Source organism: Sceloporus undulatus, chromosome 1 (assembly GCF_019175285.1).
Source record: "Sceloporus undulatus isolate JIND9_A2432 ecotype Alabama chromosome 1, SceUnd_v1.1, whole genome shotgun sequence".
NCBI lineage: Eukaryota > Metazoa > Chordata > Lepidosauria > Squamata > Phrynosomatidae > Sceloporus > Sceloporus undulatus.
The window spans coordinates 153,321,075-153,447,344 of record NC_056522.1 but is presented as its reverse complement, the minus strand read 5'-3'; the positions used below and the strand labels follow the sequence as shown (position 1 = coordinate 153,447,344).

Sequence of the window (126,270 nt, the reverse complement as noted above, 5' to 3'; positions counted from 1 at the left end):
GGCAGGTGGTCTTTTTTACCTTACCAAGCAGCTTGTCTACGTCATCAGTACTCATAGACTGAAAGTGATCCAAGATAACCTCATTAACGGAGTCACTAGACACCTCTCTTGTTAACTCTGTACTAATGCCGGCATCTGTCGGCCCTTATCTGAGAGATTTTATTTGCAAGGTGGTCGTTAAAGCAGGCTCTCGTAGATTGAAAAAGAGGATTCAAAGTGGAAGGAGTTTGAGTCAACTTCTTAACCACCTTGAAAAGCTCTGCTAGACGGGACTTCGCAGAAGCAACAGATGCAGAGTAGAAGGACTTCGTTGCTGCAGCTATTGCCACTCAATAAGCTTTAAGGAAAGTCCTATAATGTGACTTGTCAGATAAATGTTGAGTCTTCCGCCAGCGATGCTCTAGTCATTGTCCAGCCCACTTCATCCTTCTAAGATCTTCAGCATACTAAGGATTTTGATTCGAAGCAGGCTGGAAAGGACGCTTGGGAGCGATTGTGTCGATAGCCTTGGAAAGAACTTTATTCCAGGTAGTCACCAAGGTTTCGACAGAGTCGCCGATGTTGCCACCCATTAAACCCTCTAGGGCTTCTTGGAACTTTTTGAGTTTCACCAGAATTGAGGGCGGACCATTCTAATAGGTCCACCACCCCCGAGGAGATTGGGGATAGTCGCCTTCAGTCCAACCTTGACCAGGAAATAATCCGTCCATGACAGAGCAGAAGTGGAAATAATTTCTGCTCACAGATATTCCTGATCCGTACAAAAGACTGAACTGAGAGTATGATCTGCACAGTGTGTCAGCCCAGAGACTATCTGGGATAGGCCCATGTTAATCATGGCAAACATGAACTCCCAAGCTGCACCAGTGAGATCTAAAGAACTGGTGTCGAGGGGGATGTTGAAATCCCCCAGGACAATAAGCTTGGGAGGCTCCAACACCAGCTCCGAGACCAGTTGTGTCAGCTCGGCTAATGAGTCTGTTAAGTTACGGGGTGGTTGGTAAACTAACAGAATCCCTAGACTATCCCTAGACTTCAGGCGAAGGTAGATACACTCGATGTGGTCAGTTTTATGGATAGGTATCCTGGTCAATGATTGGGAACTGTAGTTTTGTGAGACATTAGCCTGTCAGACAGCTCTGGTGTCACAATAAACTATAATTTCCAGGATTTCCTAGCACTGAGACAGGGCAGTTAAAGTGGTTTCAAACTGGAATATTTCTGCGTTTTGGACCTCTGATACAACCAACCATTTCATTTTATATTTTTTTAAAAATGTGCATACTGTGTTAAAGGTTCTGATATGTATACATTTTCAAAAGAATCCAGTTATGATGGTAAAAATCCCATCTTCCCCAACGGAAAAATGTAAAGGCATTTATCTATGTATTTATTTAGAACATCTCCTTGATCTAGTCCTTGGGTTTTGCACTTGTCACTTTATATACAGTCATCTCTTCTGTCTGTGGGGGACCCATTCCAGACCGTTCTATTGATACGCAGGACCTTAAATTCTACTCTTTTCAATGGTTGTGTGTGCATGTGCACCCCTTGAAAAAGCCAGGGCTTGCCGTCCACGGAAGCTCATTTCTGCAGATGGAAAGACCACGGTTGGTGAGGACACACTGTTCTGGTACATGCACACCAGTTCCTATATACTTGATGACCAAATTGTCATCTTTCGGCCGTTTTGGGAGAGAGCAGGCCGGCCCAGCGTCATCAGGGGCCGGCCTGAAGACAGAGTGCCCTCCCTCCATAACTGTCATCTTTCGGCCATTGAGGGAGAGAGCAGGCCGGCCCAGCGTCATCAGCGGCCGGCCTGAAGACAGAGTGCCCTCCCTCCATAACTGTCATCTTTCGGCCGTTGAGGGAGAAGGCCGGCCCAGCGTCATCAGGGCCGGCCTGAAGACAGAGTGCCCCCTCCCTCCATAACTGTCCTCTTTCGGGCCGTTGAGGGAGAGAGCAGCCGGCCCAGCGTCATCAGGGGCCGGCCTGAAGACAGAGTCCCTCCCCCATAACTGTCATCTTTCGCGCCGTTGAGGGAGAGACAGGCCGCCCAGCGTCATCAGGGCCGGCCTGAAGACAGAGTGCCCTCCCTCCATAACTGTCCTCCTTTTTCGGCCGTTAGGGAGGAGCAGGCGGCCAGCGTCAGCGGGCCGGCCTGAAGACAGAGTGCCCTCCCTCCAAACGACTGTCCTCTTTCGGCCGTTGAGGAGAGAGCAGGCCGCCCAGCGTCATCAGGGGCCGGCCTGAAGACAGAGTGCCCTCCCTCCATAACTGTCCTCTTCGGCGTTGAGGGAGAGAGCAGGGCCGGCCCAGCTTCATCAGGGGCCGGCCTGAAGACAGAGTGCCCTCCCTCCATAACTGTCATCTTTCGGCCGTTGAGGGAGAGAAGCAGGCCGCCCAGCGTCATCAGGGGCTGGCCTGAAGACAGAGTGCCCTCCCTCCATAACTGTCATCTTTTGGCCTTGAGGGAGAGACAGGCTGCCCAGCGTCATCAGGGCTGGCCTGAAGATACAGTGACTTAATTGTAGATTTTTCTGTACGTTATATAATTTTCTTGTACCCGCTATGATCATTTGGAATAGCGGTTTATAAATAAAACATATTGATTATTATTATTATTTTATTAGTATGATTATTTACTTTTTGGATCAAAACTCCCAGAATCCCCAAGCCATCAAATTGTCCATGCTAAAGTTACCCATTGCTTTCTTTGAGAAGAAACATGGTGAAAAATGAAATCCCAATACATGTAGAGATTATTGGTGATCTCTCCAAAAACATCTGTAAATTGTGTTAAATCAGTCCTTGTCCTTTTCAGTTGGAGCAACATCCAGAAGCAGTTGCAGATGCAAAGTCAACTTTTGCAAGCAGGCAGGGTGGTACTTGTATCGAACCAAGGGGAAATAGAAGATGACACCACTGAGAATGAATAGGATGATGTAAAGGAATTCAATCTGGGGCTGGTCAATGATTGGTGCAAGCACCAGGTATGTAGAAGTCAACAGAAAAACTACAGGTATGATGATTGGTACCTGTGGAAAAAATACAGTATACATGTTTGTGGGAGCCATATATTCAAGATTTATTCTAAATTGGCAAGTCCAGCCAGTCTTTTATATCCATGGATTCTGTATCTGCAATACAAGTTGTTGGTTATTACCTATAAAGCCCTACATGGCTCGGGTCCAACATACTTGAGGGAGCATATCTTTCCATATAATCCACCCCACACTCTTAAATCCTCTGGGAGGAATCTTCTGCAGCCAAAGAAGACCAGGCTAGCTGCAACTTTCCAGAGGACCTTTTCATCAGCTGCTCCTAAACTGTGGAATGTCCTGCCGGATGAGATCCATCATATTGATACCCTTGAAGCCTTTAAAAAAGCAGTTAAGATGGATCTTTTCTGGCAGACCTTCCCCAATTAATTCCAGCAACTAATTGACTGCTTCTGTTTATAGCCGCTACTACTATCTGCCTGTTTTATAATTTTTAATTTAGATTGGAATTTTAATCTGAAGTCTTTTTAATTTGTTGGTTTTGTTGGGAATGGGGATTGTGATTTTCTGACTTTGTATTTGTATTTGTAATTGATATTTGTTTTTTGCTTGGAACTTGCTTCGATCCGAAAGGGAGAAGCAGGCGTATTATTATTATTATTATTATTATTATTAACATCATCATCCCATGGATTCCACCATCGATGGTTTGAAAATATTCCCCAAAACTATATCCAAAAAGTAAACCTTGATTTTGCCATTTTATATAAGGTACACCATTTTACTATGCCATTGTATATGATGCGATGTTATCATCCACAGATTTTGATATACATGGGGGATCCTGGAAGCAAGACACCAAGAGCAGCCTTCCTTTATTTTATTCCATTCCATTGCCCCTCCCTCAGTTTTCCATCCCATCATCACATCCCTGCCTTACAAGTCACAACATTCAGGCTGCATTTTTTGTTCACTAAGTATGCTCTTTCTTAATTATTGTATTTGCTGTTGTTTGCAATACTCCTGCAAACCTTTTGGTTCTCCTAAGTCTACTATGTCTCCTGACTCTTGCGTTTTGGCTTCATAAGAAATGACAAATCTCAACACTGGAAACAGAGAATGTTCATAAAACAATCCCAGTGAAGTAAGAATTTGATTACTCCCACAGTTATTTTTCATTTTTTAAAGACTCACCTTATAAGATCTGGGCAATTCTGGTTTCTTAATCTTTAAATAGAGGAGACCAGTAACAGTTGTCCCATAGAAAAGCCAAGCTGTAAAACTGTTTAAAAATAGAATTAATACAACCTTGACTGGCACTGAACATGCGATTCCTGCTGCTATCATAATTTAGCCTTACACTGTTCTGTAGCTACCAATAGACACTAAGCAAAATTTTCCAACTATGCCTGATGTAGTTAGGTGTATCTAAACCTATTGATCACAATAACTTAACATTAATTTTACTTTTCATAGAGTTATGCTGCAAAGCTAATACATTGCTCCCAAGAGTCAGTTAAACCTTAGTCTACTAATTATCTGGATGACCCCCCCCCCATTCCCTAATGTTTGGACCCCTCCTACTTTCACAGCTTTGTAAATTGCCTTTAAGAAGAATGAATAAAAGGGCATATGTTAGAGCCACTCATAGCTGAGTAGTGGTAGGATGATGCTTTGGGTCTCTAGGCATCATCCTGCCACTGGTCAGTTATGGGAGTTTATAGCATTAACAAATAAGCAGGCTTACCTCTTCCGGCTTGAATTCAGGATCCAGGACGCCCTGGATGTTATCATACCTAAATCACTGCCGATCTAGCTGGGATGCTACTGCCCGGATGCATCCAGGGTTGCAGCCTCGCTCAGCCAGGCAATTTTTGAAGCTGGAAGCTCCCCAACTTCAAAAAAGTGCTGGCTGAGCAAGACTTCAACCAGGTATGCATCTGGGTGGTGGCATCCCGATTAGATTGGTGGCAATTTAGGTATAATAACATCCAGGGACATCCTGGATCCTGAATTCAAGCCGGAAAAGGTAAAGCAGCTTATTTGTTAATGTGATAAGCTCCATTGATGGCTCCAGCTCATATCCTTCTATTCATTTCTCTTCTCTTCCCAAGGTCTGCCTCACACATAGACAAAACATCATCCCTCCATCTCTGTCACAGTCATGTATGCATAAACATGCAGAAATACAAACAGATGCAGTAGTACTTTTTCACAGATGTAACCCTTTCCCTGCCCTCACTGTTTCCCGTAATATGGATGCCTTCTTAGGAGAAGGTTTAGAAAATGTATTAGCATTTTTGACACTTATTAAACAAGAGGAGAAAGGGAAGATAATGGCAAAGAAAAACTATGTTCAGGCATTATTGACTTCACATAGGGATGGAAGAAAATGGCTTCCTGTGCTAATCCTGTATCCAGTATCCTTCAGTGCAGTAAGATAGGTGCTGGAGCCACTGCACACGAAGATGTTGGAGATGGAGCAAGTACCCACAGTTCTGCTCCTTCCTCTGTGACTTCAGGGTAAAATAAGGTTAAAACGTTCCAGAAAAACCAATGCTGCCAAGAAGTAAGGAGAATAGTAAACATACACACCTGAAAAGGTTAACTATTTGACTGAAATTTCCAGGTATAACCATAATGAAAGACACCAGTGAAGTAAATATGAGAGCAGGTGAAGGTGTGAGGCACTTTACATGAGCCATAGATAGAATGCCTGGCTGAAAATGAAGATTGAGAAGAAAAGTCAATATTGGAAGGGTTGTTTCACTCCTTCAGTTCAGCAGAGGTCATTTAAAAGCTTTAATTAGCAAATAAGCAGTAAGTGTGGCAGCTGAACTTTCAGAAATCAGAGGACAAAATTATTTGTTTTACTGCATTAATTCCATTCAGCCTTTCATTCAACCAACCCCACTGCAAACTGGCAGCCAGCCATAGTCTTTTCTAACACACGAACCTTTGAGCACTGCAATTAAAAGCAAGCTTACTTGGGTGCAAAGTCCCAACAGATGCCAGTAATACTTACTTGCAATATTTATTTCCAAGAGTCCACGCTCTTTGTATTATATCCCTTTCTTTTACCTTGTGCAGGGAAATGGAACTTGAATCAGATAGTAAAATCTGAAGTGACACAGTATCATACAAACTTCCGCTCCTTACATTGCAGATGCACCACGTTCCCCTTGCCATCGTAGTAGTTTATCACATGGGGGAAATCTCCTACAGAAATGGGGGTTTAAATCAGAAAAAGAACCCTGATTTTCTCATGATGTCATTGTTAAAGTGATGACAACCCAAACTGAAAGTAGACAGTAAGTAGGCAAAAGCTGCTCCTTTTACTTTCAGAAAATCCCAAAAGTAAAAAGGAGTGGCTTTTGTCTACTTTCCATTTGGGTTGACAACAGTTTAACAACAATGTGTGTGAAAATCAACCTGCTTTTGTGGGGTTTTTCCAGCTTTTAAATCCCGTTTTTGCACAGGATTTCTCCAGTGTGATAAACTCCAATATGTGAGCCATAGCTCCTGAGAACCTCCCACTGCTGTCCAAGCTAGCTTCTTTACAGCCAGATTAGTTCACAAAGGAGTCCAAAAAGTGCATAATTGTAGCCAAAAATCTATGTAGGGGAATTTTACCTTTAGCTCAGAGTGGGTTTGGCCACAAATAACCCTAGAGATCATCTTCTTTTTTGTATAACAAGAGAAAAGTGGATTCAAATGAATTGTGCAGAGTTGGAATTCTTATAAGTACAAGTTTCTTTTATGGGGGGTGGGAATCACAAAGCAAGTTACTAACACACACACACACACATTCATACATGGCTCAGGAAACCAGGGGTTAGCTTGGAAAAGACTGGAGGCTGAACTAACGGTGATAATTACACAAACGTGAGGCTTGCTTCTGGATCCAATTGAGTGGTGTGGAGCAAGACACAGCCGTTCTGAAGAGCAGAGGTAAATGAACACACTGGAGCTAGTCAGGGTTCACAGAGAGTCCCCATGGAATCCAAACTAGCACACTAAGCAAGGATTTTGGGAACCTTATATAGGCTAAATCTAGCCTCTGGGCCGAAGCGATTCTACATCTATAGGTAAAATCATAGCCTGCCAGTATTTAAGGTAGGAATGAGTGAATGATTAAGCCCATCAGGCTCATCTGGTGAGACATCCTTCTGATTATGGAGGTGTTAATGTCTCATTTGCAACTCCAAAACTATCTGCTGGGTATGTCCCAGGGGTATTGTTCCTAAAAGGTCCCATTAGGCTGACCTCACCTAAGTGTAGTGTGTACGTATCCCCTCGCCTTGGGGATTATGATGGACTGCCTAGACAATTACACAAACACTTAAATTTTAGAATATGTCAGTGTTGATAACATAATTATAGTAAGAGTCTAATTTGATTTTGATAGGATTACAAGAGATATAATCCTATCAAAACCAAACCAGACATCTACTGTTCAAATTGCAAGGGATGTAAGAATCAGTGTGGTGTACTGGTTTGAGTGTTGTAATAGGACTCTAAGGACCTTATCCCACAGAGGGACTTACGTTCCCAAAACACTGCCAAACATTGCCAAAACATTGCCAAACTGCTTAACGTTGCCAAATAAGATATCCCGTTATTCAAAAAATGGTTTCCCTGCGCACTCTTTGTCAATGGAAGGAAAGTGGGAAGCCTCAATTACGTTTTAGAAGCAGGACGGATGATTCCACTTTCACACTTCTGAAGCAGTTCAGCAACGTTTTGGCAATGTACGTCCCTCTGTGTGATAAGGGCCTAGGAGAACATGGTTTGAAACAGCCAGACTGTTGAGGAGGGAGAGGAAGGGTGCAGAGAGTTTTACCCTTGACCTATCTATGGATCATCTCAAAATCCCTCATTTTTGCCCCAAAATCTGTCCTCAAGTTATACGTTAGGTCAACTTATTGACAAATATATACGGTAAGTAACCATTTCGCAATCATGTTTGCACACATGTAGCAGAAATATTAGTGGATGGATACATAGCCCTTACCATATGACCTTCCCTTGCTGCAATATAGCACACACGGCCTCCACTGAAGAATGTTCCATTTGCTGATCCAAATGTAGAAAGTGCCACTGACAATGACATCAGCCATGCCCAGCTGCCTAGGACCTTATTTCTGTGAAATGGAATTGAGGGGGTAAATGATGCCAGTATAGAGAAGAAAAGAATGCCAAGTCATTTTTGTTGAGCCTCACTCAACCAGACAGGTAAACCAGAGTTTATGGTTGGTCCTGATTTGCATCCTGACAAGTGTTGCCTTCAGAGTATTCTGGTCCCAAAGCTGTCTCCTCTTGCCAAGTGCACTCTGGAACAATGCCCAGTGGCTATTTTTACAGCATCTCTCTGTGCCATGCACTGCCACTGGCATGAGGTGCTCCCTCGGAGACCAGAAACAAGCACTCAGTGTCAATCACATGGCTGGGCACCTCGCTGAGACTTCAGAGAAGTGACTCATAGCAGCAGTGGTCGCGCTGTAGTGCTCTAGATTTTCTGGTAAGATCCATAGCAAATTGTGAGTCCTTTGAATTCTCTTTAAGGTAGGGATGGCCCAGATTCACTTGGGACTGCCCTTCCCATATGTAGATAGTCCGCAGCCAAATCAGGCATTTGGCCATGCGTCATCTCAACCAGGTGATGTGGGGGGGGGGACCACTGCAAATGACCCATGCAGACCTGCCAATAGTGAATTGTTATTTAAATTATAGTATTTTTTTCCTATGTTTGCATCTACACCTATGAATTAGGCTGTGTGCAAATTCTATGCAACTGTGTTTTCTTTTGTCTTTTGGCACGCACGTGTGTGTGTGTGTGTGTGTGTGTGTGTGAGAGAGAGAGAGAGAGATACCTAAATTGATTGAAATATTTCCAAGGTTTGTATCTCTGACTATACTCACTGAGATTCAAGGACCCTAGTTATAAATGAAAGATTTAGGATGTGTGCATAAGGAACACCTTTAAGAATTTGAGGAGCTTTTAAAAAAGGTCTCAGGTGTACGTGGCATACATGGCTTTCTTTTGTCCAAACTGGGGGGGGGGGGAGAGAATATTCTATCACTTCTAAACTAAATATATATATATGTGCCCAGTAATATTTCTTGTATTCTACCATAGCGTCTGAATACTCCAGATTGTCAGCCCACCCCAAACTATGGCAGTTTCACAGCTGGGTTGCTTTTTCATCCTTCTGCCTACACAGCATGCAAAAGTGTGTTTGCCAAGCAAAGGGTGTGCCTGATGATAGCAAGGCTGTGACATGAGAGCAAAAAGATCTGCTTGTCAGCCAGCGTCGCATTTCAGGAACAAAGGTAAATTCTTAATTTAATAAGGAAAAGAATGACGTTAAACTATCAGTGGTGCATATCTTTCAGATAAGGGAGCATCATGCTACAGTGGCTAATGCTGCACTTCCTGATGTATCCATAACCTCCCACTCTTCCATCTGCTCCTTGAGATAAGCTGTACTCTTGAACACACCATTTGGTAGTATTTCCCCACACCCTGTTCTATCCCTTCATGCTCTCCTCATTCTGGCCTGGTTCCTAGTTTAGCAGGAGAGAGAGAGAGAGAGAGAGAGATTTTAACAGTAACAAAAGTTAATGAGAAAAGATAGGTAAGGAACTGCATGAAAAGGTCATGAGATATGCTCTTTTTTACTCAGGTTACTACTAGTAATTTCATCTGCAGCTCTTAATCCTGTAGAATATGGTCCAAACACAACCCTTATTTATTTTTATCTATTTTATTCCAAGGATTTATATCCTGCCTTTCTCCCACAATGGCCAGTCCCAAACAGAGTAGATCTATTCAGTCCAGGAGAACTTCACAAAGTAAACACTGAATCAGTAGGTCTGTTGTAGGATTTATGCCCAAGTATTAACATTAATTATACATATTTACATCTCACACTTGAATTTAAATTCAGTAATATACCAATAAATCTACCATGTGAAATGGAAATATTCATGAATGAATTAACATCATAATAATAGACAATATGTAGTGAATCAAGACTGAACACCAGCCTCCATAGACTGGTCTGTGTCTGAGAGTATTGAGCTAGTTTGTTGGACCTGCTGATACCCAGTAGCACACCATTCAACATTTCACAGATGAAAATTAGGACATGTGTGGCCAAGCAACATCAAGATGACAAAAGTTATTGGCTTGGGTTCAGAATACCTGAGGGAACACCTTCTTCTGTATTATCCATCCCGCACATTAAGGTCCTCTGGGAAGAATTTATTACAGCCTAAAAAATCTAGGCTAACATCAGTTTTCCAGAGGGCCTTCTCTACTGCTGCTCCAAAATTATGGAACGACCTGCCGGAGGAGATCCGCCACATTTCCACTCTGACAGCTTTTAAGAAAGCACTCAAGACGGATCTCTTCTGGCAGGCCTTTCCAACTTAGTTATCCCTCTCCACATATAGAGATATAGAGATATAGATATAGAAATATAGATATAGATCTGGATACGAACCTGACATGAACATGATCACGATTATGAAAATGCCTCCTCGTCTGCTTATTTTCCTCCAAATTCTAGTTGAATTTTTAAAATGTTTTTAATGCTTTTATACTATGACTGTTTAATCCTGTTTTAGCATTGGGAATGGGGGTGGGTGGATTTTATTGTAACTTTGATGTATTTAACTGTTGTAACCCATCCGGATTCTCTGTGATATGGTGGGCTAGAAATAAATCTTTATTATTATTATTATTATTATTATTATTATTAACGGGGACTAATAGGCAAGCTAGGAGAGACTGCAGCAGTTTGCTTTGTCTGAATCTACTGGGAAGAGCAAGATTCTGTCCATGCCTCTCCTCCTCCCCCAGATGAGTTAACTGAGTGCAAACTACTTTTGCAGTTTGAACTGTGTTTGTAACAACTATGTAGCATCTCCTGGCCTGACCACCACTCTAGCCAACTTTACCAGGTAGCAACTGCACGGAAAGAAGGAAGTCCATTTTGCTTGTCATCAGGACATCACTCACCCACAACCAGCAGAGAGGTAGCAACGCCCAAAAGCAGGACCCCTGATGCATTTTGTTGTTGCAGCCTTGCTGGTTGGCACTAAGAGGATGGAAACATCAATTCCCTATGCCCTGATTATCAGCAAAACACACTTTCTTCTTTCTGTGCAGTAGCAGCCCAGTAAAGTAGGTGGAGGGCAGTTAAGATCATGTCAGTAGTGCATGAATACACAGGGATCATGAACATGGATTCACAACAGTTGTGCTACTCCAGTTTACTCATCCATATATCTAATCCTAAATTCCAGTCTGAAAATACCCTTAGCCCACCAAGGAATCTGTGTACTTTGGAAAGCTTGGAGTAAAATCTACATAACAACTGGGAGCTATATCAAAACTGGAGGAATCAACCATTATTACTTTTTGTTTCAACAGTTTATATATGACCTGACACTTGCAGGACACCAAGTAGTGCCTAATCCATTTGAATCTGGGACTCCTCCTTTACTCCATTTCAAGACTCTGGCCATGTAGATCTCATGACAGCAACATCAAGTAAGCCATCTCTCCTTCTTTTTCTCAGTCTTCATCTCATCTTTATATAGCGTAGGTGCATAGGGACTGATGTGCTCTTGAAATGGTGTAGGTGCATAGAGACTGATGTGCATCAAAACACAAGCTAGGTAATGCTGGTGAGCACTGACACTTTCCAATGCATACTGAAACACTCTTGCCAGTGTCCCGTTATGTATTTGGGCAACTTCACAATTCACCAGAAAGGTTTATTAGTGCCTCTGCTATGTAGTTACGTCTACATAAAGTTACATAACAGACTGCCATAGAGAACCCCAGCCTTTGTTTTATATGCAACTGAGAGCCGGGACAGATGGGTAGAAAAGAGAAGCCCAGGTCTGCCCTGCCTGGTAGCTGGCTGAAACTCTGCCAACCACATGCTCCACTCCCAAAGTGGGCTATGGAACCCAGAGCCAATAGAGGCCACCAGGAGCCAGATTAGTCCTGCTCCTTTTTACTCAGAGCATGCCTCAGCATGGCTTTCAGCCACATTGGAAGCATGCATCGTACAAACGGCATGTCTCCAACATGGCTGGAAGCCACTTCTTTATGACTGTATGTTGCACCCCATCGACCAGTGACTCCCAAACTCTGGTCCTCCAGGTGTTTTGGACCAGCTCCCAGAAGCCATCTTGGCCATTGTTCTGGGATTCTGGGAGCTGAAGTCCAAAACATCTGGAGAACCAAAGTTTGGGAACCATTGCCATAGACCCATGTTTCCTTTTAACACCAAGAAATAAGCATTTAATAAAGCAGAGTCCATACTTAAGAAAGCATATGCCACAATAATATTAGACATACTCATCCTGGAATTCAGTGAAACTTTTGAGTAGACGTGAATAGGATTGTGCAGTTAATCATTCTTTAGGGTGACACAAAACTCTGTGTTGTTTTTGCAGCCAACAGAGCTACCCTTCTAGAATAAAATAATTGTTGCCATAGCAACACAAGAATCTTTTTAAAACTTGCTCTTACAAATCTTATAAATTATAAAGCTCCTGGAGTGTTTCTTAATTTCAGTCTCTTTTAGTCTGCTGGAGCAACCCAGCTTAAAATTTAAAATGGGCTTGTAATAACATATACCATTTGGTGATGGGTAAACCCATTTCCCTTGACAAAGTTGTCATGGAAACACAAACGCCCATGATCCCTAAGTGTCTAAATGTTGGTTGGCCCAATTAAAAATTGTAACAATGTGAAATCAATATAGCCATTACAGGTTGAGTCTCCCTTACCTGAAATGCTTAGGACCAGAAGTGTTTTGTATTTTGGAGTTTTTAGGATTTTGGAGTATTTCCATATACATAATGATATCTTGGAGGGGTCTAAAATGGAATTCATTTGCATTTTGTATACACCTTATATACATAGCCTTCAGGTAATTTTATACACAAATAATTTTATGCATAACACCAAGTTTGTGTACACTGAATCATCAGAAAACAAAGGTGTCACTGTCTCAGCCACCCATGTGGACAATTTTGGATTCTGGAGTATTTTGAATTTTGGAATTCCAGGGAGACTCAAGCTGTATTTTGTCACTTTTGCTTTCACAGGAACTAGGTAAGACCATCCTATATAATTATATATCCCTAAATACCAAACTGAGAAACATTGTACAGTACTTCTGATTTCTGTGTATGGGTCAAAGGCCAGTAAAAAAAACTGTCAGGAAGAAAAATTGTTTCACTTGAAATGTGGTGCTGGAGGAGCGTTCTACAGATACAGTGGTGCCTCGGGTTACGAAATTAATTCGTTCCGTGGCACCGTTCGTAACCCGAAAAGCCTTCGTAAGCCGAATTGCCATAGGCGCTAATGGGGAAAAGCCGCGATTCCGTGCGAAAAAGCCGAAAAAAGCACCAAAAGTTTTTTCGTAACCTGAAAAAACATTCGTAACCCGGAACAATGTTTTCCTATGGGATTTTTTCGTATCCCGAAAATTTCGTAACCTGGGTATTTCGTATCCCGAGGTACCACTGTACTACTGGCCTCCAAAAGGCAAATGAATGAATGTATTTGTTATTATTTCTTTCATTTCTTTATTATTTAAATCATTTCTGTACCACCCATAATCATATGAGAGTCCATGGTGTGCAGTATAAATTGAGGTCTTATCATTCAGGACATCAGAAAGTATTGCCTATTTCCTCCTTCTGAATTTCTAAATTTTGTACAATAGTTTGTAGGTGGGGCAAATGGATGTGTGAAAATGGGTATTATCTTAAGGAGGCAGAGAGAAGTGAGTGATTGTTGAACTTCAGCAGGGCCATCACCCCACTCACTCATACCTTTTGTGTTTATATTTCAATGAGGATGCAATTTTTCACCAGTTGGTCGTAGTGGAAATAAGACAAGTCTTAGAGGAAACAAAAATAATCTTAGCAATTTTCTTACTATATCAAGAAAGCCTTTGAAAACTATTCATAATTTAGGACTTATTTTGCTCAAATATTCACACACTATTATTTTGCACAGAAAGTAGTGTTTTCCATGCAGAAAAGAATATACTGGTTCCTGTGTTTAAAAAAAAAAAAATGTTGTGCAAAACAACCACATGTGTGAATTTTGTGTGGAATAAGATGCAATCTGCACTACAGAAATAATGCACTTTCATATAGTTTAACTGCCATGGTTCAATTCCGGGATCTGTAGTTTGTCGTGTCACCAGAGCTCTCTGACAGAGAAGGCTAAATATATCAAAAGGCTACAGATCCCAGAATTCCACAGCGTTTATCCATGATACTTAAAGCAGTGTCAAACTGCATTATTTCTGCAGTGTAGATTAGACCTAAATCTCCAATTATAGCTTTTTCTGTGCAGTAAATGTTGTTTCCTGTGGAAAATAGCCACATGTGAATTTTGAGTAGGATATGTCCTGAACTGTAAAGATACTCATCAGTTCACAATTGTTTTGATCAGGATTTCTTGGCACTTGAGAAACATGTTTTTCAGCCATTTTTTCCAAATATTTAAAAAATATTTTACATTAGAATAATACAGCCTCCTTCATAGAATAATACATTAGAATAATACAGCTTCCTTCATATGAGTGCCCTCCAGCCATTCTGACTGGGGATAGTGGTAGTTGTAGTCCAACACATCTGGCGTGCCCTAGTTGGGAGAAAGTGTCAATACTGCAAACAGAACAACATGCAATTGGAATAGGGGGAAATATCACTTTCATGCAAGCTGTCGGTCACAGATGTACAACATTAGAAAATGAATGGATGTGGTCACTTTTACTAAACGTACAGGAAAGATTTCAGTACTTAGAAGTACTACAGTATAACTCACCCCCAAGTAATGGCCACACCACCTGAAGACAGAAGCTCAGCAGGAGTCATGGCTGCAAAATAGCTCACATTTACTAACAAGTAGAAGAAGGTAACCAGGGGAATAGCAATCATCATTGCCCTTGGCAAGTTCACCTAAAAGGGGAGAAAAGTTCAGCTACACAATCACTTATGCTAAATACATATACATCTGCATGATATTTCCTGCATTAAATTCTATATTATTTATCAGTAATATTTATAAATAAAGCCTTTATTATAATAAACAAGGAAGTCACCTATAGCTCAAAGACCATGAAACTAGAAGTCTGATATGTGCATATCAACAGGAGCCTACAAATGTGCCTCTAGCGTTATTTGGTTATTAAAACGCACTAATTTTAATTAATGTTAATATGTCACCATCTTTGAAACCTGTACTACCACCTGTCATCACTAGGTGGAATACATCCCTAACCAGTGCACAGGTTTGCAGTCAAAGGGTTTGAAACTAGAGTTATTTGGTTATGCCTGGATACTTAATTCAAACTAGGGAGACAGCAATGTAATGTTGATGCTTTATGCTGGTGTAATGGAGAAACTTGCAAAGAAACCCCTGTGATAGGGTCACATTAGGGTCTCCATGAGTTGGAAATGCCTTGAGGGTACACAACAACAACTATAGTCTATTATACTGCTGTGATGCACTTTACACTATCTGGTGTGGAGGGGGAGGAGTAAGATAAATAAGATAAGATAAACACTAAAGAGCAGATGTAGCACCTCAAATCATAAAAGCTGGAAGAAGGATAGGTTAATCAAAGTCCAAGACACACTACAGGAATACTCTTCTGTTCACACAATTTGATTTTGATGGATGTCACATTTTAATATATACCATTAAATTAATATCCATATTATATGCATTTTCAGCCCAAAACACACTGTAGAAATAATCCCGTTTGAGACCACTTTAACTGCCTTAGCTCAGTGCTAGAGAATCCTGGGAATTGTAGTTTATTGTGGCACCAGAGCTCTCTGACAGAGAAGGCTAAATGTCTCACAAAACTACAGCTCCCAGAATTCTGTAGTATTGAGCCAGGGCAGTTAAAGCAGTCTCAAATGGGATTATTTCTGCAGTGTGTTTTGGGCCCAAGATGCAGATAATATGGATACTAGTTTAATAGTACAGTTGGCCCTCCTTATCGATGGATTTTTTTATACACGGATTCAAGCATCCACGGCTTCAAAATATTTTTTAAAAGTATAAATTTCAAGTATCAAACCTTGATTTTCCCATTTTATGTAAGGGACACTATTTTGCTATGCCATTGTATTTAATGGGACTTGAGCATATACGGGGGTTCCGGGAACCAAACCCCAGTGGATAACAAGGGTCCACTGTATATATTAAAGTGTGACATCCATCCAAAGCAAATTGGGTGAACAGAAGAATGCACAAATTCTCCTACTATTGTATGATATGGTACACTGCTCATTTGCTGATCATGATTTTAAAAGTATGGCCACACTACCTACCTACCTACCTACCTACCTACCTACACCCACCCCAAACTCTCTGTCTGTGTGTGTGTGTGTGTGTTTGTGTAGGACTACAATTAATCCTTCTAGCTTTCATTCTAATTTTAGAGTGTAAAAGAATGCAGATTTTGTGGGTGGAACATCAAAGCAGTATTTTTTTTCCCCATCATGCTACTTCCCAACATACAGCCTAATGGGTTCTGGAGAATACAAAGGTTTAATCACTGTTTTTGGCATTTTGCTTGGTACTAACAAAGGTCTTTTCTGTTTGTGGGTACAAGTAGCATTTTTATTAGTACAGTCGCTGAGAAACTGTCAGCATATGTTTAGAAAAAGGATATCAAAAGCTGCTACAGACTGACTAAAATCATAGGTGACATTTGACTTTGCCTGCTGATTAAATCACACGTGGTGACAAGTATCCAAATTCAGTTTGATGCACATCGGATTCCTAACCTGCAGTTTAAAACAAGAACCTCAAACTCCAGGTAAATACTTGTCTTGTTAACCCACATTACTTCATGATTTATGTATCCACAATCCATCAATGATCATCCTGACTTGTGAAACCACAATTCATTATTGTTACCTGGCAACGAGGGCTGCCCTCTCATTTCAGAGACGTCTCATTTCCTCATTTAAGGTGCTTCCCCAAATAGAACAAGATGACCAGATGACAGTAAATCATTGTACTTGCTACCACAGAAGGCTGATCTCATGTAGAAATCATAGCTTAGGAAATCATGCTTAAAATGATTTACAATTCAAATTCATTATTGACAGTTTCCTTAATTACATGAACTGTAATTATTTACAGTTACAGTTCAGGAGTCAAAAAGCCACTGGCTGACCTTAGTTAAATAAGTCTCAGTCTCTCAGCCTCAGAGAAGGGCAATGGCAAACCCCCTCTGAAGAAATTTGCCAAGAAAACCCTATGATAGTTTCGCCTTAGGGTTGCCATAAGTGAAAAATGACTTGAAGTCACACAGCAACAACAAGAAGAACAACGACAAGAACATCAAGGCTATAGTAAGTGGCAGTTAAAGGTAGAATTGCAGAATCCTTCTGAAAAGGAACTAAAACTGTTACAATTAACACAACAATGGGACTGACAATACCTCCTTGTTGCTTTACAGTTTTCACTAGCTTGGTTGTGCCTTAGCTATTGGAAAAATAATTAATTCTAATTCATTATTTATTTACCATTCACTAACTATTTGTAATAATTTTCTTCCAAGTTCTTGAAACAATCCATAAACAGAATAGGCCTAGTTCAGACATATGCAAGCAAGCAGTGGCTCACAGATTAGAAGCCTAAAGTTAATATAGCTAAAAAGAATTCGATGGCACATCCTTGCAAAACAAATATAACTCATCAGAGGATCCATCAACATAAATGAAAGGTCCCTCAATGAATCAAATAACTCTTCAGCTAAAGACACCATACTCTTTATGTCTTAGTCATGAATATGATATGAGTGTTGTTGCTGTTGTGTACATTCAAGTCATTTCCAATGAGCCCTCTTTTTAAATTATTAGAATGAAAAGGTCATTGAGTTTATCTACATAGTTCAACGATTGAAATTTTACATTTTCTCCCTCTACCCTTCTATTCTTTTTATAGCTTTGCTTATCTTTCTTGCTTTTTTCTTTATTTAAAAAGATTTTTCAGTGTGCTTTCCTCCCACTTTCTTTCTTTCTTTCTTTCTTTCTTTTTTTGTTTACCTTCTGAAGCAATTTTTACCAGTTCATAAATTGTTAGAATAATGGTATAAACTACTAAGATATTATTTAATGTTTATTATTTTGCTAAGATGGTGGCATAAATTAGTACATCATCAAAATTAAAGTGACGATGAAGTTAACTATCCTTATTATAATCAAATATATAAGAAGAAAAAAGGAGAAAGAAATCTCTAACAGGCCATTTACGGTACATACTCTCCAACTGTCCCAGTTTGCCAAAAACAGTCCTGATTAATCCTCTGTCATCTCACTTTTTCAGATCCTGTTAAAATGTCCCAGTTTCTCTCTTCTTATTGCACTTTTCCCTGTTGTCCTCAGCTTATTTCAATTGCTACAGACGGAGTTCAAAGTGCAAAAGTTGTTTGCATTCAACTAACTCAGTGAAGGGAGAGGAGCGGAGTAGACTCTTATATTTCCCAGTAAGGTCAGACAAGCAAATTGCTGCAGCCTTTTTTAGTTTGTGTGTTCTTCCTCATTAATAACTTTTGCCATCTTGACTACACTCCAATGCTGCAAGGTCACATATTTTATCTGTGAAATGGTTATACTTTCAAAGCACCTACCAAATAATAATCCCAAACATATGTGATGGGGATGGGAACAGAAGGATATCTGAGGCAGTGTAAAATCAAGCTGTACACCTGGTATATAAATATCTATACCTAGTACTTGTTTTATCTCCACCTTGGATTACATATGCCTCAGCTAACAATAATTTCGTTTATAAATTAATTAAGAAAGCTACGGTAAGTAATGCATTCACTGTTGAAAGCTGTATGGCCGGAATTCTAAATTAGTGCATCCCTTAGAAACACATATGCTGAAATTGACTGTAGCTTCTCTAAGAAGGAAAAGAAAAAGGGAGTTATGTATTCTGAAAAGTTACACAATCTGTGTGGATATTATCCAAAGTATTTATCTGCTATTTAAAATTCACAAAACAAACCAAAAAGCATGGAAATTGTAGCATCCATAAAAAACATGAAATACATAAAATGAGGACTAAGGTCCTGTGTTCTCCAGGAAATAATAATCAGTCTCTATAATCACAAAAAGCCTTGAAGAACAAAGCCTGTGTTGAGACACTTGAATGTTCTGTGATTCCACTCCAGTATAGTTTTCAGGCAGATGTGTTTTGACCAAATGTCTTCCTCTGTGGCTGCAGTTTCTATATAAGTATCTCTAACAATGAGCCCGTACAGACAGGCCAAAATAAAGATGCTTTGGGTCACTTTAGAGGTATGCTGTCCTAAGAGGCCAGAAGCTGTGCCAAAGCCACGCTCCAGTCTTAAGGACTAGAGCGCAGCTTTGGCGCCGCTTCTGGCCTCTTAAGATGCGTGTGTCATTTAAACAGCATACCTCCAAAGTGACCCAAAGCAGCTTTACTTTGGCCTGTCTGTACGATCCCAATATGTGGAATAATCAGAATATAGTACAAGGAAATCACAAACATCCCTGCTGTATTTCACATGATTTTTATTTTATTTTAAATATATATATTATATATATATATATATATCCTTTATATGTCAACTGAAGTTGTGACTTCTCTGATTGGTTACAAAAACTAGATGTAGGGACAGCTCATTTCTTCCACAATAACTGGCACAATATATTACTGTGGTGGTGATGGTGGTGGTTGTGTGCCTTCATGTTTCCAACTTATGGCAATTCTATTATGAGGTTTTCTTGGCAAGTTTTGTCAGAGGAGGTTTGCCATTGCCATCATATGAGGCTGAGAGAGTGTGACTTGCCCAGGGTTACCCAGTGGTTTCAAACTACCTGTATATTTTGCCCTCTAGTACTGACTCTGTAAGCGTTGGGATATACATAGTCTGTACACTGCATGACCACCCCAGCCCCCTTTGTTGTAACTCTTGATGTTCCCCAGGACAACCCAAAAATCTTCAATTACATCCAGATCACAAAAGGGATATAAAATGCTTCACAACATACTAGTTTTGCTCTCCCACCTTCCCCAGTCTTCCATTCTCACCCAAGTTAAAGAATGGCCAAAAATGAATCCAGGAATGACATCTCATCACTTTCAGTTTCAATACAGCAATAAGGTGCAGCCTCCTCAGTACTGGATAGTAGGTGTAAATAATTATCCTCAACTAGCATGTCACCATCTCCCACTCCTGTTATAAAAAGTAATGACTTCCATTATTAAAAGTATGGGGTAAACCCCAGAAGAATCTGGATAAATTATTGGTCCACATAGGCCCCAAGCAGCATGTTTAGAATCCAAGGTAACTCCCCCGCAACAATAACAAAAAAAGAGATTAGGAATATATAGCAATATTAGGTATGAAATCTTCAGACTTAAGTGGACACAGATATCTCCAACATTCATTATATAAATTTCACTGATCAATCAATTGATTGAGTGCTCTTTTAAAAGGAATATTTCACTCACTTCAGGCTTCTTAATTTCCTCAGTCACATAATTCAGGTTGTTCCATCCATCGAAAGACCAAAGCCCTTGATAAAATGCAATACCAATGATCCCAGCCCCTGTTTTTGTGTTCTGGAAGGCATTTTGAAAACTCTGTGTGTGGCCCTGAACCAGCAATGCAATTCCTCCCAGTATGATGATCAGCAAGGCCAACAGTTTGGCCACGGTGAATACGTTCATAACGGAAGTGGCTAGCTTCACGCTGAGACAGTTGACCAAAGTTAAAAGTAGGATGCAGACCATGGCTGTGCATTTGACTGCCAGCTGAGGTGAAGAGCAGCCTGGATAAAAGGGGGCTACAGCATATTCAGCAAAGCTCAAAGAGACGGCTGCCACACTGGCAGGTCTCACCACAATGACAGAAGTGAATACGAAAAGAAAAGCAGGGAAAGAGCCAAAGTTCCTCAGAATGTAGATGTATTCACCCCCAGACTCTTTAATTAATGTTCCCAATTCAGCATATGACAATGCCCCAAAAGTAGCCAGCAAGCCACAGGCTGTCCAGATAATGAGACTACCCCCGGGGCTACCAATGTTACGCAGTACCCACTCGGGGGACATAAAAATTCCTGAGCCAATCATCGTCCCAGCAATTAATGACACAGCGCTGGTCAGTCCGATCTCTCGCTTCAGTTTCAAGACCTCTGTCACCTCACTGAGTTCAGTAGATGACCCATGTGTCTTTGGTCTTCCCTTTCTCATCATCTTGGAACAGGCAGAGCGTGTTTCTCCAATGAAGCTAGAAGTGGCCGTAAAATGGATTGCCAGGAATAAAGATATACACCTAATGCTTCAAGTTAATGATTGCAGGTAATAAGCCAAAAGCAGTGCCATGTCTGCCTCTTGCGCTTGCTGGTTCTTAAAGCCTTTCCTTGTAGCAGCTTGTTCAAGATAGTCTACTTCTTAGAGGCAGAGTGGGGTAAAGCAAGGTTGTTTCCTTTTGGCCCAAATCCTGCTGTGTGTCTTCATCTTGACTTCCAGCAAAGCTGGTTCCTGAGGGTTTTTTTTGGCTCATGGGCAGTTTAGTTGTTTTGTGCAGTCTGTTTCACATGGGAGATATGGTACAGTAGATAAAGATAATGTACTGTACTTTACTCTTTGTGACTGATTAATAAAAGCAACTTGAAGAAAGTTCACACCAAGTGTCTTCCAATGCTGTATCAGTTAATGGCTCAACAACTGCATCCAAGCTGCATAAACAATCCGGTTTGACACCACCTTAACTGTCATGGTTTAATGCTGTGCAATTCTGGGAAATGTAGTTTATTGTGGCAGCAGAGCTCTCTGACAAGGAAGACTAAATATCTCACAAAATTAGTAATTCCAAAATTTCATAGCATTGAGACATGGCACATAAAATGGTGTCCTGTCCAAGTGGATTATTTTTGCAGTGTAAATGCAGCTAAAATTCCTTAAAAGTAAGGGTGCCATTATATTTTACATATACTGGCAAAGAAAACATTATTGTATGTTGGTGGAAGGACAGTAGATCAGGCACAGAGCACATGCTTTTCATGCCAAAGGTCCCAGGATCCATCCCTCAACTATCCAAGTAAAAGAGAGGTGGAAATCATGTTTCTGGAAGCCCTAGCCAGCACTGAAAGGATGAAAAATCCTGGAAGCTGCAGTCCAACAGTACTTTGAGGGCCACATGATTCCTACTCCTATGTTAAAAGGATCTAGCAACAACAAGCCTGCCAGATCTAGACCAAAGGCATATCCAGTATTCTGTTTCCATTCAGCCAAGTGGCTTCCTGCAGAAAGCCTGCAAGCAGGACATTGATGCAAAATAATCCCATTTTTCTCAGGAACGTTTATTGATACATAGTTCACTATATGTCAGTGGAGGTGCTGTGTCAGCATAAAAACCAGTAGAGATTGATGGCCTCATTTTCTATTTATTTCCCTAATGTTCTTTTAATGCTGCCTCAATCTGATAGGCATCACTATATGGTAGAAAATTCTGCCATCTGACTATGTGCTGTCCAAAGAAGGGCTTCCTTTTATCTGTCCTGCATCTCTCACCAGTGGGTGATCCCAGATTCTAATATTTGGAGTATTTTCTCCCAATCAAATTTCCAAGGGGATATATGCATTCCATGTGATCTCTTACTGAAGAAGACTGTGGCTGGCCTGTGATAATTATTGCACACTTGATTTTTAGTGCTTCCTAAGAAAGACACAGCAAAAGCCACAGAGATGAGAAATCTGCCACTTGTTTACACTATAAAATGTATAATTCTATGGGGATTCTGAGACCTAACTTCCTTTGGAACCAATCACCTGTTGCCATCTGCTGGTCTTTGAATAGTAAAGCAACATGATGTTATTAAATGTGAAGGAAAATACATGCATTCTCTCCCACCTTTTTTCACACCCATACACCATTAAATGAAACTGAGTGTGTGACTAAGGCTGCTTCCATACTGCAGAATTAATGCAATTTATTAATTGCAATTAATGCAATTTGACACTGCTTTAATTGCCATGGCTCAATGCTATGCAATCCTGGAATGTGTAGTTTGTTGTGGCACCGAAGCTCTCTGACAAAGGCTGAATATCTCACGAAACTACAGATTTCAAGATTCCATCGTACTAAGCCATGGCAGTTAAAGTTGTGTCAAACTGCATTAATTCTGTAGTGTAGGTGCAGCCTTAAACCTTAGAGGAAGGCAATGGCAAACCGCCTCTGAATAAATAAATCTTGCCAAGAAACTCCTTAGGGTCACCGTAAACACTAGAAAGCACACAGTGATGTCAACAACAATAACAACAATGACACGCTCATGTGATGACTGATAAAAGAGGCAGTAACAGAAACCACAGAAAAATCTTCCCACTGTTGGGGTGGGGGCTGCTTGATTTGTTGTGACCACAGAGGGCCAAATAACTGTTCGTCATCTTTGTTGTTGTTGTTGTTGTTGTGTGCTTTAAGTTGTTTCCAAATTATGATGACCCTAAGGTGAACCTGTCATGGAGTTTTCTTAGCACGTTTCTTCAGAGGGGGTTTGCCATTGCCATTGCCATTGCCATCCCCTGAAGCTGGGAGAGAGTGACTTGCCCAAAGTCACCCAGTGGATTTCCATGACCGAGCCAGGATTCCAGTCCTGGTCTTCAGAGTTGTAGTCCAATGCTCAAACCACTACACTGTGTAGGCTGCCTTGCCTGACACAAAAGTCAGTTTTTAACCTATTCCTCCTCCATCTTCACTGGAATTTATGCCTTGTCTGTATTTGTATATTTTGTATATTAACAGTGATCTCATTTTCCAGATACAGTGCCAGGTTCAGGAGGACCCCAAGTTTTGAAGAAGTACCAAAAATAGCAGAAACAACCTAGGAGGACCCCCTTCATAGAATGCTAGCTGGCAACTGGAGGAAGAAAACTGAAATGGAGGGACAACTGAGTGGAATAACCTTGAAAAAGATTGACTGGCTAGCTGGGACCCTGAATGGGAGCCCTCCACAATACATCATAGTGATGCACATGGAAGTTTTGAATGCTAGGTAGGCTTTAAGTCTGATTTAGGACGGCTCTTTGTACAATGGGCCCTTGGTATCTGCTGGGGTTTGGTTCCTGAACCACTACCCCATGAATACCAAAATCTGTGGATACTCATGTCCCATTAAATACAATGGCAGAGTTAAATGGTGTCCCTTATATAAAATGGCAAAATCAAAGTTGCTTTTGAGAATGTATATATTTTTTCTGAATATTTGCAAGCCATGGGTGCTTGAATCCATGGATAAAGAATACGGGGATACAGGGGGCCATCTGTATGTCTTCTTTTTTGCCTATGAGCCCATTTACCATGAAGCTCATTCTGTTCTTTTTCTCCCAGCTGCTGCCTTTGCACAGCGATGCCTTCTTAGTTCTTTTCCCATCATTTTCTGTACCTACAATAATCTTCTCACACAGGGAATGGATATTTATGCATCAAACAGGCACATGGGTAACCTTCTCCCTCGAAATGGTTTTTTTGAGGAGGATATGCTCCTGTGTTCCTGTCGAATCCTTCTGTAACAAGAAAAGAACGCTTGCCATTGTGTGACCTAAAACTGCTGGGAGAGCCATTACCACAGAGGGAATGCTCACTTCCACCGTTTAATCAGAAACAGCATACCTGGGAGGAGTCCAAAGAAAAGCTGACTCACTATTTCCCTGCTAATGGCAGAACATATGATAATACCAATGAAAGAACCTTTACTTAGAATCGTGGAGCCCTTCACACACACACACACAGTTTATCACACAGCTGGGTACCCTGTAGCTTTCCAGATGTTTTGGACTCAAACTCCCATCAGGCTCTAGTCAGTAGAGCATTTTTACATATAGGTAATGCTGGGGAGATTAGCCACCAGCCATCATGCAAACCCACTGGGTGACCTTAGGAAAGTCACATTCTCTCAGCCGCAGAGGATGGCAATGGCAAACCCCCTCTAAAGAAAACCCCATGGTAGGGTCGCCATAAGTCGGAAATGACTTGAAGACACATGATAGCAACAATGAACTCAATATTCTCCCACAAGTATCTTTAAAAACAAAGAAACCCTGATATCATTAACTATAAAAATGCATAATTCATATTGTGGTGATATCTCTTGGACCATTCAAAAAAAGAAGTCTGTGCAAGCACTTGAGCTCTTGAGATCCTTTCAACAGGCAAGATGTTTGAAAGCTGTAATAGGAAGGTAATGGAGAGAAGATGTGATATTAAAAATCATACCTTGTCCATGTTGTCTCAGATGTAATGGGAAGAAAGGATGTGTCAAAGGGATTTCACCAAATGAACTGATGATGGTTACATGTTGCTCCGAAGAGCCCTAAGATTGCTGGGAGCACGAAGGAGAAAAATAATATTTTTAAATTTAAATAAATGTGCATTTCATTATTTAGCACAAAGATTAAAAATGCCTTTTTGTATTCTTTTAAAATGTCATTCTGAGTTCATTCCCACCCAGTGGAAATGTCTTTTAAAAAGCCTTGCTAGTTAGCATAGCCCAGTGAGGAGAGATGATGACAGTTACAGTCCACTAACAGCCGGATGGCCAAAAATTACCCAGCCTGGCTTAATTAGAAGACTTTTTAATTCCTGAAAAGTCTGACCTTAGAGAAAGTGGCACATTTATGAACAGTGAAATAACAGAACAATTTGAATTTAATTGGCAGCTATGGCAGCCTATGAAGATAAAAGCAAGATTGATCCAGAACAGGAGGAAACATTTTTCTCAGAACTATAATTGGAAGGCAGCTCTCTGGAAATGTTCAGGGACAGGCTAGTAGGTGGCATGAATGGAAGGAGAAAATGAATGACTACAGTCTGGACCACTAGTAATTCTCATTCTGCATTCTCCAAGTCTAAAATACATAGGAGGCTTTCACACAGGAGGCAAGCATCATTAAAATGTGATTAAAATGTAGTAATAGTGTGATTGGGGAGAAGATTATCACACCCCTGCATGCTTCTGCCATTCATGTCCCATGCGTAAAGTGTAATGGGTGCGTCATTAACAGAAACTCCTGTTATTACCCAATGACGTGTCCATTATTGTATATGCACGGGACACGAACAGGAGAAGCATGCAGGGGTGTGATAATCTTCCCCCAATTGTGCTATTACCATATTTTAATCACGTTTTAATGACACTTGTCTCCTCTGTGTGAAAGCATCCATAGATATGATTTACAGATACAAATCCCTGAAAAGAAAGGTGGTCGAAATCATTTTGCTCCATGTCACCCAAAGCAAGGTATATAGCATTCAAAGTGAGTTATTTTGATAGCTGAGGGATAAAAGCACAAAAAATGCCCGTTCTGATGCACCCCATGGCGGTAGAAGTATAGTAACAGCCATGTAAATACAGTGGGCCAGTTGGGGTTTAGGACCCCACATGGATACCAAAATCCATGGATGCTCAAGTCCAATTAAATACAATGGCATAGTAAAATGGTATCCCTCATATAAAAGGGCAAAACCAAGGTTTGCTTTTTGGAATTTATATATTTTTGAATATTTTCAAGTCATAGATGCTAGAATGTGTGGATAAAGAATCCATGGCTATGGAGGATTGACTTCACCTATGGATTTGATGCCTTCCCATATTCTCCGTAATGGTAGGGCTGGTCTTGATTGAGAACTGGGGAGGAGAAAAATAGTTTCCTGACAACTACATGCACAACAGTCCAAATAGGTAGGGACAGTCCTGATTAATCCTCTGTTTTCTCACGTTTTCAGCTGCTTTAAAACTGTCCCAGTTTCTCTCTTCTAATTCCGTTTTCCCCATTTGTCCTCAGCTTAGTTATATTGCTTCAAAATATGTCCACATGCAGCCCACAAGCTTGCCCACTCCGATCTATATGCTGTATATCCAGTTCTGACACATTCTAGATTCCCGAAGTATGCAATTAATAACTAAAAGAGAGTGATTTAATAGTGTGATTAACAAACATAACATAAGAAATTAATTAGTAAGTTGTTTCAGCTTCTTCAATTGCCTAAGGAAAAAAATGAGCTTCATCCAAGCTTGCAGTTTAAAAACCTCAGTACTCAACGTTCTTCAGTGGATGAAGGATTATGTTCTAGGATGACATTGTGCCATGTTAGGATTTTAAATCTATGGCTCCAGAAATCGTCCTTTTTATTCAAAGTACTTGAAAGAGATGGCATCTCTGTTCCAAGCACAGATATGTGAATGAGGCTACAATGTTCTGAGTTAAAATGTTTGGCCACTGATTGCTCAGGATCCTTGGTCAGGATTGCAGACTTATGATTCCTGAAATATGTGATTGTTTCCCTCATGTCCTGGATCCTGTGATTCAGTATGGTATAGTGGTTTGGATGTGGGACCATGATTTTGGAGAACAGGCTTCAAATCCCAGCTCAGCCATATAGACCCACTGGGTGACCTTGGGCAAGTCATATTCTCTCAGCCTCAGAAATGGCAGTGGCAAACCCCCTCTGAAGAAACTTGCCAAGAAAACCCCATGATAGATTCACCTTAGAGCCACCATAAGTGAGAAACAACTTGAAGGCACACAACAACAACAACAACCTGTATCTTGTACAGCTGCACTCAGTCACATAAATAAGATTGCAGGACTGACAGATGATTTTTTGTTTAATGTAGTAAGTTCTCTCAGTCACTGTATTCCTAAAAATGATGTCCTCTTAATTATGACTTATATTTATATCCTACCTTTTCCCTAGTTCGGGACTGAAGGCAACTTAAAAATAAAGATTTCCTCTTTGAGTTGTGTTTGACTCATCTCCATTACTAAGCCGAAGAATCAGGATAACTCTGTGATCTTGTGGCCAGAATGTCTTACTATCCCACTATTTGTCTACTTGCACTTTTACATGTTTTGAATGGCTAGGTTGGCAGAAGCTGGGACTAGTGATGGAGCTCACTTCATCTTGCAGCGCCTGGGCCTTCAACTGCCATCCTGCCAATCTTGTAATCATCACAGTCAGTGTCTTAACTGCTGAGCCACTGTGTCCCTTGACACGCAGCTTACTACAGACAAAAACAACATACAATGAAAAATTCACAACAAAAGTTTTTAAGTGATTAAATTATTTATTTATTTATTGCATTTATTCTCCCAATATGGGATTCAAAGCAACTTATAATAATTTAGAAAATATTAAGCTAAAACATTAGTTTATAAAAATTAAAACATAATAATTCAATTACAATACATTAAAAACTTATTGAAACAGTTTAAAATACTTAAAACATATTTAATTCATAATTTCAAGTAAAAGATTAAAAGTATAGCACACCACTTTAAACACTTATCACCGCTCTCAATACAGTACTACTGCATTGAAAGGCCTGTCTGAATAAAAGCATTTTCATCTGCCAGCATAAAGAAAGTTTGGAGGGGACCAAGCAGACCTCCCAAAGAAAGGAGTGCCACAGTCTGGGAGCAGCCACCAGCGCCGTCCTCAGGCCAAAATTTGGGTTTGGGAGCACACAGCGACCGCACGTTCCTGAACCCTAGTTCGTAATGACAGTGCCATCATGGCGGCCTCCCATCCACATGGGGGCCACCCTGATGACACAAGCACAGCACTAATAGTGCTCTGATGGCGGTGGCCACACACATGCTTTTAGCGGGTTCTTTTTGGTGCCAAGGGAGCCCACATGGTTCGGATGCTGCAGGCTTCCTCAGGAGCAAAAATGGGCAGCTCCAGCCTGCCCTTTTGGGGCAGTCTGTCAAGCCCCTTTGTCTTTCAGATAGTTGGGATTTTAGCTGTGTATGGCTTTAAAGGTGAAAACCAGCACTTTGAATTCTTCCTAGAATTCTGCCTAGAAATTCTACCTAGAAATGAAGCTGTTTCTACTGGGAAGTCACATGATCCCTGTAGCCAACTCTGGTTAACAGCCTGGCCGCAGCAATTTGGCCACACTGAATTTTCTGAAAAGTTTCCAAAGGCAGCCCACACGGAACATGTTACAGTAGTCCAAATGGAGTGTAAGGCATGTTTTACTGTAGCCAGATTTAACTTTTCAAGGAATGGGCACACCTAGCACATTAGTTTTAACTGGGCATCCAGGCTCAGATCCAAGTCTAGGAATACACCCAAGATGAAAATCTAAGGGGAAGTGTAACCCCATCCAGAACAGGCTGAATCCCTATTCCCTGATCTGCTTTCTGACTGACCAGGAACTCCTCTGTCTTGTCTGGATTAAATTCCAATTTTCTTCACCCTCATCTAGTCCATTACTGACAGCAGATGTTGATTTAGTACAAAAACAGCTTCCTTGTAATCAGATGGAAAGAAGACATACTGTTGTGTGTAATCACCATACAGATATTACTGAATAGATAACTTCTTCCAGCAGTTTCATGTAGACATCAAACAGCAGGGGATAGAACTGATCTTTGAGGGACACCACAAGATAGTTTCCAATGTGTTGAACAGTCATCCCCCAGCACCATGTTCTGAGTCTGTCCCTCTAAGAAAAACTAGTCACTGAAAAACTGTGTCCCTGAGCCCCACCTCAGACAAGCAATCCAGAAGGTCAATGGTACCGAAAGCTACTGAGAGGTCCAGCAGAACCAAGAGGGACACACTCTCCTATTTAGTTCTCTGCCAAGGTAACTAAAGCTGTGTCTCTCCTATAGTCAGGCCTGAAGCCAGATTGAAATGGATTTACTGTGCGCCCTTCCCTTATGCAGGGAATCTGTTCTGGACACACACACACACCCCACGTAAGGGAAAAAAAGTATGCTGGAGTCCCATTAGAACTAGTGGGGCTCGTGCCCATGGTGTGGCACAGGGCCCGCAGTGTGGCGCAGGGTGCCCTATTACTTCTTCCAGATGTGCCAAGGCTTTTTCTGGCGCAGGCTTCAAGTGTATGCTGGAAGCCATGTATGGCATGCCCGTGTATAATGCAGGCGCACTCTACTCATGTATAAATCTAGAAATATTAGTAAAACAATTGACCCAAAAAACCTGGGTCGACTTATCATGGGTCAGTATAAGTACTGTACTTTAACTCTGATCAAAAAAGGAAACATCCTCTTCTTTCAGCAGAATCACAAAAGGCAAGAGCTTAGTCCCTCCCAGGAGCACCTAAAAGAAGCACCAACCTCCTCTACACTGAGCTTTTTGAATGCCTGGGCAACAGTTTTTACCAGCAGCCTCCACAGATTAGGAGGCTGACAAAAAGCAGCAAGGGGCAGTTTGCTGATGGCTCTAGCAAAACATTTACAATTTACTCACAATGGATTGCTTTCCCTAATAGTTGTACAGTAGTTAGGAGATGGGCCAGCATAGCATAGTGGTTTGAGTGTTGGACTATGACTCTGAAAACCAGTCTTCAGCTCCCTACTCAGTCATGGAAACCCACTGAGTGATTTTGGGCAAATCACATTCTCTCAGCCTCAGAGGAAGCAAAAGTAAACCATCTCTGAACAAATTTCACCAAGAAAAAAATGTGATAGGTTTGGCTTAGGGTCACATAAATCAGAAATGGCTTGAAGGCAAGCAACAAGTTAGGAGATGGATGGAAATGTACCACAAATGGTGTTTATAAAAAGATAATCTGTGCTATGGCTCAGATTATGGTAATATTAGCTTCAGCATTCCACATCTGTAAAAATTTGAGCCATAGCAGAGATGGTTATCTTTTTATCTTTCCCTTTTACTTGTTATTGTTACATTATTACTAATCTACTGCAGATCACACCAATATGTACTGGTAGATTGTAATCTTTTTTCCGCCCCACATTTTGACCTTTTGTTATTGTTGCGAGCCTTCAAGTTGTTTTTACCTCTGATTAAAATGAAAACTGAAAGTGATGTTCCTATGACGGACTTAAGGAGGGACCTATTCATATAAACCACATGAAGGTAAGGTTTTGAATTGGACGTGGGATATTAAGCATCATAGGAGGCCTTTTGGAGAGCAGGAAAGTTTCTGCCAAACAGTAATGTACGTATAAACATATGCAGAAGAGCAGTTTTAAGATGAAAGAAACCACCTCTGTGAATAATATAAAGACAAAATGAAACCATTGGCAATTGTAGTCGTTCCATTTTATTTATAGACAATGGCAAGGTGAATTATCATTTAATTGGAAATAAATAGATATTTTAAAAATAAAAATGAATGGGAGACTAATAATTTAAGTCTCCAACTGCCCCAGCTTGCCAGGGACTATTCTGTTTAATCCTTTGTTCCACCTTTTCAGCTGCTTTTAAAATGTCCCGGTTTCTCTTTCCTCATCCCACTTTCCCCCTTTGGCCTCAACTTACTTCATTTGCTGCCAATTGAGTCCAAAGTACAAAAATTGTTTCCACTCAGTTAATTCAAGGGGGAAGAGAAGGGGCTGAATTTTGCCCTCCCTAAAAGCAAACTGCTGAAGCCTCTTGTAGCTTGTCTGTTTTTCCCTATTAATAACTTTTGCCATCTTGACCATATGCTGATGTTGCTTGGCCACACATGTCCCAGTTTTCATCTATGAAATGTTGGAGAGCATGGAAGATGCCTTAAATATGAAGATGTTTTAATGGGGGAAATAGGGAAAGAAGACCAGTTCAGTTTAATGCCAGAAACCTCTGATGTAAGATAGAAGAGTTACAGTATTTGGTAACTGGATGGAATGAAAGAACCAAAGGATATAGTCACCTCTGAAACAACACTACAGGAAGGTCAGAGGAGGAGGTATTGAGGGCAGGGTCATTACATATGTCAAAGATGGATAGTGTTCAAAAGACCAGGAAGCTCAAAAGGCTTAGACTCCTTTATAGAGGGGGAGGCAATACCAGTACAAAGGGCACACTATCATTATCCTAAGCAAACTATGGATTTGCTAAGGTCCTTACTGCACAGAGCTCCTGTCCTGCTGTTTTGTGTGTTCAGCAAAAACAGGAGAAATCCAGTTTGCCCTCATACCTGGATGTATGCCTGGATGTCTCTTGGTGCTAATGTGTTTTCACACACACAGCAACTGCTCACTACTTCTTCTCTTTTCATTGTTTGGCACATACATTGTGCTTGAACTTTTTAAAAAGTCCCCAGCTTTCTTCTCCCATGGGGGAGGTATGTCTGAAAGAGAGCGGCGGAGACTTTGCATCAGAACAAAGTGAATCAGAGAGGGGGGTATGTGGCAGTGAATGAATGGAAGTGGAGAATAAGAAATTAAAACACCCTACCATAGCACCATTGCAGCGACTGAAGATTACATATTCCCCATCAAAACCATGCTCATTGACAGCTCCAAGCAAAATCAGCAAAAAATGTGCTACTGAACTTCCACACAAGCATTCATAGCACAACAGAAACATTAATGGAGTTAATTATTGGATTTTTATGTAAGTGAAAAGAAATGTGTTATAACTGTCTCCCATTCTATAATGATGGAACAGCATCAACATCATGCAGGAGGCACCAAATGAAAGCACTATTGTCTTGGGACTATTCTTCTTTACTGCTCCCATGCAATAAGCCTCTAAGTAGTAAGCACCATTGTTTTCAAGAGGGCTTACTTCCAGATAAATAGAGGTTTACAACCTTAATTTCATCTCCGTTCTTTTCATTGGGGGTTGTTGCAGGAACTTGCTGCTTGAAGATGGTTGTTTCATATTAAAAATGATATATTTAGTCCTGAATAATCCAGTCTATTGTACCTCAGAGCTGACAGATACAGGCTGAATTTTTTTGTATGCTGTTGCATCTTTGTGTTATTTCTGAGCAGGCATATAAACGGTGATTTAGAAGTAACTATTTTGGTAGAAAAGGAACAGGAGAATGTGAGTCAAAAGTAACTGTATGGATTGCACATCTCTGCATTCACATTTTTTCTGCTTTAGTGATAATGTAAGGGATTCTAAAGAATGATTTGCCTCTGGTGGCCCCTTGGCTTTCTCAGTTGTGTGGTCCTTATAAATTGATTATCATGCCCTAACCTCAATTGAGGACTATGTTCCACCTATTCATAACATTATATATGAGATGCTTCTCTGGTGTTCAATATTTAATGGAGGATGATTCTAAGCAATGTACTGTATTACCATCAGAGAGCCAGCATGGTGTAGTAGTGGTTTGAGTATTGGACTATGACTCTGGAGACCAGGTTCTGAATCCTTGCTCAGTCATGGAAACCTACTGGTTGACCTTGGGCAAGTCACTCTCTCTCAGCCTCAGAGGATGGCAATGGCAAAGCCCCTCTGTACAAAACTCAGTAAGAAAACCCTATGATAGGTTTGCCATGGGGTCACCATAAGTCAGAAATGACTTAAAGGCACACAGCCACAAACAAGCACATGAAAAGGGCTGCATGCTAAAGATCCATTTCCCCCTCTTTCCTGTTTCTTTCTTTCATCCTTTTCCCCCTCTCATTCTGCCACACCATTTTCTATTTCTGTCACTCCTTTTTCTCTCTCATCCCTGCCGGATACCTCAAACCTTCCTCCATCCTCAGCAAGCTGCTGAGGGAGAGAAACAGATCATTCTATTCTTGCCAGATGTATGAAGAGGTTGCTTTGAGTGGACATTTGCAAGTTGGCTATGTGTAGCCCTAAGGCAGCAAGTTGCTGACACTGCTTTAAATATGATTGTTTATCTTTGGTGAAATTGATCATGGGGTCGGGTGGGGAGATTGATGGCTGGTTCTCTTACCTGGGAGGATTATGGCCAAGTACATGAAAACATACAGTATAATAACAAATCAAGTTAAAATACTTATGCTGTTCACGAAAGAGACTTGCTGAAGAGTAATTCACAACTGGCCCAGCCAGGATTAGTTATTTTGTTTGACAGTAATTTTGTTAATATTTTCTAAGTACATATATTGGCCACAATTACCATTGGCACTGACCACAACCCTGTGATTTATTTAGTTAATGGAATTAAAGCCATTGTATCGATGACATCACCAAGAAACTAGAAGTGAGCTATGACCTGGACAGGGATCTATATCATGCCCTATGGAGCCAGAAATAGTGGTAAAGGTGTCCTTGCTTCTAGAAAGAGAGATTTATTTGTTGCAATGCCCCTACCTTTCCTAATTCATTCCTATTATCCATTCTTTTCTCAAGTCTCATCTACCTTCACAACTTACTTTACAAGATGCATGGAAATACAATTTGTTAGTCATGACAGCTAAATCGATCTTCCACAATTAGAAGATCTTGGAGCTCCAGATGTTACTGGTCAAAAGCAATGGGAAAGAGAGATGTTGTCTCTTTATGCCCTCTTTATTATATAGGCCCATACAGACAGGCCAAAATAAAGCTGCTTCAGGTCACTTTGGAGGTATGCTGTTTAAATTATGCATGTGTCCTAAGAGACCAGAAGCTACACCAAAGCCACGTTCCAGTCCTAAGGACTGGACCACAGCTTTGGCACAGCTTCCAGCCTCTTAGGACGCATGCATCATTTATACAGCATACATGCAAAGTGACCCAAAGCAGCTTTATTTTGGCCTGTTTGTATGGGCCCTTAGAGTACTTTCAACCACCAAAACCTAGCATGGATTGCAGATCAAACTATGCATACCGTGATGATAAAGTACCTACATCTACGTACAGTACTGTAATAGTACTAAAATGTTTTTTTTAATTTAAATTACTTTACAAAAAAGAACGTTCCCTATAAGTGAAAGTGAACCACCACAGTTAAAGTGGAGTAACAGTGCTATAATTGTGTAGTGTCAAATTGGGCTCTAAGAAAAGACACAGGCAAGGTCTTGGGATGTGAGAAGGGATCTTGTAGCACCTTTGAGACTAAGAGCGTGAAAGAAGCTGTAGCATAAGCTTTCATAGACTACAAGATCACCTTGCATACTGATATTCCAGACCAACACAGGTCCACAACACACTGCAGAAATAATCCAGTTTGAGACCAATTTAAGTGTCTAGGCTCAGTGTTAGAGATAGTAGTTTGTTGTGGCTCCATAGCTCTCTGGCAGGGAAGGCTAGATGTCTCACAGAAACATAGATCCCAGGATTCCCTAGCATTGAGCTAGGGCAGTTAAAGCAGTCTCAAACTGGATTATTTTTGCAGTATGTTTTGGACCATAGGTATAACTCTGGACTCTACCTGCAAGGACATTTGGTCTGTCATAAAAAAGGGAGGGAACAGGTGTTGAAACTGAGTGGTGGATTTTATTATTATTATTGATGATGATGATGATGATGATGATGATGATATTTAATTATATCCTGCCTTTTCCCTAGATTAGGAGTCAAAGCAGTTTACAACAATTTAAAAAATTGCTAAAAATCCACAAAATACAATTTTTAAAAAATCAGTTAAACAATTCCAAGAACAGAACAGATACAGTGATATTAGAAGACAGAGAAAAATGTTGCCAATTAAGACTTTGTTGTTGTTGGCCTTTCCCCATTAAGTCAGCTTCCACTTATGGTGACCCTATTAATGAGAAACCTCTGTCATCGACTGCCCTGCTCGTTATATTATATTCTATTACAGTCAGCCCACGGATTCTGCATCCATGGATTCAACAAACAAAAACATTCACACAAACACACACACAAAGAAAAAAAGTCCAAAAGCAAATGTTGATTATGCTGTTTTATATAAAGGACATCATTTTTTCCCTGTGCCATTATATATAATAGGACTTGAGCATCCACAGATTTGGTTATCCATGTGGGGTCCTGGAAACAAACTCCAGCAGAAACCAAGGGCCCACTGTACTTAGTTTTACTGGGAGAAGAATATGTGTATTATTTATTTGTTTGTTTATCTGTCCTAACATGCTAGGGACTGGTACCATATTTGTGTTCGTTGGTTTCAACTGCTTTTTTCTTTCTGGAAACTTTGTGGGCTGGAAAGCGATGACTTAGGTTGTAGCATTGGTCTAGGAACTATCACTTTTAGCAGCACAGGAGTAGTGAATCTCTTCCTCCATTTCCAGCTTCCTTGGCTTACTATTGACTGCCATAAGATGTCGCAATGGCTGCCAGCTTGAAAAGTAATGCCAGAAGGGCATTACATTGTATGGAGTTTAGTCGGAAGGGACTATGGATCAGTGTGTGGGAGGGAGGTCAGGGTGTGAAAATAATTTTTATATGGAGTGCATGTTCCACAAAGAGCCAGCATGACATAGACGTTCGACCGTTGGACTAGTACTGTGGAGACCAAGGTTCGAATTCTGGCTCAGCCATGTAAGCCCACTGGGTGACCTTTGGCAAGTCACACTCTCATAGTCTCAAAGGATGGCAATGGCTAGCCCCCTCTGAAGAAACTTGCCAAGAAAACCCCATGATAGGGGTCAGGGTCACCATATGTCAAATACAACTTGAAGGAACACAACAACAAATGCATTCTATTTATGTTTTAAAACTTTTCTATTTTAATAGTGATTCAATGAGACGATTTTAATTGTTTTTACATTTTTGTTATAGCGTTTTTTTTTAACCAGTTTTATTTGTGGCCTGCCTTGGTTCCCAATCAGGGGCAAAAAAAACAACACCCCAGCATATAAAATAAAGAAATCTTAAAAATAAATAATTTTTTGACTCTTATAAATAAATGTACTGTATAGCTCCTTGATCTGATCTGTCATGACCCTTTCTAAAGGTTTTATGGAACCCACTTTTTGTCTCGCCTGCAGTTATTTTCTACAAAGCTATACAATGTTTTGAGAAGAGCCACTGCAGCCGCACTGCAGAAATAATCCAGTTTGATGCCTCTTTAGCCCCATTCCCATTTACAGATAAATTGGTGTGCGACACAAATCGATGGAGCGATTTGTCAGCGGAGCGTGGTTACTACTACATTTGCCCCGATTGCATTCCCCCCCCTACAAAATAGCCCACTTGTGGTTCTCATTCACAAATGAATTGATTCAAAATGACGGCCAAAGTGGAAATTTGAATCGATTCTGATCCGCATGCAGTTTACACTTGCGCAGATTCGGTTTATCGAAAAAGAAGCGGAAAAAATCAGAGCGAAAAAGACGCGGGTTAAATGAGTATAGCGCATTTAACTACTATCTCAGAATCGATTCAGGGATTCGGATTAAGTGGGAACCAGGGTCATTTGAACCGGTTCAAACCGATTCACGGTCTGGTTTAAAAGGTAGTGGAAACGAGGCCTTTTTTAATTACCATAATAATAATAATAATAATAATAATAATAATAATAATAATAATAGGTTTTATTTATATACCGCCCAATCACTGGGAATCCGAGCGGTTTACAATAGAGGGGATAACAGATAGTTCCCTGCCCACAGGCTTACAATCTTACCATGGCTCAACGCTATGGATTTATCGGATTCGTATTTTCATGAGATATTTACCCTTTGTGTCAGAGAGTTCTGGTGCCATAACAAACTACAGAGCTATGGCAGACAAAGCAGTGTCAAACCTTATTAACTTGTGCACTGTGGGTGCAGCCTATCACAAGAGTTGCCATTAGCTCCATCCATGCTATGAAATCCTGGGATTTGTCATTTATTGTGGCACCAGAGCTCTGTGACAGAAGTTTATCACACTAGGGGAGACCCTGCAGGAAAACATGAGTTAAATGCGATTTAAAGTACATCCGAATTTAAACAAAACTTGCAAATTCGGGGAGTTTATCACACTAGGGGACTGCCCAAATGAAATAATGCGAAGTTAATCTGAAGGCAAAGCAGAGAAAAACTGCAGCTTTTTTTTTACTTTCGGGTTTGTAATGAGTGGGCCTCCAGTCATTGGAAGACTTCTGCCAGGTAATACTGTAAGAGTAAGCTAAGAGGGAGGCACGTGCAAATAAGGAATGATATCACAGCTGACGGAAGGCTCACTTGGCCAATCAGTGACAAGGAGCGAGGGTTCTTCCGGAAGCTTCTAAGAGAAAAAAGCCTCTGAGACCAGGGGAGAGTTGGAGATCGACAGTTAGAGAGAGAGTCTTTAGCAGTTAGTGGTTTCCACAGTCAGAATTCAAGGTGGGAATCTCTCCCTGAATTAGGTTTACAGGTTAGGAAAACTGTAGTGTTGTGACTATAGAAACAAGGCATAATTCAGGCAGATGGTTTATGCCAGGGTTAGGCAACCTGCGGCCCGTGGGCCGGATGTGGCCCGGCAAGGCCTTGGGACCGGCCCCAGCCCAGTCCTGTCACTGATTGCCGCCGGGGCCTTTTGCCTCCTGCGCACAGGAGCAAGGGGGGCAATTGTCTATAGACGCCTAAGAAACATGCATTTATATTAACATTTTTTTAAAAATCAGCAATTTTTTTGCGTGTCCTCCACTTTTTTTAAAAAAGTGTCCACCATTTGAAAATGTTGTCCTACATTTGTCCCGGTTTATTTATTTATTTATTTATTTATTTTAAAAAAAAACATTTAATTATTTATTTTTTTAGCTTCGGCCCCCCCAGTTGTCTGAGGGACAGCAACCCGGCCCCCAGCTCAAAAAGGTTGCCTACCCCTGGTTTATGCTAAGCTAAGACCAGTAGCTATATTTCAAATCCATCAAGGCCAGCATATTACATCAATATATCAGTTAGGTGAGACTGTGTCAGATTAGAACATTTAGGCCTTATTTATTATTTTTCTGGTTGCTTGCATGAAATGAATACTTTTAGAATTACACATATTGTACCTTGCATGCTTTATATCTTTTTGTTCTGTTTTGGTTAATTATAATAAATACTTCCTTAAAAGTATCTGCTACCACATGTCCCAGCTCGGTTGATGCTTGAGAAGACTAGCAAAGAAAGAGAACTAGAAGTCCCTAACAAGTCCCAGTGTATGTTAAGGGAGATCCAATACGAATTCACTGGATGGTGGGCGCGTGATTCTTCAGAGGACATATTCAACTCCACAAGGAGTAAGAACATAGACCAGGAGGCTCAGGGAGAAGCTAAGGATCTGCAGGGACTAAGGGCCAAGGCAAGCCTGATGTTGGCTGCTTAGATGACAGGGGCATCATCACAGGGTTGCTCCGCAAAAGTAAAAAAGATGCTGGTTTTCTTCACTTTGTGCTTGGATTAACTTCACGTTATTTCACGTTAACCGCAATATTGTGTGATAAACTTGCAGGCATTTCCGTTTTTTTCTTTGTTTTAAATCTCGTTTAACTCCCGTTTCCCCACGGAATCACGCTAGTGTGATAAACTCAAGAAAGATAAATACACTTGTCCCTCCATATTCGCTAGGGTTAGGGGCACAAGACCACCCTGTGAATATGGAAATACTGCAAATAACAAAAACACCTGAGAGGACACCTCTCTAGGAATCTCTAGGTCCTCTAGTGAAACTCTATGGTCAACTGCCAACAGACACTGACCATAGATAGAACTGCGCTGGAGGAGCCACAAAGGCTTAATAGAGCATTCTCTCTAGGATCTCTAGGTCCTCCAGTGAAACCTATGGTCAACTGCCAACAGACACGACCATAGATAAACTGCGGCTGGAGGAGCCACAAGGCCTATAGAGCTTCTCTCAGGAATCTCTAGGTCCTCCAGTGAAACTCTATGGTCAACTGCAACAACAGACACTGACCATAGATAGAACTGCGATGGAGGAGCCACAAAGGCCTATTAGAGCGGTCTCTCGAGGAATCGCTAGTCCTCCAGTGAAACTCTATGGTCGACTGCCAACAGACACTGACCATAGATAGAACTGCGCTGGAGGAGTCACAAAGGCCTAGTAGAACATTCTCTCTAGGAATCTCTAGGTCCTCCAGTGAAACTCTATGGTCAACTGCCAACAGACACTGACCATAGATAGAACTGCACTGGAGGAGCCACAAAGGCCTAGTAGAACGTTCTCTCTAGGAATCTCTAGGTCCTCCAGTGAAACTCTATGGTCGACTGCCAACAGACACTGACCACAGAACTGACTTGAAGGAGCTACAAAGGCCTAGTGTAGGAATCTCTCTAGGAATCTCTATGTCTTTCAGCACAACTTTTAGTTGTAAAGTTGACCATAGGCCAGGGTTGTAGTGGAGGAGGATCTAGATACTCCTAGAGAACATATTAATGTTCTTGTAATATTTCTTTTAATAATATTTCATAAAATTAATATTCATATTAATTATTCACATATCTGTGAATAATCAAAGCCACAAATATGGAGGGATGAGTGTAAATGTTTCACAAAACTACAGTTCCCAGAATGCCACAGCACACTGAGCCACAGTACACGCTTTAAGAGTGGGGCAAAAACCAGGCCTCCCTTGATTACAGACAGCATATAATGAGGAAAAGGCTTAAAAAAGGAAGTCATAGGGCTTTTGTTTTGAATTCGTGCGCGTGCACGTTGGCCGTTGGGCGCGCGCGCGCAACTGCGCATGCGCGTCGAGCCCGCCACCAGCCTCGCAGTCGCTCGCTTCCCCTCCTCCTCTTTTCTTGTGCTTCTTTTTCCCTTTTCTCCCAGCGTTCGCAGATGGGACCGCGTCGTCGCGCATGCGCGCTAGTGGCTCGCCGCCGCCGCCGTTCCTGTGTATGTCCGTCCCTCCTCTCTTTCTCTCTTTCACTCGCCATGTTGTTGTGAGTCTTCCTCACGGCGGCGGCGGCGGCAGAGGAGGAGGAGGGGGAGGAGGAGGGGGAGGAGGGGCGGCCTCGGTGGTGGTGGCGGAGGAGGAAGAGGAGGAGGAAGAGGAGGAAAGGCCGAGAGGAGGAGGAGGAGGAGGGGGCAGCTGGGTCATCATCGCTATCGGCGAGAAGAAGAAGAAGAAGACCGTTACAGAGGCAAGGAGGGCCCCCGCCCCTTGCCCAGCGTCCGTTAGTACAGCCAGCCCAGCCCAGACTGTGAGTGCTCCGAAGAGATAGGCGATGCTGTCCGCGTGGGGAGGGGAGGGGAGGGGGCAATAGAACGGAGCGGAGGCAGGCGCGCGCTGGAGCAGCGCGAGGCAGGAAGGTTCTAAACCTCCTCTTTCTCCCCCCCCCTTTGATCTCAACGTTCTATTGTTTCGAAAGAGCCAGAGCAGCAGCAGCAGCAGCGCCGCCGTCTTGGTGTTGCTTCTCCTGCTGCTGCTGTTCCTCCTGCTCTGGGCCTGGCCTCCCTTTGTGTTGTAGAGAAGGCCAGGCCTCTCTCTCTGTGGGGAGGGGGGGGAGGAAAGGCAGGCAGGCCAGGGCTGCTGGAGGCTTAAGAGGAAGCCATACAAAGCGGAGGAGGAGGAGGAGGGAGGGAAAGGCAAAGGCAAGGGGAGGCCGAGGGGAGACAAGGGCCTGTGTGGGTGTGGTGGCTGGGAGGGAGGGAAGGAGGCCCCTGGAGGCCTCTGCGCCGGTGGGTTTGGTTGGGGCCCATACACACACACACACACACACACAGAAATCATGCTCGCAACAACAACACCCGCCCCCCAACCGTCAAAATGATAATAGGATCGTTATGGTAATCTCGTTTCAGGAAGTGTTTAGGTATACTATATATAAACACGGTTATACTATACACACACATTTACATATACTGTGTGTGTGTATATATGTTCTTGTTATAGCTTCATCATAATATGATCATTATGATAATCTTGTTTCAGGAAGTATGGTCATATATATATACACTGTGTATATATACTATATATATATACACACACACACTATGTATTGTATACTGTGTGTGTGTGTGTTCTTGTATTATCATCTGGTTTCAGTCTTATAAATATACTGTATATTCATACTTATGTTCTTGTTATCATCACAATATGATCGTTGTGATAATCTCGTTTCAGGAAGTGCAATCACATATGTGTGTGTGTGTATATATATATATACACACACACACATACACACACAGTATATGCATATCTACATACTGTGTATGTATACTATATAAATACTGTACAGTATACATATACCATACAGTATATATATGTGTGTGTGTGTTCTTGTTGTTGTTATATCCTCCTCCTCCTCCTCCTGTGAGACCCTAGCCCCCTCCGGAGGTTTAATGCCCCCCTCCCAGAGAGATAATCTTGGAAGGGGGCGGAGTGTGGTGGGACAGGGGCGACCAGATGTCACCTCTGCCTCAAAGGAGGACACTTTGGAACCCTTCCCAGGCCGAAATGTAGGACGCGTGTCCTGGAAGAAGAAGAGGGGGCCTGGTCACCTTGCTTATGGAAGATGAGAAGCGGGGAGGAGAGAGGCTGTTGGACATGGATTGGGTGGCGCCTGTCAAGTGGTCTTTCCCCCCAGCACCCCTTTGTGTGCAGGAGAAAGCAAGGCCCAAGTTCTGGTGTAGAAGGAGGAGGAGGAGGAGGAGGAGAAGAAGGGCGTGTGTTTTAAGTGTGTGTGATCGGAGGGGAAGGGAGCCTCCCAGAGGCTGGAGGACTGGATGATGGAGGGAGCACTGGAGAGTTCACCCTTTTCCTTTGTTGTTTTGGTGGAGCCTTGCCAACAGGAACTGCCTTGCACCCACATTGGATAGATAACCTTGTTTGGCAGCGCTTTAAAACTCTTTGTCTGGTTCTTTGCTATGGAATTCTGGGAGTTGGAGTTTGTTGTGGGCAAACAAACTCCAACTCCCAGAATTCCATAGCAAAGAAACAGACAAAGAGTTAAAGTGGTGTCAAATGGGTGTGGGGGTGTTTTTTTTTTTTTGGTACTTGGATGCAGAAACGACACGGAAAGCATAGGGAGAGATTTCTGCACCGCCGAGTAGGTTTCAGCAAACTTTTAATCTGAACCCCAACGTGCGAAACGGAACAGCTGGGTTAAACCTTGGATAAGTCACGAGAGCCGGGTGTAAACTTGGGAAGGCAGGATATACATGGTATATAGGTAGAGTTCATCATACACTATACCTTTTCATACCAATTGTATTTTTAAAGTTCAGAATTAATAAAGACTGTTAAAAAACAAACCTTGCATAAGTAAACAAACAAACAAACAAACAAAAAGGATTGTTTTGCAGATCGTTTGAAAGCATCTTCCAAAACGCATCCAAGGAGATTTTTCTTTTTCTTTCACCAGCCTCCACTCTTGTTATGATCTCCATTTTGTTGGCCACACTCACTCACAGGCATACACTTTTAAGAACATGCTGGCAGTGGATAAGGAGGTCAGCGTTTTCCCCTTTGTCTCTTGTTTTGCTGATCCCTATGGATCCATTAGGCAACTGCACTTTACCTTGTCTGCTGTGAGCAGGTACACAAGTCCGAAACACACTGCAGGAATCATTCAGTCTGAGACTGCATTAAACTGTCCTGGCTCAGTGCTAGGGAATTCTGGGAACTGTAGTTTTTTCAGACATTCAGCCTTCTCTGTCAGAAAGCTGAATCCAACTCCCAGGATTCCCTAGCCCTAAGCCAGGGCAGTTAAAGAGGTCTCAAACTGGAATGATTTCTGCAGTAATGTTTGATCAGTTGATTGTAATAAATAAATATATATTTGGGCCACAGTTACAATAGGATCGGTGAGAGCAAAGGCCCATGCTTTCCCAGCTCTAGCTTTATTGCATTGTTTACTGCACACATCTGTGGGAATTCAACATCACACATCTGTGTTTCTCCAGCCCTCTTTCGCTGTTCTCCCAGTGCCAGTGCTTAACCCCCCCTCCCCCCCAAAAAAACAAACCCTTCCAGTTAGACAGGGGACAAGAAGGAAAAGGGGACTGCCTGGACATGAAAAGACTGCGTTAAGAAGGAGCTTCTTTGTGAGTGGTTTTGTAAAATGAGACAGCCCTGTATATACCACACAAACGGTTGGGATGACATTGTAGCAGTCCCTTTGATCTCAATATCTAAAGTCCCACAGACCCCAAATGCGTGCACTTTGTGTGAGAGGGAGAAAGAGGAGTTCTGAATAGCACTTCACATATTTGACTAAATGGGTTATCGTCTACAAAAGATGGTACTGTAGTGCCTGCGCCGGCCCTTTGAAAGTACCTCAGGACTGTTTGCACTGCATGGTTCATCTGAAACTTTGAAATAATCTTTGCTCCTTAGCAAGTCTGTGTAGAAGATGACATTATGGTGACTCTGGGGCTGGAAGGACACTGCCAACCGATGAGGCTTTTGTTCATCCAGGCACAGTGATGGAAAAATTCAGGTTTTTGTTTTGTGTGTGTGCGTGTGACAACGGAGTCACACTTGTATTATTTTAAAATAGTGAATTATTCTTAACTGTTGAAGAGGAACCTATGAGGGAAATTTGTTTTGGTTGTTGGGGAGAACATCTTTGTGGAGGAAGGAGAAAGAAGTGTAGCGAAGGCTGAAAGGGAGGTCAACATACAGAAACTATTGTGAGCAGACTGAAGACTGGGGTATGGGGTTGTACTGTTTTAACTTGTAAGCCGACCCAGTTGCCTCGGACAGAGAGGCGGGATATAAATAAAAAGTTATTTAATTTATTATTATTAAGAAATCTAACTGCTAGAGGTGTGACAAGATGCAGGTCAGAAAAGGTTTCAAGTATGATTCGACTAAAGAATTAATGGAACATAATTAAACACGTTTCAGAGATATAAAGTCTTGTGTGAGTAGATGGGTTTTATTCAGGAGAAGTTTAAAAATCATGTAGCTTATATATGTTGCTCATAAACATAACCTTGTTAGTATAATGAAACGTCAGTGTAATGAATTCCTGGCATTTAATAAACGTTCTGATACATGTGGCTCCATATATAAAATTGCTTCATTTTGGTTGAGTTTAGTGAGAGTAAGCAAGATAATTTGTAAGAAAACTAAGTCTCGGCTTCTCGTATGTAAACAGTGAAATTATAAAATGACACCTTTAGGGCTGTTGCTATGTATCAATTTCTACATTTATGCATGAGGAAAGTTTCTTTATTAGTGTGTTCTGTATTTCATTGAAACTGGTTTTCAGTATACTTTTCCGTTCACTATTATAACGTCACTGTAAAATTATTCTGTTAAGTGCTGAAAGTAATTCAGTAATGGAAAACACTGTTTAAATGTTCCGGTTTGCCCGATTCTGTAAATACTTTTTAAGTTTAGGGAAGATCTTCATAGATTGTATCTGGAGAATCAGACATAAGGATGCTTTTCCTCTTCCTTCTTGTGCCCTGGAAAGACGACCCTCAAAGTCAAAGGACCAACCAGAGTCACATGAGATTTCAGATGATACACTTTTGAACTCCTTATATAAGATAATTGCTCTCAGTTTGTAAAATCACAGCATATTAATGGTAGTTAATATAAAAGAAAAATATCCCCACGTGCCTCCCTTCCCAGAGAGCCTTTGGAAATTACACAGGTTTCTTTCAGAACAGGGCTTGGGATTTACTTAGGGAGTAGAAGAATCATTCCCAGGAAGGGAAAGAACTAGGCCAGGGCTGGCAACAAGGGATGCCACAGTTTACAGTAGTGCTATGATCCAGTAAGTGGCATGGAGTTCAAACCAGAAGGTTAGATTTTGAGGCCCAGTAGGAAAATGGAGAAACATCTCCTCAGCCATATTCATAGAATCATAGAGTTGGAAGAGACCACAAGGGCCATCCAGACAATCCCCCTGCCATGCAGGAAATCTCAAGCTAAGCATCCCTGACAGATAACCATCCAACCTCTGTTTGAAGACCTCCAGGGAAGGAGATTCCACTACCTGGATAGCCAGAGGCAAAAGGGTAGGAGCTAGCTCTTCTCAAACCCTTAACACCAGAGGGCAGCTCCTAACTATTGAGCCATAGTAGATGTCAAAAGGCAGATAATTTTGTAGCATTTGTCTTGTCCTTTCGCACACTCTCAAGACCCAGCCAGAATCATATGTCTTGCAGGAGGAGCCCCCCCCCCTCCATTTGAATCCTTTGGTACACCCCACATTGGACAAGATGGAGAGGAGAACCTGTAGTTGAACTATCCAGGAATGGTGCTGCATGTGCCAGTAGCCCTAACCCTTACCTTCCAAATACCATCAACAGCTCCCTTCCCCACTTGTTACCTCCATCTTTTCCTTATTCCTGTCTGAGTGTCTCATATGTCATGGCAAAGGCTAATATCCCACGAGTCTGCCCTGGACAACATCTCCTCCTCCTCTCAAGTAGGGAAACTGATTGAACAGAGTGTTCAAAAGCTCTTTGCTGTGCTTTCCTCAAATGTCCCATCCTGAGCTCTGCTGAATCCAGAGCGTACTAGGATGTGGTAAAGATGCCCTTGGTTTCTTAATTCATGAAATCAAAAAGTATAGGGTGCAGAGGCATAGTATTTTTAGTACCATTAAGTACGGTTTATATCCTGAAAAGGAAAGACATATGTGGAGTGGCCAGCCAGTTTTTCCCTTGCAGGGCTCCTTGAACATGGACTTGACAAATAACAGGTATGGTCTCCTTATTAGGTTCAGCCTGCTTTCTGTCATGAAGCTTGCAACATTGCAGGAGTCCGCCTGGAATACACACACACACACACACACACACACATACACACACTGTTTTGAAATAAACATTACTCACTTTTCTGTCCACTAGACCCCCAAAGCTACATAAAAGCATTCTTTTAAACACAGACTAAAAACAGATTAAAAGGTAAGTTTTTAAAACTAAGGGACCAAAGGAAAAACACAATTTGTAAAAGGTTCAAAAGAGATGGAGCCAGTCTGGCTTGTCTTGTGAGTAAATTGTTCCCGTGATAGCGTGTCTACTATAGCCGACTATTTATCAAGCAAGCCTCTTGAGGTGGTGGGACATGCATAGTACTTCCGTTACAGATTTCAAACTCAAACTGACCTATAAATCCATATAGGTCAAGGTAGCTTTCTAGAATTAAATTGGGAAACAAATTAGAAGCCAGTGTAGTTAGTTTGATGAGCCTTGGCGGCTCAGTGGTTAAATGTCTGTATTGCAGCCACTCACTCAAAAACATAAGGTTATAAGTTCAATACTAGCCAGGGCTCAAGCTTGACTCTGGTTTGCATCCTTCCGAGGTCATTAAAATGAGTACCCAGATTGTTGGGGGCAATTAGCTTACAGTTGTAAATCACTTAGACACTGTTAGTTCAGTATGAAGCAGTATATAAATGAAGCTGTTTGTTTGTTTTGTTTGAGATATCCAGTCCCTAAAGCACATTTTGCTCAGTGGTCACTATGACCAAATCTGCTTTCCCTATTAATGGGTGAAGCTGGTGCAGTAGCCACTGTGGGTTAAAGGCACTCCTTGACACATTTAAATAGGTTAATTATAGCATGGAGGAAATACTGGTAATCTCCTGGTGATTGTGGTGTATATCCCTTGTTGTCTGGATGGAGCTGAGTATATGGAAGGCCTGGTGCGTGATGGAGAGGAAGGGAGGATGGTAGCGAGCAACAGTCAGAAGCTGGAACATGTGGTTATTGGATATGCAGTCATACATTGTAAGGAAGCGAGAGGGGATGGTGGTGGTGGGGTATCACTTGAATGCCCTGCCATTACTCATGCCTCAGTCTCTCCCCTGCCCTCATTGTGGATGAGACTATAGTCTCTGTCTGTATACCACTTCCTCTGTGGCGACTGCATGCAGTTGTGTGTGTAGGAATAGGTTAGTCTATTCTTGCATCTAGGCCTGTGTTCCTCCGAGGCAAAAGCATTCATGAGTGTTTGTTCAACATTGACAGTTCAGCAGTGGAGTGGAGCATCTGACCTTTGCCAGTAGAGAGCTTACCTGTTAGAGATGTGAAGGGCCAGAAAAGAAGTAGAAACGGGGGAGGGCTCCCCCCTAAAGCCCCCCCCCATTTGGACTAATGGACAAAATACTGAAAAAATGGATTTGGGAATATTTTCTTATAGAATGATTAATAACATGTTTGGCATAATATATTTAGCCTCCCCAAAATTGTTTCTGAAGCACTATAACTGGAATGCTTTTATGTAAGACACTGTGCAGTATCTGATATATTACAGTTTTTGGTATTTGTAACCTATTCTCAGTTAGTTAGTGTGTGTGTGTGTAATAAATGTTTTATGTCTTGATACTTTGGAAGATGGGAGGAAACAAAATAATTTTCTCTGTTTTGTTAATATTGATGGTTTCTTCTTTTTCTTGTTGTAGTTTTTTAAATTTTTGCTTGCACTTAATAAAGTGGCAAAACTAAAGAGGTTCTTTTCCAGTGTTGCCAACAAGCCTTGACGATATTCCCCAGAATGTTTTACCAGAATCCAAAATCCCCAGAATTCCCCAATATTTACTGGAATATTTGGTCAAAATCCCCGGAAAGAAATTAATTAAATTTCCCGGATTCCAGGGAATTCCCCGGAAATTGGCAACGCTGTTCTTTTCTGACAACATTTTACCTCCAGTTGTAACAGTTTTTTAAAAAAATACTTTTAATATATCAAATAAGATACTTTTGTGCTTATCAAGGTTATATAATTGTATAATGTTATGTATATAATACATTATATGTAACATTTTTTAATATGTAAAGGATACTAACATCACATCTTTTCCCAATTTTTCCAAAATTTTGTTTTTTAAACGTTGAAAAGATGTTCCACCTCCACAGTGGCTTCAAACTTTCTGACAAATTTACTTCTCTTTAACCTGAATGTGTGGATGAATGTAGTCTTTGTATTTTGAGGATGCTGCTTCCTGCTGTTTGGGGGAAAGTTTGGGGGCAAAATAGCTTGAAGAGATTATACTGTTCACATAAGAAGGTCAGGAGATGTTTCTAGCAATTACCCATTGTAAATGCTTTCTTTTGCTTACTTTAGTGTATTCCTGCTTGTCTACTTTTAGGAATAGCCTACGGTTGGGTTTTTGGGGCCTCAAAAGAATGGCATCTGCTAGGATTCTAAGAAATGAACTATTAACTATATTTTTAATTTCCTCATAAATTCTGAGGCTAGGCTTTCTTTTGCAAGCTATCTTTTCTTGATAATTCCTGTCACCAGAGTTATTCCTTTTGTGATCTAAGTATGCCAAATATGAGGCTTGAGTGATATAGCTTTAGGTTACATAATCTGAATTGTGGTCTGTGGTCTGGCAGTTGCATATGGACATGGTGCTATAGTAACTTGGTGGTGAGAGTTTTCTGGAGCTGGTATTTATTTATCTGTTCCTCTTCCATAAAATCCAATGGGAAGAGTTGCTTTATATCACCTTGGGTATCAGTATAAAGTTATGCCATCTTCATGACTTGGAAGAGGAAGAGTAATGGCATAAGTGTGGACCTTCTTTTTGTTGGCTATGACTGTATCCTGTTTTGGCAGTTCTGGCACAGTGGTTCTAATGGCATATCTTGCCTTTGGGTGGCATAGCAGGTTTTTATTGCCATGTCAACACATACTGATTTGTAAGGCAGCTCTTCTGATTTTTACTTTGTAAGCCCCATTGAGTTTAGCAGTTCCATTCAATGCATATACAGTTACCAAGTATATTTGTGTCAGGCTGCCGCATTAGAGAATCAAATGTTAATATACATTTCACCTAACAACTAGAGTTAGAAATACTTGGAAACTGTATTTTCATGTCTATCATTTTCAGTTAAAATTTTTGTGAGTATAACTCATACAACCTTTGCTAATGAAAGTGATTTGGCTTGATTATTTTTATTTTTTTAAAATCTATATTTTTCAAAGTTCGTCCATTTAGTCTTCCAACATGCAGAGTCTTAAGGAGGCACAATGATTGAACAATCTATAAACAGGGCAGTTTTCAGTGGTTCTGACTAAATTTTAGATGCATGTGAGGGAAGATGACTAACAGTGGAATACTGCAGTTGAAGAGGAAGGAGAAGGAGTAGATGAGTTCATTTATATCTCACTTGTTCCCCAAAACTGGGATCCAGGAAATCTAAAATGAGATTCAAGATGGTTTCTATAAAGATGTGTAAAGTCAAACAGAAAAAATTAAATTAAACAGAACTAAGTTTCTGCATCATACAGTGAAATTAGCAGTAAGTTTAGATGGACAAGTACTAATGCTACTTCATCCAAGATCCACATAGTATTCTGTATGCATATTTTTTGCTGGATAGGGCCTGGTGCATGCAAATAAGTACCCTGTGTGTTTCATCAGTCCACTGTAGGAGCTGGGTTGTGCAGGTGTCACTCTTTTTAAAAGGCTAGACTCACCAATTGGCTGCTTAGGAATGGACACTAGAAGCAGTTTCTACCACAACTAAGAATAAAGTCTGTGGGATTCAGTAATTTGCATCCCTACCTGGACCAGGGGGACCTAGAAGCAGTGGTACATGTGCTGGTAACCTCTCGTCTTGATTTCTGCAACACGCTGTACATGGGGCTACCCTTGTGCCAAGTTTGGAAGCTTCAATTGGTCCAAAATATGGCAGCCAGACTGGTCACTGGTACATCTAGGTTTGACCACATAACACCTGTTCTAAAAAATCTTCACTCGCCACTGATCAGCTTCTGGGCACAGTACAAGGTGTTGGTTATCACCTTTAAAGCCCTACATGGCTTGGTCCCAGGTTACTTGCGGGAACGCTTCTCCCTACATAGTCCGCCCCGCACACTCCGAACCTCTAGGAAGAATCTACTACAAATACAGAAGACTAGACTAGTGACAACTTCCCAGAGGACCTTTACTTCCTCTGCCCCCAAATTATGGAATGACCTGCCGGAGGAGATTCGTCTTATTTCCACCTTAGATGCTTTTAAGAAAGCTCTCAAGATGTATCTTTTCTGGTGGACCTGTATAAAATAGCCCCATCCACTTTGACACTTCAACTCTCATTGATTATGATTGGGAGAGAAATTTAATCTTTAATTTTGCTATTGTATTATGGCAGGGTTAATGTTTTTATTGGAATTACCATTGTTGATTATACCTGTACTGTGTTTCTATTGCTGGTTGTATTTTAACTGGTTGTAATCCCTTCTCAATCCGCAGGGAGAGGAGAGGCAGGAAATATAAATAAATTTATTATTATTATTATTATTATTATTATTATTATTATTATTATTATTTTACCCTTATCTTTTATCTAATTAATTTCCATGTGCATTGGATTATTACTTGTATTCAGGAAAAGAATGTTTTGCTCCTGATAGCCATATATATTCATGTTTTATATAGACATATTGATAAGAGGAAATCTGTAGCTTAAACTGCAAGCAGTGTCCCATCTAAAGTTAGCCAACCTCAGTTTAAAAACTTTTTTGCTGTATTGACTGTTGATGGGTAGGCGGTTAGAAATGTGAGGTTCTGCTTCAGTGAGGAAGGGTCTGTAATTACTAAGATACAAAAGATTAGTAGATTATGTTTTTAGACTTGTACTAATACTTATATTATTAGTATAGTATTCAGTGTTGTGTACTGTATTATCTCAGTCTTTACAGCTGATGGTAGATGTTAGGTTCCAACTCCTATCAGCTCCAGTTGGGATGGCCCAAGGTCAGGGATGATGGGAGGCAGAGTGCTTCATGTATCATCTGGAGGGCTGAACCCCCCCCCTCCCCAAATATGATGGTGAGATTGAGAAACCTTGACTTGCCTGAGAGTTCTTTGCTAAACCCCAAGGTTTGAGCTGGCAATTCTCCTGCCAATGTTAATAATCTTGATTTGGCAACACCTGCTCTCTGATCAAGGTGGAGATGAGTAGGGGAATTGATCCATTTCTCCTAGCCTTTAATTAATCTTTTGGTGTGGCTGAACATCTTAGAATATTTTTTTTCCTTGCATGTATTAGGAGGGCAATGGAAATTGATTTTTGAGCTATATTTATATACTGTATAAATTTTAAATTTCTGTGGCATGGATATTTAGTTTCTCTTCTCTTCATAAAAGAGGTCTGCAATTTCCATCATCTGCTACAACATTCCCAAGGGTCCCTCAAAACAACAGCAACGATTGAAGGAGGAGAAGTGCAGAGTGCATTTTCACAGAAAGTAAGGCTGTTGAGGGAAAGTGAAGCCTCTTGTGGAGGGGAGGTTGGGAATCCAAGCATATGGCCTGGTTATTACATATCACTAAGCAAAGATTCTTGATATGCATCAGCCACTGATTCCCAGCCTCTCACTGAGCATGAATTAGGGATTGGGGAACTCATGGTTTAACATAAGCGCATTTGCTAAACAAAGCAGCAGCAAACCCCGGATTATGCCATTGGCTAGTTCAAGAGACAGAAATTTGATTTACACTATTGTTCTGATTTGTATACAATGGCAAGTCAGGAACTAGAGAAGGAAATGACATGCAACATGCAACAGGAGGGGAAATGTAGACCAATAAGCAGATGTTTTCACCCAGTCTTGCAGAGGTGTGCAAGTAAAATCCTAGTATATCATCATGTATGAATGGTGCATAGTGTATTGGAGGAAATAGTAAACATTTTCCATCTTGGAAAAGTAAAAAAAACAACAAACACCTTTTATTTATCCTTTCCATTAAGTCAAAACACTTTTAAGTGCTTAAAGGCATTTCATTTAATTGTTGGGAAATATATACATCATCAAGACTAGTGGGATAGCTCCAAACTGTTACATTATAATTGGTTCAAAATACTGTCCTATAAAAGATATGGTGATTGTGAAATGAAGTAAAATAGAACAATGATTTTTTTCTAATGTGTGACATTACTTTTTGGTGGAAAAGTTGCATGAATAGTTTACAAATTCTTGATGCTGGCATAGTATATATTTGCCCTGCTGAAAATGTATATTGTATAGTTCCCTGTTTCCCTTTTCAACATGAGACTTCAAAGTGGCTAAAAATAAAGTCATCATAGGGATGAAAATATTGTAAATAGTATTCATCCTGTTCCAGTCACTGTCCTAATTTCAGGTGGGATAAAGAGGCATATCAACATTACCATGTGCAGCTTAGTCTGTATCAGTTAAGTAAATGGTAGTACACTATGTAAAGGTATGACTCAAAATTTATTAACCCGATATTGTTATAAACATAAAATAGGAATCTGCATGCTGCTTGCCCCACCCCCATATGATGCGTGATAGCTAGATTGTGTTACACAGATACCCAAAATTGCCAAGTGTTAGTACAGTACAGTAGTAGGTATTGGAAAATATCATTATGGCTGTGTCAAAGTCATTACATTGTAATTCAGACAAAACAAATAGTATTTAATACCTAATTTTGGAGCAGTACTTTTAATTCTACAGCTTGCATTTTTCATGCCAAAAATAACTTGTATGTAAAGGAGTTAGTTTTCACTTAGCACTTTTGTCACAGCTTTTTAATTTTAAAAGTATATGAATGAACTATCACAGAAGTGTGGCTCTTTGTAAATCTTGAATGTGTTTACTAAACCACAGAGCATGGTTTTCTAGGTTTTTCTATAGATGTTTCTTGCTACTTTTGGTTTATAACTATCCCCTTTTTAATAATTGGGGTGCGAGATGAAAAGTGTGAAGCTTCTATGTACTTGAAATTTAAAGTGCAGATTTGGATATTGCCTTGAGGAGTTTCTGATTTTAATAAATTAAAATTAGCAGTCTGTTAACGTTTTTTAAAAGTGAAAGGTTTGGGCCAGAGTCTATTCAAGTAGCAACCTGTTTCATGACCTGAGATATTTTACATGGAAACAGATTTTATTTGGATACAACAATAAACCACAATTCCAGAAAATCCTAGTTTATTACGAATGTGCAATGTGCATGGAGCCAGTTCATTCCCACTTGGTTGTTCTTGCTAGCCATTGTAGTTATAATAGAAGGCATATCAAATTGCCCAAAATAAGTGTCCTGTCTTGCACAGTTGTGTATATGTGCCTTCAAAATGCTCATTGACTTATGATGACCCCATGAATTTCATAGGGTTTTCTTAGACAAAGAATACCCAGAGGTGGTTTTGCCAGTTCTGTTTGCTGAAATGTAGCCTACAGCAGCACTTAGAATTCATTGGTGGTCTCTTATGCAAGTATTAACCAGGGCTGACCCTGCTTACCTTCCAATATCAAATGGGAGTAGGTGTCTTTAGGGTATTTCCAAGACAGGAATTGTAATCTGATTCCTAAATTATTCCTGGACAGTTTAGTCACTTCTTTTTATGAGAAGACCCCAAAGGGAGTGAATGAACTGTGTGCACCAGTGTGTGGTTCACTTACAGTAAGCAAGGGTTTTCTGGCATTAATGTCTGAACTATCATGTTGTCCAGAAGTGTAAAAGGCTGTCTTTCACCCTAGTAACAATACCTTTTTGCCACTTGATTTGTTGCAGTGGTTCAGGGGTTAGTTATTTGATAAATAAAATAAAAAAAACTGACTTGTTAAAAGATCAGTATAATAGTTGGCCTTTAAAGCATAATCAGAAAGAGATTAAAACAGAAATGGTACAAAATAACTGTAACTACTAGACTAAATTTGTTTTTAAAATTCATTTATACTGAATTGGCAGCTGGCCAATTCTTTTAGTATCAGCAGTGTTATGGCTTCATAGATTGTTGATGAAAAAATACTAGAAAACATGCACAATGGTACAAAGCATAATGATAAGCATGGTATGGGAATACTGTATATGCCTGTGTATAAGTCAACCTCATGTATAAGTTGAGGACAGTTTTTGGGGCCATAATCATGGATTTTGATATGACCTGTGAATAAGTTGAGGATCAAACACTGGGGCATGTTACAAAAGGGAAACAAAGCACCACCTCTCTCCCTCCTTCCCCCTCTCTGGATCTCTTCCAAGGGTCACAGTCTCGGCATGAAAAATGGGGAAACAAACCTTGGCACACACCCACTCTCTCTCTCTACCCCTCCCTTCACCACCAGCATTTGCAAGGCACATCATGGCTTGCAAAACGGGGTACAAACCCCTCTCCTCCTTCCCTTCCCTTCACCACCAGCATTTCCAAAGTTCATGGATTGCAAAACGGTACAAGCCTCAGCATACTCTCTCTCTCCTTTACCTCACCAGCTGTTTGTTAGCTCTGGCTGTGATGGAAGGCATAAGCAGTCTTAACTTATTGCCCCATATATAAGTCGACTCATGATTTTTGAGTCCATTTTGGAGTATAAGTTTCTCGACTTATAGTCGAGTATATATGGTACCTACTTTTTTTTGGTCAAATGCTGAATTTGGAAATCATAACTTACAGAAAAGCAATAAAAAACTAGCAACATTCAGCTTGTTGACTTTAATAGGAAAGCAAGTGGTTATTAGCAAAACCTGTTCTTTATAGTTTGGATTTATAATGTTAAACTCCTGATTATAAGAACTATATGTTAAGTTACTCTCGTGGAAAGCTTTCTATGTTATCAAGCCTTTCTCTTTTTAGATTTCAACATGGAATGGGAATTCCATGTGTTCTACTAGGCATGAATGAAGTGTCTTAACTGGAGGTCAAACTAATGATGCATGCAAACATTGGTCAGGAAGCCAGTGGGGTTGGAGCAGGGTTTGCTCCAGCTGAAACAGTAGGTGGAGCAACATCAGGGCCCAATTCAGGTGGAACCAATCCTCACACCATCCTTATATCTGCAGTATCAGGTGCTACCACTATTCAGATGCCCCTCAGTGGCCGGTCTCAGGATGATACCACAGTTGGATATTTCTTCCAGAGGCAGGTTGCTGAGCAGTTGCATGGTTACTCCAATAAACACCATTGGCCAACAGGAAATAAAATTCATGTAGATCATTTGGTAGGTACAGTCAGCCCTCTTTATCCACAGACTTTTTATTCACAGATTCAAGCATCCACAGCTTGAAAATATTCCCCAAAAGTATGAATTCCAAACAGCAAACCTTGATTTTCCATTTTATATAAGGGACACCATTTTTTAATGTCATTATAGTTAATGGAACTTGAGCATCCATGGATTTTGTTATCCACAGGGAGTCCTGGAACTAAACTCCAGCAGATAATAAGGGCCCACTGTAGTTCGTTTGCTTTTGCTTGCATTTTTTTCCTCCTTAAATCCATAGTTTTCAGAAAGACATGTGTGGGTTAATCTATTTTAAGCACAACATCCAAGTGGTTTAATCATGGTGATTATTTTAGTATAATTGATGTAAGGAATATCAAGCATTCATATAAATAGTGCCAGTTATTTTCTTTGGATTATTTTAAATACTGTAGTTATAGAAGTTATAGAACTGTATTTCACTGAAAGACAATTTCCATCAGTAAATGGTGATTTGGGCTTCAGATTTATTAACAGAATAGCCAAACCCAAACCCTGATCACTTAAATAGAATACCAGTATCATTTGTTAAAATTCTGTCTGCATCATCGCCTGTGTCTAAAACTCTGAAATGTTAATATCTTGTGTCTAACTGATTCATGTCAACAAATCAAGGTAAAGTAACAGGACAAAATGGGGAAAAATTGTACAGATTATGTGCATGCATTTATTGCAATTCCACCTTGGATGCAACCCATGTCATCGCTAATTTTCATTCCTTTGTTTTCTTTGATGTCTAGTCATAACTAACTTACATTGGGTTATGACTAGAAGACTCAGTCTCATTAATAACTCCCACATGATACTGCTTCTTGTATACAACCTTGTCTTTATATAAGATTATATGTGCTCAGAATATCACATAGCTTCTCCCCCCCCCCCCCCCACAACCCGATAAAGCATGGTATTACCTATGATTTCACACCACACCACTTGTGTGGCTTGCGCCTACATGCAATGGGTTCTCCATGTGGATCGCAACAGAAATATGGTGGAACCACTAAGGTAGCGTAATGCAGTCCTGATTTTAACCATTCATACAGCTACACATGTAGTTTTGATAGTCGTCTCTCTCCCAACTGCCTTTGCTTCCAGAAACCCTTGAAACAAGCAAAGCCTTTTGAAAACAGATAGCAGCTGTGTGGGTGTCACCTTGCTGCTGCCATTGTGGGCGTTGTCATCTCCCTCTTTTCTTCCTTCCATGGCTGCCTGGGAAAGGAGAGTGGATGAACAAGAAGAGGATGAGGAGGGAGCGCAACCCTCCCCAGGGACAGCTATGGGTCAGGAACGATCGGGGGGGGGGGGGGGAGGAACGGGCGTGTGCCCTCTCCTCCTCCCCTCCATTGGCCTTTCCTGACCCCCAACTGTCTCTCAGACACAGCTGGAGGCCAGGGGAAGGGCAGGAGGAGGAGGAGCAATGGTGCGCACCCATCGCCTTCCCTTCTGAACCTTCCCCCCGCTTCTAGCTGTCTCTCGGAGATAGCTGGAGGCCAGGGAAAGGGCGGGGGGGAGAAGACCCGCCCCAGAAGTCCTGCCTCCAGAGAGAAGAAGCCCCATCTCCAGGGGGAAAAGTCCCACCCCCTGGTATGCAGCCTCACCCCTGGGCAGAAGCCCTGCCCCTGGCACATGACCCAAAAAAAGTTAGTTATCACTGGATTAGAAGAAAAATCCATCAGAAATACTGGAGCATTTCATTTTTTTATATAGAAATCCTAGGAATAGGTCAGTTTTATGAACTGTTCCTGAAGAACAGACACTGACAGAATGGTGCAGCAATATGAGCTTTTTCATCTGCTCTGGACATTGGGATACTGCCTGGGTAGGATTTGAAGATGGATGCATGAGGAGGAGGAGGAGGAGAAGCCATGTTGACTGCCCAAAAATCTGAATGAAGAAACTTAGTGGCATGAAGTTGCTTGGAATATTAGTAATTGAGACAGTAGTGTCAATTAATGGAATGTGTATAAATGTTTACCTTTAACAACATAAATAAGTGGTATGTACAAGGGATGATAGAGAACAGAGGTGTACTTCTCTAACATTGCAGTGATAGAGTTTTGCTCATGGTGGTACAGTGTTCTTGGATGCTGATTGTGAGGAACACAACATGAAAAAGAATGGAGACATAATTGCCTTTAATTGGCTTGTTTTCTTATGGGAAAACAACAGCTAATTGTGAGTACATAATTATAGTTAGCAGTTCCATACATTTTTACATAAAAACATAATGCAACCCAAATAAATAGTTTATTTCAGCAGTCCTAACATATTTTAAAATCATTACAAGATGGCTAGTATTCATTACAGTGCATCTCAAATATCACTTATTTGGTGTCAAGCTGTGATTTCCCCCATCCCCACCTCATAGCTGCAAGGAGAACAGTTACCTCTTGATCAGTAACAGTTCATCACCACATCACAAAATAACATAGTTGGCTTATAGTTTAAACAGCTGTTTATTATCCTGGTTTGTTCCAACTGAGATAAAGAGAAAATACAGTACTTAAATTAATAAGACAGTGTTGAAATCTGTCTAATTTTAAATCACTATCCAGTTGTCTTTAAACTGTCTTTGTAATAAATTCAGTTGTCTCTGAAAGACATTGTCCACTTTCCAGTAGTGGTGTTTTCTTTTCATTAGCCCTTCTTCAAGTCCAGGAACAAAGGGGTATAAAAGTGTTATGTGAAGATGCTGTAGCAGCTGCTGGCGAATGCTGGGGCGGGGAGGGGGAGCTGATGGCTGCCAATTTGATGTGTGCAAAAGGAAAAGAATACCCCTGATAAGTTCTGTCTTAGTCAGAGTCTAAGTTAAAGTCTATAGCAAGAGGGAGGAAGATTTTAGGCTTATGGGATTTCTCTAGTACCCAGAGATCAACCTACAAAAATAATTTCTGTGAAGGATACATCATACACTTACAGTAGAAAAACTATTAATCTTTGAAAGACCCCCATCCCTGACCATCCTCTGTGTTGGCTTGTAGAATGTGAAGTCTGAAACTTCTTCAGAGACCCAGGTTGGAGAAGGTTGATAGTATTTTGCTTTGGCTTGGTTCTATTCAGGCCTGTCATGCTTCTTGCTTTACAACAAGCATTTGGAGGACGTGTAGAGTAGAACCTTTACACTTGAGAGGCCCTTTTAACTTGTGAAGAATCTTTAAAAAGAAACCCAAGATAACTCTAAGGTGCATGTTCTTGAGAATCCCTTAGTATGCCACTAAGTTTCAGGAATCTAGGTTCATGTTTTTCAAGTTATGGCAGTGCCCAACATGCAAACTCTTATTGTGATAAATTAAGAACATAAGTGAAACCATTCCAGGGCTTATGAAAGGTTCAGCAGTCTTTTTCCTACAGTGGTTAGTCACTTACCTACAGGAAACCCACAACTGGATTATGTTGCAATATTTTATTTTATCCATATCCTTTCAGCTGAAAAAGCTGCCACACCAGTTTACAGAGAAAAGCAATAAGGTAGTCTCTTCTCTTGGACTTTCAATCTAAACAGCAAACAGAACAACAAAAGGAGAAATGAGGGAGATGGAAAAATATAGAGTTCAGGCACTTTTAATTACTAGTTTTTTAATTATCTCTCAGGAAGTACAGCACCTATATTGCTAAAGCTGACCTCATGTGAAGGTTGTAAAATCCTTTGATCTGCAGAGTCACATGTCTTGTTGGCTGAGTGAGCAGGCCAGGGACACAAAACATTTGCTCCCCCCCAAAACGTTCCCATGTACAAGCATAAGGAGACTTAACCCATGCTTGCCTTTTTGAGATCTAGACATGACTTCCAACAGTCTCCATTGCTAAAAACACAGTGTTCTCTAAAGCCAGGGTAATGTTGCGTTGCCAGCCTAAACGCAGCAGATCCTGTCTGATCTTGGAACCTAAGCAGTCTGGTTAGTACTTTGATGAGATACTGCCAACAAATGCCAGGTGCTGTAAGCTATATTTTGCAGGAAGTAGCTGGCAGAACCACTTCTGAGTATTCCTTGCCTACAAAAACCCTATGAAGTTCATGAGGTTGTCATGGATCAACTGACAGCTTGGAGGCACATAGACACACACACTGTTGTAGGGTTCAGCTGGTCTTGCATGCTGAAGCCCTCCTACACTTTGCTGATGTCTATAGCTCTTTTTGAAATAGAAGGGTATAAGGGAGGGACAGATAACATCACCTCTCCTGCAGCTGACGGTCCTTTCCTTTTGCATAGAGCCATTTGTTCTGATGATCTCCATTAGGGAAGGAGGGGCCCAAGCTAGCAACAGCATGTGCCAATTTTGACTGCAGTTCACCTTTCTGTCTGTTGCTCTTCCTCCCTTTTCATCCTGCACTTCTATGGCTAGTCATCATGTCAAATAATAATGTGACAGCCCTGTTTTCAGTATGAGTTTGTTTTCAGTTTGAGTATGATTTAATCATCACTACACCTTGTGGCAACCGCCATAAGTGGATTATCTGTAAGAGGTACACATTTTTCTTTCATTGATCTATATGGTCAGAGAAGAGTAGCAGCAGATATTGTGCTGCCTCTGACTTGCTGCTAATCTTTAAATTCGCATAGGAGGAGGGTTTTTTGTTTGAAATGTTGGTTGAGTTTGTGCGTAATTGTTTTCTGGTCACTTAAATACAGTAATCAGTTATAGCCAAACTTTTCTTGCTCTTCTATTTTTAATTATATGAACATTTTCACTCATAGGTTTACTTCACATTTTGTGTTTTAAATTTGTACTTACTGGTATATATCTGTTGAAATACCTGAACCATAGAACATGGTTTAAAAATTTGTTTAGATGGCTTATTATTCAAGGCATGATTGGCTTGTGGTTGTGTTTTCAAGCATTAGCTCCTGTACTGATATCACATGCTCAGTATTTCTTGTTTTCTAGTAAATCTGTTATTTTTAATAAGATTACTTTTCATCTTTCTTGTAGGTGGGTCTAAAATGCAGAAGATACCTAGTAAATTCTAACAATTGAGGTTATTATCCAAAGGTTGAATGAGAGAAGACAGCTTGAGTATCTAGTCTGCAATGCATTCTGTGCTAAACAATTGCAGGGTGAGGGAGAATATAATAAAAGAAGATTCATGCAAGATTACCTTCACCTCATTTAAGATGCTTCCTTCCCACCCCATTCAATTATGTGCAATAGATCACCTGTCCTATATAAACTCTGGAGAATCTATATATGAGGCTGTAGATGTCCCGGAGAAATGAGATACAGTGGTGCCTCGGGTTACGAAATTAATTCGTTCCGCGGCTAATTTCGTAACCCGAAAAGCCTTCGTAAGCCGAAAACCCATAGGCGCTAATGGGGAAAAAAGCCGCGGCTCTGCCACGGCTCCATTTAAAACAGCGCCGGAGTTTTTTCGTAACCCGAAAAAACTTTCGTAACCCGAAACAATAAATCCCTATGGGATTTATTCGTATCCCGAAAAATTCGTAAGCTGGGTATTTCGTATCCCGAGGTACCACTGTACTGATTTTGTAAGCTGCCTTTAACAACTACTGGATAGCTCACATGTGTGGTATATAAACATTCATCTGTAACAACTTTTTAGCATTATTTTTTTCTCTTTTGTAGGTTCGTTCTGTGGATGAAATGAATCATGAGTTTCAAGCTCTTGCACTAGAATCTCGGGGAATGGGAGAGGTAAATATTAGTAGAAGGAATTTTATCAAATAGATTATTTTGAATACATTTTTGTCAACATTAACCCACAGGACTTCGTCTCTTTCCCCAGCAATCATATCAATAATTTAAATAATGAAAAGCAGTTGCTGAATCTATCAAATACAGCCAGATAGACTAATCCATAAATCAGAAACAAATGATCACCTAGTCTGTTCAGAGTGGTTCTTGGAAAATGTAAGTTCTTGCTAGTCCACAAAAGTTGGTGGTAGCAACCCAACAGACTTCAGAGTGTAGGGCATTCCATAAAGGGAGAGTCTTTGTTCACTTTTTGCTGGATCATCAGTCCTAAAAAAGGTCTGCAGAATAAGGGTTGCTTTTAGACTTAGGAAGTATGCTATGCATACTATCCTTAGGGTTTGCCTTAGGGTCACCATAAGTCAGAAGTGACTTGAAAGTACACAACAGCAACAAAGCTATTACAGTTGCCTTTCTTAACTCGTGTATTTGGGATCCGCCCGCACCCTCAAATATCTGCGGAGGGGGGAACTCCGCTACTTCCAATAGCATGTGCACCTGGGCCGTACCCCATTCAAGCCTATGAGGCTTGAATATGCGCATGCCTCCGTTTTCGCGAGGAGAGGTACAGAACAGATCCCCCATGAAAATAGAGGGCCAATTGTACAAACTATTTTCCTGCCAGTTATTATATTGGAGAATGTAGATGACCATGAAGTTGCTGCTCACGTTTGATGGTTGACTGTCCTCCAGAGCATTCCCTACTTCATCAGTCTCATTTTAGTTTTAGAATCCACTTAAACTTCTCAAAGGAGAGATACAAGGAGTCTATCCCAAAGACAGAGCCAAGGTACTTAAGACACTCCCTTCTCCTATATTTTTGTGTCTCAATCTATGATACTAGAGCAGAGGGATCCCAGTGCCATGATGCTTGGGAGAAATGGTTCACTGATGTGTGTCTGAGCCATTTCTATTTTTGTGAAGTACCAAAAAGGATTAGGATTGTTGTGAAATGCTTACATTCTGTTTTACAACTCCCATTTACGGGGGATGAATTGGGGAAGGTCATTATGCCTACTTCTGGTACTAAAGGTGAATAATTTCAAAAATCTTTAGGGATATGTGAATCTACTTGCCCTTTAGATTAGGAGAATGTGGGCGGGGGGACTCCAAGTGTCAGAATATAGCTGAAGTTTACTGCATTTTTCTGTTCTGCTTTCACTGCATTTCTTCCATTGTTAAGTAGAGAGCAAAACAAAGCTTACATTACAGGGGACAACATCTACCTCAATTGGATTCAGAAAACTGTACAGAGTTGCAGACTATTTTTAAAAGCCAGAATATATAATATATACTGAAATGGTTGACATATTTTCCTGGATTTAGGATTAGTAACTTGGAAACTCCATGTTTGCAGAGAACAATACCTGATTTAGAATTTTAGATTCTGAAAGTATGCCGCTAAAATGTAGAAACATACCGGAAAAGCACTATTCCTTGAATCCTAAACATAAAGGTTCACTCAGAAGGTAATGGTTCATGTTTTAGGCTGGTATGGGAGGTATGATGAAAAAACCCTGTGCATTATAACCATTGTTTGAAGAACTTTTAAGATCTATAAGAAGAAAGTTATATTTCCAGGACAGGAGCCACTGAAACAATAGCGTCTTGTGCCACCCTATAGAGTAAGAGTAAGTTTTATTTGGCATTTCTGGACTGTAGTCTGCTGCAGATAAGATTTTAATTATTTCATTTTTCCAGAATGGTCCAGCTTCTACAGACAACATACAAATGAACTGTAGGAAGCAACCTGGGTTCAGGAGACCAATATGTATTGACACTTTTTGAAACATTATTTTGTAAGTTACCTGTCATGCCTCCAAACCTGCCTTTGTCATGAATATATGCAACATCTTGACAGGTAAAACGTATTAGTCATGGTCCTGGTTTTGCCAAGTTCCCTTAGGCTTTTAACAGTTGATGTAGGCCTAAACACCCTAAAAGCACCAGATCCCATCTCATTTTGAAAGCTATGTAGGTTGAGCTCTGATTAGTACTTGGATGGAAGACTGTTAGCAAATGGCAGGTACTGTAGTCTCTGTTTCAGAGGAAGGAACTGGCAAAACCACCTCTTAGTATTCCTTGCCTAAGAAAACTCCATGAAATTGATGGGGTCTCCATGAGTCGACAAGTGACTTGAAGGCATGTGTACACACACATAGGTAAAGAATTAATTAGCAAAATTGCAATTTAAACACTAGTCCCTTTAAATCAGATTCTTTTACTTTTATGTAACTGGATAAACTTTTAAGCCTCCGTTTAGTAATCATGTGAATTAATCAGTATTTAACATGTTATTTCCTTTTTCAATAGCTGCTACCTGCCAAAAAATTTTGGGAACCAGATGATCCAGCAAAGGATGGACAAAAAGGCATATTTCTTGGTGATGAATGGAGAGAAACTGCCTGGGGAACACCTCGTAAGTTATTTTTATTTACAGTATGGAATTATGGTTTGGTGAGAGAAAATTCTGCAGTTATCTATGCTGGTTATGTTGCATCTTACTAACTTTAATGTCTTTTTAAAAACAGACCACTCCATGTCCCAGCCTATTATGGTTCAGAGAAAACCTGGACATGTTTTTCATGGAAACAGTGAAGTAAATGCTGTCTTGTCTCCTCGATCAGAGAGTGGTGGCCTCGGCGTGAGCATGGTAGAATATGTGCTAAGTTCTTCTCCAGCAGATAAATTGGATTCACGGTTTAGGAAAGGAGCTTTTGTAAGTAACTTAATTATATCAACAGAAGTTGTTATAAACTCCCTGAGCTGTATTATCCAGCATGCTTCAATAGTTCTTTAGTGTAGGCGAGGAACAAAGTAGACAATTTGAATTTCTATTCTGATGTGTGGAAGAGCACTCTGGGTAGACATGGGTAGGCATTCTTTATACAGTACTCAGTATTAACCAGGAATAATATTCATGTTTTACACACAAGACTGCTTCATGCCACTGATGATTTGCTTTTAATAGTTCACATGATCCCGAGTACTACATACAGAGCTTCCATATGTCACCATAACTTTGACAGAGGCCTCCTGTGCCTGAAAAGCAGCTTTCCAAAATTGGGCTTCACTCTGGAGGAGCTTCCATGTATTGTAAGAAGGAAGAGGAAAGCTGGCAATTCCTGGTGCATATATGTGGGAGGGTTTTAGTGTATCTGCATGGTGCCTTAATAATTCATTGATGATTAGAGTTGCTTTCATTCAACTGTTATGTCAGACTCAGTGTTTTATTTTTATTTTTTTGCTTCATGTAGCTAAGGAATGCCATAATTTTAAAGAATTATTTGATGAAGTTTATTTATATTGAACTGAAGGTTTAAGTTTATGTAATACATTAATGTTCAGGAAGAGCAGTTGCTAATAGAAAAATAACTTCAAAAATGTAAAATGGCTTTTTCACTACAGCTTCATATTGTAAATGGAAATTATTTTACCTTCACATGTTTTATAGTGTGTGATATTAAACTGATGTAAAGTTAATGGGTTAGATTCCAACATAAGTAGTTGTCCTATTTATCATAATAGTTCACTTTCACAGTTGGACATTTTGCATAAGACTGAAACATGACAAACAAGTATTTGACCAATATAGGTACTGACAAGTACTATAGTGTAGAATCAGATTACTTTGTAATGCTCCTTCTAGATTTGGAATGAAATATTGTTTTTCCTTAGGGTACTAGAGAAGCAGAAACAGATGGACCTGAGAAAGGAGACCAGAAAGGCAAGGCTTCTCCATTTGAAGAGGAAAAAAACAGAGATCTCAAACAAGGAGATGATGATGATGTTACTAAAATAAATGGCAGAGGTTTGCCAAATGGAATGGATGCTGACTGTAAAGATTTTAAGTAAGCCTTAATTTTTTTCCCCTAAAGAATCTTAATTTTTTAGCAGTAGATCCCAGATTTATATATGAGGTTTGAAGATGTGTGAAAGCTGTACAGTGAAAAAAGCTAATAGGAAGAGAATCAACTCATTTGAGTTGTGGTGCTGGAGAAGAGAGTGCTAAGGATACTGTGGACTGCTGAAAAGACAAATAAATGGCTCCTGCAGCCAGCATGGTGTAGTGTTTTCAGCATTGGATTACAACTTTGGAGATCAAGGTTAATTCTCCACTCAGCCCTGAAAACCCAGTGAGTGACCTTGGGCAAGTCATACACACTCAGCCCCAGAAAGGTGCTTTACTGAGAATATGAACAAAATATAAACTTCGGATATGAGAGCCAGCGTGTTGGAGTACAACTCTGGAGATCAGAGTTCGATTCCCTGATCCGACATGAAACCCACTGGGTGAACTTGGGTGAGTCACACTGCCTCTGCCTCAGAGGATGGGCAGGAGCAAACCTCCTCTGAACATATCTGGTCAAGAAAACCCCATGATAGGTTTACCTTAGGATGCCATAAGTCAGAAATGATTTGAAAGGACATAACAACAACAAGCTGCACTGGATCCCATTTTGGGAGAAAGGCAGGATATAAGTGCAATAAATAAATAATAAAACAACAGACCAAATCAAGCTGGAATTCTCCATACAAACCAGGATGACTAAACTGAGACTTCTGTATTTTGGCAATATAATGCAAAGACAGAATTCTCTAGAAAATATGATAATGCTTGGTAAGGTAGAGGGCAGTAGGAAGACGGGAAGATGGCCATGAGTAGGCAGGACTTGAGCAGGGCTGCTGAAGATAAGGTGACTTGGAGGTCTCTCATTCATGGGGTCACCATGGGTGGAAGTCAATTCAGAGGCATTTATAAAAAATAAACATGCTCAGGTTTGTTTTTTTATTCATCGCTTCCAGATTATTCAAATTCTGCCTTACTTTGTATAATATGTGATATCTTAATATATGTCACATCTCATGAGAGAAATTCATCTTTGTAGGTACGATTAGAGCAAGTTATAAAATGAGGAAGAGTGACCTGTAGTCCTCTAGATGTCAGATTCTACATCCCATTATCCCTGCCTATGGGCTAAACAGGCTAGGGTTGAAGGGAGATGAATAACATACAGAAGACTGCAGACTGCCCAGCACATCTGTGGTATAAAACATATAAAAATGTACAATAGTTGAGGATCCCCCCCCCCCTAAATTTTAGGCCACCCCAATGGCCTAGTCCTCAAACACATGTAAGAGCCACACAAATTCCGTTTTTCTGATAGTCCCTGTGGACCACAGACTGAAGACAAACTGGTACAAAGATTTATCTGGTCAAGAGGAATTATAGTATCAGAGGTACTAATCAGTCAAGAGAGTAAATGTGGTGTAGTGGTTTGGGCATTAGACTATGACTCTGGGGACCAGGATTCAAATCCTTGCTTGGCTGTGTAAACCTACTGGGTGACATTGTACAAAGCACAACCTCAGAACATTGGCAATGGCAACCCCTTTCTGAAGAACCCTGCCAAGAAAACCCCATGATAGGTTCACCTTAGGGTTGCCATATATTGGAAACTTCTTGAACGCACACAAAAACTAATAACAATTAATTAGTTGTAAATTACTGCATCCTGTTCCACAAATAAAAAGCCCCCTGCCCTTTCTTGAGAATATACAGTACTTCTTACTTCAGAAGGCAAGGAAAATGAGGTATGGCCTCATTAATTGAAAGGAGTACCTGGGCAGGTTTATATAATAGGAGGATGCAAAAACTGGGAAGTTTCCAATAAAATATGTGGAAGAAATTGGAAACAAGTCTCAAGTTGGTGAAGTTGAAGGCTTTCATGGCCAGCATCCATAGTTTTTGGGCTATGTGGCAATGTTCTAGAAGAGTTTATTTCTGATGTTTTGCCAGCATCTGTGGCTGGCATCTTCTCTACTATTAATTTTCCATGGTATATGCTTTGATTTGTACAAAAAATGGAACACATGGCATTTGCAAGCTGTTCTGTATGTAGTATATTGTTCAGACCAATAAAATTTATCTTAAACTTGATCATATTCTTAAAATATGTTTATCTACTACATTGTTGGCTGTTCATGTCATGGCTTGCTGCACTCTATTACATATTTATGAACAGTATTAAGAGTCCTAGTAGACAACATGTTGAATATGAGTCAACAGTGTGATGAGCAGCTGAAAAGGCCAGTGCAATTTTAGGCTGCATCAGTAGAAGTGTAGTGTCTAGATGAAAAATATCCTTCTTAATCCCTGTTCAGAAATATTAGAACTGGATAGTCTAAACTCTCAAGGAGGAGAAGTGTGCTAAGTCAGTTGCCTCACTCATTTAAATTTCTATCCATATCAAAATAACATTAAAGCATCAACTGAGTAAGCAAGACTAGTGCGCTCCCCTTTCTCATGTGTTCAGTCAATCCAGTTCAGTAATATCTGGATGGAGCTTTAGTCAACAGTAAATGAGAATCTTACATATAATAGCAATAGCAATTATATGTAATATAATTACATATAACCTAAGTGGTTTACAAAGTGTAAGCTGATTGCCCCCAACAATCTGGGTACTCATTTTAGCGACCTTGGAAGGATGCAAACCTGAGTTGAGCTTGAACCCTGGCTGATATTGAACTTGCAGCCTTATGATTTTTGAGTGAATGACTGCAATACAGGTATTTAACCACTGCACCACCATGGCTCTTCAAGAGAAATGTTTCTGCTTTGTTTACTCTTAAAGAAAATAAAGCAGATATTCTCAAATACGATTGTTGAAACAACTGCTTTTTAAAAAGCTGACATCTATTTTTTTACTATTATTTTTTTTCCTTTATTGAAATTATAGGTTATACATAAAAAGCAACATAGCAAACAAATCAGACAGATAAACGCACACATCTATTTTTCATGTATTTTCTAAGCAGTCGTACTCCTGGAAGCCGGCAAGCCTCCCCAACTGAAGTAACTGAGCGCTTGGGGCCTAACCCAAGCACTGCGGAAGGACTGGCTTCCCTTCCCAATCCTGCAACCCACAAGCCACTGGTGGAAGAATTTTCAAACTCTGAGTCTCAGAATTTGGATGCTATGGAACAAGTGGGTCTTGATTCTCTGCAGTTTGATTATCCTGGAAATCAGGTACAAATGGACTCTTCAGGAGCTACTGTGGGACTCTTTGATTACAATTCACAGCAGCAGGTTAGTATTTTTATATAGTCATGCAGCATTATGACAGTACTAGTATACAGTGATACACAGCCATACAGTATTGCAATAATCATAGGCTGCTACTGCTACTGAAAATGGCTGCTCCATATAATATTCTTCCCTTTTAGCTTTAACTATGTCCTGGAATCACTATTATCTTCCTACATCAGTTCCACATCACTGTGAAAGTGGAAGCAAACAGTCTGATAACTTCAGTCATAAGTAGATTTTACTACATCTCACTCTAAAGGAGTGGGATCATGCAACATAGGATTGCTATTCTCAGGTAGGCTGAAGGAGCAATCCACTACACAGGATTTCTAATCCATTGGAGCTTTTGCTTTCTTATACACTCTATCTTCAGTTTTTCTAATTCCTGCCTTGCCAGTCTCCCTTTTGGGACCTTGGTATCTGTGTGGGATCTCTTCTGTCTCCACCCTCCCCCATGGATACCAAAATCTGCAGGTGCTTAAGTTCCGTTGTCCCCAATAACAGCATGTGCACACAGCCATGCCACTATTAGGGACAACAGGAATTCAGTGGTGGTGTGTGCACGTAGCTGCACTGCCATTAGGGACAGCACCCATTGTCCCTCCCCCCCAATGCCTGCCCAGAGGATGTGCTCGCAGCTCTGGGTCTGAGGTGTCTGCTCTGCTGCCCTCTTTGCCAGAGGGATGCTCCAGTGCCAAAGATGCCTTTGACTGTGGCTCAGATTTCAAGATGGTAGCCAGAGCAGACAGAAGAGTGCTTCCCTTGCATGCAGAGCATCCTGGGGATTTTAGTCTCCATCTGCTGCTCAGGTACCAGGAGGAGGAGGAGAAGGGGATGTCTGCACACTCTTTTGGTATTCCCCCATTGTCTCCAATGCTGGTGCATCTACGTCCAATGGCATTTAGTGGTGCTGCATGCGTGCGCCAGCGGCACAGCACGCACCACCATTGGGGACAACACAGGCTTCCCATCCATGCTGGAAATGGTGGCTTACTTATATCCCATGTGTAGTGGATTGCTCCTTCAGCCTACCTTAGAATATGAGAGGTTCATACTTGCAGTGAATAATCATTCCAGGAAGGCTAAAGGTGCAAACCAGCCCCACCCAAGGAAAATAAAATAAAATGCAAACCCCACCTCCCATTTCTGTAATTTCTTTCCATTCTGTCTATTCATGTAATCAGTGGTCAGCAAGCCTATATGATTAAACTGTGGAGAAAGTGTGTAAGGAAGCAATGGCAGCAAGGAATTAGAATTCTGATGATTCTTCTTGGATCGGTTTGGTGCGAAAAGTTAACCCACGTGTAGTGAATTACTCCTTCAACCTCCTTATAATTCACTTTAATTAACAACCTCACACTTTAAGCAGCAGCTCCATATTGCTTATAATGTGCAGTTCTGCCCTAGGATTTCTTGAGAATTAAATAGTGCCTAAATTTAAAATTCAGTCATATTGTTCAACATTTTTATGAAAAGGACTGAAAGGAAAGAGCTCTTGGATAGTCTGTGTACAGTTCATTGTTAAATGTATAAAGTAAGGTTCATTCAAAAATAAAAGTTTAAATTCTTCCTTTTTCTTAGCTCTTTCAGAGAACTAATCCTCTTGCTGTCCAGCAATTAACAGCAGCTCAACAACAACAGTATGCACTGGCAGCAGCTCAGCAACCACACATAGGTGAGACTTTTTTTCAAAGTATGTGTCCTTCAGATGTCAGGTAAAAGTACTGGTAATGTATAGTGTACATGTTTTGTAAATTAAGACTTGTAAATTTGAGCTAAAGTAGATAGTTGGTAAAGAAGAATGTATGTACCCTTAGATATATTAAGCTGTATATGTGGACTTGGTTGAAATCTTTTTAGGGCAATATCCAGTAGTGGTGTGAGGAGAAGCAAGCTCATGCAACAGATCATTCCCTGTTTTATCTCCCTTACAGCCTCTCTGGAGAATTGCAAGAACCTGTTAATCACTGAGGTCTATGCTTTATGATGGATTGTGCATGGATTATAATTCCATGGAATTGGGATTCTTCCTTGTGCAATGCAAGATTCCTGTGTCTGAGTTTTGGGTGGTTGGAGTGGAGAATAGATAGGAAGGAAAGATCATTCTTTCTGTTACAAAATGTTAGATACCTTCTTTCAATTCTGATTGCTTAAACATTGTAAGTGTGTCATACTACCTTCTTAAATCTCAACAGATGTGGATGGTATAAATATCTAAGGTGAAATTTCTATTTTGTTTGGTACAATACTATGTGTGGTGTCCTTGTGTGAAATTGAACCCTTTGTTACTGTAACAGGTGTATTTTCGGCAGGCTTGGCTCCAGCTGCTTTTGTGCCAAATCCTTACATTATCAGTGCTGCTCCACCAGGTGCTGATCCATACACAGCAGCAGGATTAGCTGCAGCAGCTACACTGGCAGGTAAAAAAAATACTATTACCCTAGCGAGTAAGTACTACTAGGAATGTATAATATGGAAAACCATCCACATATTTTACCAATAGGGCGTGGGGGAACCTTTCCTAGTTCCCAGTTTTATGACTGGCTAATGGAAGGGCCCTTGGATAACTGACAAGTCTTTGTGTAATTCTAATTTTATTTTTCATAATAAAATATTTAATAAAAATAAACAATAGGAATATCTGAAACTAGTTTCTCTCATTCTCTGTCTCTTTGGCTGTACTCCACAACAAAGCTTACAAGATTATCTAATATGCTTCAAATGACTCATTTGTGGGAAGTGAAACAGAACTCTGGTGAATCTTACAACAGCACCTTTGTGGATGTAGTCTAAATTATGCAAGGAACATAGTCCATCAAAGTAAATGTTTATTGATTCACTGGCTGGGAGAAGGAGGCAAGCTTTGTTAATTCTCATATTAAAGTCAGTGTCATGCATAATATTTAATTTTGACCGGTTTGTTCTTAAGACATTTTTTAAAAATGCCTTTTCTGTTGTTGTTTCTTAATGTGTAGTGATTACCATAAAATCTGTGATGTTTTCTTAGCTATCATAGCACCTCTGTATGGAAGGATCTGTGTAATGTTGTGTACAACCAGTAGTCACAGACCACTGTGCATAACAGTAGTTATTTTGCATTTTTCTCATATCCCCAGCCAGCTCTTCCCCTTGGTACAGTCATATAACAAGTGTTAAGGACTGTCTGTAATTTACAGGATGAAGCAGGGAAGACTGGAGAGATCATAGGAAGATTGCTCAGGTTGTCTTTTGCTGGACTCCCCTAGTGTGCTGAAGATGTGAGAAATATGGCTTAGTTGAACCCTGTGAAGATCCTTTATCATAGATACTGTGTCTTTATAGGGAATGGATTGTTTGCATCATGTTAAGAAATTAAATTATTTTGTAACAATAATAATAAATAATAAAATTTTTATACCGCCCTTCCATAGATCAGGGCGGTTGACAGCAAAACATCAAACAACATATATATCAGGGTTAAAAACAATTACACACAAACAGAATAAAACCCCCGTTTTTTTGTAGACTTGGGAAGAAATGTGCTAGGCAAATGGTCACTTCTGATTAATAGCCTCAACTTTCCTACAGTTAGTATGGCCCCCTTTTCTATTGTACTTTGCCTTTGGCTGTGCTTGATTGATAGTTGTTGTTGTGTGCCTTCAAGCCATTTCTGATTTACGCCAATGCTAAGAAGAATTTATCACAAAATATGTTCAGAAGGGGTTTGTCCTTGCTTTCCTTTGAGGCTGAGAGAATGTGACTTGCTCAAGATCACCCAGTAGGTTTCCATGGCTGCACAGGGATCCAAACCATGGTTTCCCAATATCATAGTCCAACCCTTGGACTGCTATACAATGTTGGCTGTTGAATGATATCCTATGGGAGGTTGATTGTTCCCTTAATGCTTCTTCCAGGGCATAGAAGCTATTTATCTCACCACATTTAGAGAAGGAAGGGAAAAATTGGAGTGGATTTTGGGAAGAAGAGCATATAGAGGATTATTGTTTATTTTAGGATGCTAGGCATCAACATGTCTTGTGTATACATGTAATTTATTTTGTCACAATGGAGTTAATATTGTTTTAAAGAATTTGGAAGGTGCAATTACTACAAATAGTGTTTGCAATGTAAACTTATTTTTTGTTAGGGCCAGCCGTGGTTCCTCCTCAATATTATGGAGTTCCTTGGGGAGTTTATCCAGCCAACTTGTTTCAGCAGCAAGCAGCAGCTGCAGCAAACAACTCAGCCAATCAGCAGGCTGCATCACAGGCTCAACAAGGACAGCAGCAGGTAAATTGGAGAGGAACACATCTGATGACTGTAAAATAATTGTCTCCTTGTACAGTTTGCATATGGCAGTGTATGCCATTGTCTTAACATGTGTAATAGCATACAACTTGTGCATATGTCATGGTGGACCATTGTCTGCATTCAGTTAATACATTCTTCATTTATACAGCATATTTCATTTCCAAATAGGTCATTAATTTTCAGTTCTCTCCTCCCAAGGGGCAACTACCTTTGGGGAAAGCCACTTCTTTGCTTCGGAAAATGAGGGCTGCCTTCAGAATCAGGAAGGCAGTCTTCATTTTTGACACGGATGAGAATGTGTCTGTCTCTTTGTTCTATAGTTGACTTGCTGTCTTCATTATAGACAGCAGGTGCCATGATCTGTTTATGTGATTCTGACAAGCTCCCATAAAGTAGCAAAGAGATAGAGAGAGAGGACATAGAGAAGCTGTTAAAGTAACTCATGTTAGATCGCCCTCCTGGTCAGAAGTGAAGGGTTCAGGATTCACTCAAAGTTGAAAGAGAATCCTGTTGACCTACACCCATCTGATCTTTGCTTAAATTATCTGAATCAAGTACAGTTGAGCTACTGATGCATAAACATCTTCTTTCCTGAGAAGATTATTGAGCACCACCACCACTTTCCCATAGCATTTGTGAACAGCCACTAGGATTCCTATCCATCCAACAAGAAACAAGCAGAGCAAGTACTATGTAGCTGGTTACATTAATGTTGGTTTACTGCCTTACCTGGATTCATTCACCTATCTCTTGTATCTCCTAGTATTCACCTTCGCCTGTGCTGGCTAGGGCTGATGGGAGTGGCTGTCCAATAACATCCAGAAGGACAAATGATTCCCACTCTTTCTTGTGGTTTGGAGGTCCCATGGTACAGCAGTGGCTATGTGGAAATGTGTTCCCCAGGATAGAGAAGATGGCCATGCTAATTCATACATATGCCAAGGAGGACACTGCCATATATATTGATCAGATCTGTTTGATTAAAGCCAGAGGGAATCACAGAGCAAGGGCCTGTTTAGAACATGCAAAGGAAGAGTGGTATAATAACTTGTTTGTTGGTAGGATTACAGTAGTTCTGGGCTTTCTCCACTACAGTCATTCTGTGGGCTCAGACCTCAGTACCCTATATGGACAAGTTTCAGGCACTTTTGTCAGCTGCATATCCTGGGAGCAAACTTGCCAGTTGTCCATGAATTTGTAGGGTAACTATATTGGACCTACACATATTTATTTGGAGGATTGTGACTATGCCTCATTTCCCTTCACCTTTTAAGGGTACCCCTGCAAGATTTCTGTTCTGAAAACTGTGATCTTGGTAACCGCTAATGCTGATGCATTGGGTGCTCAAATTAGGAGTCTTATTAAATGGGAAAGGAGCACTGTATTATTCACCGTAACAAAGTAGTCTTGATCCATCCTCATGTGCTTCTCTCTTTCTCTCCATATATCTGAACATTTACCAAGCTCAACAACAACTTCTTCAGTTGTGTTTGTTGCCTAGCAGGCCATGAAAGAGAGGGTGATGTGAAGAGTTGTCAGGTACTAGACTTACTGACAGCACAGGTCTCTGTTGCTTTCAAAAGCTCTCACTCTGCAGTAGAATGCCTATAGCTTCCTGGGCATATTGATTCCATGAAAATGTATCCTGACCTGTCTTAGTAATTGCCAGGGATGCTTGTGATCTTATGCATCCCATATTCCTTAGTTCTCAGGTACAAAATTGGGAAACTAAGGCAGGGTATACACCGCCAGAAAGGCGCGTCCCCAATGCCTCTCTTTGCTCTTCAGAGCGCCACAGCAACCAAATGGCACAGCACTCCTGCAGAGCAAAAAAGGAGTGCTGGGAAGCGGCTCCTTTTTGCAGCGCACTTCCGCCGCCCAAAGTGCCAGCAGTGGCACAGGGACGTTGCAGCTGCGCCACCCCGTTTGGAGGTGGCACAGCTGCGACGACACCAGTACATGCTGCGTCTGGTGGGCACACTGCAGCTGCGGCGCCCTTGTCACGTGCAAGGGCTGCCGGGCGTGTGGGCGCTCCACCCACCAGGCAGCCCTCGCACATGATGAAGGATCCACAAAGGCCCTTCTGTTCCAGGCCTTACTATGCTTCGTTGCCATTCCCTCACCTGCAGCTGTTTTCCCTTAGCTCCTAGTGGAACAGGTGACTACTCCATTCTCTTGCCTTTCAAGATTCAAAACACACTGAAGAAATAATCCAATTTGAGACCACTTCAACTGCCTTTGCTCAATGCGAGGGAATTCTGGGAACTGTAGTTTTTGTAAGCCATTTAGCCTTCTCTGTCAGAGATTGCTGTGGTGCCCCAATAAACTACAATTTTCAGGATTCTCTAGTATTGAGCCAGGGCAGTTAAAATGGCCTCGAACTGGATTATTTCTGCAGTGTGTTTTGGACCAAAGTTAATCAGGGTTTTTTGGGGGGTGGGGGGTGTCTGTTATTTTAGTTAGTGCTGTGCAGTATTGATATAGGAGCACTTACAGTTTTATTTATTGTAAAGTTTCCTTGACCCAGTTGTTAGGGCTTTTCCCAATACCTGCTGTTGCTTTACAGTGCAAAGGGATAGAAATCTAGATATATCCGTGGGCTTATTTAGACTTACTTTTTAATCCTATTTGGACTATATGCTGATGATTTTAGTATAAAGCTGTGTCTGAAGCATTCATATGTACCATATGGATGGAGTTGGCACCAAGGTGAACTACATCTTTTTAGGTTCTATATAATGGTGGATTTGCAAGCACTTTAGTGGGGCTGAGGTGGATTGCAGTGGCATCCAGTTTTCACCACCACTATCTATTGCAGTGCTTTACTCCACAATCTCTATAGTTCAGGGATCCATCAGATCTCAAAAAGCAGCTTTCTCAACAGTTGTGAGGAGACTGTAGTGAAAAAGGGATTTATGAAAGACTAGTGTCCATTTTACACCAAGTGCATTCTACTAGCACTCTACTAGCACAAGGACACCAGGGAATACAATCCTCTATCAAATTTGTATAAGAATGGTTATCCATTTCAAATATTTATATGCTTTTTAGTTGATCTTTTGTAACAGAAGACATTTTAAAGAGGGTTGCATTACAAAAATGTGTGAGTGGCATTATGTGATATTACCTAGTATTGGAGCTACACTGTTTTTTGTTTTGTGTTGTTGTTTTTGTGAACCTGACTAATCCACATTAATGTTCTGCAACTTTTTGTTTCGATTTCTACATGTTATAAAAATGAATTGGTATATCTTAGGCCCAGTGCAGATGTAACATCCCCAAGCTTCTGTTCGTGGTTAGGTTAGCTTTTCTGAGTTCATCTTGTTATAGTGTTGTGTCTGTATGATAAGATAATAATGATTTGCTCAAATCATGCTCAGAAGTAGGTTGCATTGGTTCTGCTAACATTGGCTAATGATCATATGCACAAGGGGGAATTTGGATTTGAATCAGCTTCTTGAATAAGGTAAAAAAATCAACATATGCTTTCACTACAGCAGAACTGTCAGCACTAGTGACTCACAGCAGCATTTCATGCATGGCCTTTCTGTGTTTAAAAGTGTTTGTTATACATAACCGTAAAGTCACTTGGCATCGGTCATACTCCCTTTACTTCACATGAGAATAATTAATAAATAGTAAATACCTAATAAGTCACATTTTATGCCCTTTGATATGAGTAGGTAAAACTCAGCCCTCCAGATATTCTTGAATGCTAACTCCCAGAATTTGTCTCACTTTGCTAGTTGGAGCTCAAGGGAGTTGCAGTTCAACAAAATCTTTGCTCACCCATGGCCCTACATGTACACCTTTTATCTAAATAAATAGAAAGAAGGCTGTGGAAGCTCAGTCTTAATGAAGAGCATTTGAAAGAAAAAAGAGAGTAATCTTAACAGGCAAAGGTATAAAATTTCTAAAAATATGCATGGATTTGTCAATATGTACAAACTAGGCAAGAGGCCATCGAAGTAATAGCATACTGCTTTAATCTTTTAGCAGTGGTTTGTAATTGTATCTTTGTCTGCAAATATCTCATTAACCATGGATGATACATACTGTATGTGTTCAGTATTTGGAATTTTAAACTCATGTTTGTTGAATACCTGGATTTGGAGCACAGGTTTGTATTAAGTATATTTGACAGCAGGGAAACAATGTTTGAGAGTGGTGAAAATTTGTGTGTTAGGTGAAGAGCAGAAGAAGTGTCTGAGGATTATTAATAATCCCTTAACTATGATTTAAAGCCAATAGGCATTACATCTGCATTGGTTCAAGGTTGTAAATATCTCACTAAATTGCAGGGCATGATCAGTGATTGCAGCCTTTAACAGATTCTGGGGGTGGAAATTGGAGCTGTAAGTAGTTTGTCATATTTACCTACTAAAATGTCTAGACATGGGATCCTTGCTATTTCTGCCCTTCTTTTGAATGGTGCTGAAAACGTAATATATTGAATTTGTGTTTCTTGTGACATAATTCTGCAATCAAAATAGCCCACTCCTGTTGCGTTATTCTTTGCGTATACATTTAAAAAAACAGTTCATTACACAAAGATGTTCCTTCATTTTTATGATATATTACCATTTTCATACTCACATTTTAAGCAAATAGTGTTGCCCTTGGTCTTTTGTAGGTTCTTCGTACTGGAGGAAGTCAGCGCCCTCTTACTCCCAATCAGGGTCAGCAAGGGCAGCAGGCAGAGTCACTTGCAGCAGCAGCGGCAGCAAATCCAGCTTTGGCTTTTGGTCAGGGTCTTGCCACAGGCATGCCAGGTATATAATGACGAGTTAAGGAAACTAAGAAAAAAAAAATAAAGCTAAATATCCTGAGTTCCTGGTGTAACCACAGTAGTTGATTTAGTTGCAATCTCTTAATAACTGTTTTCTTTAGCCTGGGTAAAAGTTGAAATGTGATCTTCATTACAGTATATACATTTACAGTTGGCAGAGTAAGGCAGGAGGAATATTTGTATAAGATGGAAACAGCCAGGGAGAGTGTTTCCCAGACCTTTTCACACAAAGTGTTTGTGTCTGCATTGCTCCTGAGAGAATTAAATCTACTGCTCATTAACAACATACTTAACACACTTTCAGAAAAATAAGGAATATAATGGCTTGCTTCCTAAGACACATAGGCAACATTTCAGTTGTACAATGGCACTTTACCACATCCTTCCTGCAGTAGTTTTCCATTTTCCAAAACTCAGGCCTGAGATATAGAGGACCTCTGAATGGAGTGTGATGCACTGGGCCTGAAAAAGAATAGGAAACACAAGACAGTTCTCTTGTGCCAGTAGGGCAGCCTTCCTTTTATATTTTATTATTATTATTATTATTATTATTATTATTATTATTATTATTATTATTATTAAGCAGCTTTATTTATATAGCGCTGTAAATTTACACAGCACTGTACATACGATCTTTTAATTAGACGGTTCCCTGCCCTCAGGCTTACAATCTAAGATGACACAACACAAAAGGAGAAGGGAATGGTGGTGGGGAAGGGGATCAGGTCCTGGAGTTCATCATATGAATTCCATAAATCCAAGTCACTGGAGGGGAAATAGTGTATTTCAGTATGTAGCATTTGCTATTTGTGACATATACAGTTTTGTGTGTTGTCAGAACTCTTTCACTACTGATTCTGAAAAAAATGGATTCTGGTAGAACTGATTCTAACATTCTTTATATTGTGGTACAGGACACATCCATATGAAAGCAGGTGTTTAGAAGGGTTTTTGCCTTCTTCTAATAGATAAATTTGTTTCACATGATGGTTGAGAAGTTTTTCTTCAGAATATATCTGATTCAGTCCAGAATATATGCTGTAAAATCATGTATCAGTGTAACCTACCGCATTATGGATTTAGTGCCATGCAAAAATTGCAGCTTTTATTCATGGTGAATGTGGTAGTTGATCTTTATTCTAGAAACAAAGAAAGGGATCAGATTATTGGTACATCTGTTCCAACATACTTTTGCTGCAACTCCTTTAAACTTGAGCCAATCCATAATAATAATGCAACTTTTGCGTTATTATTTTGCTCTTAACCTTGATGCCTTTCAGTGTAAGGAAGTCCTAGTAGATGAAGTGCAACTTCTAAATAAATGTCAGTAGGATTACACTGGTAAAGCAGGCTCAGTGGGACTCCTCCACCACCCCACCCCCATTTTCTCTTATTCATAATTGTAGTCTTAGTCCTTTGTCATTTGAAGTTCAGGAGGAATGGAGATAGATTGTTCTTTGTTTGATTTGTTTATTTATATAAAATGCTGTGTATAGAAGATAATTCTAATATGAGTAACAACTTTATTTGACTATGCAGAGACTTGTACTTTTTTAATAGAAAGATTACAAAGAATTTCACTCTAAAAGGTTGCGACTTAAGAAATGTGTAGAACAGAATCAAAGGGCAGAATAAAGCCATTTTATTTGGTTTGTCCCAGTAAAATAAAGAGGTAAATGTACCAGAAGATCTACATCTAGTTGCAGTTAGATATTGAACAGCAGACTGACCTGTGCTTGTAATTGCTAATATGAACTCTTTGATCTCTAATATACAGAGCCAGGCCATGATAAAATAATACAATTGTGGATGAGAAAAAAACAACAACCCTTGATGTGAAGATCATTGAAGGGTACTTGGGAGATCAGGAGGGTTAAATTTAATATTGAGGAAAAGAGATCTGACAGTGGCATAGGAAAAGATCACAGACTGTACTTCAGTTTTGACTTTTTATATATGTTGCATCTAACTGAGACTACTCAAGATAAATTGAATAGAAATCAGCACAGTCATATAATCTATTATTTGCAAACCTCTGCATGCAGATGATATATTACTAAATCCAAAGTCATCTTGGAAAGTTTTTTTAACAGTGCAAATGTGACTACTTCGTTTTTAACAATGGTACAGAAATAGCTCTGTTTTCTCTTTCATTTAAAGAAGAAAGGATTAGCTTCCTTAGCTTAGAAGATTAGAGATGCCAAATGAGATCCTAGCTGGTCAAGAAGCCAGAACAGCATTTTTACTTTGCATAGATATTGTTGAAGTGTGTTCACTGTTGTCATTCTCCATTAAAATTTAAAACAAAATGACACTTTCAATGCAACACACAAGTATTCCTTTAAATTTGATGTCAGTGGATTTAGCAATGCTGCTGGTAAGAAGTCTTTACTGCTTTACCGAATTTATTGCAAGTTTTAATTTTTGCTAGAGTTGAGAAGCCAGTCAGTACATGATTCAAACAATGACAGATATCCCAGGAGGTCAATTGGTATCATTGATGGAGGCAGGTGGGAGTAAAGGTTACACTCATGGACCACCCTCATTTAGAAGCAGCCATTCTGCTTTGCAGTCTTTGCAAAATCCTTCCTACATTACCCTATAAATGTTGGCTGCTTTGACACATAAAAGCCACACTTCTATAGAATTCGTCTTATTGTTTGTAACTGATGCATTAGTGCTTGCTGCCTGTTTCACTCCTGGTTGGCTCATCCTACCAGTGGAATCAGCTGTACTAACCAGCAGTGCTGCTGTCTTTGGACCCAGGGCAAGATGCATGATTCAACCCTAAACCTTCCCAGATACCAAATGTCACTCCTTTTTTAAAAGAAGTTTTAAGTGACTTAAATCTAAGTGAGAGAAGCTGAAAATAATAACATACAGCTGAGATTTAGCATCATATATTTTACCCATTCCCTGGCCTGTTGAAAAACCAACATTTTCCTGATAGCATACTGCTTATCCACCCCACCCCACTATCCAGACCTCCAGAGGTCTCCCCTCCCACACCCTCCACTCCCCAACTTGAAAACTGAGGGTGCTACATAACATTACACCCTGTTTTGGACCTCTGGTTGTTTCTCTGATAGGTCTGAGTATGACGTCACGATATGAAATCAGCTTCCAACTGTGGAAGAGTCATTTTCAGACTCAGGTTCAGATATAATACTACATGTGGAGTGTGTGTGCTTATAATTTCCCATTTACAGTTGGCCCTACACATCCATGGATTCTGCATGCACAGATTCACCTTTCACCATTTGGAATTATTTTTAAAAAAATAAAAAAGCAAATCCTGGTTTTCCCATTCTGTGTAAAGGAGACCACTTTACTGTGCCATTGTATATAATGGGACTTGAGCATCCATGGATTTTGATATCCATATGGGCTCTTGGAACCAAACTCCATAGGATATCAAGGGCCCACTATATTTGTACCTATTCCTATTGGTGGAAGGAGCCATGTAGAACTGGTTGGGCAGTGAGAGTGAGAAGCCAAGTCACTCTGGCATTCTGTTCCTGTTTTGTGTGGACACAGCCAGCCTGTTTCCTTATACAGAATGACAGTTGGGAAACAGTTGGAATACACATAATTTATGCTTAATCGTTGAGTATTGAACATTTCCTAGGGATAACCACATAACAACTAATTCCTTGTGATTCCATTGCTTAGTATAGTGTAAATTTATCTTTAAAGAGATTTCTTGTTTTTTACTTATACTGTTTATTCTCTAACAACCTATTTTACATTCCTTACAGAGAAGCAGTAAACAGAGTGCAGTGCAAGCCTGGCCATTTGCTAGCATGTGAAAATGGTAGTGAAGGTAGTAGAACAGAATAGCCCAGTTCAGTTTTGTATATGCATTTTTAATACCAAAAATGTAGTTCTGTTTTTTAGAAGCCTTGTTAATATTCTTTATACATTCTAAGACTTTATATAGCTCTTCCCTATTTTGAATTGAGGGTACTTGGATGCCTACATATATACAGATAACCACCTTTATTTTTTTTCTTGGTTTGATATGTTTCCTTGTATATAATTTATAGGCTTAATCTACTGTGATTGTGCATACAGATCTGTGAGAGAAAACTCATACATAGCCCAATTAAATCTTCTGTCCTTGGCTTGAACATACAACATGCCAAGAATACAGCAGAGCACCTAAAACAGTTATTTTAAAATAGTGAGCACATATATCTTGTAGAGAAATCCAACTGCTTTCTGAGACTTCATAAGGGAATTGCCATTGCTCAGAGCATAAATAGCCTATGCTTTGTGGTTAGGGAGGTACAGATGGGGCTTCTGAGCCTTTTTATATGAAATGAGTAAGGGTCTCTTACTTAATTTTTTGCCCTTTATTACTTTCATATATTCTACTATTCTTGGTTAACCTCTGTAGAAGAACAAAGTTGTTTTGCTAGAAAATCCCAGATGGATTCCATTACTTCATCTTTAGAGTTCCTGATGAGGAAAGTGAAGAGCTTTACTCAACTTCAAAACAAAACAAAACAAAATACATTGTCTTCAACATTAGGATAACTGAATAAATGTTAGGCTGATAAGTGCTTTTATATTAACATAATTGTCTTCTTAAAAAAGGTGATAAATGTGAAGTTGGGAGAGTACTTGCCAAAATCTGTAGGTCTGCTGACAGTGGCAAGCTCTTGAGATCTAGTGGTCAGTATCAAAATATGGAATTCAAAGTGATGCCCATAAACTGTAGCAGTTCTGCAAGTACATATTGGCAGTATATGCCTGCCTCCACATTTTTCCACCAAAGTAGCTTATCTACAAGTAGAGTTCTGTAGTTCATCTAGAAGCATTGTTTGTGTGGCATCCTATTCCTTGGCTAGGAATGGAAATATCTTGCATATATTTCTTTGCTAGGAAAGGGCAGGGGATGAGGAGATCCCTGGACTGTGCTGACACATGAATGAGCAGATAGATGAAAGAAACAGAAGATGCGCTCTTTTGTTTGGTCACTGGGGTACAGTTCTGTTTATCCCTGGACAAGTGGCTGACTGGCAATCTGTACCTGAACCAAAGTTTAAGAATAAAAAGAATATATTTGGAATAGAGTTGGTTCTTAATTTCTAGAAAAACGAATGACAATGCTATCTGTTCGGTTGTAACCTGTTCTTTGGATAGAAAGTAAAAGTATTGATCCCATAATAAAGACGTTTACTAGAGCATATTTTCTGTATTGATTAGGCTATCAAGTGCTTGCGCCCACTGCCTATTATGATCAGACTGGTGCTTTGGTGGTAGGTCCTGGGGCCAGAACTGGACTTGGAGCACCTGTCAGGTTGGTGGCTTCAGCACCTGTTATCATCAGTTCTGCAGCTGCACAAGCAGGTAGGTAACTCTTCCACAGTGCTGTTGCATTTCATTGAAGAAAATGAGTTGTTTTGGTAATAGTTCTATTCTCATTTTGTTGCCTAAGAAGGTTTACTAAGAACAGTTTACTATTCAGAAAGCTGTGACTCAGTGGTAGAACTTTCTCTATTACTATTTGCTAGGAGCTCCCCACATATGTACAAGAAAATGTATGGATTGTTCTCTAAGGAGTTGAATTTCTTCCATTTCTGACTCATCTTACCAATAAAAGGTGATTCATCATCTTCTGGTTTTTACTTCCAAGGTCTTGCACCTCCAAGGTACCTCTGCTTGGAAACACTTTTGTGAACCAGCTGTGAGAACTATCTGAACTGTGGTATCTTGCAGTCATCCTTATGAATGCACTGTGTTTAAATCATACAAATAATTTTAAGCATAGATAATAATAATAATAATAATAATAATAATAATAATAATAATAATAATAAATATTTATTTATAGCCCGCCCAATCACAAGGAGTCCAGGCAGGTTGCAGCAATAAAAATATATACAGAATACAATTAAAATTCAAAATAAGCCTCTTTCCAATCCCCCACGCTCCCTCCAGGCTGGAAGATGGCAGTTGTTGCCATGGAGGGAGGGCTCAGTCTCTTTAGGGCAGTCCTGATGTCATTGGGCCTGCCTCCTCCCTCCCTTCAGGATGGAAGATGGCAGTTATTGCCATGGAGGGAGGATATAAATATAGGTATGTCCAGCTGGTTGTACATGGGCGTTTCACTACATAGCATTGAGCCATGAGCTAATTATTAGGAAGAAGGAGGCATGCAACATATGAGGGTTGTGCTAATCCTATAGATAAGTAAGTACTGAACATAAATCTAAATCTACCAGTAAAATGTGTTATGGCATAGGATACCATGGAGTGACAGCCTTCACAGTGTACCTAGGCACTGAAAGGGAAGACAAAGAGAAGGACCAATAACAGGTGGAAAGTGATACAACCTTTCCCTGGTCTTAGAGCAGTGGCTCTCAAACTTTGGCTGTCCAGATATTTGGATTTACCAGAAATCCTACTTAGGGTCAGGGTTTCTGGGATTTGGGAGTCCACGACATCTAGCAGATGAGATGTTGAAAAATGATGTGCTAGAAGGCTTATGGAAAGTCAGTGCCTTGGTTCTTTTGTGGCACTAAATTTTTGTAAATGCAGTATGACTCTTGCTGCTGCTGATTTCCAAACAGTGAGATCTCTCCTGCCAACTTGGGAAGGGTTTCTTATATGTAAGGTATACCTTCCGTTCAAATATGCAAATATATGTTAACATCTTTTATCTGCTTAAAATTTTATGTACAAGTTACTTTTTTCTGTTTTGGATTTTCCTGTACACCAGAGATGGGCACATTGTTGTTTTTGCACCAACAGCCAGTGTTAAGAGATTACGGGAATTGCAGTCTAGAAGTGTTAATATGTTTTATACTCTGATTGTTACTGATAATTGGGAAAAACAACAACAGTGTATGTTTTACAGCTGCAGCAGCTTCAGCTGGAGGAACAGCAAGCAATATCACAGGAGCCACAAATGGGCTTTTTCGGCCCCTTGGTGCCCAGCCACAACAGCAGCAGCAGCAAGCAAACAACAATCTACAATCGAATTCATTTTATGGCAACAATACTTTGACCAATAACTCCCAAAGCAGTTCACTCTTTTCACATGGTCCTGGTCAACCAGGAAACACATCTCTTGGTTTTGGAAGCAGCAGCTCCTTAGGAGCTGCTATTGGGTCAGCTCTTGGTGGATTTGGCTCATCTGGTAAGTTATTTCTTTGGTAAAAACAACAGTGAAGAGGTTATATGTGTTGCTGTGGTTTAGGGGGAAATGTTTTTCTCCCTTTGCATTCTTAAAAAAGGATGTGTTTGGAGTTGAAAGAAAGACAGTTGAATATACTAGATCTTGCAGGTAAGGAACAGTGTTGAGTGTATTAGTGATAATAGCCAGGTGACTTAAATTTGCAGGCCTTTATAATAGCTTGGTCTTATGATGAACTGGACTTGTTAGGTTTCTGTCCCTTAAGTATAACTAGGGCTGTTTTTGTCTGATTAGCGGCCAGTAGATAACCTTCCCTCTGCTAATTCTAGCATCATCAGCTATCAGGATCACTGTTGCTAGAGGCAAGAATGTAGGTTTCCTTTCTCAGGATTATGAATGCATGCTCAGGAATGTTTTGTGGAGTGACATGAGCATTATTTCCTCTACCATCAAGAGTACTTGTAGTAAGAGAGGGTGACGTTGGAAGCAAAGGCCCTCCATTTTGCTCTTTGGACTCATTGCTTCTGTGCAGAGACAAGGAGGATTTTCTTTTCCCATTGCCTCAGAATGCAGCCTGTGGTCTTTCATACATCTTGCAGTATCTTGACATTTTTTTTTAATTGCTTCAGTTCAGAAGAGCTTAACCATTGTCATGTTTCTTTATTTTAATTGTGTAGTTATCTTTATTGCTTTATTCACCATGTAATAAATATATAAACAGCCCTTCTAGAATTCGTTAGCTTCTTAGATTGTGATGATTTTTTTGTTGAAAAAAATTGTGAATTTATGTCAAGGCACATAAGAGCAGTTGCTAACATTGCATAGGTGAAGGCATGATTGAAGCCCACACAATTCAGTGCATTTTACAAAAGAATAGATGTGAGCTTGCACACCTTGACCTTGGAAAATGTCCCATGTGAAACAATTTTTTAAAGTGTTTTAGACAGTGTGTTAGATTGCTTCACTTCAACTGTTAGAACTATTCCCTAATAGCCTCATAGAATCTTTATTTTAGCTGGCACATCTCTGTGTAGAATGAGTTTAGAGACACAGTGTAATGTAAGAAATGTATCTGACATTCAAGTCTTAAAATGTTTTCATTTAAAAATCATTAATATCAAAAACTGAGAATCATATTCCTGTCATTTTTTGCTTAGGGAGAAGAGTATCCTTAAAACACACTTTTTATGGTAGGCTTCTGAAGATTTTTTTTCCTTTCTCCAGTAGTTTAGTATAAAGCAGATGTCTGTTTATAAAAAGAACATGATATGTAGTCCTGCATTTCTTGCGCCCTATTTAACTGCAGCCTTACACCATTTCAATTAATTTTGTTTCAACAAACCCTGGCTTGATTATAAATGTAAGTCTAGTCAGGATTAGACGTACATTCGTACAAATGTACTTGTACTTGCTAAGACTCTAATTATATTTTTAAAAAGAAGAAGATTCTGTAGCAATCTTCTGCCATTACTTGTTTTCCTAGCTATTTATTCTGTTTGAAGAATGGTACAATAGATAAAGTTTAAAAATCCTGGTTTTAATACTGTGAATTCTTTTTAAATCTAAGTGTTAGTTGAATTATTCCTACTAGCATGACCATACATTTTAATTTACATTTCTTTCCTGCCATTCAGGAAAGTCAAAGTGTAAAGTCTAAATTGGGTATCTCAGGTGTGCTGGATTGCCATCTCCATTACCCCCAGCCAGCATGTTCTTTGACAATGCTGTCTACAGGTGCTAGGAACTGTAATCCAGCATATCTAGTAGAGCCCAGTTGGGAAAGGTGTTTTAGGTTCACAACAAACCACAGAATTAGGTAAGATTGAAAAGAATGATTTGTTTAAGATCACCCACTGAGCTTATTAGCTGACTTGGGATTTGAAATTGGGTTACCCACATTCAGACACATGCATATCCATTAATTACTGCACCATGTATCTTAAAATAGTAATACTCACACACATATAATGGGACTCACTGCGACATCTAGATCTCTTAAAAAGCTTTTGCTGCAATAGACTAGCTTGACTAAAGTGTGCTAAAATTGGCTTCTAAATTAAAAGGAAAATAATGCCAATAATATATTTATACATCTGGAGGAGAAGCCCGCCCAGACATGAGAAGTGCTTCTTTGTTCTTTTTGCCACAGTTAATATCACTTTGATCATTAAGAGAAAAAGATAAATTATTAATTTAACAAATAGGTATCTTTCCTGTTATGTGATGAAAATTTATAAAATTAGTTGTATTAAATTATCATGTAACATTAGGCAATCTATAAGTATGACATTAAACTAGTTCTAACTAAAGCTTCTAATCCATCCCTGTTTCTTGTTTAACCTTGTCCATGACATATACTCTAAATTTGCAGCCCAAATCATTTTAGGATTGGCCTTCAAAAAGCTATTGGATGTTTTGTTTCCTTCTCTTTATTTATTTATTTAAAAACCCAAGCAAGAATGTTTTAGTATGATCATTTTGTTTGGTTCTGGAAAGTGCAGAACCTGGGGTAATGTTTCATGGTAATTGTGGAGTAGGGTGAAATCAATTGTATTTAAAGCCTCTCACAAACAATCCTATAGCATGTTTAAACCACTGAGATGGAAATGGGGTGGGTGTGGGATTCCCTCTCAAAAATAGTAGTACAGCTGGGAGGAATGAGGAGAATCGTTTGCAGAAATTATTTGAACTTGATGTTCAGTCTCATTGGTTCATATTAACACAAGTATGACATGCCTGACTATTGGTCTCAAAGCCTGACTCCAGAGTTATCAAATATTATTAAAATGTTGCTAAGTCTTGAGTGTATCAAGACTTGGAGATTGCTTAATTTTTTTCCTTATTTGAGGAATGATTGTATTCATTTTGTGATTTATTAAATCATGTTGATTATCACAGTAATTGTCTTTAGAATAATTTGATTGTTATTATTATTGTGATCTCATCTGTTATTGCCCAGCTGTAGGTTGGGGCTAGGTTTTCTTTGGTTGACACTGTATGTAATAGGGTCTTTTTATTTCTTCTTCAGTTGGCAGTTCTGCAAGTAGTAGTGCCACAAGGAGAGAGTCTCTATCTACTAGTTCTGACTTGTACAAAAGATCTAGTAGCAGCCTAGCACCCATAGGGCAGCCATTTTACAATAGTCTGGGATTTTCCTCCTCTCCAAGCCCAATAGGCATGCCTCTGCCAAGCCAAACTCCAGGACATTCACTTACGCCACCGCCATCACTTTCATCACATGGATCCTCATCCAGTTTGCATTTAGGTAAAAAAAACAAAGCCCTTTTTGTTTGTATATGTATGTGTGTATATGTATTTTTATATGTATATAAATATTTTATGTTGGGTTAAAGATGTCAATTTGCATCTTCAGTGAAACATTGTTGTATAGTGGGCCTAGTCCCTGTATGTTGATCAGTGCAGTCAATCTTTGCTGATGTGGCCATTGCAGGTAATCCTGTGGGAATAACAACTTTTCCCATACTACCCTTCAGATTTATCACTAAAAATAAAGCCTGATATTTAGGAAAAACTATGATTGGGTTGTTGTTGCTGTGTTGTTGTTGTTGGTGTTGTTGTATGACAGGCAAAGATATATTTTCCTGTATTTGTGTTTAACATATGTCTGCTGTTATGGAGTCAGCTTTAGGCTAATGTTTGGTGCATGGTAATAATATAAGTTTAACATCTTTGTTAAAGAAAAGCTTAAAGCAAAATTTGCAGAACTTAATGCTGTATGAACCAGTAGGTTCATGAATTCACATTAAGTCTTTTAGGAACTCATCTTCAGAATGCATAAAATAACATAATACAGTACCTGTGAGGGAAGTATCAGTAACACTTAATGCATCTTCTCCGTTATTCCTGCTGCATCAGTAATACTTTCATACTTGAGCCAGTGAGAATCTATGCCAGCAATTGGTTTGTTTATATATATATATATATATATATATATATATATATATATATCTTAATTTCATTTTATAATTAAATACTTTGGAGGACATATTTTGAAATTTGTAACTACTTCTATACTTAGTGTCAATAAAGTATCTAGTAAGTTTGCATGCTTCACACTTTGAATCTATGTATTGAATATTTCACTAGAGAAGAGATCCAAAATTAGATAACACAAATATTTCAAAATGTCACATTCATTGGCTTGCCAATCGCCCAAATAATTCCTTTTGTTCCTTCCTAAAAATGTTATAAAACAGGTAGGATTTGGCCATATATTTATAGACCCTGTTTATATTGTGTGCCTGGTTTCATTTAAAAAGGGCAGTAAAAATAACACCTTATTAAATTTGTGTGTACTAATGTGCAAAGTTTACTTACAAAAAATTGTGTCTGGAGGCTCCTATTGTTAGTAATCAAATGTTACTAATAATGACATTTATTTCTCCCAAAGTCAAATGACAGGTTTCATTATTTATTTATTTATTTTTAGCTTGGCTCCATTTTTCAAAATTAGAGTTTCATAGTTTCTAGATGAAGGTGCCATTTAATTCATATTATGCATCCAGATTTGCTTTAATTAATTGCAGTGATTAGCCAATATTAAATAAAGTTTTGAGGAGGTTATAAGTGCCGGAATATAAAGATTATGAGGTGTAAAGCCCTATTTGGATGTTTATCAGGGAGAATTGTTACTCAGGAAAAGTTTGAGATTCTCTTGCTCTCTTTGTAACAAGGACAATCAGATTGTGCTGAGTTTGAGTGTAGTATATATCATATGTCTTCAACTGTCCCAAGAAACATTGGAAGTTTTCTTTTGCGGTACAAATAAGAATGCATCTTTCATCTTAACACAGTGGCTGACATTCAAAGAATTAGGCACATGCAGTTGAGGTTTTCCAGCCCTCTTTTCCCAATACAAGCCTTGGGGTGCCCACAGAAATGTTGTTGCTAAAGATAGGGATTTTTTCCTCTACCTGTGTGGCATTTATTATAATTCAACAAGATTCAGCAGAACATCCTTCCGTAGGTGTATGAGAGCTGAAGTCCAAAACATCTGGAGGGCCAGAGTTTGGAAATCACTGGTGTATGCATTTTCCACATGTGCACAGAGGTTTCTGGTGTGTAGTGAGGAGGAACGCTTTACATTTCTCGCATTTGTGGTGATGGCCAGCCGGATCAATATCTTGAGTGGGTCCGGTGGCATAATTCACTACATTATGTGTTATGAATATGTTAACATTCCCTAACCCTTTTAAAAAGAAAGTTAGATAGGTTCCCCCTGCCCCATATTTCCCCTCCAGAACCTGACAATAATTCCATCCTCCACCTCTGTCCAAGAAATACTTTAGTCTTTCTTTACACCAAAATCCAAACTATGAAAAGCTACTAAAGCTTCAGAAAGTATCTTGAGATCATTCTGCAGTACTAATGTGCCCTAATGCTGTACCTCCTTCAAGTGCTCTTCTCCCAAGTCTTAACCTCAATGTTTCCAGGAGGCTTCACTGATCCCTATTAGCCTTTTTGGAGAACCCATTTGTGACCAGTGCAGCTTTGATATTCATGTAAAAACTGGGACTCAGTGAAGTCTGGTTTTTCATTCTGTCGATTATGGGGTAACAGTGTTTGGTGGATTTTACCATCAATAAATGTAACAATTCCAACTAAGGTGTTACATTGTAACAAAGAACATGTTATTTCTATGGTTTGGAACAGATATTTTTTGTTCTCTGAAATGAGAGCAAAGCCTAATTTATAACATGCATAAAGTATGTGAATTTACTATTGCTTAGTTTACATAGTTTGTGTCACATGGTTTATTCTGCTTCTAACAAGTCACAGAAGGTGCAAAAGAGGTCTATAAAGCACCAGTATTCTGGATGCTGAACATCTGAACTCATTGGGTCCTTTGGTTTCTGATGTCTAATCATGCATTGACTAAAACAATGCTGAGTATACCTTCGCAGCCATATGGACTTAAACTTTAAAACTGAATTGTAAGAGGTCTAAAAATGAACTGACTTATCTTGAAGTTGACATCGGCAACCTGTACACATGCATAGATGGTTATGCTTGATTAGAATGGTTTATTTCACATTTTAAAAATAATATAATTAATCTCAGAGAGTGTCTGGTTTCCAAATGATGTAACTATCTCCTAATATAATTTTTAAGTGATTAATAAATTATTCCCTATAAGACAACATATTAGAGAGACTACAAAGTCAGAAAGATACTTATTGTGATTATAGATATTTTTAGAATATTTTATTTAGCATCTGACATTTACCTGCTAGACTGTTTATTGGAAAATAGTTAAGTTTTTAATAATGGTTCATAGGTCTGATTTGCACTGCAGAAATAATGCAGTTAGATAGCACTCTAACTGCCATGGCTTCATCCTGTGGAATCCTGGGGTTTGTAGTTTGTTGTGGCCCCAGAGATCTCTGACAGAGAAGGCTAAATATCTCACAAAACTACATATCCCAGAATTCGTAGCATTGAGCCATGGCAGTTAAAGTAGTGTCAAATTGCATTATTTGCAGATGCAGCCATGGAGTGAATTGTAACTTAATTATTTTTACATTTGAATTTTAAAACATTTTTGAACTGTTCATTATACATGAGTCTATCAGTCAGGATGAAGTTTTTTCTCTCTAAAGTTTCTACTGCACACAGTGTTCAAAAGTAGTTATTTGAATAAATTAGGAAGACATCTTCCCTGTGAAATGCAGTAATCCTGGTATCCCAATGGGCAGAGTTCCTTTCATTTAGTAGCTTCTATAGTCTATACTGAATCCAGTTTTCCCCTAGCAAGAGCAACCCCCCCCCCCCCCCCCGTGGACTTCTACATTTGCCTGGTGGGAAGAAATGGAAGAAGTGATTTTCTCCAATTCTTCCTGTGCAGCTCTTCGCATTTGCCTCTCCCTCCTCCCAAAACAGATCAGAGACAGATGTGTGCATGGACTCTTAATCTTGGAGAAACTATTGGCTGTTGCTATTCTATATAAAATTTTACTAATCTTGGAAAATATTTCTAGCCCCCATCAAAATTAGGTTTCATTTTACAAACATAATTTCAAAAATTATGTATTAGAGCTGCAGTCTGTTACATTATTTTTTAAACTGTTGCCACGTGGAAAAAGAATACTAGAAAGAATGCCTCATCTGTGCTAGTATCGCACAAAAAAGCCATATCTGTTTTTTCCTTCTTGTTTCTTCCCTATTGTAGAGAGCATATGAAGACAGAAGCTATTGCTTATTACCTTTCCCAGCTTTTGCATTTGCTTCCTACTAGTATGCCTTACCTACTCCCATGTTCACTTTGATAGATACCCTGTTGTCACCTCTATTAAGATTGTGCATGCCATCATGTTGTCATGGCCTTCCCTTTCATAAAGTTGAATAAATCTCTTTCATAGGAATCATGCCCCTGATACAAGTGATAAATCAATTTCTTGGGGAAGTGGAGGTAAACATTTGGGCTATTTCTTTTATGTCACACTTTATAAAAGGATTGGAACAGGATATTCTGTAGCAGTGAAATCAAGATTGTCCATTCATTGTCTATGAATACCTGCCAAATACTAAAAGAAAAATTGTTTCCAGGGACGATTTTCCAAATAAAATTAGTTTCCCTCAAGAATCACATACTGGGTGCAGATCTGGTTACACATAATTCATGTGTAATAAATTAATTGAAACGGATGGGAAATGTAATTACTTGGCCTCATAGGCTCTTTTTTAAAAACAAGATGTGTGCAAAGTATTCCAGATTATTATGCCTTGATTGTGTGCACTAATTACACTGTGAAGTCACTGGAATCCAAATTCTAACAATGACCATTCAAGCTGAAAATTAGATTTCTTGTGTACTGGTCACTAATTTCATGTGCTGGAAATAAAGAATATGATAAATAGTGGCTTCTAATTATTAAGCACATTTTGCTGCCACCTTGTGGTCTTCAGAATGTTATTCCATTCAATCTAGTATCTACATTCCCAGATCGTTTTCCAATGTCTGTATTAATATTACTGCAGAATGTTCCCCAATTTTCAGGCTTATCTCCAGAACAAAAGTTGGGCATGCTCTTTCAGAAAAGTGGGCAGAAGAAATCTTCACAATGTTATCTGATACACCAAGCTACTTCTCTCTTCTGTGCCTTCCTTTCCAATGGATATTGAGGAAATACAGAGTTACTGTGTTGTTGTTGTTTTTTAACTATGTCACATGTGCATTATCTGTCATGGACTTTTAAAACAATCTATAAAATAGTGCCTGGAGTGTTTGAGTGGTTTGAAAGTTGAGTTTTTCCTAAAAGAATATAGGTTCCTATCCCCTTCCAGCTGCAGTGTCAAGGCCTTCCAAATGGTTGGTCTATTGAGTTGAGTGACCCAGTGCAATTGTGTGGAATGTGGTGCACAGGGTAGAGATTCAACAGAAATTTGAAGCTACTTATGTGCAAACAGAAGCACTTTTGACCAATCAATAAGCCCTTTGGATGTCACCCTATCTCAAAACTGAAATTGCAGCTTCAGATTCTTAATGTTTATGGCAGCCATTGGCTATAAGCAGGAATGATTTTGTATATATTTATGCTGCCATGGGAATCACTATTAAGCTAATTCATTTTTATATTTATTTATTTATTTATTTGTGGTATTTATACCCTGCAATTATTTTAAAACTAAGAAGAATACATATCTTTTCCCTTCAGCAGACTATATTTCACAAGACAATAAATATTCCTTACTGATTCACCATGTACTAATGTCCCAAGTCCTAAGAACTTCAACTGGGTCATCACAATAACTTGGGATTTCAAGCTTGTAAAATTTGGAAGTATTGGTGTATAAAGTACAGTTGCCCCTCCATCTGCACGGACTCTGTTTGCACGACCCTCGCTTACTCACAAGGAGCAAACAGAGGGGATTAAAATGGGGTGCGAGCCCCCATTCAGGCCTATGGGGCTTGAATATGTACGAAATTACGTTTTCACGGGGAGGGGGGTCCGGAACAGGTCCTCCATGAAAATAGAGGGCTGACTGTACATGCATTAAGCTGATTTCCCTATATATTCTTTCATCAGAAGCATCTACAACTGTACAAAAATATTTCTTCTTCTTAGTGTTAGAGCCCTGTTGAATGGGGTTGCCCTGGAACCGAGGGCTGGGTCTGGTGTGCGTGTATGTTGAAAATCATAGAGTTGGAAGGGGCCTCTGTCCAGTCTGCTGCTTAGTGCCAGCTAAAGTGTCCCCAGTAAGTAGCTGTCCAGTCTCTTTTTGAATACGTCCAGAGAGGGTGACCCCACCATCTCTATGCAGTTGGTTCTATTACCAAACTGCTTTATTGTCAAGAGATTCCTTCTAATGTTCAATCAAAATCTACTCTCCTGTAACTTCAGACCATTAGTCTTAGTCCTACCTTTTGGGCAGTGGAGTACAACTCTGCTCCTTCCTTTCAGCCCTTGAGATACTTAAAAAGTGCAATCATGGCACCTCTCAGTCTTTTCTTCACCAAGCTGAACATAGCCACATCCTTCAACCTTTCCATATATGTTTTGTTCTATGTAAAGCGCACCTGCATCATACGTGGGCGCACTATACACAGCTTTCACTTTATCCTGAAAGCCACGTGATGAAGAGGAAATGGCAGACATGCCCATGGCGCACGCACTACCACTTGTGCATGAGCCTCATTAGTTTCAATGGGGATCAAGCACACGCAGAACTTGCTTTACGTGGTGGGGTCTGGAACAGATCCCCGCGTAAGGCAAGGGCGCACTGTACTTATCATTATTGCCCTTCTTGGAACCTATTCCAATTTGTTTAGATCCTTAACAGGAGGTGCCCAGACCTGGATGCAGTTCTCCAGATGAGGTCTGACCAGTGCAGAATATAGTGGGACTATAACTTTTCTTAATTTAGAAACTATGCTTCTAACTCTATAAGTAGAGCTCCCACTTGTGGAAATTCCCTCAACCCCATTTTCTGGGACACTTGCATTGCCTTTCTGCCCATACCAGCCCACAGGGCCCTATGATACCAGGGAAGACTTCTGGAGGGGACAGTCCTCCTCTTGTCATCTAGAGAGATAAACCTTTGGATCTGACCCAGTGTTGTTTTGGAAATAAATTTATCTTACTAATAAACAGTGATCTAAAACTAATCTATGTTAGAATTGTTTATATTTAATATTAGTTAATATAAATCCAAAAAACACTGCAGAAATAATCCAGTTTGAGACCGCTTTAAATGCCCTGGCCCAGTGCTAGGGAATCCTGGAAATTGTAGTTGGTTGTGTCACCAGAGCTCTCTGACAAAGAAGAATAAATTTCTCACAAAACTACAGTTCCTAGAATTCCCTAGCATTGAGTCACGGCAGTTAAAGCTGTCTCAAACTGGTTTATTTCTGCAGTGTGTTTTGGGCTGGAGACTACTTACTGAATTTTCTCCATGGAAAACCATGTCACTTTCACAGTTATATAAAAAGTGACACAATACTACAATTGAAGTTAACATGTAGCTTTGCATGCTTTTATGTTCTACACAGTAAGCTTTGAATTGGCCTGACATAGTACTTCACAGGGCTGATTGCAGCCTAATGAAATTGGTAGATATTTGTTGCAGGCCATTCCTCCATTATCTTTAAATCAATGTAGGTGCTTGCATCATATCCACCAAATTAGCATGTTTGGAGTGCTGACCTAATGAATGTGGTTTAGAATGTCATGTTTGGAAACCCTTCAGTTTCAGTTACATCCTTCAATATCAATTATTGCAATATGAGAAGAGATTATAACTTCCATGTTGATAGGTAGAAGGGAGACGGCAACATCCATGGTTATTAGAACAGTGATAAAAAAATCTAGAGGAGTTTTTGTTTGTTTGCGCAAAGTTTATAACAGATAACGAGAGTGGCCTGCTGAAGTATTACATTATTTCTTAGACCTAAGTATGGCCAAAGTAATGGGAGGTGTGAATCTATTTTTACATCCTGATAGTGTCCCATAATGTCACAGGAGCCGGAAAGAACAGTTGATGGCTGCTTAAATCATGTGATTAATCTGTTGTGCATAATCTAAAGTTAAGTTGCCTTTTGTTCAAAGGGCAGTAGTCTCCAGAAGTTGGTTGCAAGGTTCTTGTTTGATGTTGGACCTGTCTTGATAAGTTTTATGCTTCTGGACATCTGTTAGAAAGAGGAAAAAAGACTTGTTCCTTTCTTTCATCATTAACTAGTTGATTAGAAATTGAGAAAAATAAGGAAATGTGAAAAGATACTTATTATTCTAGTATTCCCAATTTCTAATATACATCAGAGCTAAATGTAATTTAACAATAATGTATTTAATACTACTTACTAACAGAGCTGCTTCATTCTAGGAGGACTGACCAATGGTAGTGGTCGCTATATCTCTGCTGCACCTGGAGCTGAAGCAAAGTATCGCAGTGCAGCAAGTACCTCCAGTCTCTTTAGCTCCAGCAGCCAGTTGTTTCCTCCCTCACGTCTCCGTTACAGTAGATCTGACATTATGCCTTCTGGACGTAGCAGGTTGCTGGAGGATTTCAGAAACAATCGTTTCCCTAATCTTCAGCTAAGAGACCTGGTTGGACACATAGTTGAGTTTTCCCGAGACCAGCATGGTTCTAGGTAAGCATATGTATCAGTGGGAGAATATTTACTGTATATACTCAACTATAAGTCGAAAAATTTATGCCCCAAAATGAACTCCAAAATCATGCGTAGACTTATGTATGGGGCAATGAGTTAATGCTAATAAATTTCTTGAAAGAAAAAGTGCCCACCTTTCTCTGTAGCCTTGTAATGGCTCCCTGTTTGAAACCCCGGCGCCTGCTCCCCGCTCTCCCTCTGTGTGTGTGTGTGTGTCTGTTTCCCTCTCAGCCTTCCCGCGCAGCCAGAGCTAACAAGCTGCTGCTGAGGAAAGGAACACACAGAAAGTATGCCCTGGCTTGTACCCCATTTTGCCTGGAAGTCCTGGGGGTGAAAAGCAGAGAGAGAGAAAGGTCTGTCCTCTATTTTTGCAAGCCCTGAACCTTGGGAATCCTAGGGTAAAAAGCAGAGAGAGAGAGAGAAAGGTCTGTCCTCTATTTTTGCAAGCCCTGAACCTTGGGTGTCCTGGGGTGAAAGGCAGAGAAAGAGAAAGGTCTGCCCTCTATTTTTGCAAGCTATGAGCCTTGGAGTCCTGGGGGTGAAAGGCAGAGAGAGAGAAAGGTCTGTCCTCCTTTTTGCAAGCTATGAGCCTTGGGAGTGACAAGCAAAGAGACAGTGGGGTCTGTCCTCCTTTTTGCATGCCATGAGTCTTGGAGATGCTTCTGGTAAGGAGAAGTGTGTGTGTGTGCGTGCGCCGAGGTTTGTTTCCCTTTTTCCATGCCGAGACTGATGCTTGGGAGAGGTTCAGAGAGGGAGATATAGAGAGGGAAGTGGTGCTTTGTTCCCCCCCCCCCCTTTTAGATCTTTTGTAACATCCTCCAGTGTTTGCCCCTCAACTTAGCCACAGGTGATATCAAAATCCATGATCTTGTATCCAAAAACTGCCCTCGACTTATACATGAGGTTGACTTATGCATGAGTATATATGGTACAATAATAAATGCTCCCTTTTATTGGGTCTCAGAGAAAACACAGTACATTTTAATCATTTTGATAGTGACAAGTCTCTTACATTAGTTTTATGCCACTGACACTGATGAGATTATATTAGTGCAGTAACCAGTAATGCATACCTTAAATTGCATTGCACATCTCTAGGGTAACTTCAAAGCCTGTCCTTTACTATTTAATTAACATTAATTAATTAAAAAATAAGAATGAATTTCAATATAGTCTTCAATTCTTACTTTAATGGTTGGCTAAAGTTTTCAGTACCTTTAAGAGTCTACACTTTTTGGGTTCATTTATTTATAGTGTCATATACATTTTGTACTTGCAGGTTTATACAGCAGAAACTAGAACGAGCTACTCCAGCTGAGCGTCAGATGGTATTTAGTGAGATTCTGCAAGCTGCCTATCAGCTGATGACAGATGTGTTTGGAAACTATGTAATACAGAAGTTCTTTGAGGTAAGTGTAAAGATGACTGTTGGAAAATTTTGATTTTATCCAAATAGAAGAGGATTCGGACAAACCCAGGTTTGTAAATCCTAAAGGCTGGAAACATTATTACCTCTCCCTCCCCCTTTTTTGGGGGCGGAGGGGTTATCTGTTTCAGTTATGTGATAGGATAAGCTTCCTTTGAGGTCACACCCCTAAATTATTCAAATAGAATTTCTAATAAATCCTAATAGTTGCACTTCATTTGAGATGCAAAACAAAGCACTTATTGTATATACTCAACTATAAGTCAACTTCATGTATAAATCGAAGTCACATTTTGAGGCCAAAATTATAGATGTTGCCATGACCCATGGATAGGTCAAGGGTAAAATGCAGAGGCTCATTCAGTGTATGTATGTATGTGTACATATGGCAAGAGAGACTCATTGAGGCTTTTTACTTCATCGTTTCAGCTTTCGTTTCACCCAGACGCACAGATAGGAGGGGGACTCTTAAACAAACAGCAATATCAATCAATCACTCAGGACTCTTTCTGCTTGGCGCAAGAGAGAAATAAACTGCTCCGCCAACTTCATGGTGAAATCTGAAAGAGCTGCTATCACATTATCATAGTGACCCATAAATAAACTGGAATTTGGGGGGCAGTTTTTGGGCATAAATTTTTAGACTTTATCTCTTCATTTCAGTGGAAGTTGAGTTCATGCCTACTTCTTTCACTGAAACTGTATTGTATTTAAATTTCCTAAACGGTGTGTGTGTGGCGGGGGTCCTTTGATTTTATACAGCCCTCTCTCTGGATTAATAATAATAATAATAATAATAATAATAATAATAATAATAATAATTTATTTGTATCCCACCTCCCCCACAGGATCGAGGTGGCTTACAGCAGTAATAAAATACATACAGTACAATATAAAAACAAATCTCATCATTTCCTCCCTCCTAAAACAGCATCATAATAATTCTTATATAACAATAATAAATAAAATATAATAAAATGAAATGAAATGAATAAAATACCATTTACATCATTAAGACAGACAGGGAGACAGGTGTCTTGGGGTATTCTATATGATAGTCTGTATCAGCAGGTGATCAAGTAGATTACTCAGGGAAGGTCTGTTGGAAAAGATCTGTCTTGGCAGCCTTTTTAAAGCTGTCAAGATTGGTAATGTTTTGGATCTCTTCTGACAGGCCATTCCATAATTTGGGAGCGGCCAAGGAAAAGGCCCTCTGGGTAACTGCAGCTAGTATGGTCTTTATTGGCTGTAGTAAATTTTCCCCAGAGGACCTAAGTGTGCGGGGTGGATTATATGGAAGCAGGCGATCCCACAAATAGGTTGGACCCAGGCCATGAAGGACTTTAAAGGTCATTACCAACACCTTGTACTGTGCCCTGAAACTAATAGGCAGCCAGTAGAGAGATTTTAAAATAGGTGTTATATGGTCACCTCTAGCTGTCCCGGTGACTACTCTTGCCAGCATGTTTCGAACTAATTGAAGTTTCCAGACTAGGCACAAGGGTAGCCCCATGTAAAGTGCATTGCAGAAGTCATGTCGTAAGGTTACCACCGCATGTACCACTATTTCCATGGTCCCCCTGTTCCAGGAAAGGATGCAGCCGGAGCTGATAAGCACTCTTGACCGTCGCATTTATCTGATTTGATATCTGAATCGATTAGTCCAGGAGCACTCCCAAGCTGTGAACACAGTCTTTTAAGGGGAGTGTGATATTGTCCAAAATATTCTCTCAATCTAGTTTTAAATATTTTAGCAAATTATAAATGGGTGTGGCTAACTAACATTATTAAACTATACTGAGTGAAATCCATATGGTGGTTCCTGCTGATGTACTGAGGGAAGTTCCTCTACATTTGTCCCTCTGTCCTCTAGGCACTTGGAATTAAAATAAAGGCTAGTATCCTTTTAGTGAGTTATGATAGTATGGGCCCAACTTATACTTTAATCACTCACGTTCTTTATAGTTATGGGAGTGGGAATTTTTTATTGACTATACAGCAATCAAAATTCCCCCCCCCCCACCCAAAAAAAACCACATTTTAGCATGTCCCAAACACATCCATTTCCATGTTCTTGGAGCATTAGAGAATCAGCATGGACACATACACCTACTTTGTAGCTGGTTATGATGCGACAGAAGTTCACGGGTCCTCTGGGGATTTTTAGGAGGAACTTGCAGATTATGTCCTTGCAGCTTGTCCAGGTGCAGGAAAGTAGCTGGCTGCATCTTTGCTGATCCTTACTGCTTTCCCAAGATCTTGGAAATGACCATGTTGAATGGCCTGCATAGCTTAAAGGCAGGTTTGCAGGGGTAGCACAGGAAGATGTAGCTGTGTACCAGATGTACATGTCCCAATGCAAGATCTCACCCAAAGTTATCTCAGGTATTTCTCCAAAAAACCGTAAAATCAGTTTGCTTAGAGACCAGAGCAGGAATGGGGGGGGGGGGGCAACAGGTGCTTCAGAAAGCATTAACGAAACCAAACTGTCCATTCTGCTCTGAAAACATTGCACATATAGCATGTAAGAGTTAACGTTTTTACTTGCTTTTCTGAGATCACTGCAGATTTTTAAAAAACCAGTAATGTTTAGACTACAACAAAAACTTGGTGACAAGGCCACTATAATGTTTTGGTAAGAAACAGTGTTTTATTGTGAAGTCGAAGGCTTTCATGGCCGGCATCCATAGTTTTTTGGGAGTTTTTCTATAAGAGTTTATTCCTGACGTCTCGCCAGCATCTGTGGCTGGTATCTTCAGAGAGGATTCTCTGAAGATGCCAGCCACAGATTCTGGTGAAACATCAGGAATAAACTCTCATAGAACATGGGTGCATAGCCTGAAAAAAAACCACAAAAAATTACAGTGTTTTATTGTTTTGTGCCAAATAAGTTCACTCAAGTGTGACCAAATTCATAAAAGTTAAACTAGTAAAATGCCCGAGGACCAAATTTATCTACATGAAACTCTATTTAGTATGTTTTTGTTGGGTTCTTTGATTCCAAGATTATATTTTGAGGTTATAAACTACACCCTCACAATAAGAATGATGAAAGAGAATCTAGGGTTCACAAAAAATGTTTTTGTACTAATAAGTGGCAAAATGAGCTAATAAAACCAAAATCTTCTACAGTGGTGCCTCGGGTTACGAAATTAATTCGTTCCGCCATTCCTTTCGTAACCCGAAAATTTCGTAACCCGAAACACTTTTCCGTTAGCACTGGAAAGCCTATAGCTGCACTTTGCAGCATTTGAATTTCGCGCCGAAATGAATTTCGTAACCCGAAAAATATTTCGTAACCCGAAACAGTTTTTGCCAATCCAACTTTTTTGTATCCCGGAAATTTCGTAACCCGATCATTTCGTATCCCGAGGCACCACTGTATTTTCATAAAGGACTTAAGAGGAACACTCTTGTGTCTTTCTTGTGAAGAACATGTGGAAGTGCTCTTGGCTTTGTTAATAGTGCTTTCACTTTTCTTGTAGTTTGGGAGTATTGACCAGAAGTTAGCACTTGCAACACGCATTCGTGGACATGTTCTCCCATTAGCTCTACAGATGTATGGTTGTCGTGTCATTCAGAAAGCATTAGAATCCATCTCACCTGACCAGCAGGTAATTGTAAGTTAGAACAATATTTTTGTATTTTACATTAAAACATAACTTTAAATGTTTTATTTCTTGTTTGTTGTAAAATATGTTTGTAATAAAATATGTTTGTAATAAAATAATTTATTGTAATACAGTAAAAGAAATCACATTTTTGGAAACATAAGTAATTTGGTGATCTCAAACTATTCCTTTGTAGAATGAAATGGTGAAGGAGCTAGATGGTCATGTCCTGAAATGTGTGAAGGATCAAAATGGAAACCATGTTGTACAAAAGTGTATTGAATGTGTCCAGCCACAGTCACTCCAGTTTATTATTGATGCTTTCAAAGGACAGGTACATAGTTTTTAATGTACTTTCTTTGACTGAATGATTGTGCCCCTAATTGGGGGTGGGGTGGGAGTTGGTATACTGTTACAAGTACATACTTGTGTAGTGCTGTAATTCTTTATTCACAGAGAGGTTCATTTAGACCTATGTTGAATATCTTTTCCTTCTTCATGCTCTGTGAACCACACATGGAGGCGCAGCCTGCACAAAGCCGAGATGGGAACTTTCTAGAGCTGAGTAGCTTTTGTCGAGAACCCTGCTCTCATTCTCACACTATTCATGATCAGTCCACCTCAGCTATTCTCCTACAGTTCCTTTTCTCCCCCATGTGAGCTGCAACCTAGGAACGTTCTCCCAGCATGTGACTGTTGACTAAGATCTGGGCTTTTCTCCATCATATAATTTTGTACATTTCATTATATCATTGCTGTTTCTTTCATTTTGTGTATAACCTGCTCTACATTTACAGCGCTTTATAAATAAAGGTTAATAATAATAATAATAATAATAATAATAATAATAATACAAGGGTTTTGCAAAACAAGGTCTTGACAGGTTTGAGGCTTTAGATTCAGTCATGGAAAACACATCTTCAATTTTCTGACAAAGTAGCAAATAATCTTTGCACACTTATTCCATTTCTATATTTAAAACTGTATCTCTATCCAAAGTTTTGGAATATCAGTCTTGTAAGGTAAACATCTGGGAACCTTCCACTCTTGCTGGCATACCTTCCTTATCTACAGCACCAACTGCATTGACTTCAGACACCACAGTAACAAATTCCTTTGGTACCACCAGCTTCAGTACTGACAGCCACTTCAGAACAGGTCATTCATGGCCAACAACCAACCAGGGATTAGTAATCTTCTTATCCCATCTGTTCTTCATTGATTACTGACTCTTCATAAAGGGATAAAAGATCATCTTAAATCCATTACATACACTCAGAAGGTGTTAGTGTGCTCTTATTATTGGAGGAAATTTCAAGATTTCTTGGATCGTCTCTGTATTCCTTCCTCTGAAGCCAATACTGGACATGTGCTGGAAAGGACCCTCCAGCTCAAATTTGAGCTGATTTCATTCAGGTCGTTACCATGTCTTCTGCTTTCCTGGCTGTTGTACCTCTCAAGGACGTTGCCAGACCTGGTCACAGCCCATGATCTTCATAATCTTCATAACTCACCATGATCTTCATAATTCACTGGAGGTCTTGGGCTAATACTACTTTTGGGATAGTTGTATTTCATTCAAATAGTATAACTTGAATGTATCATTGAAGTTTGACTTCTGTACCAGGTATTGATGTTTCTGGGTGTTTCCATCCATTCTGCACTGCTTGTACACCACTATTATCTTGTATGGGTAGAGGATATTATTATGTTCATGTTTCGATAGTTTGCATTTTACTTAATGTTCAGTAAACCTTGGACTTTTTGAAATCACACTGTTGCCTCCTACTTGTGTAGCTTGTTAGTCTGTCATTATTGTGAGTCACAGAGACCATGAAGAAGAAATACTGGTTACATACATGTAGCTGTAGTTCTTAGAATGGTCATCTCTGCACTCATACAACCCCTCCAATCCCCCTTCATCATGTCCTACCTGTGCTATGGATTGCTGTATCAGTGTCCATGGAACAGGCTGTTTCGGCTGGAAAGTCCGTATATAGGGCTGCTGCAGGTGGGCAGGACTATCGCTAAAACACTTATGTTTTAATACTCTAGAAGGTTCTGACGGATGCACTGCACAGAAGCATGATACCCCATTTGTATGAGTTCACAGATGACCACTGAAAGAACTACAGTTACAGAAGGATGACAGTTTCAATATACCCTTGAACATGATCAGTTTTGTCTAACACATACTCATAACATCAAACCTCCATCTTTCTGTTAATATAGTGGATGCTTTCACTGGCCAGGAAATGATATCAATTATGTGCAGGCTAGATTCAGTGTACAAATATTAATATAATGTTATGATTCATTATTTTTTATTTTCATGATGTCTTTTGTTGTCTTTGTATAGCCCTGAAGGTTTTAAAATATTTATAGGCCAAAACAAATCAGGCTTTTAAATTATTAAAAATCTTTTTTCACATTTAAAATTGATTTAACTTTTTAAATAAAGTTTATTTATTTTTCTTTCATACTCTGTATATTTTTAAGACAATTTTCACTATTAAAATATGAAGGGAAGTAATAAGTAAGGTTTCCTATCCTGTGTAAGATGGAATGATCATCCCTTCGCAATGTGTTTTGTGAATCCCAGATACAATTTAATTTCTTATCAGAGAGGAAATGCAGCAGCTGTGGCAGATGTTACAAAATACAATTAAAAAAAAACAAAATAAAGCAGAAAGCAGTGCACCTTCAGCATCTGTGTGCCCTTGAACGTTGTCTGCAATAGAAAAACTATTTAAAAGCGTGAAGAATAATTGGAATCCTTTTATTTAAGGTTTTTGTGCTTTCAACTCATCCCTATGGATGCAGAGTAATTCAGCGTATTCTGGAGCACTGCACTGCCGAACAGACTTTGCCCATTTTAGAAGAGCTTCATCAACACACAGAACAACTTGTACAGGTTGGTGAACACTGAAATATTGTGGTGGGTACCGGAATTGCTAAATAAATAATAAATAAATATTATTATTTAGTGGCAAATATTAGCTAGAGTACTTTAATATGAGGAACCTATTCTAGATAAAGATATTTTCTACATTTTATTTGTTAGAGCTTAGTATTCATATTGGTCATGATCATTTTGCCCATATAACTGAAACTTTACAGTTTTAGAGCATAGGTATATAGTAAATGTCTTTTTGATTTGGTGGATGGATATTTTTTTTAAAAAAAAAAAAAAACCTTAAATAATATGAATTTGCTTTAGATAAATCTGACTTGTTTTATTTTCAGGATCAGTATGGAAACTATGTCATCCAGCATGTGTTGGAACATGGTCGTCCTGAAGATAAGAGTAAAATAGTTACTGAAATCAGAGGAAAAGTTCTTACTCTAAGTCAACATAAGTTTGCCAGGTATGGCTAATAACAAATCTTTGATTGCACTGTGTGTGGATATTGAATTATTTTTTTCTCTGGGTGTGAATATTCCAAGTGTGTGTGCTAAAATATGAAGTTACATGCAATGTTATCTTTGTGGATATCTGCCTGCACAGTTCAATTGAGTCGCCCTCTCATTTTGTCTATTCTCTAGATCAGATTCAGGGTATAGGGAAGAAGGAATCACCTACCTCCCTATTCTGTTGATAGAAGTCTTCTGTTGGGGTGGTATTTTACATACTGAACACTGAATCATTTTGATGTAATGAAAATATCCAGATCTGAAAAGAAAAATACTTAATTTATGATGGCGGGAGAAATGTTTACATAGATTGTAGTATAGCGCTAAGATTTAAAAATCAGGCAAATACTCCCTCTGTCCAGCTAAATTAGACTATTGCAAATGAGAGCAAATTTCAGATGCATAGCCTGGCTGTACCTTCTTAACTGTATTTTAGGGTTAGCAGAGAGAAGAAAATAGAGAGAGAGAGAGATGATAGTGGCAGATTGGGTGGCACTGGCATCTGTATCAGTCACATGTGAAGGTGTATGTACAGAAAGGGATCTTATCTCCTGTTGTCTATTCCACCAAGTACTTTTATTGGTTGAACTTGAGTTCTCAAATGGGGGGATTCTTATGATGCCACTGTTTAGGGCCTCTTTCTTTTTTACTTTATTTTTTATTTCAACATAAAAACAGCATACTGTACATGTAAATGAAACATGTATACACATACATATACAATTATTTTCACAATGTTGTCATTTTCTTTGTCTTATTTCTGATTTCACTTCCTTTCATTCTTCTATACACAGTGCTCTTAATCTAATCCCTTGTCATCTCAATCCTTTCGTTTTGTCCATTCTCTCTTTTTTTTTTCTTTCCCAAATTTCTTCTTCTAACTTTTATCTCGTAATGGATCAATATTCTTGACTTTCCCACCGTTAATCTGTTCCAGTCCCCATTATTGTAATCCTTTTCCAATTTCCCTTTGTGATTTGGACTTCTATTTCACCCTTCCTTTGATAGTCTTTTTTGCTATCTCTTATGTTATTTATCTTTCAGTAAAAGCCTTTGTGGGCTCCCTGCCTCTCTTTTTAGAGTGTGTTAAAATCAAAACCCAGGCTACATCTGCACTGGGCTCAGTGCAGTGGAATTCTGGGAACTGTAGTTTATTGTGACACCAGAGCTCTGATAGAGAAGGCTAAATATCTCACACAACTACAATTCCTAGAATTCCATTGAGCCATGGCAAAGTGGTATCAAACTGGATCATTTCTGCAGTGCAGATGCAGCCTCAGTTACTGTAGCATCCATTCGTTGAAACACATGAATCTGCCATGATCGTGCATAATTTTAGATAACTCAATAAGAAAAGGTCTATTCTCACATTGTCTTTAGATGTGTGAGCTACTTTAGTACCATTCCAAACAGAGCAACTAAGTAACTCAGAAGCTTTGTGAGAGGAGTTGAAGATGATGTTCTTCCCAATAGCAGGTTTGCCTTTCCTAGAAACTGGAACAATATTAGAATGAAGAGAAGCTAAAGGATAAGGTCTTTATGCATGTCCCAGTGCTTCAGATATAATATTTTGTAATGAAGGAAGGAATCATTAGAGCAGATCCTGTATCACAAACATTTATTGTAAAAATGAACCTGTAGGAACTGAGATTAGCATGGTACTGTAATATTTTGCTGGCATATCATTTCAGCAATGCCTGTGTATTCAGTCTGAAGTTTACATTAGATTATATCTTTTAAAAATGCATTAATCTTTTCTTTTACTAATGAATATCTTTTCAGCAATGTGGTAGAAAAATGTGTAACTCATGCGTCTCGTGCTGAAAGAGCTTTACTTATTGATGAGGTGTGTTGCCAGAATGATGGTCCTCACAGTGCCTTATACACCATGATGAAGGACCAGTATGCAAATTATGTTGTTCAGAAGATGATTGACATGGCTGAACCTGCTCAACGCAAGATTATAATGCACAAGGTATTGGCCGCATTATCTGCTTCAATATTTCAAATAACATTCCCTTTAAATTAAAATAAATTACATATTCTCATTTTCCATCCTTTACATTCCTTTAATGACTCTTGATGCTAAAGTGTCTGATTGTCTTCCCACTCCCACATAACAACCTATTTTTAATTCCTCATTTTGTGTTTGTCAGCAGCATATTAAAAGTAAGGTACAAGTTAAACACAGCTTGGTTCCTTTAAATTTGTCTATGATGGCTTTTCTGATCTCACTGGAACTTGAGATTTACTGAAACCTGAAGCCTCTACTGGGGTGGGGTAGTGTCTACACTGGAAGTCTGATGGCTCTTAGGGAGTTTTCTGAAGCATTGTCAGGTGATTTGGTTGAAGCTTTGGTTTATCTCTAGAAAAGAGAAATGGCCAGGTTGGCGGACATCACTCCTTTCAAAACTCCTGAGAATCTTCTCCTATAGGGTGGAGCCAAGCAGTGCTCTAGATTTACTGAGTGTTGGCAGTAATGAAATGAATGGTACAGAGATATTGATGGTGGAAACTTTGAGCAGGTCCAAAAGTCTACAGTGGTGCTGCTGGTAGTGATGGTGACACTGAAGAAGTCATTCTTCTCTGCCACCATTGCATCTGAACAACTGTTGTCCAGCAGAGCCACCTCAATGTCTTCAGGGCCTTCTAGGCTCTGCCACAGAAGAAGAGAATGCAGACTACTTGACAGCTAGCAGACAAAAGCAATTGAGTTGGTTCTGGCTTGGATGCTGTAGTTGATACAGGTCCAGCAGATGTACTTTATCTGCTACTTGTCTGATATTTTCAGTTTGTGGAGCTTGAGAATGCAGACAAATCCCTTGGACATTGGCTGAATGAATAAGGGGAGTAATTACTGCCTTACTATAGCTAGGATTGTCTCAAAGAGGCTGTGGTGGGCAGGGAAAAAACCTCCCCTGAACCCCACTATCCTGGAAAATTGATAGCCAGTCTCCAATATCCCTTTCTTGAGCAAACTTCTAGTGTATTTTTTTAATTTTATTTATTACAAATAAAGTACACATACATAACATGTAACAGAGCAAACTTCTAGTGTATGTGGTAGCTTCCAGGCTCCAGAATCTGTGTCAGAGACTATCTAGATCCATTTCAGTTTAGCTGCAGGACTGATTATGGGAAGGAAATAGCTTTGTTCATCAGGAATTTCCTATTTGTCAGCCTAGCCATTGACCTATGGAATTCTTCAGGGTGCATTTCTTTTCTCTTATGCTACTTAACTTACACATGAAACTGTTGGGAAGGGTTAGCCAAAATGTGAATGTTATGTGTCACCAGTACTCTGACGGATACCCAACTCTCTTTTTTCATTTCCATCTAATTCCAAAGAAGCTGTTTCTGTACTAAATTAATGTCTTCTGATAGAAATGGAGTGGATGGGGGTGAGCAAATAGAAGCTTAATCCAGTCAAATTAGACATGTTCATTCAAAATGCTTATTGGGGAATAGGGGTTCAGCTAGAGCAGCTCACCCCTGAGCCTGGATTGCCAGGATTGCATTTGCACAGGTAAAACTAACATGCCAGCTACAGCTGCTCCTGGAGATATCAGATCACACAGGCATTGATTACATCCCATGCACTGTATATGAGGCTGCTTTTGGAAACTGTTCAGCAGCTTCAGTAGGTCCAAATGATGCAGCCACAGTGCTGCCCTGGGCTGGTTACATACAATTCCCTTGTTCCAACAGCTTCACTGACTACCAACCCATTTCCAGGCAGAATTCAAAGTGCTGGTTAGCTCCTAGAAAGCCTTGATTCCAGACTCTCTCTTGCTGTATGATTTTCCCCGAGGTTTACGAGCTTCAAGAGAGGGCTTTCTCTCAGTCTCATCTCTTCACTCTGAGCACAGTCTGTTTTAATAGAGATGTTCTGATGACCTAAACTTTTTTTTACTGCAGATCAGGCCTCATATTACAACCCTGCGGAAATACACCTATGGCAAACATATCCTTGCCAAACTGGAAAAGTATTACCTGAAGAACAGTGCTGACCTGGGGCCAGTTGGAGGGCCGCCAAATGGAATACTTTAAAGACACATTCAAGCAGCAATCTAGAAGATGAATTTTATTGTGAATTATCAAAACACACAACTTAACTAAACTTTTTTGTGATTTTTAAAAAACTATTTATTGAGTTCATCCATTTGTAAAAAATTTATTCATGTGTATATTTGTGGCGAATGAATTTGCAACATATGCCCATTTCTTATCAGAGACCTATCAGGTTGCATGGCTCACAAAGCACAGAATGCCTGTAAATGATGTAACTATCAGAATAGTGCTCACATTTTGTAAATTTTTACTTGTAAAGTCACTGAATAAAATAGTTTTTAAAGGGAAAAAGTACAGTATTCTTTTAATATACTGGCTTACAATCTGGTAGGTCTGCCCATCATCATAGTGCAACGTGTTTATATAATTGTATATAGAATTAGTTTTCATTCCCCCCCCCTTTGTGCAGAATCTTTTTTATAACACTTGAAAATAGAGCAATTGCATAATTATTATTTAACATGTTACAGAGAGTTAAGTTCTGTATTTTGATGGTTCACAGTTTTATAATCCAAATAGCAATCAGGGCACTGCAAATACCAGTCAAGGAATGGTGAAATGTAAACACCGAGGAACTGTTTCTACCTTTCACTTCAGAAACAATTTTTTAAAACATAGTGCTCTTTTCTCTAGAAGTGTATAAAAGCTATGTATATATCATTAAATATTTAATTGATAGTAGAAGGTAGGGGAATAAAATCAAGGTGGTACTTCAGTCCAGCAATGTACTGTCTAGGAAAAGAGTAAACCTACCGTAAATGACTAGACAGACAGCTGGCACAAGACGTGTGTGTTTTTGCTTTGCATATACAAATATAAGACAAGATTTGAACGTGTTGAGCATATATGCTTTGTGTTCTCACAGTAAATGAAACTGTAGGCATTTAATAGAAAAGGAGAAGGCCTACTTAAACTTGATAGCTCAACATCTAAAGCATGATTAAATATTCAAATAGCTTTTTGCTTCCTTATAAATGTAAGCATTGTATAAGTATAGTTAATAGATGTAAGTTTACCATTTGTAAACAAATTTCTCGTTTTCAATGTTTTACAAGCCTTGCTAATTGAGTAGTGATGCTTACTTTGGTTGTACAGATGTACATTTGTAAACCTTCATGCTGTAAATGTAATTTGTTTTACCCCTTTTGGGAAGAAAATTTGCATTTTAGTGTATATTCACATCCCTGTCCCTTTTTGCCCTGACATAGTGTTGTATAATGTAAATTTATTTCAGCAAATCAAGACTGATTTTTTAAAAATTCTATCTTTATATGGTTTCAGAGATATGAACCAGCTTTCTTTTATCTATTATGAGAAACTTTTTTGTTTATAACATAGCTATTCTGTTAATATGGACATTGGGAAACTTAACCAGTTTAATCATTAATGAGAATAGAGACAAATTAATAGACTGAAGTACTGATTACACAAACCAGTGCTTCTTCCATCTTAAATGTGGCACGATTTGCTTTTGTACAGAAAAGTACTGTATTTTTGAACAGCTTGCTTCATCCTAAAGCAAATATGTATGATACTGTCAATTTTTCTCTGAACATGACACTGTAACAGTAACATAAAGGTGTACATTTACAAGCGGCCTTATGTACATTTCCCAGTTTCCTTTTTAAGGCAGAATTGTGACCATATGTGTAAAATTAAAATCCTTTTTAATCCTTTGCCTATGAAAATATTTTGGAAAGAAGCTTACTTTGTATATTCAGTTTCTGAAAGATAAAGTGCTTTGTATTTTGTTCAAGTCAGTATTTTGTGTAAACACTTGTTCATTTTGATGGAATAACATAGGTGCTTAAGTTGCAGAGGTGTTGGAGGTAGGGGCTTGACAACTGATCACATGAAAGCTTTTGGAGGGAGACCTTGGGAGAAGGTAGAAGAGCAACACATTTATGCCATACTGTTACTCTTCTTTTAACTAAAGCATACTGAAGTTTGCTTATAGCAAAAATGCAGTTATGTTGTAATGTTGATCATTTAACAGAATAGCAGTCATACCTAAAAAAATATTTAATGTTAACTGTCACAAATAGCATTTATAATAATGTCTTTTTTCCTTGTATAAATGATGCGGTAGCTGTATAAATAGTTGAATAAATACCAAATTAATAATATTTGTGTTAAAACAGTTTTCCAGTAGGAATAGAAGACTAATAAACTGCACTGGGATTTTCTTTAAAACGTTGTGTCACTTTCTCATTCAGAGAATATAGTTGTCCACAACTTCACTTGAAATCTGGGGGAGAGGCATATATCCTCTCTAGTGTATCAGGATAAAATTTCCTACAATTTTCTAAATCATCCTTGCAAAAATAATTTAATATTGTTACATTGGAAGTCTGTTCTATAACCTTGCGGCTTGCCCAAGTAAATACTTTTGCTCTGATATAATATGCTCTTTTCTGTTATCTGACCAACACTTTTTCCATTCAGTTTTATTAAATATGTTTGCACAATAGAAATATTGGGAAAACAGGAATATCTTTTCTCACTTTATATATAGGAGACATTCTAGGTTTGGTCAAGAACCACTATGTTTTTCTTCCATTTCTTTCAGTCTCTTCTCTGATGTAGATTTGGGTATGGGACATTTTGCCTAGTCTGTGTTTAGGTCTGTTCTGCCTCTAGGCCGCTCTTAGTTCATATTGAATAATGTAATGTTCACTTGTAATATGCTGTAAAGAAAACAAAATGAAAATGTGTGAATAACTTTATTGCAATATGTTTGGTCTTATGTTTGATTCTTACCAGAAAATGTTGTTCTTCTATTGACTAGAGTTGCTACTCAACGTTCTTTGGAAATGTTAGTTACATCTGCCAGAAATGTATTATTTCAGTGAAATATGTATTTTCTTTCCGGATTTAATCAGCTGAAATTGCAGAACCTTGAATTATCTCTGAAGTTTCCCAGTTGTTGGAGCAACCACTTAAAGTATTTTGTCCTTGTCACTCTCAACCCAATTTATTTAAACTGGTCAAACTTTTGTAGACACTTCAGTAAAATTTGATACTTATATGTTCCATAGGGACTTCTTATGTCTTTGGTCCTTTTAAAAGAAATTTAATTTGTAGCGGATAAAGCATGGTGCCACAACAAAATGTATATGCATGCACACACAGGTCTCATTGTTATACACACATAATTTTGGTATGCAACTCAGGTTCATTGGATGAATACTGCTGTATTAAAATGTTCTCACAAGGAGTAATTAACTACAGAATATCAACCTATTGGTCTGAAACACACTGCAGAAATAATCCAGTTTGGGACTGCTTTAACTGCCATGGCTCAGTGCTAGGGAATTCTGGGAACTGTAGTTTTCTGAGATTTTTAGCCTGTCAGAGAGCTCTGGTGCCACAATAAACTACAATTCCCAGGATTCCATAGCACTGAGCCAGGGCAGTTAAAGGAGTCTCAGACTAGGAGTCTCCTACATGTATAAACAGCAGAATTCATGTAAGGGACACCAAGATTGTTTCCTCTACAAACCTTCAAATGTATGAAGTATCATTCTCTCTAAACCAAATGAAGATCTCTTAAGCTACAGGGCAATATGCTTAATGAATATTCATGGGGAAAAACCCCACTCCATTCCACTTAATCCCCACACTGGGGTTGCTATGGTCCCCAGCAACTACTCGAAATATTTGTAAAGCTTTCTTTATTCTTTTTCTTTTTAGCAGACTTGAACTACTTTAAATAGCCACAAATGAGAAGATGCTTCTCGTGCTGGGCAGCCCTTGAATTGAGATTGGCTTAGAGTGGGAGGCAAGATAAAAGGGGTTCTTGTGGCAGGAGAAACCAAGAAAATCCTATTGTAGGAACAGAGTTTTTCTCTCTCTGCATCTAGCCCTTAGATTCCTCAGCAGGTGTGGATGAATTGTCATGTCATATTTCATGAACATCCTTGATTAAGCATTATGCTGAACGTAAGCCAGTAGACCCAATTCTTTTAAAAATATGTTTAACTTCCAAAAATATCAGATCCACTTTTTCTCTACTGAAGTGAAGGGAGAAGTAAAAAAGCAATGTTGTGGCTTTTTTAAAAAATAGATTCTTCTGTATAACTATACACACACACATTCACTTGAACTCCAATGAAGTACTGCTGGGTCCGTTGAATTAACCCTAGTTCATTTTGCTCCAAATTAACTTTTTCTTGACAAAAATTAAATTGCATAGTGCATAGTGATTTCTTTTTTGTAACATTCTGGGAGGAGGTAGCTAAGCTGTTTGAATGCACTGGACCCTTCACACAAACAGGTGCCTCTTCTAGTCACCTATTGACCTCATGAATTCCATAGAATTTTCTTAGACAAGAAATATTGAGAGTTGGTTGTGCCAGTTCCTTCCTCTGAAACAGAGCCTATTGTGCCTGCTATTAGTGGTCTCCCATCCAAGTACTAACCAGGGCTGACCCTAGTTACACATACAGCTACTTAAGAGCCCAGTATTTCAACTAGGTTTTGGGAGGCGAGAGTTTTTCTGCTTTCTTTTCTATGTTCTCCTTCAGGGCGTCTTGATATCTCAATATGGATTACTTAATTGGTGAACTCTGCCTACCCACTCCCATCAAAAATACCAAATTGATACAACAAATTGATTTTTTTAAAAAAGTTAATATTGTGAGAGCCAAATTGTTCCAATAGTTTGTGCCAGAGTAGATCCCCCCCCCAATATTGTCTATGTCATGCCTGCTTTTATGCTAAGCCATTTTGAAATATCTACTGGGTCTCATTAGCAAATGGATGCTGTCAAAATAATTGAGAACGATTGTGTGCAGGTGCCTACTCGGAATGGTGGGGCAGAGCGCAGGGTCACCAGAGCCAAGCAACAGGCTTTTGAGCCCCCCATTGTCCTGCTCTATCAGCAACCCATGGCACAGCATCAAAAATCCACTTCTTTACAAATGTGTCCCCATCACAACTATCTATTTCTATGCTTATTCAGAAGTATCAGTCGTAGCACAGTACAAAAATCCATCTTATGCATTTCTGTTTGCGGGAAGGACTAGGAATATTGAGGGCTAGGCATGGACAGTGAATTCTGAATGTCTAAGATATGTCTTATTGGACATAGTACTAACAAGACAATCACAACACTACAAACACATTTCTTTGGAACTACATATATTCTGACAACAGCCCACACTGCAGAAATGACTTTATAAGTAAACATACAGTTTAAATGTATTTTTTAGAACTGAGGTGAATTGGTTGACTGTTATACTGGGCCCACTTGGGTGTTGGCTGTGACCTCTATCAGGTTGAAATGTTTTCTAAAATAACGTCCCCATACCTGGACATTGGCCAGTTGCTACTCTATAACCCTTGGACATTTGAAGTCATTTGTCAGGTTTGTATTTGTAGGACACCTTTCATTGTTGAAAAAAATGCAACAACAAAAAATACTGTTAATTTACAGAGCCCAGCTTGGGTCTCTTATCAGTTCATCTCAAACTACAGCCTACCTTTTGTTTCATTCATCCACCTAGATTACATCAACATTAACAGGAGAGATGGAAAGGGAGGGACCTGGTTTCATCTTTTTAAGCACACTTCCTGACACTGTTTGGCACATGACCTTTATTTATTCCACTCCATCGCCTGCAGCCTTCTGAAAATCTCAACTGACTGCCCTTCTCCCTGGTTTTCCTTTATGTTAGCACACCCTCCCATAACACATCTGTGCAAGTAGCTCCTTTCAAATACCTCAAAATCCACCAGTCCCACAGTGTTCTTGAGTTAATCCCCTTTTTTCCATGGACCACTCAGTTCCAGCACAATTCTGTGCATATGTAGTAACAAGTAAAGCTCACTGAATTCAGTGGGGCCTACTTGTGTTATCAGCATGCCACTAAGCCAAATGGTGGCAGCTTGAGCTGAAGTAAATGTATAGCAGGGACGTAGCCAGGATTTTGGGAAGATGGGGTCCAGACTAAGTGCCACCATTATAATGGGGCATGGGCATGGCAGCACAGCAGCACACACCATTCATTGTATCTAACGGAACGGGGGGCGTCTGGACCCCCCCTTGACTATGTCCCTGTGTATAGGCTTCCTTGTTCCTTGCTGCCTCCATTTTCTCTGGTTCAGTTTCAGCCTGAAAATTCAATGAAGCAGCAGTGGTGGTTTCTGTGACAGTGGGGCTGTGGAGCTGCTTTAGTTTTAGGTCTTTAAAGGAACTATCCAATATTAGGCAATAATAGCTTTAGGAGAGGCATTTCAACCAGAAAAGGGGGGGATTAGTGCAAATGTGGAAAAATCATCAAATGATGTATTGTGGAGAAGGGGGTATCATCATTGGGGAAATCCCAGAAGGGTGGATTAGAACCCCAAAGGACTAGGTTTAACACCAGGCCCTGGAGTTCTCCACACCTTATATAAAAGACATCTAAATAATCAGTGTACAATCATAACCAATAACTTTTGGCTCTGAGAAAATATTTCAGACTGCTCCTCTTGGAAGACCTTTGTTTGGCATTGTGTCTTGGCTACTGTTGAGGGGGTGCCCATGCAAATTACAACTCATACAGTGTGTCCTTGCTCGAGGGTTGTTTGGTGTGAGTTGGCACAACCATATTGTGCTGGGATGACTTACGAAGTTCTGGGCCATATTCAATATACTGGCTTTCAATTGTGTCCTCAATGTCTCAGGGACATTGTTCCCCATATAGCAACCCCACAATTCTCTTTCTCTAGCAGTCACTTGCTGTTTGGCAATCCCTTGACTTGGATAGAGAGGGAGAGGGAAAGGGTCTTCTAAGTTAAAGTAATGGGCAGAGGAGAGAGGTGAAACCCAAGAGTGTGAAAGAGAAGAACAATAAGAGATGCTTCCTAGGAAGTGAATGTGGATGTACATTTGTACATGCAAAACAGATATGACTTGGTGAAAATAGAGGCAGTTACTCCAGATCATATAGAGACTCCATTTCCTTCTGAGCCTTAGCCAGCTGAACCCTTGGACTTTGAAGCTTCAGGCCCATTTCTAGCTGGCTCCTCCCTCAGTTTTGCACACTTTCCCACTTCAGACAAAACAACAACAGTTTGTTTTATTGTTTCAGCAGGATGACACAAGAATGTGGAAACATGATTTCCCACCCTCACTTTCGTAACCCTACACAGACAACTCTGATCAGCCTTCCATTCGTCCTGTACCTTGTTTACCCCGCTGTGTAATGGGAAGCCACCTACACACTTCCTTGTGGCCATATAAGGCAGAAAGTTTTTTCCACTTGTATTTTGCTTCTGGGCTTTCCACCTATCCTCAGTTGGAACATTGAATCCTAGGTTGCACCTTCTCATCCATCCTTCTTGTTTTGTGTTCATCTCTCACTCACACTGTTCCATTTGATAGCCATCCCTTTAATAAGAAAACTAATCCTGCACTTAATAAATAAGAAAATCAAGCACAACAACAACAAAAACCTTGTGGCACCTTGAAGACTAAATCTTTTGGTATAAATCATCAGGAGCACAATTTACTTTGTCAAATTGAGTTGTGATATAATCTAATTTATATAAATATAGCACAGGGGTGTAGCTATGAGGAGGGGATGAAGGCATAGCAAGAATTTATGCCTATAACTCATATTTGCTGCATTTACATTATCTTTGTATTGTTATCTTTTCTCCTTTCTGTGGAGGCCTGAACTGTATTTCCAATGCTCAAGTGAAGTCCTGTGTTACTACAATGCTAGACATTTGGGAAGTGGAGGGAAAAAACTTTTGGGGAGACAGAATTCCAAAATGTCCCTCTCCCCAGCTACACTTTTAAATTCCTAACTCAGAAGTGGGCAATTACAACCCTCCAGATACTGTTGGACTCCAGGTCCCTTATCCTTCCCTCTTAACTATGATGGTTTAAATTGGTGGGAATTGTAGTCTCACAACATCTAGAGGACTACACATTCCCTGCTCCTAACTGAAAAGTCCAAAAGAACAATTGACTTCCCTGGGTCTCAAACCTTCCTCTACCCATAATTGAATCCTCAGAACTAAGGTGAATGGGAGATAAGTGAGTTGTGGAAACTCAGAAGAAATTATTAGTGACAAATTAATAGACATGTTCTATTGTTGGCTTGAAAGGGCCAGGAATACTGTCTTCTGAGGTTGGTCAGATCTATAATTTCTTCTTCGTGGTCTCTGCGAATCATACAAATGGGTTTCACTGCGCCTGCGCAGTGCTGCTCGGAACCTACTGGAATCACTGGGCAGCGTTAACTCTGCAACATATTGAAACTTTTTGGCGGTAACTCCGCCCACCCGTTATAAGGCCCCTGCCTCCTCTGAGGTTAGGTTCCAGGACCCCCTCATGGATAACAAAATCCGTGGATGATCAAGTCCCATTATATACAGTGGCATATAAGATGGTGTTTCTTATATAAAATGACAAAATCAAGGTTTTCTTTTTGGAATGTATATGTGTTTAAAATATATTTCAAACCATGGATGCTTGTATCTTTGGTGGGAAAAAAAATCCATGGATTTGAAAGGCTGACTGAATTTATGCTAGAGGTTAATACTCAAGAATAACCTAGACCAACAATGAAAAGTTTCTATTTGACAGCAGTTTAACTGCATCCTCTTCTCTCTTGCCATTCTGGTTTTTCCTGTCTCAGCTCCAATTCATTGAAATGCCTGTATTATACACATATAGAGACACCCTCTTCCTTGATAAATGGAACTTGGGAATGATAGATAGATATCCTGGAAGACTGAACAACATAAAGAGGCCAATAGGAATTGTGTCTAGTTCATTAATGTGATCCATACCTTTGGCCATTGCTACTGTATCTGGGGACAGAAGACTGCATGAGTAAACCACAATGTTTTTTGGGGGGGGAGAGAAAGCTTGCAATCCTTATGTTGGTTCTTCTGATACCCTCCATTTCCAGTACTATGTGCAAAGATGGACTAACCAGTGTCTGCTCATCTATTCATTTATTTAGTTTTACATTTAGGTTCGTGTATGCTTCTGTCATGCTCTTGTAATCTCCATTTTTGAAAGTGAAAGTTGTATCTTTTCAGCTGTCTTTTAATATATAAAATGTTCTCGTAGGTTTTCTTGAAGAACTGGATGAAATGGTGGGATGTGTTGACAACTTCCTGAAGCTCCTCATTTTAGGGACGCATTTTACCACCCATGCCCCCACCCTAGAAATGAGACGGTTTGCATTTTGGTAGCATCGTCTTTCAAGTGCTGGAGGGAAAAGTCATTAAGATACAGTTTTCCATAAAATAAACAGTCTGCATGGTACTTTAAAGGGAGGATCTAAAAAAAAGGATCTAGTGCTTCCAAAGCGAAGACATACTGCTTGTTCTGTACCGCTTGGCCCATAGAAGAATAGCTTATTTTAACATCTATAATATTCTGTGGTGTACAAGCTGAATAGCATGTGGATATACTTTCACTGTAATTTAAAAGAATGATTGGAAAGTACTCTCCGTCACACCCAAGAGACTCAGTCAAAAGCTTAGCCTACTTTTACATAAACAAAATGCAGTCTAGTCCATGCAATGGCATAGTGTTTAAGTCTACAACAGCAAAATTATAAGCTGGGATGTAGGGTCTTCTTCTCTACTGAAATCAAAAGCTTAAGGCAAGAACAAAATTCAAACTGAACAACTCATCCTAAGAGCTAAACATAACCTGGGTCTAGGATAGAGGAGGAAATCATGGAGGCCTCCAAGATGTTGTTGCCCTGCAACTCCTAGCATTTTATCTATTATTTATTGAGTTTATGTTCTGCCTTCTTCCCAAAATAGAATACAAGGTGGCTTCTTCTTCATTGGCCACACTGGCCTACTGGAAGCTGCCAGCTAAAAATGTCTGGAAAGCTCCATGTTTGCCACCCCTCGTCTAGCAAAATGAGAAATCATTGTATACTTATATACAAAGGGATGTTCTAGCACTTTTGAGACTAAGGGCCTAAACAGACCACCCCTTTGAAGTGGCCTACCACTGCCCCTTTCAGTGCCGGATCGGGGCTGCAGCAAGTACATGCCACAGCCCTGAACTGGCCTTTCTCTGACACTAAAAGGAATGGCAAAATGCCACTCCTTTTTGCGTGGGGGAAAAGGTGCCTTTGCCACCATGATGCCACCTGCCATGCGGTTGGGCGAGACAGCGGCATCAGGGAGGCGTTGGGGCATGCACCATGAGGATACCATGCCTGCACTCTGCCCCAAATCTATTCAATCTTTGAACAAAAGAAGTTGTAGCATTAGCTTACTTCATCCAATGCATGGCTGTTTATACAGTCTGATTATAAAGGTCCTTCCTCAGTATCATTTCACTCTATGCATCTGAGGAAGTAGACCAAGGTCCAAAACACACTGCAGAAATAATACAGTTTGAGATCACTTTAACTTTTGGATTCCTGGGAACTGTAGTTTATTGTGGCACCAGAGTTCTGACAGAGAAGGCTAAATGTCTCACAAAACTACAGTTCCCAGAATCCCCTAGCATTGAGCCAGGGCAGTTAAAGTGGTCTCAAAATGGATTATCTACGTAGATCATCATATAGAATACCCCAAGACACCCGTCTCTCTGTCTCTGACTGTTTGAATGATTTAAATGATATTTTATTTGTTTTATTAATTGTTATGTAAGTATTATTACAGTGTTGTTTTAAGAGGGAGGAATAATGGGACTTACTTTTATATTTTTAATATTTTATTATTGCTCTAAGCTGCCTTGATCCTGATTGAGAGGCGGGATATAAATACATATTATTATTATTATTATTATTATTATTATTATTATTATTATTATTATTTTCTGCAGTATGTTTTGGACCCAAGTCTATGAAAGCCAACAGTACAACTTCTTTTGCTCAGTCTCAAAGAGGCTACAAAAGCCCTTAGCATACTGACATTCCAGACTAACACAGCTATGTCATTGCATTGTATACTGAATCAATTGGTGCTTCAGGAAATTAATCAGTAGAGAGGTATGGGAGAGGGATGTTTTTGTATGAAAAAGGTGATTCTTGTGCAAAAACTATTTTTTTGGCAGTCTCTCCTCAGAAACATATATAGGCTTTTTGTGCAAAATTCTGTAGGAAAAACTGTGTTTCTGAAAACATTGTTTTGTGTGAAGTATTTTGTGTGTGTGTGTGTGCAAAATTCACATGTTTCACATACATTAAAAACACTGCAGTTTGTGCAGGAAAAAATACCAGTTTTACACCACCTCCACCCATGTGTTTCTGGGCATGATTTTTCTCCATGCACTTTAGTATGTGCAAATTACTGGGTAAAAACTGGACCAAATTCTTACCTGTGTGTTATGCTTCCTGATTGTATTTCCTCAGTGATGGGAAGCCTTTTATCATCCGAAAAAACAATAATGGCAGATATTCTTTTCACAATTAGTGTTCACGTAAAATCCCCATAATCCCTAGCAAGTGTGGCCTATGAACAAAGCATTGTACCAAATTAAACAAGCAGTTCAAAGTACACTTCTATGCATGTGAAACCGTGGAGCGTACCAACTGATACTAGTTGGATTCACTTCCAAATCAGGATAAGGCTATTTTTTAAAAACCACACCACATCTGTTACTAGGATTATTTTTGATCTCGGCAACAGCTCTTTTGTGAATGACCCCTGCAAATAATATGACTCTCACAATCTCTACTTGATTTCCTTCAGATGTCAGTGTTCCAAACCTGCCTCTGCTCCACCCTGCAAGAGTGTGAATTTATACTTTTAACTTTGAATGACCCTTTGGTTTCTGATGAAATGGGCTGAAGCCAAGAAAAGTTTATAACAAATTAAACTTGTTCGTATCCCACATGATCCAACATTCCACTGTATTTGCTGCAGCTAACATGGCTACTCCTATGGAAATGGATAGGGCAGAGTGGTGAGTTGAATATACTTTAAGTCAGGGGTTCCTAAACTCTGGCTCCCAGATATTGTTGAACTACATTCACCTTGGGTTTGTAGTTCAGCAACAGCTTCTCTTGTTTGCTTGTGCCATGGCAAACACTGTTAACCATTCTATTACTTCAGTTCCTGATCAATCATTCCTTCAATTCAAAGACGAAGGTCAGGACACTCTTGACACTTGAGGACCTCTCTGATGATTTTTATTAGTATTAGTATTATTTCTATCCCACCTTTTTCCAAGATTGGGACTCAAAGCTACATACAATGATTAAAAAACATTGTTAAAAATCCACAAAACACAAAAGTTAAAACACAATTGAACAAACAATGGAGATGAAAGAAGAAAGTGAAGTATCAGTCTTAGTGCACATGTCTACACAGGCCATCGATAAACTGTACTAGAATCAACAGCCTTGTGAAGGATCATCATTTTATTTCTGCTTTGTGACATGCTGGTATTTTTATGACTAAAGCAAATGCTAAAATAGTTATTGGGCTAGGCCAGTATTCAATTGGTTCCCTATGCCAGCAATTTCTTCAGGACTGACCAGAAGTGGTATGGGAAGGCAGACAAAATCTGACTGTCTCCAGTATTCCCTCTTCCCAACAGTACAAAACCAGAGCATGGAACAATTCATGGCAGAAAGTGATCACTTTTTATGTAATTTTATTTATATTTCTTTTAAACTTGTAAGCCACCCAAAATCCCATTTGTTGGCTACAAGGTTGTGAGTTTGATCCCAGGGGCTCCAAGGTCCACTCAGCCTTGCATCCTTCTGTAGGTCACTAAAATGAGTATCCAGCTTGTTGGGGGCAATCAGCTTCCACACTGTAAACTGCTTAGGGAGTGCTTACATGCACTGATAAGCAGTATAGAAATGTACTTTACTATTTGCTGTTGCTATTTCATTCACCTGCACCCCATAGCAACTATTATTTTCCTTCCTCAGTAAAGTCAGCCCTCTATATCCATGGATTCTTTATTCACAGATTCAACCATCCATGGCTTGAAAATATTTAGAAACTATATAAATTCCAAAAAGCAAGCCTTGATTTTGCAGTATTATTTAAAGAACACTATTTTACTATGCCAATGTATTTACAAAGACTTGAGCATCCACAGATTTTGGTATCCATGGTGAGTCCTCAAACCAAACCACAGCGGATACCAAGGGCCCACTGTATCTTCTTTAAGGCGCATAACTGATTCATTAATTTATTTTTTGGAGGGTATTGCAGCTCTAAATTACTCTTGCACTCATAACATCAGGAGAGACTGTGTGACACTTTGCTATGGTCCTTCTGTAGGTGGAGGCCTCCCAATAAAAAACTGGGGATGTCTTTGGCATATAGGACAACTGGTGAATCACAGTATGAAATTGAAGTTTCCGGAGTAGCCCGCCTACAGCTACAGCATTATTCAGGCCTGCCTGTAGTTACTTGTGAGGAATTGTGATTTTGTGCTGACTCATTTCTTTCATGTTCATCATTCAACATCTCAACACTCAGTGACTCATGGGTTCAATGTGTGAACATGAACGACCTCCCCTGAAACTTTGTGCTTGACATGTCAGATGAAAAGGAAGCTCTGTCTGGGTTGTTGCCTCCTTAGTGGCCCGGTTGAACATGCAAGTTACTACTTGATGATTTAGTCATTGCTGGCATTATACAAAATTAAGTAATCTACAAATTACTTGGATTATGGCTACTGTTCTGTCAATCAGTCTCAGAAACCCTCCCCTCCAAAATGGATACAGTGGTACTAAAAATGTGTGAAAGAAATCTGTGCAGTACTTTGACAGTGGCAGCACCAGAATGGGCCAAGTGCATTTAAGGCATAGTGAGAGTTTTATGCTATGTTTAATTTCTGGAAGCAAAATAACAATTTAGTTCCTGCTGACACTCTCATCCTCAGCTCTGTAATAAAGCCCTATTGTTTATTTTAGTAGAACTAACTTTTTAGTAAGCATGCCTAGGACTGCATCTCTAGTTTAATTTCCAGCATATGAATTCTGTTATAATTTCCATAAAAAAGAAATTGTGCATGGAAAATAGTATGCGTATTCAGAAGGCTACTTGCTCCTTCTCCCTAGCACCACCTAGGCCTTTTCAGTCCTGAAAAAGCTGTATAAATGGAACACAATACTGTGTCTACTTAGAAGTAAGTCCCATTGAGTTCAGTGGGATTCTTACTCACAGCAAAATCTTTATAGGGATTGCTGCCTATGCACTATTATTTAGAATTAAATAATAAAGCAAGTAATCAAAATCTTTGCTCATAAGAATCATTAGCTATGAAATTCCACAGGGAACCAGCATTTTGTCTCATTTGTTGTTGTTGCTATTGTTGTTGTTGTGTGCCTTCAAGTCATTTCCGACTTATGGAAACTCTACGGCGAATCTATCATGGGTGGGGTTTTGTTTTTTTAGCAAGATTTGTTCAGAGGAGGTTAGCCATTGCCTTCCACTGAGGCTAAGAGAATGTGATTTGCCCAAGGTTACCCAATGGATTTCATGGCTGAGCTGGAAATTTAACCCTGGTCTCCCAAGTTATATAACCTATTAATAATACCATTGCCATTATAGAGTGAATTTCATATGTTACATAAACTTTGTCTCAACAATTGTACAACAGCCCTGACAAGCAGGTCAGTAATTATTCCCATAATGTAAATGGGAAGGGAGAGAGAGAGAGATAATCTCCTGGTCATGCAGTGGTTACATGTCAGTACTGCAACCACAAGGTTGTGAGTTCAATCTTAGGCAGGGCTCCAAGGTTGACTCAGCCTTCCATCTTTTCATAGGTCAGTAAAATGAGTATCCAGCTTGTTGGGGACAATTTGCTTACACATTGTAAACTGCTTAGGGAGTGCTAGTTCACTGATAAGCAGTACAGAAATGTACTTGCTATCGCTCTTGCTCTAATGTCTTTGGCAGCTGTGAAAAGACTGGCTTAGTGGACTTTACATAGCTCAACTTGGGAGGATAGTGGTAGTTTTATATCTGGCAGCATTCCCCCTCACCGCATCCCCTGGAGGATGTGAGACTGAGAGACACCTTTCTCCACCAAAAATCAAACTCACGTGCTTTCCTAACAACATGGCTTTGATTTGATGTGAGGAGTGGGGAGTGGGGGTGGAGTACGCACACAATGCGTGTGTACAAGCCAGGCTTGCCAACTTTTCCTTGTGGTTGAGAAAATCACCGCAAGCAAAATAATTGTTACAAAATAATTGCGGCAAAGTATGCAAATAAAATCCATTCCTTTAAAATGTGCATAATAAAATTATGCCCATGGATATGCAGCTGCACGTATTGTTTGGGGGTGGTGGTGCTTGTTGTTGTTTAGGGGTTTTTTGGTGGGGTATTTTTTGCCTATAATTAAAGCTGTTGAAATTACAAGACTGTTGGTTTTGAGGAGTCCCCCCCCCCCGGAAAGCCAATGAAGGAACAAAAGAGAAGGAAGGGAAAGACAAAGAAGGACGTTATCGTACCGCAGATTCTCTACATATGCAAAACAAAGCTTGAAAAAGCTGCTCTTTGGAGATGACAACTCCCAGAATCCCCAAGCCAGCATGACTACTGCTGGAGGTAGTTCAAAAACACACCAGTTCAAGGCTGTTAACAAAGGCCATTTTCAAATGTAAAACAGCAGCAGGAAATGCAACCAACAGAAGCACTGATGTTCTGCTTCTGCATCACTGTTCTTAGTAGGAAAGTATTAACCTGCAGGATCTGTTATTGTACAATATGCCCACCACTGACTAAACCATACATGGCCAGCAGGCTAGTCCCCTGCCGACACCTTTTGGCTATCCACATTTTGGCTGAATTTGTAGCATTTTCTTTCTTTCTTTCTTTTTCCCACTTCTCCTTCCTAATATAGGTAGCTCTCTATATCCACAGATTCTTTATCCATGGATTCAACCATGGCTTGGAAATTAAATATACAGTGGAACCTTGCCTTATGTGGGGGATCTGTTCCAGACCCCCCGTGTAAGGCAAATTCCACCTATGCTCGAGCCCTATTCAAGTGAATGGGATTCGTGCATGTGGTGGTGCAGTGGTGCTGTGGCACACATGTGCCATGAGTGCGTGCCCCATTCATCCAAATGGGACGCACTTCCCCTTGCGCCCCACGCACTCCTGCGTGGCTTGAGCACGTACACTCAAAGCTGCATATAGCCACCTGCGTATAACGCGGGTGCACTGTATATCTATATTCCAAAAACCAAACCTTGATTTTTGCCATTTTATATAAGGGACATCATTTTACTATGCCCTTGAATTTAATGGGATTTGAGCATCCACAAATTTTGTTATCCACCAGGGTCCTGACACCAAACCCCAACAGATACCAAGGGCCCACTGTATATGTGATTATTTAGTTAAGTCACTGGGAGGAGAGAGAAGTCTTCTGTCTTTGTAGGAAAATATGGGTAACACTCACATCTAAACCAGGCCTGAATAGTTAGTGTATAAGGATTTCTCTCTGTCATCAGGGAATATCCTTTTTGGCAGAGTATACAGGGCTTTCAGATCAATCTTCCCTGATCTCTAGGATAAGGGGGAAGAATCTTATGACAAGGACATTGCCTTGAAAGGTATATCTATATATGCCAAATGTGGATAATGCTTGATCTATTATGATATCTGTCTGTCCCATGTGACATCCTAGAGGGTCATCTCTTGGACTCAGGTTCTGGCATGACAATTCCAGGGCCTGGGATAGTTCTGACCTGGAAGCTCTAAAAGGGTTGTATATAGAAATAGCCTTGACCAGGGAAAGTGCTGGGAGGGGCTATATGTTGTGTGAGAGAAACTAATTTCCTTTAGCCATTACACAAATTAGAAGACACTTCTCTTCCATCCTCCCAACTCCTCAGGGATGATGGGAAATTGAGGCATCCTTTTGCTTCCTGAATAATTGCAAACCACAAAACATTTTCCTCCTCACCGGTGCAGTTGTGTATTGTATAGCAACCATTCCATTTATCATTCCAGTAATGAACAGACCTATAACGCCTCCATATTTCCCCCCTGTGAGGGGTGGGAAATCATTGTTTTCATAGTAACAGATGAAGGTAAAGGTAAAAGTAGTCCCTTGACATGAATGTCTAGTCACAACCGACTGTAGGGGATGGTGCTCATCTCTGTTACTAAGCCGAAGAGTCAGCGTTGTCCGAAAATGACTCCAGTGGTCATGTGGCCAGCATGACTGAAATGAATGCTGTTACCTTCCCACCAAAGTGGGACCTATTTATCTACTTGTATTTGCATGCTTTGGAACTGCTAGGTTGGCAGAAGCAGGGACTAGTGACAGGAGCTCACACCATCATAAAACACTCAGGCCTCGAACTGCCAGCCTTCCGATCTTCCGATCATCAGAGCTGGCGTCTTAACCACTAAACCACCGCATCCCTATGTATCCCAATATTAAACCAGGTAACATATACATGGTTTAATATTGCTTATTAACCATATCTCATATTCTATAACAGCATAGTATTCTCTCTGAAGACTTTTTCCCCACCCTTAGTGTAGCTTAATGCTGTTATATCTTGCTTTTACTAACATATTTCATACTGTTTATGCAAGAATTGTACTGAGTATTTCCTGATATCTTGATGTAAATCCTTCC

The 126,270-nt window shown here is 39.7% G+C and overlaps 2 protein-coding genes across 17 annotated transcripts; one reads left to right on the top strand and one right to left on the bottom strand.

Annotated features, from left to right (window-relative positions):
• Nucleotides 1–2,804: 2,804 nt before the first annotated feature.
• LOC121919269 (b(0,+)-type amino acid transporter 1-like) lies at nt 2,805–21,368 on the bottom strand. The gene is made up of 6 exons (XM_042445713.1): nt 20,560–21,368; nt 14,875–15,008; nt 8,017–8,146; nt 5,598–5,722; nt 4,197–4,284; nt 2,805–3,038 (listed from the first exon to the last, which is right to left on the bottom strand). Exons 1-6 carry the CDS (start codon nt 21,301–21,303, stop codon nt 2,805–2,807), a joined length of 1,455 nt encoding a protein of 484 aa, XP_042301647.1. The 5' UTR covers nt 21,304–21,368.
• Nucleotides 21,369–40,645: 19,277 nt separating this feature from the next.
• On the top strand, nt 40,646–111,445 carry PUM2 (pumilio RNA binding family member 2). 16 transcript variants are annotated; one of them, XM_042450812.1, is made up of 22 exons: nt 40,646–40,761; nt 61,127–61,195; nt 63,566–63,671; nt 63,784–63,971; nt 64,931–65,103; nt 68,072–68,345; nt 69,927–70,020; nt 70,643–70,765; nt 72,472–72,614; nt 77,269–77,407; nt 82,636–82,779; nt 84,290–84,571; nt 85,726–85,758; nt 87,597–87,833; nt 95,909–96,176; nt 97,477–97,606; nt 101,109–101,243; nt 101,431–101,568; nt 104,023–104,148; nt 104,481–104,602; nt 106,431–106,623; nt 108,567–111,445. In XM_042450812.1, exons 2-22 carry the CDS (start codon nt 61,145–61,147, stop codon nt 108,696–108,698), a joined length of 3,231 nt encoding a protein of 1,076 aa, XP_042306746.1. In that variant the 5' UTR covers nt 40,646–40,761; nt 61,127–61,144; the 3' UTR covers nt 108,699–111,445. The 16 variants fall into 16 exon arrangements, with proteins under 16 accessions (XP_042306746.1, XP_042306690.1, XP_042306681.1 ...); XM_042450756.1 differs by having other exon boundaries at nt 40,649–40,821; nt 68,075–68,345; nt 70,658–70,765; XM_042450747.1 differs by having other exon boundaries at nt 40,649–40,821; nt 70,658–70,765.
• The last annotated feature ends 14,825 nt before the right edge of the window (nt 111,446–126,270 follow it).

What these genes read in the sequence shown, in the direction of transcription:
- LOC121919269 (XM_042445713.1), bottom strand. Translation starts at nt 21,303, where the DNA reads ATGATGAGAAAGGGAAGACCAAAGACACATGGGTCATCTACTGAACTC. An exon ending in CAAATAGTTAACCTTTTCAG is followed by an intron (nt 4,285 to 5,597) that starts GTGTGTATGTTT and finishes ATTTTTAAACAG; the next exon opens with TTTTACAGCTTGGCTTTTCT. An exon ending in AATTGCCCAGATCTTATAAG is followed by an intron (nt 3,039 to 4,196) that starts GTGAGTCTTTAA and finishes TTTTTTCCACAG; the next exon opens with GTACCAATCATCATACCTGT.
- PUM2 (XM_042450812.1), top strand. Translation starts at nt 61,145, where the DNA reads ATGAATCATGAGTTTCAAGCTCTTGCACTAGAATCTCGGGGAATGGGA. An exon ending in TAATACAGAAGTTCTTTGAG is followed by an intron (nt 97,607 to 101,108) that starts GTAAGTGTAAAG and finishes CTTTTCTTGTAG; the next exon opens with TTTGGGAGTATTGACCAGAA. An exon ending in TTGATGCTTTCAAAGGACAG is followed by an intron (nt 101,569 to 104,022) that starts GTACATAGTTTT and finishes CTTTTATTTAAG; the next exon opens with GTTTTTGTGCTTTCAACTCA.